The sequence below is a fragment of the Balaenoptera physalus genome (genome assembly GCF_965194825.1).
Source record: "Balaenoptera physalus genome assembly, chromosome: 19".
NCBI classification, from domain to species: Eukaryota; Metazoa; Chordata; class Mammalia; order Artiodactyla; family Balaenopteridae; genus Balaenoptera; species Balaenoptera physalus.
Window position 1 is genome coordinate 40,863,304 of NC_138900.1, and position 131,733 is coordinate 40,995,036.

Consider the following 131,733-nt stretch of genomic DNA (forward strand, 5'->3'; position numbering starts at 1 on the left):
CTGAGGGAGGGGGATGGGGAGGTGTATTCATAATCCTTTTAAGTCGGGTGGGAGGGTTGCTCTCCAGGAGGATTTTCTGTACTTGAACTTGGAATGCCACTGAATTGCATTTTAAAAATAATTTCCAAAATGTTATCCAAGTAATATATGCATTTAATTAAAATAATTTCTTCAGTGCTTTGTAAGTAATTCAAGCACCAGCGTTGTAACAACCCTCTAAGGATATGGATTGCAGGCCCAATCACTGTTTTTCAAAGAGAAGACGGTCGCTTCCGGTCCTGAAATCTCCCTCACACGACACCTTCCCCGGCCAGCCCTACTGCCACCCCGACCTCGCACTGCTCTGTGACACCAGCCTCCAACTCTGAGGCTTCCTTGCCTCTGGGCTTCCAAGCAGCTGCCAGGGTGCTCTTGCTGGAAAGCAAATCTGTGCATGCCATTCTCTGAGCTCTACTCTTTCCTGGGCCGCCCCACCAGATAAAGCAAACCCCTGAGTGTAACACCTCAGGCGAGGCCTTCGGAGGCCGGTCCCCTCCTTCCAGGATTGCCAGCTGTCCCTTTGCCCTGTGCCCTCTGGGTATCGGCTGCAGCAGCTGCTCTCCAGCAGCCTCTCCTCCTTCGCTTTTGCTCTTCTCTGCCTGCAAGGCCCTTCCTTCCATTTCTCAGCCTCCATGACCCTATGTGTCCTTCAGTCTCTAATGTTCCCTCACTGAAATCTTCCCTTTAAATTCCTCTTGCAGCTGGTTGCAAATTCCTCTAAGTGACCAGACTGTACTCTCATCACCTCTGTTAAAGCATCTTTGATTTAAGGTGTGATTTTTTTTTTCTTCATTTCTATATTCCCTAAGAGAATGTGAGTTCCCAGGATCCTTGTCTGATTTGTCTGTTTTTAATTATTGCCAGTGCCTGGCACTGTGCAAAGCAAAAAGTAAGCATTCGATAGCTGTTTCTTGGATGAACGAATGAATGAATGAATGAATGGTACCTGGTAAATGATACCTTGCAGCTGCCAGAATGCTCTTTCTGCACAGCAAATCTGACCGACTCACTCTCTGAGCTTTATTCCTTCCTGGACTCCTTCTCAGGTGATGAGGTTACAGTGGGAGCTATTAACAAACAGGAGGAGGGGGGCAGGGGGAGGAGAATAAGAAAAAGGGGCAGAAGAGGGAGGGGGAGGAGGAGGAGAAGAAGAAGAAGAGAAGTCTAGGGGACTCTGACAAATTGCTTATTTTCACTGAGTTTCAGTTTCCTCATTTGTAAAACGGAAGTGCTGCCCGATTACCTTTGCAGGGATCTTCCTGTTCTCAGGTTCAGCCCTCTTGACTCCTCCAATAACTATTTTCCTGAGTCTCTGGCAGCTGTAACCAACTAGACGGTCTTAGCACCATCTAGTGATAAACAGGCACAGCAGCGGTGAGGAGAAAGGCGGAGGGGTAGAGGATAGATGGGAGAAGGGAACCTCAAGCGTAGTTATTTCATGAGACAGCAAGAAATGAGGCCAAATGTGAAGTTAAATCAAGAGGCCTAACTTCAGTGACTTTAAGTCCTTCAACCTGGTGATGGAATAACTAACCTCAGGACACATATGAAGCAGCCAGTTAGGAGGTCTGAAACGTGAAGACGACAACAAAACAATTCCTGAGTCCTCCTGTTCTTTTATCAATTTGCTGCTTGTTATCCTAATTAAATCCTTACCTTGGGAGGAAATGTACTTTTGAAGCACCTATGGCGTAGAACTCTAATAACTCAGTAAAACCACACACTAAGTATTTGATTTAAAATGTACACATTTTTTCAAATTTCATTTTTTACCTTCATCGGAGTGTGCTAAGAAACGTTAAAAATCCAAATATTGCCAGTTAACATTGTAGAAAATATTAGGGACAATTCTGAGAGAAGCAGCAAAACAATAGCAAAACTCCAGTGTCTAAATAATGCTCATGTGTAAGTTCTATTAAAACGTACTGACCTAAAAATTTTATTAACCTGATATTCGATTTCTAAATTAATTTCTAGTTGCCAAAAACAAGAATCAACCAACCAGCTGAACAAACACATAAAACATTTTTTAAAAATTGAACATATACTGAGGAGAATGACACTGAAACAACCCTCTGGGCAAAGCAAACATTTCAAAGGATAGGTATTTTATAGACACTTAAGAACATTTTAAAGGGTAGGTATTTTATAGACACTTAAGTATATAAGGGCCCTTGAATGGGGAGGAGAGAAATCAGTCCTACATTTAAACCATCTCTTTAGAGATGGGAGATCCCATTGTAGTGCGTAATTATACTTGCAAATAATAATAACCTATATCTGCAGAGCACACTACTTTATAAACCTGTTCTTATTCATCTTACCTCATTGCGGTCTGATAGCATCTTGCTAACTATTGATGAATACATTACACGGGCAGAAATTATTATTGCATGCATATAGTACGACATTGAAACTGGACCATTGCACTGCGGTGACCATATTTTGCAAACCAAAAATAAGGCCACTCGTAATGACAAGAATGTATGTGCCCATAGAGACAGAGGGGAAACTGGAACTGCCAATACACATCACCTGCAGATTACTGCTTTCTTAGGAAATTCATAATCTAGAAGTGTTAAAAGGCAGAAGCTACAGAAGGAAAACCAGTCAGTCTCTTTATGACTGGAATCAGAATCCAGTGGGTAGGTCCGGGAGACAGCTTTGAAGGAAGGGCATTAACAACATAAAAGAATGTAGCGAGTTATGGATGATGGACTTACGAGACAGGTCTGTGCCTGATTTCTATATTTCACCTGCCATTAAATGCACGCCTTAACCTGTAAGCTTACCAGATGTACCTCGTTTATGCCTGACACAGTTACATAAAGGATGATATGTTTTCTTTGGATCAGCTCAATTTTATCTGACAAATTCAAAGAGAGTTTCAAACATACAGAGCTGAAAAACAAACTTGCCATAAACAAAATATTTAAATTCTAATAATGCTTAAATATGTAACCAACACCGTTGAGAAGGCCCATTTGCCCAGTGCAAAGCGTCAAAGCCAAACAAGGAAAACGCCTGCGATTAATTTCATGGTGATTTAAAATATATTAGGTTATTGTGAACAACTACCTTCTGAACTGGCACCCATTGAAATGTAAATATTTCTTATTCTCCACCCCCCATCTTTTTCCATCCTGAAACTTCATTTGGACATTGTATATCCATAGATGTCACAGTCATTACCTCTTCTTTGTTGATAAGGGTGTTCTGCTTAGAGGTTTTTATAAGAGTTATTTTTCCTGTAATGAAGACTCAGCAATTCAAGCCTGTCTTTTCAGCTTGCTGCATGTAAGTGTCCCTTGATTAATGGACATGTCAACTCCACGAGCTGATCTCCGACAACAAAGGCTCAGCTGAAAAATGTCACGTCTTATCCTGGTTGCCCGAGCACTTCTGGTTTCCAAGCTTTGTGCATATACCAGATGTACCTAGTATTTCATTCTGGGTTTTTTTTTAATAATAAGGAAAGTTACATTCAAGTAGATAATTGAATTATTTAATTCAATCGAAATAATTTCTTTTGTTCAAATTAAGCGCTTCATATGATGGAGGGTTTTTTTTTTTTCCCCTTTCCGTGTTTTCACTACTATCAGCTGAACTGCTACCTAGCCATTTAAATCAATGTATAGATCAATATAAACAACATTAATTTTTTTGCTGGATTCCTTCTGGAGATAAAGCCTTGCAAGAATAGAATTGTTGGAGAGGGGGAAAAAAATAAGTCCTTAAATAAAAATATTTTGCTTTAGTAAGTCAAAGGCATAGAATCAGTTAAAAGCTAAGGCTGTGTGCTTCGTTTTGCTTGTGCTTTCGTGTTGCCAGATTCCATTTCAGTGGAAGAATCAGAACTCTCAGATTATAAACGAGCAGAATTATGGGCTACTCCAAGCTTCTAGACAGACAATCTTCTTGAAAAATTACATAATTTGGGGGGGTAGAAACATACCAAGGGAATTATGAAGACAAGTAGTCCCAAAGTTATAAACCACTGGACTACCTCAAAAAATGTATTCCACCATGTGAATAAAGGAAAGTACCAAATGCCATGCTGGGGCTCAAAGAAAAGAAGGAAACCAAAAAACTCTTCTTTCAATGCCTGCAGGGGATACGTATAAAATGCAGACCTCAAAGGAAACAAGGACTGGAGTATGGGTCCATGCGTACATCATTTCCATAGCCATAAAACTCTAAAAGGTTATAAAATAAGAAGAAAGGGAATGTAAACCTAGAGCCCAGATGGCTGGACACAGCATCCAGTGGAAAGGAAGCGGAGGGTGGCACTCCAGGGCTCGCACACGAGGATGAGAGGGCTAAGGTGAAGCAGGGACTTCCAAGTCACACAAACACCAAATCTAAGCAACATCGAGACTAAAGATCAAACACCCAATAAAGAACCAATGACAGGGACTTCCCTGGTGGCACAGTGGTTAAGAATCCGCCTGCCAATGCAGGGGACACGGGTTCGAGCCCTGGTCTGGGAAGATCCTACATGCCGCGGAGCAACTAAGCCCGTGCGCCACAAATACTGAAGGCACGCGTCTAGAGTCCGTGCTCCGCAACAAGAGAAGCCATCGCAGTGAGAAGCCCGGGCAACGCAAGGAAGAGTAGCCCCCACTTGCTGCAACTAGAGAAAGCCCGCGTGCAGCAACGAAGACCCAACGCAGCCATAAATAAATAAATAAATAAGTAAAAAAAAAAAGAACCAATGACAACGCATGGGGCACTAGCATTCTAATGGCACTGAGATCAGCAGTTCTGTGCTAAGTATGAGTAATAAAACACTCAACTGAATACAATATAAGAAAGCCCACTGAAGATCCCACAAATATGCAGCTTACTAATACATAGGATTAAAAGAGAATTAAGCAAGCTTTCAGCCGAAACCAAAGTTTGTGATGAAACAAAACATTAAAGAAACACATAAATTTTCTATAGCTGACCAGTTCTTTATTTTGTTATATTTTTTTCTAAAAGAGTAATCGCCTCTTCTCTCAGATATTCTGCAAACATCAACAAGGAGTTGCTGAACAACTCCAAATCCCCAAGCATACATAGCTTTGAGTGCTGTTTGTTAGTTGTGTCATTCAACATCATATCATTGGCTGACAAATTAAGAGAAGTATTCTTTTCTTTCATGCTAGGAATCTCATGCAGATATTGTTAGGGTTCCGCTATTAAACATGGGTGGGTGCCCATTGATTTCCTTCTAAACAAGTCTGAGAGATGCTGATTCAACAAGCGTTATTCTTTTTTCAGTTTATTGTTTTCAGGGGTATTACTCATATCTGGAAGAATTATCCCAGATTGCAACGGATAATTCAAATCTGAATCATACAAAGTTTCTAATCTCCTTTTTTAGTCTTCAAAAATTTCTTTTCCATAGACATCGTGTAGTGATCCAAAGGAGTAATTTTAAAAAGGATCTACCTACATCCTCAGGTCTATCCGTTGAAGTAAACTTAGATTCTGATAGAATGCAAAGTATTATTTTTTGGTACAAACTTTTGTGGCTCTTCTTCCTGGTAGCTTTCTTTCCTGGTGGGTGTTATTAATTACAAATTTGCCCAAAGTCATCCAATATAATATCCTCCATGGAATTCAGGTCAATCTGACTTTAAAATGTTTTAAACATGGAAGTTTTCAGTATTATCTGAATTATTCATTTGGACCTGTCTGGGAATACTTCAAGTTCTTTTTTCCCTTTCTTTAAGGAGGAAAACACTTTGGGTTTCAGAAATCTGGAAATGTGAAAGGTGGGGTTGACCACCCGCAGTCTGTATGCATGTATTTATAGAGACTATGGGGAAATAAAACTTCCCTGAATTTCTCAGGGAAAAAGCCCTGGCCTCCTGAGACTCTTCACATACCATGATAATTAGATCTGTAGTCATTTGTCAAGTTAATTGCTCACCTCTGAAAGGATGATAAAGTTCCTCTTATCTCAGGGAGAGGCCAAAGGGCTCCAGCTGGGCCCAGGTCCCTAGGTTAAGCCCCAGGGTGCCAGAAGACTCCAGGGTCATCTCCCCAGGTATTTACTTCAAAAGAGAAGTTCCAGAACTTGGAGACTGTATTAGACAGTAAAAGCAGAGACACTGACGGCTGTCTAGCTCCTGGAAAGACTATTTACATACCAAAGGGTTGGAGTTAGGTTTCAAGCCCATTTAAGTTTTCCAAGGAGAGTTTCAGAAAGGGAGGGGGATAGATAGTAACCTCCTTCCTTTTTTTAAAGCAAGGAAACATTATTTTTCCTTGTGCCTCACCTGTGGAGTGTCCAGCTACTTGCATAGGACAACTGATTCCTGGCCAGAGGTGAGGCCTGGTGTAAGTGAAGGTGATGCACTTATTATTTAGTTTAAAGTAATTGATAAGAAATCTGGCTCTGAACCAGAACACCTCATGTGTGCATTCCGAAGAAAATAACAATCAATATTAAAACCAAGCAAGCACTGACAAATGGTTACCCAACTGGGACAGGTTCTTTCCCTCCTCCTCCACCTGCTCTGGAAAAGGGAGGGAGTGGGACATCCAAACAAAAGCCGAGGCCTGCCTTTCCAAGCTGGGAGGTGCCAGGTGCCTAAGGGCCAAGGTCAGCCAGCAGTGGAGGCCATGGCCCTTGTTTACAGTGCAGCAGATGTAGGTCTCTGCCAACTGGAGTCCCCAGATAAAATTCAGGACACACAGTTAAATGTGAACTTTGGATAAGTAAATAATTTTCTAGCATAAGTATATCCCAAATATTGCATGGCCCATACTTAGGCTAAAAAAACAAAACAAAACAAAAACCTCCTCTACTCATTATTTATCTGAAATTAAGATTTGACTGGACACCCTGTTTTTTTTTTTTGTTGTTGTTGTTGTTGTTTTTGGCCGCACCCTTCAGCTTGCAGGATCTTAGCTCCCCAACCAGGGATTGAACCCAGGCCATGGCAGTGAAAGCACTGAGTCCTAACCACTGGGCCACCAGGGAATTCCCAGACACCCTGAATTTTTATTTGCTTGATCTGGCGCTCTATTTTGTGACCCCTTGTGAAACTGCACACCTCAGATTGGGACTTGAACCCAAGGTCTGGGACTTGACCCCATTGTCTTTTAATTAAAATCACTCACCTGATGTCAGGACTTACTGAAGTTCAGATTCTTTATGTCTCAGTGCAGAAGGAATTCGGCAAAGGCAAAGGGATAGGCAAGATGTAGATTTATTAATATAGGACACTTGTAAGGGATACAAGTGAGCAGGCAAGGGGGGCTCTGCCCTGGGTACTAAGTGGGAAAGCAGGTTTATTTAGGGAGATACACACTCCATAGACAGAGTGTGGGCCATCTCAGAAGGCGAGAGGCCCTGGGAGACAGAATATGGTCCATCTCAAAAGGTGAGAGCAGTCCCGAAATATGGGATGGTTAGTTTTTATGGGCTGGGTAATTTCATAGGCTGACAAGTGGGAGGATTATCCAACTATTTTGGAGAAACGTTGGGATTTCCAGGAAGTGGGCCACTGCCCACTTTTTGGCCTTTTCTGGTTAACCTCGGAACTGTCATGGAACCTGTGGGTGTGTTATTTAGCATATGCTACTGCATTACAATGAGTGTATAATAAGGCTCAAGTTCTACTGGAAGTTGAATCTTCTTCCATCTTGGGCCTAGTAGGCTCTAACCAGTTTTTGTCATATCCTCAACGGCTATGTCATTCTTTTAAAGGTTGTGTCCTTTCCCTCTTCCCTCCTGTCTCACTTGGAAATAGCAACACCTCATGCCCATTGAAAGAATGAAATAAAAAGGGCACTCAAACCTTCTTTCTGAAGGAATGGTAGAGGAGCTTGTGCTCAGGTACTGAATCTAGGAAATGTTGACATCTGTAATTTATGTGTTATGGACTGAATGTATTCCTCCCCCTACCCACGCCCCACCCCACCCTGTCAAATTCATATGTTGAAGCCCTAACCTCCAGAGTGGTTGTATTGGGAGATGAATTTCTCTAAGGAAATAATTAAGGTTAAATGAGGTCATGAGGGTGGGGCCCTGATCCAATAGGGCTAGTGATCTTGTAAGAAGAGACACCAGAGAATGTGCTCTCTCTCCACATACACGGAAGAAAGGCCTTGTGAGGACGTAGTGAGAAGGCAGCCTTCTGCAAGCCAGGAAGACAGCCCTCGCCAGAAACCAAAACTTGATTTTGGACCTCCAAACTCCAGAACTGTGAGAAAATAAGTTTCTGCTGTTTCAGCCACCAGATGGTGGTATTTTGTTATGGCAGTCCTAGCAGACTAAGATAATAGGGTCACAATGAGCTTATTAAGCATCCATTGACTCTTCTTACAACCCTGGGAGGATTGTTTTATTCTTCCAGCTTAGAGATGGAACTCCTGAGGCCTGGAAAGTGACTAGAACAGTGCTTGGTACATAGAATTTTTAAAAATGTTTTCTGAATGAACAAAAGTTACCCTGCGGAAGTCACACTGCAGTTCTGTGGCAGAGGCTGGACGGTGGCTTCAGGGGTCCTTTCTCTTAGCTCTTTCTGTCTCTGCCAAGGTGCTGATTCCCTGAGGGTAAATCCCTTGCCTAAGGTTTGGATTTCCTCATCTCTAATTTGGCTATAATAATTCCCCTCCTAGAAATTCCCTGGCGGTCCAGTGATTAGGACTCAGCAATTACACTGCCGAGGGCATGGGTTCAATTCCTGGTCGGGGAACTAAGGTCCCACAAGCCGTACGGCCAAAAAATAAACAAATAAAATTTAAAAAAAAATAATTCCCCTCCTGATCTGTGCACAGCAGCATGGTGGACAAGACCACCTGAATGGAAAAGCTCTCTGGAACCCATGAAGCACAATCACCTGAGTTCTTAGCGCTTCATTGTAAAAGAAAACAATGAGAGTCAGATCAGTCTAAAGGATCATTAATGAGGAGGGGTCTGTCCCAGGGGTCTTAGCTGTTGTGTTCCTCTTCAGGACAGGGAGGGAGCTGGGAAAAGCCTGTGGGGAATAAGCCTTGATGCTCTGTTTTGGGCTGCACCCCACAGGCCTATGCTTGCCCACCTTCAAAACCAAAGAAAGAGCCCAGAGTCAGCAGCAGAGACATCAATGGTTTAACGGATGGGAGAGCTTACGTGTCTGAAGCAAGGTCCTGGAGCAACATCCCACTGTGTGCAGCCGCAAGGCAGGACATGGTGGCCATCTTCCCTCCCGGAGGAGCGGGAGAGGGGAGATTACCAGTTATAGGGGAATTGATGTCAGGTGGGCTCATTAGTTACCAGAGAAACCAGCAGAGGGGCACGCCCCTCACGGCCCCTTTGATAAGAACAATCATTAGCTGGGGCCTGGGGCAAGTGGGCAGGAAGGTCAGTCCTGTGAATGGGGTGTAGGTGACAGGCACTGGTTGGGCAGGGGATGTACAGAGAGCAAGAGAGCAGGGCTTCCCTGGTGGCACAGTGGTTGAGAATCCGCCTGCCAATGCAGGGGACACGGGTTTGAGCCCTGATCGGGGAAGATCCCACATGCCGCAGAGCAACTAGGCCCGTGTGCCACAACTACTGAGCCTGCGCTCTAGAGCCCACAAACCACAACTACTGAGCCTGTGTGCCACAACTACTGAAGCCCGTGCGCCCTAGAGCCCGTGCTCTACAACAACAGAAGCCACCACAATGAGAAGCCCGTGCACCACAACGAAGAGTAGCCCCCACTCGCCACAACTAGAGAAAGCCTGGGCACAGCAGTGAAGACCCAACACAGCCAAAAAGAAATCAATAAAAATAAACAAATAAATTTATTTTAAAATAAATAAATAAACAAAGATGGTGACTAGCATGGGGCCATGTGTGACTGCACGGGTCACACACCCATGAAGGCCCTGGGCCTGGCTCAGAATGGAGTGACCGTTTCAGGAGAGTCAGCCTTGGGTGGGTGTTTCAGGGTCTGTTTTTGTATGAAATTGGATTAAAGACATTCATGAATGGTGGGGAAGGTTGTGATTCATATTGTTATAATTCACATATGTCCAGGCTTTTATACAAACTATTAAAGAGCAGCGAAAGAGGTGATCACACCCCATCTCTGTGTATAACCCCAGGCAGAGGCAGAATTCAGAGAAGACAGAGCTCTGAGGGGGCTTCTACTCTATCCCAGGCAGACTAAGCGGGATGGCACATCGGCTTTATTTCTTGTGCCCATTCAGACTTGGCCGTGCCAGTCTATTATTTGATCATCTCAGTGGCCCTGTACGGTGCAATGTATTATCTCCATGAGGTCACTGAGGCTCAGAGAGGTCATGGTTATCCGTGGTACACGGTCAAGCTGGGATTGGAAGCTAGGCAGTCTGAATCCAGAGTTCGTGTATGTCAGCACTCTGAACTGGCAGCATTAGAACAAGTCTAATGAGATTGAGGAAACTGTAAGCTGTGGGCTTGGTAAGACCAGACATAAAAGGGCTGTTTTTGAGGGACTTAGACCCCTAGGGGTGGTTTGATAAGGGATATCACTCCAGCAACAGAAATGCAGGGTGGATTATGGCCCCAAGGATGTCAACAGGAGATCAGCTAGGGAGGCTGAGCCAGAAAATAAACCTAATTTTTCTCACAAAAGTGTCTGTCATACTTGGTCAGTTTCTGAAATTAATCCACTAGCCAGGAACATTTGTCTAAATACTTTTAATTAAAATGCATTATAATAGGATGAAAGCCAGAGTACAAGTACAGTATTCATGTTTACTAAGAAAACGGATGAAAATATTCCCGATCGCTGAATACATTTGGATAATGAAATTGTAAACAGCTTCTTGGTTTTAATTTTACTTAAAATACTTATATAGTTAAAAAAATAACTTGCTGTTCATTTTCTACCAAAATGCAGGAAATGTTGAGACATTTTAAATTAGTAGAGATTCAACACACATAAATAAAAGTCTCGTTTCAACTGCAGAATGATAATATTCCTGACCTGTACCACCCATATCATATTCCCCAAATGTAATGGGATCATCCAGTCCCATTACATTTGGGGAATAATGTCAGCCTCAAATTCAATTTATCTAATGTCCAAAGTTTGTGAAAGTGTCAAGTTTTATGAGATTTCTCAGTGAAATTAAGACACTGCTAAGCTCATTTCAAAATCAATTTTCTTTCCAGGACAATTCTTAGGAACCTCAAGAATCTCTCACTTTATATAATAAACAGTATACATTCAAGGGTTGATATCTAAAAGAATAAGTACATTTACATAAAAAAGATTCCTTATTAAGTAGGAGCTCACAGTGAAGGTGTCCTTGAAATATTTTGCCATCTACTAAAGGGCAATAAGTTTACTTTATTGATATATCTGAACTACTTGCTAAAGATGGAAGCATTCTCTATGCTTGGGTCATAGAACATATAGTACAAATATGAAAATGAGGAATGGGGATGGTAAAGAAAAAAATTAGCCAAAACCTCCATACTTCTCTTATTTAAAAAGTGTTTACAAGTTAAATTATGTCTGTACAATATTTTTTAATTACAGCATTATCTTTAACAGCATAAGATTGGAAACAATGCAAATGGCCATCGATGGGACAGCGGTTAAATGTTATGGTACATCCATACAATGGACTAGATTGCAGTCCTGAAAAAATAAGCACACCCTTTATGTTCTGATAGGAAACAATCTCCAAAATAAATCAAGTGAAAAATAACAGCAGCTCTAGTATGTTACCATTTGTGGGGGGGGGGGGGGAAGGAAGGAAACAAGAATGAATTTACATATTTCCTTGTGCAAGCTTAAAAATATCTCTGAAACAATAAACAAGAAACTGATAATAGTGGTTGCTTCCAGGAAGGGGACCAGGGAGGTTGGGCGTCTGTAGTAGGAGGGAGAGTTTTTACTGGATATCATTTTGTACACATGTAAACATGTTATTACATTTAAAAATAAATAAAAGCTTTTTAAAAGGTCAAATAATAACATTGCTCATCACTATATTCAATATAATGATTACTCCCATCACATGATATGTCATGGACTAACTGAATCTGCTTGTTACCCTGGGATTTGAAAATGCTTAGACCAGTCTGGGAATTCCCATATTGTTTACTTCTTTTCACAGGGGAAAGGAAAGTTCTGCTTTAGTTGAATGGATAAAAACACAACTTTGCCAGCCTTCAAAGGCCCCTTCAGTAGTTCACAAGGTTCCTGTGATTTTATATGAAATGGGCAGGACTGGAATGCCAGGTCTTTTGTATTCATCGTTGCTGATGGAAACAAGTGGCCTAATACTAGTTTTTGTTTTTAATCACTGAAGAGCCATTTAGTATGCAAATATAATCCTCTCAATAAATATTCATTTGACTGAATGACTCTTTTTCCTTTTTTTTTTTTTTTTAATTATAAAAGCAACACGACTTGATCTGAAGAAACCTCAGAAACTTCAGTGATGTCGGCCATGAGACTCCACCTTCTAGGCTTAAAGGAAGTTACTACCATCCTCTCTAGAGCAAGGGTGTAAAAAGCAAGTAATAGATTAATCCCTGCTGAGGAGGCTTGGGTAACTGGCAGAGCAGATGCTCAGAAGCGCTCAGACCCCTTGCCAGTAAGCCGTTTCCATTGTATCTGTTCTAAGATAACAGCATTACTGAGAACGGAATATAGTCTGGGGAAGATAAGTACTAACTGTCCTAAGGAGCACCGCGTTCCTTATGTGACTGCCCAGCAAACAAAAACAGCATCGGACCATGGGTCAGATGTGCCGGAATTCCCACTTTGTCAAAAAAACAGCGTAGCTGCCCTCCTTTCTGCCAGAAAGGTTTTCCATTCTTGAAATGTGGGAGACAAACTCCTGAGGGGAAAACCCAAACATTCAACAACCGTTTGCTTCTCCAACAAGGCTTCCCGTGTGTTGAAGCCCCACAGAAAAGTATTTTGTTCTTAAAAATAATAACAGGCGGCGGGGGTGGGGGGGGAGGTAGGGTTCTCTAGTGACGGTGGGAACTTCGGGGCACAAACACTATGAAGTTTGTTAATTTCAAGACCAGCCCTGGGAGACAGAGAAGCTGACATCAGGGCACGATCGCTGGCTGAGCCGCTAACTGAGGGCAACTGAGGCCACTACTGCAGACCAGCGTCTTGGCCTTCTTGCGGTGCAGGGACTCAGGGCTCACGGGGAGCAGGGCAGCAGGGGAGCGGGGGGAGCGAGGGGGCGGGCGGGGCGCACACCTGCCGGGTTGTGGCCGCCTCTCTATTCCTCCTCCTCCTCCTTCTCCTCTTTCTTCTCCTTTTTCTCCTCCTCCTCCTCCTCCTCCTCTGGCTCCTCCTCCTCCCTCTCCTCCCCCTCCTCCCTCTCCTCCCCCTCCTCCCTCTCCTCCTCCTCCCTCTCCTCCTCCCCCTCTTCCCTCTCCCCCTCCCCCTCCTCCTCCTCCTCCCCCTCCTCCTCCTCCTTCTCCTCCTCCTCCTCCTTCTTCTCCTCCTTCTCGGGGATCTCCACCAACAGGATCTGTTCGCCAGGATCCGGGCCTGGGCTCATGTGGATCCGCACCGAGCGCTCCTCGGGCCAGGCCGCGCCCCCCTCTTCTCCCTCGGACCCCCCCTGGGATGCAGGTGGCAGAGAGCCTGGGGCCGGGGTCTCTGGGGCCGCGGGCTGTTTTGGGGTAGCTGATCCCGTCTCTCCTGCTGCGTCTTCCGAGCTCTTGGCCTGGAATCCAGAAAAAGTGACTCGTGAGGCAGAGGGGTCTTGGACACTTCCCAGTTCCCTCCTTCTCGGACCCCTGGGACCCCTGAGGAGGAAGACAGCGCTCCGAAATCTAATAGCTGGAAGGTTGGGCGGAGCTGCATCACGGTTATGTGGTAGAAACAATATATTATGGGGACGTTTAAGGATTAAAAGTCCTGGTAGGATGTGGTGAAGCTCTTTGGGATATTTTAGGTCTCTGGGGAGTTGCAGGGCTGGAAGCCGGAGTGAAGTTGCAAGTTCAAGGGCAGAGCCCCATCAACGGTCACTGAGCTGTTGAGGGAAGAGAGGCTGTGACCAGGAGGGAGCGCCACCAAAGCCTCTGCAGAGCTCAGCCGGCCTGCCCTGCCCGGTTAGCTGGGATGTGAGCTCCCTGGTGAATGAGAAAAAGCTCTAAGCAAATACTAAGGTAAAGGCTGATGAGGGCAGGAGCAGCTGCGGCTGGCCCGTTTCCCGGAAGGTCTCAAAGGTTGAGACACCACCCCCTCCCCACCGGCGGAAGAATGGGCTGGGTACCACTGGCATTAGGCTGAGCTGAGCCCCTGTGTCTGGAGACTTGGTGGGTACCTCCAACCTCCAGCCTGCGGGTTTCCCATGGATAGGGCTCCTGTGGGTAGAATTAGGGAATTGGGTGAAAACCCAAGCCTTTGTGGATACCCACGGCCCCTCCTGCTCTCTCTGATGCCATCTCTGCATGAGAGGAAACCGGGGAGGGAGCAGCCCCCAGAGCAGGAGGCCCAGTGGTCTGTAGGGAGTTTAAAGTGAGAGCAGTCAGCGTGCTTATGAGGAATAGAGAAGTCAGAGGGCGCTGAAGGAGGGGAATTGGGTGGGGTGGGGGGGAGCCAAGACACTCCTAGATCCCACGGCAGCACTGTCAACTCTGACAACACACTTCCGGGGCAGGATGCCCAGATGGTGCCCATTATGGGGTCTTCTTGAAGCATCCTGCTGTGAATGGAGCCAGAAGGATCATGGGAAGTTTGATCAAGTGCTCCACTGTGTTTAACATGCTTTTATAAAAGTATCCAAGGTATCCTGCTTCATCTCTGCTACCCCATGTGACAGCCAGGAGTAATCTGGGTCTCAGAAGGTCCTGGAGGAGATTCCCCAGGACACAGGGCTGGCAGTGACAGAGTCAGGATTTGGACCTGTGTCTATAGGCTGCTATTTAAGAGCTCCATGCACTCTGCCTTTCTGCCCTGGTTGTTCTAAAATTGCCTTTTATGAGAACACACATGCAAATTTAATTCACATCTCCAAGCTGCCTGGGTGAAGAGCTAACACTTAGAAGCAACAAATCCCATTTCAGATAAAACCTTTCACTGTACTGAGAACATTCTCGGAGGTCATGTCCACTCAGCCCCACACACCAGCCAGCACTAAAGACCCCAGCTTGCCAGCTCGACCCTGCCCTTGACAGTTTGTGAGCCAGACAATCACATCTGTCCTCAATTTGGGGCCATCAGTGGATGCATCTGGAGAATGTCTTGGAACCCTGGGTGACTTTGGTGTTATTCCCCAACTCCTGCTGTCAAATGACCTCTGGATGGGTCTCCTGGACCAGCCTGCATTGAGACTGAGTTCACCAGGCTCCTTTGATTTCTGTCATGTAGACTGCTGTCCCCTCCCTCCCTGAGCTTCTGCCTAACCCCACCCACCCTTTCCCAGCAGCCTCCCTAAAGGACAGTCATGAACAACCATAATTAGTGCAATCATTCTAATTGGCATTTTTGGCATTAGTCACAGAAAAAAGTCCCAGAACTAAGTTAAAAATTCCCTTTAGATTTAGGGAGTGGGGACAGTTGGCACCATGCCTGTCACCTTGGATTCTCCTTTCAGATCTTTTAAATTGTCACAGACACAACATTAAATATGAGAACATCACTGTGGTCTGGGGAGGGACATTCCCTGGCCACACCCACTGCTCCTACCTCTGCAGCAGCAGCCGGCCGTCCATTTGGGGGAATGCGCCCACCCCAATCCCCACCCTCAGTCCAGGGATGGGCATATGAGTTGGTCCTCCCCAGAGCACCACACTGAATGGCTCAGGAACTGACATGTGACCCAATTCTGTCCAGTGACTCTAAGCCCTTGGACTTTTTGCTGGAGCTACTGAGAAAGAGGTACTTTCTTTCTGTGGGAGTTCCTCAACCAGGAGGATGTGATCTTGGGGGATGTCCTCTTAAGCTCTTGGGGGCCTGCCTGGGAATGGAGCCATCCCCAAGGGAAGCAAAGGTGATAGAATGGCAGAACTCATCCTACTGGCATCATTTGAACTTTTAGATCCAGCCTTGCCTGAACTTTTCAATGACTTGCTCCTATAAATTCCCTGTTTCTTCAAGCTAATTTGAGCTTACACTGTCACTTGCATTTCTGTCACTCGCAACCAAATGAATCCTGACTGATAGGAAGAAGGAAAAATCGTCCCTAAAATGGAATGCGTGGGTCCCTAGGCCTTTTTCCTGGCACGTGGTTGAAATGGACCAGGTGGCTGTGTCTCCAACTGCATTACCTGTTCCAGCACCTGCTGCTGTCTTGCAGCCGCCTCCAGCGCAGCCAGCTCCTTGAGTCGCGCCCTGAGGTGGGCGAGCTTGCCACCTTTGGCCCCCTTGGCACCCATCTTTCCTGCTGCAGCCAGGGCGGCACTGAAGAGCTTGGGGGTGCCTGCCCGTGGAGGAAGGATGAGTACACTCTGCTCCTTGGGCTTGTTGTTATTTCTCAGCATTCTCCTGAAAGAAAGCAGCGTCCGCTAACATCACCAGCAAGCTCTGGGAGAGAATGAAGCCTCATTGGTTCGGGCAGAGCCCTTTAGTTGAGTTGTGTGATGGCGTTTGTTTTGACTAACAGTTTTTGAGCTCCTTTTCTGAGCCCAGCACAGTGCTGTTTGAGGCATCACATCTCACTGAACAATCAGAACAACCATAATGATGTGGGTCTTATTGCCTGTGCCTTATAGATGAGGCTCAGAGGGGTTAGGTGGCTTTTCTGAGGTCACACAGGAAATGATGCAGGATACTTTAGTATATGGAATCAGAAATAGGATGCCCAGATGAAAAAGAGCCCGAGCTTTCTGCTTCTCCTTCTTTTGCTTCATTGTCATTTCACCATCATCACCATCACCAATGTGGACACGAGTGTCTGTATGTGTCAGGCTCTGTGCTCAGGCCTTTACAGGCAGGCATTCTTTGGTGACCCCTGCGATCCCCCTTCCTGGTGTTCACACCTGCGTGTGACCCCCTCCCCTTGAGGGTAGTGGGACATGTGACATGCTTTCAACCAGTGGAATACAGCAAGGGAGATCAAATGTCATTTTTGTGAATGTGTCACATAGGATTGTGGTCTCTGTCTTACAAGGAGACTCTCCCTTGCTGGCTGTGATAAAGCAAGCGGCCATGTTGGAAGAGGCCTACATGGCAAGAACCTGAGGGCAGCCACTGGCCAATGACTAGCTAGGAACCGAAGCCCCCAGTCCCACAACCACAAGGAACTGAATTCAGTCAACAACCATGGGACCTTGGAAGCAGATCCTTTCCCAGTCGAGACTTGAGACGAGACCCAGCTCTGGCCCACATCCTGATTACTGCCTTGTAATGGATGCACCTAAGCTGTCCCCAGACTTCTGACACGTAGAACCTCTGAGATAATAAATATATGTGGTTTTAAGCCACTCAATTTGTGGTAAGATTGTTACGCAGCAATAGGTAACTGATACGCACTTTAAGTCTCACAGTAATCCTTACAGGTAGGTCCTATTATTCTCCCTCATTTCAAATGAGGATGTGGACGTCTAGAGGGGGTGAGTAACTTTTCCAAGGCCACACAGCTAGGAAGTGGCAGAGCTGGAATTCAAACCCATGCCTTTGAACCCAGCACCCCAGGTCTTAAGGATTACAAAGCAGTATCATGGTCATTATCTTCTTGGACGCTGACAATACTCCATGACCTGGAAAGGGCTGGGATTACTGTACCTAGAAGGGTTGGGGAAACTGAGGCTCAGAATGGGAGGAGTGACACGCCCAAGGTTACAGGAAGTGGCAGAGACAGAATTACAACCCAGATCCAATGCAATATACCACCCTGCTTCTCTAAATAAGGAGAGAATTTTCCATCAAAGGGAGCCCCAGCCTTTTATAAGGAATTCTTCATACTACAAATACGTGACGAGTGGTTTGGCTCAAGAACAAATGAGTTTCCTTGCAGTCTAGCAGGTCTAGACGACTAATTGGCAAATTCATTCATCAGGGTTCCGGCCAAACTTGTTTGTTTAAAAATGAGGCCATTACTGGCTGCTTATCTAATCAGAGGCAATGGATTTAAATTGTTCATATTGATATTAATTGCCCAAGACTTACATTTTCGAGCTGGGGCTCCCCCAGGAGACCACAAACACGATAATTATCAGAGGCCTCTTCCAAACCCGGCACTGTCACCTGTGTTATTTGAGCCCATAATTCACAGCACGGCAGTCCGTGGGAAGGCTCAGCGTGGTACTCAAATGACATGAAAGAACCATCTACAGGGCCTTTGCTGATCGCTAATGGCTATCTCTGTTTTGAAACACTGAGCTGACTTCTGGGACATTTCCAGATTAAGGAAATTTATCCTCATTTTCAGATGACATGAGTTTCACTATAATTACTATATAATTCACCCCCGGAGAGAGTGGCATGCATGAGATCTTTTTGCCCCATTTCTCGGAGTGGCCAAGTCAGAGAGCGAAGCATCTCACTTCTTTGGGGCCTCAGGTCCCCCATCTGTAAAATGGGGCGCTTGGACAGAATCTCAGCAACTCAGACATCCCCAGGCCCTGTGCTTCTCAGACCCATATCTCCTTGGATGGGCAGAGCTCATCTGTGATCCCCTGCCTCTCTCCTCAAGCTTGCCTGTCCAGAGAAGCAGCCTCTGATGAACCGTGCCACGGCCCACCAGCCCCTCCTCCTTCCTCTGGCTGCCTCACCCCAGCACACCGCAGGCGCGGCCAGGAGCAAGGCCTCTTCGGGATCCCGGCTGACTTGCTAAACCCACACCTAACCCAGCCGGAGGAATGGGTGACAGCTATGAGCGTGGCTTTTCTGAGGCATGTTCCTCTTGCAGGGGGCAGGAAGGCAGGGGGAGGGGAACCCGGTGCCTATTCTCAGACATAAGCATTCAGTTCTCATTATCTGCGGTAGTTAAGTTCTGTAAAGTATCTGCAGACACGGAATTAGTGACTACTGAGCCATGGCTTCTGGGAGAAATACAGGATTCAGTTATGGTGAGCCTCTCGACACAACATTTTCATCAACTGTTCATTACATAATCTTGTCTTGTGTGTGTTTCTGTTTAAAGACATCTTATTTAATATACATCATTGATTTGTTTACAATGAATGCATGGCTCTCTAACTCAGAGAGCCCCTGCGTGGGGCGACACGAGATAGCACTTCAGCACTACACCTGGGGCCATTTCAACAGCAAAATCACCAACAAAAATCACAAAAATGTGAAAAACATGCTACATAATGGACCACACAAAGACACTTGTTTACAATATGAGCTGAAACAAGAAGGCAGACCGTCACCTTCTTCAGCTTTAGCTGGGAACGTGCACTTTAGGTGACTCAAATTTTCGCCTCTGGGCACACGTCTGTGAATGTCTGCGTAAGCCTTTGAGTATTGATTTGGGATTACAAATAAATTTAGTGAGTAGGCGAATTGCAAGTATGGAATCTGTGAATAATGAAGATTGACTGGGCATCCCTGTCCCTCGGGACAGTAGGGGGACGTGGACAGACTTGGGAGAAAGATCAGGTAGACCAGCCATTGGAAGGGCCCCATGGCTTCTCTGAGAACAGCCAGGTAAGAAGAATTACAGGGCAGCTTCCTTCCCTGGGAGACCCCAACGCCTTGTCTATATTATGCTCTAAGGCCGACACTGCATCCATTCACCTGGGAGCTGCCAAAGGGATTCTGTAAAAACTTAAGTCACAGTAAGTCACTCCTCAGTGTAAAACCCTGCATAGCTCCCATCTCCCTCAGAGTAAAAGCTAAAGCCATTGTGAGGCTTCCCCTACAAGGCCCTACCCAATCTCACCCCCTACACTGCTCCCATCCCATATCAAGCTACACTCATTTTCTTGTTGGTCTCCATGTAACACTCAGTCTGTGCCTCCTTGAGACCTTTGCACATGCTGTTCCCTCTGCCTGGAATGCTTTTCCCTGCAGGCAGCTCCCCAGCTCACTCCTTCACTCTGGCAGGTCTCAGTTGAAGTGCCACATCCTGAGAATAACTTTTCCTGACCAACTTATCTCACATAGCTCCCTCCATCACCTCTATCTCTTCGTGTGGCTTTATGTTTCCTTATGGCCTTTATCCCCAGCTGACACATCACATAGTCATTCCTTTCTCCATTGTTGGCTTCCCCGACTAGAATGTAAGCTTTGTTTGCTCCCTCCTGTGTCCCCAGGGCCTCGAACTATCAGCTCAATAAATTATTGTACTGTATGAATGGACATGGTGAGTTTGTTCCCTTTATCATGACCACTCTCTGTACAGCTTATTTACGGTGACTGAAGTGGAAAATATGAATATGTGATAAAAGGCAAGGGACGAAATACCAGATAGGTGGATTAAAAAGGCTTTATCCCATGGGAAAATTATAGAGAGAATTTAATGGATAAAGAGGAACAATTATTATTATTACCATGTATTGAGCTCTCCTGTGTGCCAGGCCCCCTGCTAGAGACATTCACATACACTATTTTATTTAATCATCTCCGCAACAAAGTGATTACCCTTATTTTACAGTGGAGAAACTGAGACCAGAAAAGTAAAGTAACTTTTCCAGGGTCACACAGCCAGTACTGCACATGGACAGGACTTGACCCCTATCAGCCTCCCAAGCCTATTGTGCATTTTCTACCACATCATGCTGCTTCCATCACTCAATTTAAAACCTGATCTTAAGTGTTCGAAAGCAAAAAACTGCTTTTCTTAAAAATTACCCATTCCAGGGAATTCCCTAGCAGTCCAGTGGTTAGGATTCCAGGCTTTCACTGCTGGGGGCCCGAGTTCAATCCCTGGTTGGGGAACTAAGAGCCCACAAACTGCACGGCATGGCCCAAAAAAAAAAAAAATTACCTATTCCCCAACAATACAAAATACAGATGCACAAGGTTATTCGTTGCAATACTAGTTATAATCGCAAAATATTGGAAATAGCCTAAATGCCCATTCAAAGGAATGCTTTGCAGTTGTCAAAAGGAATGAGGAAGCTGTCTGTGGACTCAGTGAATGCTTTCTGGGATTTCTTGTCACGTGAAAAAAAGTCAAGTGCAAAAGAGAATCTGCAGTGTGCTATCCTTTGTGTAAGACAGAAAGGGAAATAAGCAAATATTCACAGATCTGCCTATTTTTGCAAAAGGAAACACAAGAAGAAAAAAGCAGACACTAAGGAGATTAGATTCCTGTAAGGGGTGGGTGGCAACAGGTGCGGGGAGTTGGGACTCTGAGTGCGCTGTTTTGTAGCCTCTGCCATGTTCATGTTCTACGTATTCAAACCACAAGAAATCAACAAGGGTCAGTGTGGGGGAACCCTGAAATGGAATGCAAACTGAAACACGTGAGCCTAGCTGTATTTCAGATGAACCGAACAACCACAGTAAAGGGAGGAAGACAGAGAACCAATCCAGATAACCTTGAACACAACACCTACATCATGGGTCCTCAGGCTAAAGACAGAAAGAACTGCTCTCTGCTTAGAAGGCTTTCTTCTTTCCAGTAGTATGAAATAGGAATTCTGGTGCTACTTTCTCTATATTGTAGGACTGAACAAATGAATCAATGTAATGAGGATAAAGGGAGTCAAATTTCTCAGTGTTGGAGAAGGAATTTACAAATATGGAAAAGGAGATTAGAATGAACTCTGTGATGTTGGATCGAAATTGTTAGATAGTGGAAATAGAGACAGAGATATACAGAGATATAGATAGACACAGACAAAGAAATAGATGTTGATATATATGTATATGTACGTGTGTGTATATATATATATATATATATATTTGCATTTATACATACAGGTGTATATGTGGATGTATTTCCCAGCTCTGTCCACTGTGGAGGCCTAGTAACACCCCAGTAGCAATGAGAGCACTTAGTACTCATATCTTAGTTTCTAAAAACCATTTCCCTCTAAAAGGAATCAAGCCTCCTTGGAGAAATGACCATTTCCAGGGATGCAGCAGGGCAAGTATAAGATGAATCTACGGCATCTTATTGTGCCTATAAGCAAAAAAGTGCTAAAATATAACAAGGATGTAACAAAAGTTCACAATATCCAGCCTAAAGAGGTGTCCAGTGGCCAATGTGGAACAATTTAAGCATGAAAATGATGATTGTAACAAGATATTCATGGAATAAAGCAAATCCATACCATTATAAATAGATAAATGAATAATCAAATAAATGGGAAAGAAAAGAAAGTTCTTCCTTACAGTACATTGCTAGCTAATAAATGTAGAAAGCATGACAGAGTTAGAAAATCACCACTTTGCAACCATCATGGCAATCATTGCAAGGAACCTTCAATGGAGGTTGAAAGTAGTGAGGTAAAGTGAGATAAGGAACAGGAAATCTACATCATCTCAAGGTGACTTGCCACTCATTACTTATTAATTTCAAAGGGAAAAATAATAACTTGAGAGTGTGGAAACTTTAACCAAGTGATCAGAGTAAAAAATCATCAGAATAGGGAGAAAGCAGCCTCTCAATACACTGTACTGAGAAGGACACAACATCACTTCTGAGTAATTCCTGCCCAAAATGCAGAACCTGAAGGTAATGATGAGAAAACATATAAACTTAAATGGAGGGACATTCTACAGAATAACTGGCCTGTCCTCTTCAGAGAAGTCAAAATCATTGAAGATAGGAAAAGGTGAGGAACTTTGATCCCACATCAAAGGAGACTAAAATGGTAACATCATGCAGTGGGGGATCCAGGAATGGAAAAGAAGAAAAGAAAAGCTATAAAAGACACTATTGGGACGATTAACAAAATTTGACTATGGATTAGGGATGAGATAACAGTATTGTTTCAATATTGAATTTCGTGATTTTGAGAAAGGTACTACAGTTATGTAAAAGAAAGTCTGAGTCCTTAAGAAATTCACACTAAAGTACATATGGATTTCTTTCATTAAAAAGAAAATGTACCTGGCCTTCTTCCGGAGCAACTTCTGAGACTCGGGATAATGCACCAAAATTTCATTCAGGTCCTTCTTATCCAGAATGAAGAGGTTGGTAAACCCGTGGGCTATCACGTTAGCCGTGCGCCGGTTCCCGCCCCCAACAGCCAGCAAGCTGGGGCAGAGAAGGGAGGGAGGTGAGACCCTTAGGAGGCTGCAGTTTTGATCACACTAGCATCTTCATTTTCCCCCCTGCCTGGAGCATCGCGATGGCCTCACACGGGTGCGAGCTGGGCCCACCTTGCGTATGTCGGCAGGTGCCAGTGCTGCATGCATAGCGGTTTCCTCAGACCCACCGAAGGGCCCTTGAGGACGTGGTCCCACCCACTGGCCATCCCCCCCTTCCCCAGCCTTTGCTGAGGTCCCCTTGTTTCACCCCGTTCTGACCTTATTTCTCCAAACACAGATCCAGCTTTCAGCGTCACCAGTACGGACTTCCCATCCGGGCCACCCAAGACCTGCACCTGCCCCGCCTGGATGATGTACATCTCCCGGCCTATCTCCCCCTGAAACAGAGAAGGGGGCGAGTCCCTCTGTCATCACCAAAAGCAACCACAGAAGCAGCAGGGCTGGGCCCAGGCGCCCTGCACAGGCTCTCAGCTGCGCACAGTGCAGAGGAACCTGGGCTGGGATCGAGCCCTCCTACCGACTTGGTATGTGGTGTAGAGATAGTCACTTCCGCTCCAGGGTCTCAGTCTCCCCACCTGTAGATTGTAGGATTACGGTGGGGAGTTAGTGGTGTGATGGAAAATGCTAGATAACGAGGCCCAGGTGTAGTGGTATTCAGTAAATTTCCAATTATACGCACCCATGGAGGACCCAGAGGCATGGAAAAGCTCACAGTGGTTCATACAATCAGCTGATACCTGTGCCTCCCCCATATCCTATCAGGAGCTTGGGAGGCATTTGCTAACTGAAATAGGAATGATAACAGCTTTAATACGAATGTCCAGCATTACCTAACGCTTTTCTGTGCCAGGCGCTGCTCTAAGTGCTTTACGTGACTGAGCCTGCTTAGCCCTCAACAGCCCTCTGCAGTAGGAACTCTGCCCAAGGTCACAAAGTTAAGCAAAGCCGAGCCGGGATTTGAAAACAGGCAGTCTGGTTTCATGAACCCAGAGTTCATGGTTGTTATGAACCCCCATTCATATGTTGAAATCCTAACCCCCGGCTCCTCAGAATGTAACCTTATTTGGAAATAGGGTCATTACAGATGTAATTAGTTAAAAGAAGATGAGATCATACCGCAGTTGGGTGAGCCCCTAATCCAATAGGACTGGTGTCCTTATAAAGGGACATTTGGGCACAGAGACAGGCACAGAGGGAAGACAATGTGAAGAGGCACAGGGAGAAGGCAGTCATCTACAAGCCAGGAGAGAGGCCTGGAGCAGACCCTTTGCTCACGGTCCTCAGAAGGAACCTACCCCACTGATACTTGGATCTCGGACTTCTAGCCTCCAGAATTGTGAGACAATACAGTTCTGTCATTTAAGCCATTCCATTTGTGGTACTTTGTTATGGCAGCCCTAGCAGACTGATACAATGGTCTTAATCACAAATTAAACCAAATGAATGAATGAATGAATGAATAGTTTGCTTCGGACTAGAATCAGAAATACCCAGTCTGCCAGCACCTTCCAATCCTCATGCCTTCACAGACCGGTGCCCTGGCCTGATACCTATCGGCCACACCTGGTGTGTTTAAAGGGAGAGAGACCAAAGACTGGTAAGTGGCTTATGCTTTTGATTTGGCTTATGCTTTTGATTCATTTGACAAATATTTCCTGGGCATCTCACACATGCATGGCCTTCTTAACAAAAAGGAAGAAAGTCTCGTTTCCCTGTTTCAGTGTCCAATTTGACATGGGGCTGAAGTGTGAGGGGGCTATAGAGCTCACCCTCATCTCACTAACCAGCCCAGGGGTGGTCCTGGAGTGGCCTCGGGCTGTCTCAGCGAGATTGTCACAGAGCCTAACCTGTCAGCAGAGGGCGCCATTTACACATGTTCACCAAGTGTTCACTTCAGCTTCCACGGCAAACTTCCCAACAATCTGATTCATTCTTCCTCATCAGAGGTAAAGTCTACATCACCCACAAGGATATTAGCAACAGCAATGGCACCGACTCTGTGCCAGCCATGGTGCCAAACTCCGTATGCATATCTTCTTCAATTCTCACAATCACCCCATGAGGGAGATACTATCAATATCCCTACTTACCCATGAAAAGAGCCAGGCTCAGAGAGGGCAAGTCACTTCCCCAAGGCTGCACAGCTAGGAAGTGGCTCCAATGTCAGACAAATCATTCTATTGTTCCCAAACTTCCCTTGGCCGCTAAGGCTGCAGCTTTAAATTCTCAGCCATACCCTTGTCCCCATTACCCCAGCTCTTTGATTCCAGAAACTTCACTGTTTTGCATCATACAACTTGGAGATGGGGCCCTTCTGGGGCTGGGGGTTCCTGAGTCTCACAGGGGGTTCTTGGGCAGTATTTTCACCCCAGTAGACACACTAAGCCTTATTAACAGCTCTGAAATCTGCTTCCTGCTCCTCCACCCCGACCACTCACTCACCAAGTGACCTCGGTCTCACCTAAAATCCCAAAATATGGGAGCAGAAGGGGCCTTAGACACTGTCTAGCCCTGGCATTCAAACCCAAATGTGTCCCAGGATCAGCGGGATGATGTAAAGGAGAGAAGGGAGCCTGTGGGGCGGTGGAGAGTGGTGGGACCTGTGGCATCAGGAGAGGACGACATCCCCTTCAGGGCCAGCCCCTTCTCCACTCCACATGATTCTGGCTATTTGGGAAAGTGGGGCTCAATGCTAGCCGATTTTCTGTTTTCAGCTGGAAATCTGGATTTTTATGTGAAACCTTCCAGGTTTTTTTGGCAATGCTGCGCAGTTTGCAGGATCCTAGTTCCCTAACCAAGGACTGAACCCAGGTCACGGCAGTGAAAGCACCAAGTCCTAACCACTGGACCTCCAGGGAATTCCCGAAACCTTCCAATTTTTAAAGGATGGAGACTAATTCAAAATTTTATTTTTAGATTAGGCCAAAAAAAAAGAAAAAAAAACCCATGAAACATCTGTGGTCTGGCTCCTATGCAAGGACCATTAGTTTGCAACCTCTGACCTATCCTACCCCTCCTCCAGCCCCATTTTCCTGACAGGAAGACCAAGACCTTGGAAGCAGGTCCATCTACACAGTCAAGACCCTGCCCCTCTTTACACTCCTCACTTTCCTCTTCTATAAAGTGGGGCTCCTCATCCTGGCCCCCATGGTCCCATGAAGAGGGAGCAAGGCCTGAGGCACATCTGAGTTCAGTGCCTAGAGCTGGACAGAGCCTCCTTGTGCCAAAGAAGCCAGGAGCCCTGGGGTCAGCTCACCACACTCCTCCCCTCCTGGCAATTCCGCTCTCCCCGCTATGCCTTCATAGGCCCCCACTCCAGCCCAGCTGCGACAGGCGGTGGCTGTGAATCCCAGACCGCCTTGAGGCTGCCCTGGGCCACTCACCTTCTTGCACACATAGTCGTTGGGCAGGTAGACAACAGAGCGAAGCCTCTTCAGCATGTCGAAGATCATCTGCCGGTCACAGCCCTGGCCCCGAGAGGAGGGGAAAGGAGCCGTTTAGAGGAAGGTGTGGGCTCTGGACCTTACAGAGTCCTGAGGGTGGGGACACTGGGCGGGCCATACCTGGAAGAGTGCCACTTTGCTGACGATGTCATAGTTCACATCGATGGCGAGGTCCATCCGCATCTTATCTGGAAGCTGCACCATCAGCTCTGACTCGTCTGCAAATGAGACCCTGCAAGGTTCAGAGACACAGCGGGGCCCCTCCTTCACACACACAGGGCCCGTTTACACCACACTGGTGGGAACCCCAGGCACACCATTCCTCTACCACCCTGGAACCACTCTAGATTGGGAGGGTATCCTCTCTGCCTCCAGGCCTTTGCCAGTGCCGTTCCCTCTGTTGGGAACAACCCCCTTCACCTGCCTGGCTAACCCTACTCATTCTGCAGAACCCAGCACTCATGTCACCTCCTCCAGGAAGCCTTCCCTTGACATCCTCCCACCTAGCTATTATGTTATCAGTCCCTGTGCCATAGCACATATCACACCCTTTACTGCAATTGCCAACGATCTGTCTTCTCCACTCACATTATAAGAACAACATTAGCAAGAAATAAAGTATATGGAGCACTTACTATGTGCCAGGCAGTTTTACAGAGTGCTTTACCAAGATGATTTCATTAAATCCTCCCAGCAGCTCAAGAGGTGCCCACTATAACCCACTTTACAGACAAGGACAGGGAGACTCCAGAGGGCAGTGACTTGCCCATGTCCATGCAGCCCAGGGGAATGGAATCAGGACCACACCCAGGCCCTGTGACTTCAGAACCTATCCTGGGAGAGCAGTATGTCTGCCCACCATGGGGTCTATGGTGCGCAGCTGAGAGCCTGGCACAGAGTGAAGGTCGGTAACTGGAGACAGAAATGTACCACAGGGCCCCAGCCCCGTGCTCTGTCCACTGCACCACAATTAGCTTAGGGCTCAAGTGCTGGGTCTGTGCAACCCTGGGCAAGTCAGAGCCCTCTCTGGTCCTTAACATGTGCCCCTGTGAAAAGTCACAAGGCTGTCACTAGAACAGAATGAGGCAGTGGAAATGAACATGCCTTGGAAACTGTAGTCATGTGCTTTGTCCACAGACTTGCCAACACTCCCAACTCAGGAGACCGTGGGCCTCAAGTGTGGCTTCTTTGAGACCAGAGTGAACCCCACAAAAGCAGTGGGGGGCCCTTTCATTTTGCTGAGGGCCTTGGGAGACTCTAGGCACAGTGCCAGTGGTCCATAAGCTTTTCAGAGCCCTCCAAAACGATGTCTAGGCTCTGAAAACAAAATTACTAGCTCCCCAAAATAAAAAGGAAACAGGAAAAAATTAAAATCAATTAACATGTAATTAACCTATTCAAATTTCACTAAAGATTCCATTTAGAATCTGTGAAAACTTCACTACATTTGGAAACAGTTTACAGGTAAGATTCTCCTACTTTGCAAGAATAACTGAGCACACCTCATCACTGACAAGAAAGCAGAAAGAGCAGTGAATGAAAATGCATTGTTTTAGCCAATTTCAGAAGCAAAGTATAACATCAAAAAATTTTAAAAATATATTGTAATAAACTCTAATGGAAAATAATCTGAAAAAGAATTTTTTAAAATTTACAAAATATGTATTATATGTATGGAGGTATATGAAGAGGAAGAGAGGAGAGAGAAACAGAGTCTTCATTCCCTCCTGGTTCCAACTGTACTTCCATCTTCAAATGGAGATGCATTTCAAGGTGGGGGACGGCATTCGGAAGACAAGCCCTTCACGTCTTCAGGGGTCTCCTGATGGCTTAACTTGGGCACCGCCCAAGGCCTCCCCAGGCCGCTCTCACTTAAATGTCAGGGCCAAGAGAGGCCCCCATGCTCGGGCCCTCAGGGACACGGGATGAGGCCACGGTCCAGGAAGGCAGGGAACTGGGTCGGGCGGGGGGAGCTGGTGACAGCTGGGTTGGGACGGGGAGGGGCGTGGGGAGGGGGCGTGGTCTTACCCAGCATGCCTTGGGAGTGCCAGGTGTACTCATACCAGGTCTTGACCCGGTTCTGCACGGACCTGGGGATCTTGTAGAAGTTCATGTACTTCACGGTGCTGTCCATACAGTTGCGGTAGTAGGTCTTTCCCGCCGTAGCGGCCCCCACCACGTCTCTCATCTGGGGGTAAGGAGGGTGGTCAGGGGAGCCGCTGCGTCAGAGCGGGGCCGGGCTCTGGGGACGTGTGTTGTGGGCACATGTACTTAACACAGGCCAGGGGTACGTGCCTGCGGGGCTGGGGGGAGATCAGGAGGGAGGGAATCCCATGTCCACACACAGGTTTTCCGACGATGCTGGACGTGGAGGAGCGAGGCTGCGGGCCTGCTCCCTGGCCTCAGGTCTCTGGGGCCACACAAGGAGGGAAGGCCTCCCTGGGCTGGGCTGGTTCTGGTACAATGTGGCCCCTTGGTGCCAGAGGTCACTTTGACACCATGCGCCAGCCTCCCGCCCCCTGAGGAAATATGAACCAGGGGTGCTGCTGCTTGGAGCAGAGCCCCTCAAAGGTAACTCTGAGGGTCCCTGGTGGTTGCCTCAGGCACTGACTACAGTTATGAGCCGCACCCCCAGCACATTAGAATCCTCCGGGGGCTTCTCTCCAAGGGAACAGCCCAAATCCTCAGCCCCTGCAGAAAGCCATTCAGCCCTGCTCCCCAGCTATCCCAAAGGACTGACATTTCAAATGGGAAGCAACCTCAGAGAGGAACTGGGGCCTACACCTCCATCACCACCCCTTCACTCAGCGGGTCCCAGAGCTCCAGGCTCCTAACTCTCGGCCCAGTGCTGTTTCCTGGGCTTAGTCTGAAAGGAACGGGCACAGATGGTGATGCTTCTGGCAGCAGCAAGAGGGCAAAGGGCCCTGCAGGCAGGTGGTTTGGAACAGACTAGTGACCCAGCTACCTGTCCGATCATCACGGAGAAAGCGAAGACACCTGTGAAATAGTTCAGACCCTGGAAGGCAATTTCAAAGAGCGTCTTGGGGTCGGGCAGGCCGCCGATGGTGATGAGGGTCTTCACAGCCCAGTAGTAACAGCGAATGTAACTAGGGAGAGAAGAGGAAGGGAACCTCAGTCATCACAGGCCCCGCCCTGTCGATCCTGGGCAGCCTGGCTTGGATACGTGTACACTGTACAAAAGAGAAAAAGCTTTACAGCTCATAAGTGCAAACAAACAAAACAAAACCGAAAAAAAAAAGGAAAAAGAAAAAGCCCTCTCCCAACTTCAGAGCCCTCTGCCGCTTGTAGAGCATGTTCACAGGTGCTGTGTGGTTTTGTTGTGGCTCTGCCCCGACCCTGCAGAGACATGTTGTCATCCCATTTACAGATGTGGAAACTGAGGCTTCCGGAGATTGCTTAGAAGACTTGGCAGGAGGATAAACCAGGGTTTTCCGGCTCCTGATGCCTCAGATCCCTCAGTTTCCCTCAATATGTTTTCAATGTCCACAGTTTTTCCTTTGCTATCCCATCATAAGGTTCAAGCACAAGCTCAAAAGTGGAAGATATCTGGAGGATCCCCTTTTCTGACCCTCCCCCTTGCCTGTCCACTAACCAGATAGTGAAATTGAGGGCCGCAGAGGGAAAGGGAACACCCATGATCACCAGCTGGCAAGTTCCAGAGCTCAGACTGGAAACCAGATGTCATCTGCTTCTCTGAGCTAGCACCCACCATCAGTAAGCCTTTGACACAAGCTCATGGATCATTGGAAAGGGAGGTATGGGTGATGGGGCCCTACTGTGTGGTAAAAGGCATAGGAAATGCCCGCACTTGTCTAATTATCACAAAGCAGTGAGAGTCCCTCCCTTTTTTTTCTTTTTTTGAGTTTTAAAGTTCTTCATGTTTGTTTATAATTACAAGTGTACATTACTCCAACAGAGCAGCCCCATTGCTATGTTCTAATTCTTAGCCATTAAGTCCTACAAAAATAAACCCAAGCTTTTACAATATCTTAAACAATACAGAACTAAAATCTTTATAGCTGTTTAAAGGGATTTAGTTACCAAGGTGCTTATGTTCATACCTTCAGACCGTGCCCTCCCAGGGGTCAGCAAGGCTGAGGTCAGCAGGGCCTAAACCCAGGGCAGGCTTTCCCGTGCTTCCTGTCCTCCCACCAGGGCACAGGAATTGCCCAGAGCCTGCCCTGGCTCCAGTGTCCTTATACACCCATGTTTCCAGGATCCCTGCTCTACTGGGAAATGGAGAACATCATCCAGCTGGCCAATCATCTGGTCCAGGAATGACCCCACATTTGTCCTCCCCTGGGCTCTGTTCACCAGCTATTTATGCAGCACCATGCTTAGAGCATGGGCTCTGGAGCTGGACCGCCTGGGCTCAAACCCAGCTCTGCCACTTTCTAGTTGCATAACCTGGACAAGTTACTCATCTAGCCAAGCCTCAGTGTCCTTCTCCTGAAAGGGACATGGCAATAGAGCATCCTTCACAGGGCGATCATGAAGGTGACATGAGGTGCAAAAGAGCGCCTGGCACATGGTGGGCTCTCAGTAAATGTCAGCTATCAGAGCCTTCACTGTCACTGGTGGCGGCAGTGGGGAACAATAGACTCACCTATGTCCTCAAGAAGTTCACTGTCTAGTGGGGACAGGCAAGTCAACGTGCAATGAGCACTGGGCGGTGGGGAAGCAGAGGTTGCTGGGGAGTTGGGGCAGTGGGGGGCTCTACCTCTGAATAGCTGCGAGGCCTGGGGCAGGGCTCTGGGCCTCCTGACCCCTCATTACCACCTGGTGCAAGAAAAATCTCAGAATCATGAGACAGGCCTGCCCTGTCAATCCCCATCATACCAGTCCTGGCCACCAGAGGGCGTGCTAAGGAGCCTTTAGGAGGACTGAGCTGGGCGCTGCCTGGGCACTGCCTGGGCTCTGGGTGCCACTGGGCCACCAATAGAAGATGAGTGATATCCACACAGCTCCTGCTTTCCCCTAAACCCTTACTGGCTGGAGAGGTCAGCCACTGGCATGGATGGCACATCTTAGGGGCTTCCCAAGTCTTCCATGCCACTGGGTCTGTGGGGACCCCTGCATGCTGCCCCAGACCAGGCCAAAGCAGAGCAGGATGAAGAAACCAAATATTAATATATAGGAACTTAGGTCCTTAAGCTCCCTGGCCTATAGCAGGTACTCAAGAAATGGTCACTATTTTGAAAGTTATTATTATGGATGATGTTGGATTTCTAGAGGAATTCTCCTTCACTACTTGTGCTTTTGCATATCCTGGGGTTCCCTACAGGATTCCATTTGGAAAAGGGTAATGCTGCCAGAAAAGTGTGCCCCTCCACCGCGGAGCAGCGAGAACTCCCCAGGGCCCTGCAGAGGGAAGTCCTGGATGGGTGGCCCTGTCCTCCCCTGCCCTGCCTGCCATTCCTCCCAGGCCTACCCGTGATGGGTGCCAGGCCCAGCTCCAGGACGTGGGTTTTTAGCCTGTTAGGACACAAACCCTTTTGAAAAGCTAACAAAAGTTATTAGGAAGCTTCTCCTTAGAAAAGCCAGCATGCTCCCAAAATTTAGTTCCAATTTCAAGGGGTGGTTGTGACCCCTTAAATCTCTGGACCTCAGGTTAGGAACCCTTTCCTGGTGTGCCGGCTTCCCCATAAGAATGGCCATAGCCAGGAAGTGAGGTCACTGACTCCTGTCCAGGCACAGGCTGGACATGTTACATACTTTAGTTTATTTATTCCTCACGAGAAATCTGAGTGTAATCCTACCCCCATTTTATAGATGAGAAAATTGAGTCTCAGAAAGGGTAAGGGCCTTACCCAAGGCCACAGAGCAAGATTTAATGAATAGCTTCTGTTCTTCCCTTTGCACAGAATGTCTTCGAGTCCTCCCTCTGCCTCCTTGTGAGGGGATGAATGAATGAATGAATGAGTGAATGAATGGTCTAGTCATGGGCTCAGGAGCAGGGCTGTGGGTGGGTTCAGCCGCGGGGAAGAGGGAGCGGGGCCAATGGTGATGTAGGCGTGCTGGGCCCTGACCCCATCCCCAACCCACTCCACCCCACAGCAGATGGCAGGATTCCCCCCCCCACCCGCCTGCCTGGTTGCCCTGGACCCTGTGACTCTCTAGGTGAGCTCCCCTCAGGCCACAGGCCCGTTGCAGAGGGCGACAGCTGTGGCCACTGGGGCCAAGGTTGGGGCATCTGTACTGAGAAGGGACTTTCTGGACCAACAATCACTCTACAGAGAAGCCACCTTGGACACAAGTGGCCTGTTCTAGCGCCAACTGGAAACAAGCACGTGGAGGAGGTGAAAGTGTTGACAGCTGGACTGAGAGCATTTTGTGTCACTAGTGGGCACAGCCCAGGGCGAGGCAGGGCCTGCCTGAGGGGACTCACTGACCCCCTGGGCCTGAACTCTTCCTCCGCCTCTTTGTCACCACAGCTGACCGAGTGCCGGCTACGGCCTGGCACGGGACCAGTGACTCAGATGCACCTAATCCTCACAGTTACCTCTTCAAGGTGTGGGGCTCCTATTATCAGCCCCATTGGGCAGATCAGGAAACTGAGGCTCAGAGAAACGAAGTGACCTGCCCATTGCTAGCAGGTGGCAGCGCCAGGAGTGACCTCCGGATTCCTGTTGCTAAAGCCTGTGCTCTGAATCTCCAGGCTCATCCCTGACCTTGACCCTAAGTGCTTCTGTCTCCTTCCCACACTGCCCTCCATCCTCGTTATCACACAAACCCTCTCTTGACCTTTTTTTTGCCCTCACGGACAGGTCCCTAACCCCTAACCAGTTCATCTGTCTGCTTCCTGCCTGTCCTCCCCATCCATCCTCCCATCAGCCACCACTGGGAAAATCATCTTTCTGGGATCCCCCCGGGTCCTGTCATTCTCCTGCTTAAAAGGCTTTGAAAGGCAAGTGGTGAGAGTGTAAATGCAGCTTTCAATAACCAACCAAGCCTCAGAAATGAGGTGGTATATGGGAACTCTCTGTAGTTTCCAATCCACTTTTCTGTAAACCTAAAACTGCTCTAAAAAAATAGTCTATTAATAAAAAAAATAATAATTTTTTTAAACACTTCATAAAATGTTCATACCCTTGGCCCTGCCATCCCTCTGTAGGAATTTATTATGAGGAAACTGTCAGACCAGAAGACAAAGATTCCTAAACACAGACACTCTCTGCAGCATCACATGTCATCATGAAAAAACTCGAGACAATTTAAGTAGCCAATGACAAGGAAATGGCTAAATAAATGGTGGTATCTCTGTGTGGTGGGGCATTGGTATCATGGTTTTAAAAAATTTACTGATGGGAAAATATGCACAATATTATGTTATTCTATTTCCTTGTTGGTGACAATTCTTTTCACATTTTCACATTTCTAAAATAAGGATTATCTTATTATCCATGTATACGTTTAGTGTAATATTTCCTTTTTTTCCCAAAAAGCTATATTGACTCAATAATGTATCATAATTAACTGCATCTTAGACTCAAAGAAATGGAGTATGTTCCTGATCTTTCTTTCATAATCAGAATATATATATGTATATGAACAGTAAAAAAGAGACTTTTGCTGGTTTTGCCTAGGGCAGCTCTATCCAATAAAAATATGATGTGATCCACATATGTAATTTAAAATTTTGAGCAACCACATTTTTGAAAAGTAAAAAAATTAATTTCAATAATGTATTTCAGTTAACCCAAAATATCAAAATTAATATCATATGCACATGTAACCAATATTTTAAAAATTAGTAATAAGAGACTAATCCAAAACCTGTGTGTTCTCTACAGCTGCAGCGTATCTCAGTGGCCCTTGCACTTCAAGTACTGAACTCGGCAGCCCCGGGCAGCCAGTGGCTTCGGGATTGGCTCAGGTGGGAGGCTGCTCGGCAACCCGCCCCGCCTCCCTCTCTGGATCCTTCCACACACCCTGCCCCCTCCAGCGACAGAGGACCGCTGGCTCCTTGACTCCACTATTTCGCAACGCCACACCTTTCTTCCTGCTGTTCCCTCCCCCCGGGATTCTCTGCTCCTTCCCTCCACCTACCCAGGCCAAGCTCAAACTTAACCTTTCAGAATTGACCGTCCCACGCCCCCCTCCCCCCACCCAGGGCACCGGGCAGATGGTACCACAGTTAAGACTCTGTCGTCATGCTGTCTGGGTTCAAATCCCAGCTCTCTGTGTGACCTGGGGAAGTCACTTCATGTCTGTTACCTCATCTGTAAAATGGGGATGCTGATGGTTCCTGCCTTGTGTGATTGTTGGGAGGATTAAGTGAGATACTATGTGAAGTGCTTAGAACAGGGCTGGTCTGTATAAGCCTTCTCCAATGCTTGCTATTATTATTATTACTATCAGTGTCGCCATCATCAACATTTGAGCATGGACCTCTATGTGTGGCAGCTCTCTGGACTGGCAAGTAGATTCCTCCTTGTTCATCAGCTCCTCCACGGCTAGCAATGCCCAGGGAGCATGTTAAGCTGTATTCCCTGGCCTTCTTCCCGCACAGCCGTGCCCACAGGGTGGAGGAGTGGACACGCACGCGCTGTGAATTGGCCAACTCAGTAGACTTTGGGATGCTGAAAGGATCTTTCTAGCAGGTCTTGTTCATGTCTGCCCCCTTTTGCCTGGCACGTGGCAGGTGCTCAGAAAATGTTAGATTAGTGAGGACATGGAGACTTGGCCCTTGAACCTTATCATGACAATGATTCTTTGGGAGCAAGGTGGCCTCGGCAACATGGCGGCAGTGGGACTCCTTTCTGGAAGTCTTGGTACCGTGAATTATTAAGACACAGGAGGAAGACTGCAGCTCACCTGTTTCCCACGCCATCGTAAACCCAGTGAGTGGAGCCAAGGCCCTCATGGGCTGAAGCCCAGTAATACAGACATGAGTTCACATGTAAAGTGTAGAGCAGGTAGGCTGTGGTCCTGATAACCCTGCAAAAGAAGGAAAGGCATGAACACAGTAGCAGAAAGGGCGGCAATGACATATCACCCCAGGGGTCAGAACTGCAGGGAACAAGCTAGTCTTCACCTTTCCCAGAGCCCACCTCAGAGACCTCCCTGTCGGAGCTGCACGGCCCTGCCCAGCTGTCTGGTGCGATGGACACTTGACCGATGGGAACCAGTGGCTGGACTGGGCCAACTGGCTGCTCTATTGAGACTGTGCTGGTTACGAATGGTGATACTTGAACAGAAAGTTCTCAAGACCGGGCGCTGGAATAGGCACAGTGCTACATGTGCAGACAATTCCAGGGAAGTGGAGGAGCTGAGTGGGGGATGCATCGGGGCGGGGGGCAAAGAAGGGACAGATGCATACAGAGAAGCGCTGCCCCATGAGAGATGGGGAGAGGAGCCCTGTCCCCGAGCGTGGCCTGGTGGGTCCTGGGTCCCAAGCTTGGACATCTGAAGATGGCCCACTGTGTCCATACAGCCACTACCCCCGTGTTTGAGCGGTTAGGGGGGTCAGTTTCCTGAGCTGAGACTAAATTGAGGCCCAGCTCCCTGGAAATGCAGGGGAGCCGTGCATGTCAACCTACGTGAGCCCTCCTCACAATTGGGGGAAACGGGACATTCCTGGTTCTCTAAAAAACAAACATCCCTTCGCAGAAGGGCCAGGAAGAGGCCTGGCTTCCGGTGAGTGGCAGTGGCGAGGGGGCCTGGGGGCTGGGGGAGCCGAAAGGGGAAGTGATGGGGGTAGAGAATGCCTTGCTCCGTTCTTGCTGCAAATGTCCTGGGGCATGTGTGTGCGTGCATGTGTGTGCGTGCATGTGTGTGTGTGTGTGTGTGTGTGTGTGTATAGGGGTCTCACCTGTAAATGTAGGCTTTGCTGAGGATGGATTCCAGGCGGTCGTTAAACTCGAAGAAGGCCACGTACTGGGAGAAAGAACAAGGCATCAGGGGCGGCCCGCTGCCCTCACCTCCCAGACCATTCCCCACAGCTGCCAAGACTGAGGGTTCTTTCTGCAGACCCCCGGTGGGGGGGGGGTTGGAGAGTGAACATTCAAAGGGTCCTTAGCCCTTTGAGGCCCCTCTTCCTTGGAAATTACATATAATCATGTTGTCACAGTTTGTGTATAACTTCAGGGGACTCCTAGACCTTCCAAATCCTATCATGAAACTTTTAAGGTACATGCATCCCAGGTTAAGGACCCTGTTTTCAAGGTTTACTTATAAAGACAACAACTATATAAAGAAACAGCCGCTCGCTGATCTCCTCGAAAGGCTTATTTATAATAATAAAGTGTAAGATAACTGCCCATTACTGAGCCCCTTGTACGACCGCACTTTATACACTTTACCTTAGCACTTATTTACATATATTATCCTTCTCCTTTTACAGAGAGGAAACTGGCACTCAGGGGAGTTCAGGAACTTGCCCAAAACACACAGCTGGTAAGTGACAGAGCCAGGGTTCGAAGCCAGATCACACTCAAAACTGCAAGCTCTTTCCACAATGTTACACTTGCCTCTAGATCTCTGCACACATGTTGTTTGACCTTTGAAAATAACACTGATGAAGATTCCCTGTGGGCCATGCTAGCTATCACCCAGGTGTTCATTCTAATTCCCATCTGGAGTTTGCGTTGGATGAAGGACCACGGACTTGGATCCTCACCGTGGACCCAATGAGTTGCATCCTCTGAGTCCTGCTAGAGGTTAGGCGCTTGAGTTACGTTCACTACTACCACGTGGACCAAGATATGGATCCAGCCTCTGTATTTGAGGTAAAACTTGGGCTGTGGATCTAACCCTCCTCACTCTGATGTATGGCTCTAAAGCAACCTCTGCCGCCCCTGGAAGGCTGGCATGTGTCAAATAAGACTGGTGCCACTTCCAGTTTCCCTCTTCCTCTGGGCAGCCAGGAAGCTCAGAAGCAGCTTTCATGCTCAATTCCAGATATGTTTGCTTTTCATCGAGGTACTTGCATTCTTCCAGCTTTTCTCTGCCCTATTTCTCCAAGTTATTAAGGTTATTGCATTTGCCTCTTTTGTAAATTCCCTCATTACCATTTTGGGGAAGAAGCATCAGGTATTATGTAAGGAGAAAGATGAATTTACTTGGTCTGCCAGAAAAATCCATTTGTGGGATCCTGAGTGCTCTGACTAGCTGTCCACTCTGGTCATGTTAAAGGATGTTGCCAGGTCTCCACTCTACACTGTGTCACCCTCACTGAGACATTGGCTCTGCCCCGGTGACAGGAGGAATGGTTGTAGTGACACTGTAATGACAACAACTAATGATGAAACAGGTGTCGGACTGCATGTTCAAATCCATCCTGGGCACTTCCTGGCTCCTGTGACCTTGGGCAAGTCACCCAAGCTTTCCAAGCCTCTGTTTCTCCATCTTTTAGATGAAGACCATCATAAAGCAGAAGTCTCTCTGTTGAATCTCTATAGCAACTGAAAGCATAGACAGTGGAAACAGGCTGCCTGGGTTCAAATCCAGACTCTACTCCTTCCTACCTGTGTGACCTTGGGCAAGTTACTTAACCTCTCTGTGCCTCAGGCATCTCATTTGTGAAATTCTGGTACTAACAACACTCATCTCGTGCTGTTGAGGAGTAGGCACTTGTAAAGCCTCTAGAACAATATCTAACACACAGCACAACTAAGAAGCACTAAAAATTGTAAGGAATTTCCCATCTCCCCTCGGGGCCACCCTTCCCAGATGCCTCCTGCTCCCCAGTGCCGCTCAGGCCAGACATTAAGATGCCACTGCAGGTGCAGAGCACGGAGGAGCTGAAGGCCTTGGATGGTCTTACCTTCAAACAGCGGGGCAAGCGCAGGAGGGGATTCACACCGAATTTCAAGTAGAGAAAGTCCAAGGGCAAGAGGCAGAGCATGTCCATCTGAAATCCCAGCAGGACACCACAGTGCATAAAACAGTATATAACTCCCAGGGTTGTGGGATGGGGTGAGTGGCAGGGGTCTCCACCTTCAATGGAAAGGTGAGGTCAGAATGCCCCTGGAGGGGCTACAATTAGGGCAGGAGGCATCCTACCAACGAGCTCCAGCCCGTGCTGGTCCTGGCGGGAACCACGTCACATCGGCCCCAAAGCACCCAGGGACCCCAGAGACCACCTCCCAAGATCCCTGGCACACACCTTAAAGCGCTGAGATTTCAGATAATTGTTGCGCATCTCCTTTTTGTCTGTCTGGAATAAAATGGAATACTGACTGTGAAATGGTCTGAGAGCTTAATCCCTGACCCCATGGGAGTAGCAATGGAAATCCCCGAACAACCTCCACCTTCCTATTGAAGTAACATCCCCATGGATGTGTAGCAGAATGGACCAGCAGAGCTTCGATGAAAGCCTCACAGTCTACAGATAGGGAGGTCGAGCTCCCGGGGGTGGCATGGTGGGTGAGGCGGGAGGCTGTCCAAGGTCACTCAGCTCAATTCCAACTTCTTGGATGGAAAGCAGGGACACTGAGCTTATTCTCTCTTACCTGGACCATTTGCAACCTTATTCACTGAGGAGCTGGCCACTGCTCTGATCAGACCAGGAAAGAGGTTGCTCAGGGAATTTTTTTTCCTCTAAATTGTTTTAGAGGCTCAAACTCAACTTGCCTGCACACAGTGGAGCAGGCTCTGCCAGCATGGGATTTTGAAAAGTGACATGCACAGGGAGATGGGAACTCTGCCAAGTCACAATCAGGACTTAGGTTTTCTCCCTAATAAGTGCACCAGAGCACAGGGTCCCAAACTGGTCTGAGTAGTGTTGCAGGAAATGTTGATTGTCAGCAGATACCTGTGCTGAGCATTCTGCATACATCACCTCCATAGATCCTCACAGCAATGGTATGAGGTGGGAGCGATTACTATCCCCATTTTACAGATGAGGAAACGGAGGCTCCAAGAGGTGGTACAGTTGTCCTGGTTGAGCCGAGATTTGAACCAGGTCTGCCTGTTCTAAAGGCCATTCTCTAGGCCACTTCTTCACCTCTCATTCCATCAGGTGGTCCAGGAACCATTTCACCCATGAGCGAGACTTGATGTATGTAATTTGAATGTACCAAAGATGTGTGAAACAAGCAATGGTGCTGTTGAATAAGCACGGGTGGACGTCCTGAGATTTCCTTGTTCATTTAGCTTCTGGTCCATCCCAGCAGCAGGGGTCAGCCCCACGAATGCTCTGGCTGAAGGGTCTGCTCCCAGCCATCACCCCCCACCTGTCTGTGACTCACAATGACGTCCCCGCCTCTGACAAACTGCAGACGCAGCTGGAACACGGTGATGTCCAGGAGGTAGATGAGGTCACACAGGTAATCCATCAGCAGCCAGAGGTGGATGTTGTCCGGCATCTGGTAGGGGAAGGCCCAGCGCACGGGAATCAGCCAGCAGTTCCAGTTCCAGGCCAGCACCACAAAGAACAGCCACAGGATGTACATCAGGCCTGCGGGGGTGGGAGGGGCAGGAATATGCTAGAACGTCAGCCAGAGAAGGGCTCCTCGCCATGGGATGAGGGTGGGGCTTTCTTCTTCCCACTTGTCTGTCTGCACTTTCCTACAAGCACTATACGCGGCCCTTCCGTAATTTGGGGGCGGGGCATGTAAAACTATCTTTGATATAAAAATAAACCACGGCAAGGCCCTAACAAATTGAGTACTCTGAGTAGGGGATATGGGATATGGAGTCACTATTAGTTAATAGACAGCTAACCAGGAAACACTTTTGCTCTCATTCTTGTTGAAATTTTTCCAAAAATGTATTTCCTGCCTTTGTAAATACACAATAGTAAATAATGCATAGAAGATGGACAGATGGATACACAGAAGGACAAGTGCATGGATGGATGGATACTGTAGGTCACCTGGGCATTTTATCATTTATTTATTTATTTATTTTTGTTTTTACTTTTTTTGGCCACGCTGGGCAGCTTGCGGGATCTTAGTTCCCCAACCAGAGATCAAACCCATGCCCCCTGTGGTAGAAGCGCAGAGTCCTAACCACTGGACCACCAGGGAATTCCCCCCACCTGGGCATTTTAAAGGACCAATGGACACCAGGGTTGAAGTCCTGCCCCCCAAATGACTTCTCGTGTGTCCTTAGGAAAGTCCCTCTCTGGCACCTGTTCTGTCCTCCTCAGAGAAGTCATAAGGAGAAGTCAGATAAAAGAGGCAGGGAGCTCCTTTGTAAACTGTAAAGTGCTGTGCACATATGAAGCGTTGTTACTCCTCAAGAATACAAAATGGGCTAAAAGGCAAGTGAGAGGGACTTCACTTTAGATGTTGGAAGAACTTTTCCCCTTTTCTGCTCAGAGCAGCAGCTCTGGGAAGGAGCCAGGAAAAGCAGAGTAGAAAAAAGACTTGGCCAAGAGTCAGGAGTCCTGAGTCTGCCACTGACTAGTTGTGTCTTTAGGCCAGTTAACTTCTCTGTACCTTAGTTTGCTTGTCTGTTAAGATGGGTATGATCTTATGTTCCTAGTTCAGGGACTTTGTTAGTTTGGGGCCCACCCTTGCACTGCCCCCACCCCCTCCCATTCTCCTGCCCTCTCATGTGACATGTGGCAACACCCACCGCCTTCCCAGGACTCACTGGTCAGCGGGTCGATGCTCTGGGGAAACTGGTACTTCTTCCAGGGGCGGCGTTTGAACTTGCAGCAGAGCATTTCACAATAGTGTTCCTCCTCCACCTGCCCCGCTTCAGCTGGCTTCACATCCAGGGCCGGCTCTGGGGCTTTCTTGGCTGGGGCTATGGGATGACACAGTGACCCTCTGAACCAGCCCTGAGGCTCGGGTAGAGGATGCAAAGAGAAGGCTCGCAGGACTTCCCTGGTGGCGCAGTGGTTAAGAATCCACCTGCCAGTGCAGGGGACACGGGTTCGAGCCCTGATCCGGGAAGATCCCACACACCTCGGAGCAACTAAGCCTGTGCACCACAACTACTGAAGCCCGCGCACCACAACTACTGAAGCCCGTGCGCCACAACTACTGAAACCCATGCACCTGGAGCCCGTGCTCCACAACAAGAGAAGTCACCGTAGTGAGAAGCCTGCGCACCGCAACGGAGGGTAGCCCCCGCTTGCCACAACTAGAGAAAGCCCGCACGCAGCAACAAAGACCCAACGCAACCAAACATTCATTAATTAATTAACTAATTAATTATTTTTTAAAAAAAGAAGGCTCCCAACTGCAGACTCTGGAACTGAAGCTGAGGGGACCCTGGCACCATCCCACAACCTGCTACAAGCTCTGTGTGCTCTCCTGCGGCAAACCACACAGATCCTCTTTAATAGCAACCTGGGCACCTGCTCTGAAGCTCTTACAGCTACCAGTCTGGGACTGCTTCTCAGGAACTGCCTAAAATGAGGTGTTTCTGGGCAAGTTGGATGTTTCAGTTGAGTGTGTGCTTGTGTGTCTGTGCTTGGACCCCTTGGTTTCTCTGGAGGGCTAGGGGCATTGGTACCCAGAACTTCCACCACCCAGGGCCAGAAATCAGGAAAACATTGTTCTAGGTTTTTCAGAGCAGAAATCTCAGCTGTCTCACCTCTAAAACAAGACACCAAATGGGATCACAGTTTTCCCATGCATCTATGGTGATGTTGTTGGTGACCTAGAGATTGGCTCTTACAGGTTTAATATGGCTATGTTTCCAGCTTTAGGAGTGTGAAGTCAGGCTCTGCTAGATCCGCTGTTGGCACCATGAGTTCTAAGGCACAACCCTCCTGTTGAAAAGACCTAGAAAACCTCCCTGGCGAGAGAGCATGGTTCTTATCTCCTCCTGGCACTTTGAAAGCAGGAAACTTTCAGGTGACCCCATAAGAATATTGCAATGGAGGCCTCTGAAAAATAAGACTGTGTAGTTCCAGAGTGGGTTATGGACACCATCTAAGTGCAAGACCATGAGATACATCCCAGGGTGGACCACCTGCCCTCCAGTGGGAAAGGGGCAGAGGGTCAACAAGGCAACTTGCCCTGTGGGAGGGAGAGCCAAGTACAACTGGATCACTGGTCAGAACTTTGACATTCTTTCCTCCCCTAGACATGTAGCTAAACCTGTACATAAAGGACCTCAAATTCCAGAGAATGGAGATCTGGGCTTCTCTCAAGCACCCCAACCGTTTCCTTGGGTTCACCCTCCCCAAGAATTGACAGGGGCCTTAAGGGGCCCCACCCCACCCCTGGTCAGGTGGCCCAGCCCCAGCTCTGGACTCACAGGGCTTGGGGCTCTCTTCATCAGAGGTGACATCAGGGTCGATGAGCTTCTCCTTCACCTTCTCCGTCCGCTCCTTGAAAAGCTTCACCAGCTCCTGGAGCCGGTCGTTGATGAGGGTGCCGGTCTGGCTGGCTGTGGAGGCTGCGCGGTCCTGGTCACTGAGGGAACACCACCCAGAGCTGAGCGGGCTGCGTGGGGAGGGACCCCTGCGCCCCCGGGCAGGAGCTGAATCTGTATCCCACCTGGCCTCAGGGGGTAAATCCTGCCCCAGTCTCCTTCTGACATCAAAACATCAAACCCACCTTGATATCTCCTGGGAGGAAATTCAGTCTGGGAGTAACACCCGGGAGCCCAGCTTTCAGAAAATGTACCACGTATGCTCTGATTCAGATGGGCAATTCCAAAAAAACTTGGATTCCACTTGTGATTTAGGGGGAAACTCTGGAACTCAGTTCAGGGCTGTTAGTCTCAGCTTGGGGTTCACATGAGATACAGGACAGATCAGAGAGGGGACAGGGGCTACTTTTTTAGGCTTAGGAAATAGATGATGGAAAAAACAGTGCAGGGAATTCCCTGACAGTCTGGTGGTTAGGATTCTGCGCTCTCACTGCCGAGGGCCCAGGTTCGATCCCTGGTTGGGGAACTAAGATCCTAGAAGCTGCACAGCGCAGCCAAAATAAATAAATAAATAAATAAATAAATATTAAAAACAGTGCAGATACATTACATATTCTTTTAATTTATAGGAATTTAAACTGCATGAACTTGCAGCAAGGGAGAGACAGACACAGACAGACAGAGAGAATGAATGAGAGTCTTCCACTCAGTGTGGGTCAAGAGCCCCGGGTGAGTTGAGACGGGCGGCCGTGTGAACCAGCCTATGTTCTTTTTTTTTTTAATTTATTTTTGGCTGCGTTGGGTCTTCCTTGCTGCGTGTGTGCTTTCTCTAGTTGCGGCGAGCGGGGGCTACTCTTCCTTGTGGTGCGCGGGCTTCTCACTGTGGTGGCTTCTCTTGTTGCGGAGCATGGGCCCTAGGCACACGGGCTTCAGTAGTTGTGGCTTGCAGGGTCTAGAGCGCAGGCTCAGTAGTTGTGGCGCACGGGCTTCGTTGCTCCGCGGCATGTGGGATCTTCCCGGACCAGGGCTTGAACCCGTGTCCCCTGCACTGGCAGGCGGATTCTTAACCACTGAGCCACCAGGGAAGCCCCAGCCTATGTTCTATGTTCTCCTCTGAGTGGCCTGTGATCCTCTTGCTGAGCTGAGGGTAACACTAATGTTTACAGATCTACTGTTTTTTTTCATACATTGAGGCACTGAAACTCAAGCCAGCTACTCTTCTTGTGCTCAGCTGAGGGAGCTAGCTGGAGAAAAGCAGTGGGGGGGTCATAATGAGAGATGGCACTGGGGGGCGGAGGAGACACGAGCTGCTCACCCACACCCACTCCCTCCTGCAGGGAGTAGTCACCACGCAGCCAGGGACTACGTTGCCCAGGTGTGGCCGTGCGAGCTCTCACGGGTGGACATGCTAGTGCAATTCCGGGCCTCCCTGTGGAAGAGCGGCCTGGCACTCTCCCTTCCCAGTGGTGACCAGCAGGATCTTGAAAGCCACACAAAGGTGGCAGAGCAACTGTTGGCTGGGGCCCTAAATGACTGCAGGGAGCAGAGCCTTCCACTGACCTGAAACACACCACTGGTGACACAACTATGACATATGAGACGTCTTGTTCCTTAAGCCACTGAATCACTGAGGTCTATTTGTTATAGCATCTTAACCTACTGAGGTAATACATGGGGTTCCATGCTGACCACCTTAAGAGTTTTCAAAGGTAATTTTTATTATTATACCTGATTTCTGGCTTATTTTCTGATATTAAACCCTACCCCTACCCCTACCCTACTGCATGAGATGTGACTCCACTGTATGCTAAAATGGATCACTGGACAATACGTGAGGTTTGGGTTTCTTCCGGCTTCTTTTGCTTTTCTGAACTTTCCACAATACTGTTAAGCATAAACTCCATAAAATTATGCACAGAAAAAAAGACTGGAAGGAAAGTATATTGCCTCCTAAGGTCACTCCAGGAGCTGTGGCTGGAGAGGAGGCGAGGATCCCAGGCCAGAGCCCAGGGCTGGGCTACTCACTGTCACCAGCCTACGTAGACCCTTCAGGAAAACACCTCCCACTGGCCCAGCCCTTGTGACACTTCGATGTCAGAGACACAGGTCCCGATGCCCTCATAGTGGCCTCTAAACATTGTTCCACAGACCAGTTGCATCAGAATCACCTGGGGAGCTTATAAAGCTGTGGATTCCCCAGGGCCCACTCTCTGTGGTTCTGGGCACAGCTGGGCCCTGAGCTCGAGCCCATTCTGCAGACCAGATTTTTCAGAATCTCTGGGCTGGTCGGAAGCAGCCTGGGCAGGAGACCCGGCCCTCTCTTACTGCTGGGAAGCCACTGGCACAGTCTGCCTTGGGGTGGAAGGTTCTAAGAACATCCATTCTCCCCCCAGCTCACCTCCCTTTGCTTGCCCATCCCCACCCAGACTTCTGATTCCCTGAGACCCCAGAGGCGGCCCCCACTTACTCAGTGCCCTGCGGGCTGGTGGGGTCCGACCAAGCGACCACGGGGGATACGGCCGGTGACAGCATCTTGAGCTCTTCAGCCTCATCATCTTGGGAGCACAGCCTCTTCCTGCAAGAGCACAGACACGGAAGGGAGGGGCCTTCAGGGAGGCAGGGGCCGCGAGGGGGTGAACCAACTTTGAGCCCTGCAGATCACCCAGAGCGAGTCCTGGCGGGGAGGTGGGGACAGAGGATGGTGCTGCCAAAGGGTCCTCGCTTGCCTGCAGGGAAACAAAAAAGGAAAGAGGGGACACATCCAACCTCTGGATCTCAGTCTCTGCATCCATTCAATGGCCTAGCATAAAAGTAACAGCACTGACTTGGGATCGGGCAAACCCGAATTTGCACCCCAGCCCTGCTTCTTCCCAGTGTGTGACCTTGGCAAGTTACTCAAACCCTCTGAGCTGCCTCAGTTTTCCCCCTCTATAAAATGGGACTAAATCTATCCAATTCAATGAGGTGCTTATCACTCAGTCGGGTCTCAGTTTAAACATCCTTCTCCCTTCCACCTCCCAGTCTGAGGGCACTGCCCTCCCCAGTCCACCCCATCCCCTTCTCCATCACACCACCCTTCCAGCTACTGAGAAGGTGTGAGGGCTCACATTCCATCTTATTAACGCTCCTGGAAGCTCAGCTTCTCTTCCTTTGCAGATGTGTCCCTGGCTGGAAAAGTTGACACCCATGGGCCATGAAGTCTGTTTTCCAGCTCATGGTGTGACCTGGGGAAAGCCCATCCCCTCCTGGAGTTCCCGCTTCCCTGTCTGAAGAATGAAGACTAAATTATGCCCAGGTCCCCATCGTTCAGTTCAAGTCTGCCACAGAGTGCTGCATTTGGAATCACTGGTGTCTCAGCTGCTGGTGTCTAGATTTGAATCCACTTGGTACTCTTCCCATACTCAACCACCGTGACTCAGGATTCCACCATTAGGGCTTGTAAAAGGATACAGTCAGAGGGATGTGCAGCATTTGCTTTATTCCAGAAGGCTCTGAAACCACCCTATTACCTTCTGCCAACTCGCCTAGAATGGCAAAACTCATGGGTTCACCTCTTTTACACTCTAATTAAGAGGATGCCTGCAAACAAGAAGACTGGGGCAAAAATCTCACAACTGGGACTTAAACTCAGGCATCCTGCTCCCAGCTCAGTGCCCTCTCCGGGCCTGGAGAGAATCCAGATTGTGGAACTAAATCAGCAGCTATGCTCCTCCAGCACCGCCCGGTGCCTGGCCCTGTGCTGAGCACCTCACATACAGTAGCTTGCAGAATTTTCATAATCCTAGTAGACAGGGGTTGTTTGGGATTCACTCCAAACCGCAGCCTTGCACTGTGAGAAGGGCCTTGCCTGTGTGCCCCTCTGTTTTTGTGGCTTTTCTGTTCCCATCAGTTGCCCCCAGTGCTCATTCCATCCCGGACCACAGGCAGCCGCACTGGCCTCTCACGTCAGGCATCAGAATTCCTTCTTGGCGCCAAGCTCAGGCGGAGGCTTCCCAGTTTCTTACAGTCACATTCTCCTTAGCACTCTCTGGAAAAATCTTGTGTGATTACTTGTTCATTGTCTATCTCGGCCCCACTAGAATGTCAGCTCCATGAGGGCAGGCCCCTCTCAGGCTTCTCCCTGATGCATCCACAGCACCTAGAGCAGAGCCTGGCACATAAAGACGTTCAGTAAATGTTTGCAAATGAATGAATGAATGATAATAAGAGGAGCCTCACAGACCCAGCTCATAAGCAAAAGGCAGGAGGCTTTGATTCTTGTCTCACGTGATCTTAGTCCCCTCCCTCCTCCCAAATATCCACCTCTAACCCAGCCTGTACAGTTTCCCTACCCTTATAAAGGGAACAGAGGGAGGTAGACCAGATGTCTACAATTATGGTGGTGCCCTGTCTTCTGTTGTCTGTACTCTGTGCATGATTCAGTGAATTAAACGTGAGGACTGATGTGTCTGTGAGCTGTGTTCCAAGGCTGGGTGAGATTATGACTCTTTTCTCCATTTCAAAATCTGGGAGCCTTCTGTTTGCTACATCCAACCATCTCTGTTTTGGCAGTCTTCTGACCTCAACTGAGAAATTACTCAAGGGTTCATGGATAAAAGCAAGAATTAATCAAGAAAAAAGAACCATCCCTCAATCTAGCCAGCAAAGGAGATGCACTGGCAGCTCCCCTTTAGCTTAATTAACCATTCACAAAGCACTGTACTGCACTTCACAGACTGCCTACAGCTCTAGGCAGGCCCTCTCTCAGTTACCTGGCTCAGGTTGTCCAAAACCAACTCTAACCATGCAGCAACTAACTTATCTAGAGAGGCACAAAAATGCATGCAACCCTGACCAGGAAACCCACTCTCAAGAAAGGAGCCCAAGGACAGAGGGCAGAAGACCAAAGAGATATTTGTAGCACCACTGTGGACAGCATTCAACAAGAGAGGATTGTTATGTCTATCCTGGCACATGGAGCTGGAGGATGTCAACACAACATCACAATGAGTGTTAAGGAGACAGACTGGCAATACGGAAAAGGGCTCAATAAATAAGATGTGGTCTCAAATGAGATATGATCCAATCACTCCTTCAACTAAAACCACTCAAAAGCATGGGCCCACAAACAAGGTATGGAAGAGAAGGCAGAAAAATAAAACTACCACCTAGAGTGGTGGGATTAGGGTTGGTTATTATATCTAGTGCTCTTTGGTATGTCCACTGTATTATTTAACAATAAAATTAGCCCTGTCACATTTATTACCCCCTTCAAACGTACAATTGAGGGTATTCTGGACAGGGCTTCCTCAGAGAGCTCTTTCTAGAGCCTGAAGCCAGGAATTAGGAGAACTGAAAATGGTGGGGCCATAGTCCCAGCGCTGACAGCAACTCGCTGAGTGACTTGGGCCAGCTTCTTCCCCTCTCTGGCCCCAGTGTCCTCAAATGCCAAATGCACAGGTGGCACAGTGCTATGAAAAGCCCAAGAGAAGCATAAAAGGTGACCTGAGGCTCCCTGTGGCTGATCCTGGGGCCCCAGGTGTGTCGGCTTCGGCAGGAGACGGGGGCAGCGGCACGGGAGAGGGTGGAGTCTCCTCCTCGTAGAGGGGCTGGCTGTCAGCATCAGCGTCTTCCACCTGCACTTCCGGGTGCTCTTCCGTGGCAGGTACTGGGGAGAGGAAGGAGGGCACAGCGTCAGAGAGAAGCCAGGTCCCAGGGCCTTGCTGTATTCTACAGGGAAGCCACAGAAAGCCTGTGTGGAGGGGCTTCTGGAAGCCTTGCCTCCCAACAGGGCCCACAGGAGAGACCCATGCAGGGGGCAAAACGATGCAGAACCCAGGGCCCTCTGACCGCCACGCCCATGCCAGCCACTAACCCAGGAGCCACAGAAGCCACAGGAGCTCCTGGACACAGCCTGGAGCCCAGCTCTCCAAAACCCAGCCTGGTTTCCCTGGGCCTGGAGAAGCATCAAGGCCCTGGGGTGGGTGATGGGGGTACATCACTCAGATAGGGCATGGGGAGCCTGGGGGCGCCACGTCCTAGGGCCTGGCCTGGTGCGGCCTGGCTCAGCTGCTTCCCCTCTCTGGGCCTCAGTTTCCCCATCCCAAGGTAGGGGTGACAAGGCTCTCCCAGGCCTGTGGGGGCATGAGACATGGGGCTAAAGGGCCTCACACTCTTTTTATAGTTGATTTACCATGTTGTGTCAATCTCTGCTGTACAGCAAAGTGACTCAGTTATACACATATCAACATTCCTTTTTTTAATATTCTTTTCTATTATGGTTTGTCACAGGATATTGAATATAGTTCCCTGTGCTATACAGTAGGACCTTGTTGTTTATCCATCCTATGTATAATAGTTTACCTCTGCTAATCCCAAACTCCCAGTCCTTCCCTCCCCACCCTCCTCCCCTTTGGCAACCACCAGTCTGCTCTCTATGTCTGTGAGCCTGTTTCTGTCTTGTAGATAGGTTCATTTGTGCCATATTTAGATTCCACTTGTAAGTGGTATCATACGGTATTTCTCTTTCTGACTTACTTCACTTAGTGTGATAATCTCTAGTTGCATCCATGTTGCTGCAAATGGCCTTATTTCATTCTTTTTTATGGCTGAGTAGTATTCCATTATATATATGCACCACATCTTCTTTATCCATTCTTCTGTCAGTGGACATGTAGGTTGTTTTCACATCTTGGCTATTGTGAATAGTGCTGCTATGAACGTAGGGGTGCATGCATCTTTTTGAATTATAGTTTTGTCTGGGTATATGCCCAGGAGTGGGATTGCTGGATCATATGGCAACTCTAGTTTTAGTTTTCTGAGGAACCTCCATACTGTTCTCCATAGTGGCTGCACCAATTTACATTCCCACCAACAGTATAGGAGGGTTCCCTTTTCTCCACACCCTCTCCAGCATTTGTTATTTGTAGACTTTTTAAAGATAGCCATTCTGACAAGTGTGAGGTGGTACCTCACTGTAGTTTTGATTTGCATTTCTCTAATAATTAGTGATGTTGAGCAACTTTTCATGTGTCTATTGGCCATCTCTATGTCTTCTTTGGAGAAATGTCTATTAACGTCTTCTGCCCATTTTTCAATTGGGTTGTTTTGTTGTTGTTGTTGAGTTGTATGAGCTGTTTGTATATTTTGGAGATTAAGCCCTTGTCTGTCACATCATTTGCAAATATTTTCTCCCATTCCATAGGTTGTCTTTTTTGTTTTTTGTTTTTGTTTTTAATGGTTTCCTTTGCTGTGCAAAAGCTTGTAAGTTTGATTAGGTCCCATTTGTTTATTTTTGTTTTTATTTCTATTGCCTTGGGAGAATGACCTAAGAAAACATTGGTACTATTTATGTCAGAGAATGTTTTGCCTATGCTCTCTTCTTGGAGTTTTATGGTGTCATGTCTTATGTTTGAGTCTTTAAGCCATTTTGAGTTTACTGTCGTGTATGCTGTGAGGGTGTGTTCTACTTTGTTGATTTACATGCAGCTGTCCAACTTTCCCAGCACCACTTTCTGAAGACACTGTCTTTCCCCCATTTTATATTCTTGCCTCCTTTGTCAAAGATTGACTGTAGGTGTGTGGGTTTATTTCTGGGCTCTCTATTCTGTTCCACTGATCTGTATGTATGTTTTTGTACCAATACCATGCTGTTTTGATTACTGTAGCTTTGTAGTATTGTCTGAAGTCTGGGAGAGTTATGCTACTCTTCATTGCGTTGCGTGGGCTTCTCATTGCGGTGGCTTCTCTTGTTTCGGAGCACGGGCTCTAGGCGCGTGGGCTTCAGTAGTTGTGGCTCGTGGGCTCAGTAGTTGTGGCTCGCGGGCTCTAGAGTACAGGCTCAGTAGTTGTGGCACACGGGCTTAGTTGCTCTGTGGCATGTGGGATCTTCCCGGACTAGGGCTTGAACCCGTGTCCCCTGCACTGGCAGGCGGATTCCCAACCACTGCACCACCAGAGAGTTGTTTTTTTTCCTCAGCATTGCTTTGGAAATTCTGGGTCTTTTATGGTTCCATATAAATTTTTTGATTATTTGTTCTAGTTCTGTGAAAAATGTCTTGGGTATTTTGATAGGGATCATGTTTTTTTTTTTATAGGTGTTGAATTTTATTTATTTATTTATTTAATTTATTTATTTTTGGCTGTGTTGGGTCTTTGTTGCTGCGCGCGGGCTTTCTCTAGTTGTGGTGAGCGGGGGCTACTCTTCGTTGTGGTGCACGGGCTTCTCATTGCGGTGGCTTCTCGTTGTGGAGCACGGGCTCTAGGCGTGCGGGTTTCGGTAGCTGTGGCTCACAGGTTCTAGAGCGCAGGCTCAGTAGTTGTGGTGCACGGGTTTAGTTGCTCGCGGCATGTGGGATCTTCCTGGTCCAGGGCTCGAACCCATGTCCCCTGCATTGGCAGGCAGATTCTTAACCACTGCACCACCAGGGAAGCCCGATAGGGATCATATTAAATCTGTAGATTGCTTTGGGTAGTATTGTCATTTTAACAATATTAATTCTTCCAATCCAAGAGCATGGGATATCTTTCCATTTCTTTGAATCCTCTTTAATTCCATTTATTAATGTTTCATAGTTTTCAGTGTATAAGTCTTTCACCTCCTTAGTCAGGTTTATTCCTAGGTATTTTATTTTATTTTTTCTGGTGTTGTTTTAAAAGGTATTCTTTTTTTACATTCCCTTTCTGATATATCATTGTTAGTGTAAAGAAATGCAACCGATTTTTGAATGTTTATCCTGTATCCTGCTACTTTGCTGAACTCATTTATTAGATCTAGTAGTTTTTGTGTGGAGTCCTTAGGATTTTCTATATATAGTATCACGTTTTTGCATATAGTGACAATTTTACCTCTTCAGGGCCTCACACTCTTGAAGGACCTCCAATGGAGACATTTGGAAGTTTCCTGCAATCAAGGGTAACAGGTTGTTTTTGTATTGTGTGTTATCCCTGTTTGGGTACACGTTTGGTATTTCCTTATTTTTGTACATGCCAAGAGCCCCCGAAATTCATCAACCCAACCCCTCTCCTGACCTCTGAGACACCTCGCATCCTGAGAATTGGGTCCTCCCTGGGGAGCCTGGGTGTGGCCCTACCTCAGTCTTCGTTACCCACCCCAGTGACTGTGGGGACAGGTCTGCCCCAAGGCAGAGCTCAGAGGATGCTGAGGGGCTGGAATGGTGTCCCCAGTCCCCACCATGCCTGGGCGGGACCACCCAATAGCAGCCAGGCATAGACCTGGGCGCCAGCAAGGCAGGGGCACACCCCCAAAATGGGGAGGGGAGCATTTTGAAACACTTGGATATGTGAGCTTTTTCTAATGGCCACCATGGGAAAAGCCAGCACTTTATGAAGTTTGGCGGAGGGAACGTAAGCAGACCTCAAGACTTTGGGGCGTTTGTTTTACTAACCCTAAGCTCTCAGGGGAAGAGGATGAACAGGACTCAAGAAGCTTAAGAAGTTTTGCTAGACTCACCAGAGATGCCCCAGGCTGTGGAAAACAGGAGAGAGCCACGGGGCGGCAGGGACGTCCCCCTGCTTCCCTGCAGACCTCGGGAGAGGTGAGCTGGAGGTGGGCCAGGGGCGTGGAGGCAGCCAGGACAAGGACAGCTTCTCAAAAATGCTCAGGGCCCTGAGGTGCCCCCAGCATGGCCCTCAGGCAGCAAAAAAACACCCTGGTCTCAGCATCCATGAGGCTGTCTCACGGAACCTGGGAGGGAGAAGGTGGTCCCCTTACCCCCTGCCTCGCCCTGCACCAGACCCTGTGAACTCAGTCACTCCCAGGGGAGGGCGGGGAACTCCTAAGCCTGATGTTTCATTTCCTGCCAGCTTGGGAGAGTAGAAACTCAAAGCAGAAATTATATTCGTTTATATTATACTGATTTATAGAATAAGAATACTATAATTCAGAATATAAAGAATATTTTATGCTTAAATTGGTTTAGAGAATAATAATATTTACTGTTAAGCACTTCCTATATGCCTGCTAGGCATTAGTTTCACTAAACTCTACGTGCGTTATATATATAAACCCTTTCATCATTCCCGGCCGCTCTGTGAGGTCTCTGTCATCATTGTCCCCATTTTGCAGAGAAGGAAACCCGAAGCACAGAGAGGTTAAGAAACTTTCAGCAGAGCCCAGATCTGGACCCAGGCAGCCTGGCTCCAGACCTGAAACTCTTATCCCATCCGGAGGCTGGTGACCAGCATATGTAGAGGCCTCTGTCAAAATGAAACCTCGGCTGAGAGGGGCCAAGCAGCACCATTGAAATGGGAATAATGTTCTCACTACATGCTGTCACCGCCTTGTCTGCAGCATCTAAAATCATCGTGCGTCCTACTGTTTAGATTGGGCGTAGGTAGAAACCATATATAAGACCCGCAAACTATCACCGAAGGACACCTGGCTCTTGATCCTAGACAGTAAAGGTTTTAGAACCAAGTCTGGGGAAGAAGGCCTTGATTTACATCTCTCTATTAATCTGTGTTGTAAATTCGACCACTACCATGACCAATACCAAGCCTTATATAAATCCCTGTTTTTTAAATCTTTTAATTATTTGAAAGATTTTTTTGACTGACAATATTTTCTATTTCTCTACTTGTTTTACTTTTAATGGCTAATATAGGCATTTTATAAATAGCCTGTATTAATGAATATTTAAACAGTGCTGCAGTAAACATCCTTACAAATTCATCAGTAAATAAAATAAAATCATCATGTGTCAATGACAGCCGGTTCAACCCACTGTCCCAGTGTGTCACTGGGACTATTTCTCAAACTGTGGGGCTCCCAGGGACCAGAGGAGGCACACGATGATTTTAGATGGCACAGCCAAGGCAAAGGATGACAGAACGGAACCATTCCTCCCTGTCCGGTTCTGTCTGGATCCTGAGAAGGCAGAGAGAAAGCCTCAGGTTAGTGCTGCTATGGCCTTAACACCTCTCTGACACGTCTGAATCCCCCTTTGCAGCTGGGAGAGCAGACTCAGCTATGAGCCTTCAGCAGGCCACGTACCTCACTGGAAACGACCAACTCTACATTGTTCTCCATACCTTTGTGGTTATTTCTATTTATGCCTTCTCTATATTTATGGCAGGCCATGCTGGTTTTCCATTTGAATTATAATGTAAAGCTTCCTGTTTAAATACACTCAATTAAATGAAAAAGTGAATTCACTGAAAGAAAGATAGTAAGCAAATAAGCGCAGAGTTGGTACAGAATGCACAAAAATCGAGCCGTGATATAAGGGTGGAGGACGTGGAGGACCCTTTGGAGTGAGGAGATTTAGGCCTTGCCCGGAACACTGAGCCTGGCGTGTCAGCCCCTGTCACGGGGTTGATCACGTGCCACCTTGCCCCAACTCTGTGCCCACCCCAAGCCAGGAGGAGGGAGAGGACGAGAGTGGATCTCTTTTTGTGAAATGTTCAGCTCGACCTGCCTGCGAATCTCGGAGGCAACCTTGCCCAGTGTAATCCCAAAACAAACAAACAAATTAAAGGGAAAATGGCAGGTCTGGTTTGAGTCAAGGCAGAAAGTGACAGGGGTTAGCCCAGAGGCACCAGTATGTCCCCCAGCACTTTGTCATCAGGCAGCAAACAGCAGGAGCCCGAAGGCCACTGCGGGGATCTTGTCACAATTAAATGGATCCAGACAGGCTCTCTCTCTGCACTGGCCCCTGAGGACGCCTCCTCTGGGTCTGCCTGTCAGCACCTGGGGGCCTCCCCTTTCCTGAAAGGGAATTTGCTGAGCAGATAACAACAGTCCTCAGAAAGTCTAGCTCCCAGCCAGCTCTCAAGGTCGGTAGATTCTGTCTGCAACGGACCTCCGCATTCCTCTTCTGTTCCATTCCCCTGATTATTCTCTTCCCCCACCCAGCTCCCTGCCCCAAGCCTCTTGGCCTGGAGATCTGAGGGACTTGTTTAAACTCGGGTATGAGTGACTACCTGTATAAAAATTGATGATCTGCAAAAAGCCATGTTTAACCCAAAGAAATTAATTGCTAATTGTGGAATTTTAGGCACAGAGAGAAGGGGACTAATACCCTTCAAGTCACCACAAAGCAAGATGAAGGCACTGGTCAGCAGAGGAAGAAGGGGTGGTGTTCCATGAGCCCAAATAGTGGTCCCACGCCAAGACCACGGCATCCATGCAGGAAAGAGCCCAAGCCATGCAGAAGCACACCACAGACACCAGCGCGCTGGGTGGTCAATTTCACTCTACCTAGGCGACGGATGGAGCTCCTGGTCTCCTTGGCGAAGCTGGAGTTGGACAAGGCTGTCCTCCGGAAGATGAGGACAGGGATGCGGGTGATCGGGGGGTGGTAGCTGGGCACATTGGGGAGGTGCTCCACCAGGTTTGGGGGAGCAAGCCCGGGGGTCACTTGGCCAGGTGGCTTGTCCTGGACCAGGCGATTCAGCTCTATGTCCCGGCCTGGTTTAGCCATGGTGCTGGGGGCAGGGGATCTCAGGCAGAGGCGGGACCCTGGGGACTGCAATGAGGAGCACAGAGTTGGGAGAGGCAGGGTAGGTGGGGCTCTTCCCCACCAGCGCCAACACACACCAACCCGGTGCCCACCTGCGCTTGCAGCAGCTGCACCCAAAGTCTGGAGCATCACTCTCGTCCCCGGAGTTCAGTGTCAAGACCGTCACCAGTCATGCGGCTTGTCCGCCCAACAGCTCTGAGAGACAGCCCTGCCCTGAGCGCCCCAGCTCTGGAGTTTTCTCTGCTAACCCACCATCGTAGCATTTCATACTTTAGACTCAAAGAAATTAGAGTCAGAGAACCCAGAACTCCTCAGGCTTAGGCTCACAGACTCAAACGTTCTTAGCCTGGTAGGATTTTCCATCCCAAAGAAATCCTGGAGCTCAATTAATTTCACTTCCAACCAGAAGCAATAACTTTTCCTAGGTCCCTGTTTCCCCCAAATGGGCTGCATATTGGAATCGCCTGGGCAGGTCTGGAAATGCCTGATGCGTGGGCCCATCCCCAGAGATTCTGATTTAATGGTCTGGGGTGAGCACTGGCACCCGGATTTTTAAATCTCCCCAAATGACTCCAATGTGCAGTCACGATTGAGAACAAGGGCTCAAGGCCATTGCCTCTCAAACACAAATGCGCAGAGAAATCACCAGGGATCTTGTTAACAATGCAGGTTCTGGTTCAGCAGATCTGGGATGGGGCCTGGGATTCTGCATTTCTAACCAGCTCCCAGGCGACACCAAAGCTGCTGGTTCAAGATCCACACTTTCGAGTGGCGGCAGACAAAGGGCTGTGCTTCACTGTTTCTCAAAGTGTGGTTCCCGGGCCACCTGCTTCCAAACGACCTGAGGAAGGGGGTGGAACCAGCCCCACGGAACCTGAGTCTGCAACCGGGTGATCCTGGTCTTGTTCATCCATGTGGGGTGCAGACTTAGTAGGTTTCCGGCAGATCTGGGTTAAAGTTAACAGAGGATGTTTTTCAAAGATCAGGTGGGGGGCAGGCTCAGGACACCTGGGGTTGAGACACCCGGGTTCAGTCCCATTTGCGTCAGTGGCTGCCTGAGACACAAACATCATTGTCATGGTCCCCATTATGGTCTCTTCTTTCAGTTCCAGTGATGCACTGTCACCCCCACTCTGCCCGGCAACCCAGTGAGGTAGGTACTGTTATAGCCCCCTCTTTCTTGATTTGGGAGCCACAGTTAAGAGAGGTCACAGAACTGGCTCCAGGTCACAGAGCGAGGAAGAGGGAGAAGCCAATAGTGAAACGTAGGTCTGTGTCCTTGACCACTGAGCCACATGCTGCCCACATGGAGCCTCAGTTTTCTCATCTGTAAAATGGTCTGTCTGCCTCAAAGGGCAGGTGGAGCACCACCAGTGTCTTGAGGCCTGTGGAAGTTTGCAAGGCCAGGGCTCAGTGTCCAGACATCCTCACTCCCCTAGAGTCCGTCCCCATCATCCCTGAAGTTCTCAGGATTAGGGGTGGGAGTGATAAATAATCAAATTGTGCTGAGGATCTTAGCAGTAAGGAAAAGCTCAAAAGACACAGAGTCTAGGACACGCCCTTAGCGAGCTCTGGCCCCAATTTTCACTCAGGTACGTTACATTTGAACCAAATCCTCACTGGGCAGTAACCTAGAGAGCTGCGTTCCCAGTGAGGGGATTGGCAGGAGAGGTTGGCTGGGAGTACGGTTTCCCCAGGCCTCCTGGGGTCCTGGGGGGGCCTCAGTGCAATTCCCCTGGGGCCTTTGAAATACATCATCAGACTCTGACAACGTGGCCCTAAGATGCACAGAATGGGTTTTGTCTGAGGATGGGATGGGGTTGGGGGACGAGTTGAGAGGGAGAGGAGGAGGGTTTGCCCCTGTACTCTGGCTGCCCCCAGCCTGAAAGCATCCTGGACATTCTTATGCAACCCCACCACACACCTACCTCCTGAGCTAGCGGCCGCGGCCTCCTCCTGCAGCTCCTGCAAAAGAAAAAGAGGAAACCGAAGCTGTGACCATCAAGCCCTGTCCTAGCCCTAGTCCAGCCCAGCCCCTGTGGGGGTATCTACCCTCAGGATGGGCCCCAAGACTAGTCTTGGCCCTGCCTGTTTGGTCATACCCTCCAGCTCACCTTCTGGGGCATCCAGTGCACATAGGAGCCCCAGGCCCCAACACCAGGACCTGTCACATGTAATGAGGGGAAATTCTCGGGCAGCCCTCTGCGTGTGGGGACAAAGCAACTAAAGCAGCCACCACGGCACTCTCCATCCGGCACCACACTTCACAGCGTAGAACTGTATACAATACTCCAGGGAAAGGTTTTTAGCCCCATTTTACAGAGGTGGCCACTGAGGCCCAGAGTGGGGAGGTGACTTGCCCAGGGTCATACAGCCACGTGAGGACTGGAGTCTAAGCCCACTGCTCCCACCCATGGCCATACCACCCGGGGCCCTTCCGGACACCATCTGACCCCTGCTACAAGCAGGGCCTCACAGCACGCACCATCCTGCTCACCTCTGTCCTGTGGGCATCTCATCAGCCAAACCCCACCCCTGTAAGCAAAGGGGACAAGGCCCAGCCCCTTCCGCCGACTCCAGTCCAGGCCTCCGAGGTAGCTCGGGCGCCAGGCCTGGTGCTGCTCCATACCTGGTGTGAGGCGCTCTGGTGCTCAGTTCCGCCTACTTCACTCTGGTCCTCGCCGCCCTGCGCCACCAGACAGCTATCCAGCAGGACACTGTGACTGCGAGGGGGCAGGAGGGAAGGGCTGGGGTTAGGGGTGTTAAATGTTTCCTGAACTGTGCTGAGTGCCAGGCTCTGTGCCAGGAGCTGGGGCACAAAGACGCCTAGGGATAGGTCCTCGCCCTCTTGAAGCTCCCAGCACAGGGCAGGTGGCAGATCTCACATCCTGCTAACAAGTTCCCAGTCTGAGTCACACTCTGGAGCAAGTAGCTATGAAGGGCACAGCACAATTCTGCCTAGGAAGGAGGGCTTCCCAGAGGAGGTGGCCTGTGACCTGGGAATAGGTAGGGAATAGTGTCCAGGAAAGGGGAACAGCAAGTGCAAAGAAAATCACGGAGGACGGTTTTGAGGAACTGTCCTTTGGGGGCTGACCAAAGGGCACTGTAGAGTGTTCAAAATCTATGCTCAGCATTTCCCCTCTGAGAGTCTCCAGGCAACCTTGGGGATATAGGAAGAGCAGGGAGTATGAGAAAAGTGAGGCACAGAGAGGTCAATTGGCCTGGCCAAAATCACACAGCAAATTGTCCCACATCACATAAACCTCGGACACAGACCCTGGTTTTTTCCATGCCATGAGATCAGAGCCACACTGCAACTGCTGAAGGTTTCAGGGGTCCCTGGACCAGGCAGAGGCATACATGAGTGATGGGGGCCGGGGTGAGACTATAGGGAGGAGAGAAGAACCTGTGCCCATCTGAGTCAGCAACCCCACTCCGCTTGGAATGGGAATCCCGTGGCCAGATCTGCTGATTTTCAAGAGGAGCCTGAACTACACGTTTTAAAGGTGGGACCTCCCCATCTCTAGATGCTGATAATTAATCCAAATTAATAGATCTATATTAACATCTGTATTATCTATATTAATATCTATATTAATATGTCAATATCCAAAAGAGCCTGTTTCCAGATTAATTGGGCCCTGAGATGCCTGTGTGCAATCTCTGGGTTAAAATGATGACTTGGGACCAAGGGCTAATGTGATTTTTGTGGTTAGAATTAGATTCTGCTTCCTAACGGCCTCACCCCATGCCATGGACCACTGTCGCCAAGGGGCTCCTGGAGGATGCTCTTTGGCATCTGCTGCCCAGAAAACCTGAATTCCCCATCCTTTACCCAGAGGGCCAAGTCTCAGCCCTCCTGAGGTGGGTGACGAGATGGGGACGGAATTACAGCCCAGTCAGTTTGGAGCCAGCAGCCTGGGAGCAGGAATCAGTCAGTAATCATATTGTCACAGCAGCTCCCAAGGGCTGTGTGCCAGGCACCGGGCCAAGCACATGGCACGCACAGCGTCTCACCAAATCCTCACCCAAATAAACCCGAGAGCCCAGCTATGACTGATCCTATTTGAGCTTAGAAATCGGAGGCTCAGAGAGGTCAGATGGCCTGTCCAAGGTCACACAGCCTGCACCAGGTGAACCTGGATAAAAGATGGGTGTCTCTGACCCCAGCACCAAGTCTTTAATACTCCACTGCCTGCCTCTGAGTGTCTGCACAGCCCCAGGTGACGTGGAGGAGTGAGGCGAGTGTTTGGAGGATCCAAGCACCTAACTCACTTTATTTCTCTTCATTGCATACGCATTTCCATTGTGAGGGGCTTGAATTGTCAGAGTCACACTCTCTACCCTGCCCAGGAAGAAACAGCTTTTCTTGAAGAAAAGGGCATATTATGACTTTCATAGGGCCTGGGCACTTCAGCCTTCGCGGGCCCCTTCCTCCATAAATATATTTTTCAAATTCCATTTTGTGACTGCAGTCATACGAAGATTAATATGTTAATATTATATATTAAAATATTCTCTTCCATCTAAAAGTTCATTTCTTGGTCTGATTTTAAAAGAAATTAAAATGTTCTTGGGGGCCTCTAAAAGTATTATGGGAACCGTGCCTTCCACACCTGACAGAGAAGCCGGCCCTGCCCGGAAGGGTGGGATGGGCTTGTGCTGCGAGGGGCAGACTGGATTCTCCTTCCCTGGAACAGATGCAGGGGCCTCCTCGGTTCTCAGAGCACAAAGGCCCAGGAAATGAACTTCCCACAGTCCCAGTCAGAGGCTTCCTGGGGTCTTGCTCATTCTAGAATCTGGCCTGGAAAGCAAGTCCCCGGGAAGCCTGCGTTTGCTTATCTGTCAAGTGGGTAGGACTCATCCAGCCTGTACTGTACAGACTGGCTTATTTGAATGAGGTCAGAAGGGCCAGTGAGAAGCTCATGGAAAACTCAAAAAACCTCCCCATGTCCGGCGTCATCTGGATTCTCCACCTGTAAACACTGGTAAGCAGCTTTCCTTGTCTGTAGTACCAGGTGTCCGCTTAGGAGCCCAGCCTGACCTGGGACGGAATCCCAGCTCTGCGCTTGCTGGCAGGCCACCCGTGGATGTGTGGGCTGCTATCTCTGAGCCCCAGTTCTCTCATCTGTGAAATGGGATTAGCAGTAGGAGCCTTAGCACAACGTCTGGCACGGAAAACAAGTGCTAATCAGGTGACAGCTGTTATTATGACTGTTCTTGTCATTATTATTATAAATCCCAGAGGAGGCGGCCTTCTGCAGGTCTGTGAATCACCCACATAGATTGCGGAACATTTTGCACAAACATCTCCAGCTACCGAGACACGTAACAAGCCTTACAGCGGCCCTGTCAGCTCCACCAGGGGCTGTTTGGGGACCCATGTATCCCCAAATCATGTTGCCCCTGGTTGGCAGTATGCCTGGTGCCTGCTAAGGCCCCCTCTTGACCAGCCCAGATGCAGTGGGCCATCAACTTCTGGAAAGTTCCCAAGTCCCAGGGATTTCCGAGTAGAGGATCAGAGAGACTGGCTGAGGTGGGCATCCCAGAGGTCCTGGCTCTCCGAGTTGAAGGTGTGGGGAGTAGCAGCAGCAGCCAGCTGGCAAGAGTTTACCAGCCCTGTCCTCCCCCAAGTCACGAAACAGGCTGTGCCCCCAAGTTAAGTCCTCACTGTTGCCTTCAGCAGACTCTTCACCCGGTACCCCAGCCCCGAAAGAAGGAAGGAGGGGAGCCCTTAGGGAGAAGCAGCCACCTACTTGGGTCTCGCTGTCTTTGCTGACAAGGACGCCCGGGGTGCAGGAGTTCAGCTGGGGGCGATGACGTTCATTCCAAGCCCCAGGTCGGTGCATGCCAGTGGAGAACTGGGGGAGCCCGAGCCCAGCCCCGAGCCTGTGAGGCCAGCTCTGCAGCCAGTGTGGCTCGGGTGGCAGATGAGCCACCAATCCTTCCTGCTTCTAATCAGATTGAGGGGGTGTGCGGGGAACTCCGCGGAAATGCCCCCAGGGAGGCCAGGTGGGGACCAAAAGGCTTCCGTTGCTATGAAAAGCTGAGTTGTTGCCAGCAGAGACCAGGTCGCTAGGCGACCATCTGCCCGTTACCAGGGCTCGCGTGTCATCATTAACCCCTGTGCCTCCGCAAAGCTGGCAAAAGCATCCTTCCCCAGCCAGTGACAGCCCAGCCCACCTGTCCCACGCCTGACACCCTCTGGCCTTGGCCCTGGGATCACTGGCTCTGTCACCACAGGGCCCTCGTCCCTACCTGGGGCCCCAGGCCCCAAAGTGCCCTGAGTTTGAAGCTCTGGGTGAACATCTGTATGAGCCTGTGTGTGCCTGCACTGTTTGTAGGTAACTGTATGTATGTGCTTGTGTCTAGTGTGGATATGTGCAAGTGTGTACACGTGTGCCCGTGTGTATGTTGCTTGTGCATGTATGCAGGCTGTGTATGTAAGTGCCCTGCCTACACATAAGTGTGCACATAACCCAGCATGTGTGGCTGTGTCTGTGTGCAGGTGTGTATGTGCGGTGCAGATATGTGTGTGTGTGTCTGTGTGTACTGTGCAGAAAACACATGTGTAGTTAGTGCGTGTGCCTGTGTGTGTGCACATTGCAAGTGGTGTTTTAGCTCAGGAGCTGTGACATATAAAGGGATTTGCAGGCCTATATGTTGGGCATACGGGTTTGGTGGCAGAACAGCTCAGATCTCTGCACTCTACACAGAGGCAGGTGAAAGCAGGGGGCAAACAGAACTGCACTAATGCAGCCAGGCAGCATCTAAGGTCTTCAGTTAGGGGAGGGGCAGTTACCTGTTAATGAGAGCATCCTGGCTCTGGAGAGACCTGGAGGGTAGAATTAGGACCGGGTTACAGAAGCCATAGTTTTGGCAGAAGAAGTAATTTCCTAAGTCAGAGGTGCATATGGATGGAATGGACAGCCTTTGAAAGGTTGTGAGCTCCCTGTTATTGGAGGCAATCAAGTAGCTGTGTGGCCTCCTGCTGAGGATGGAAAGATTATAGGTGAACTGGGCAAGCGTAGACCCAAAGTAGATGACACTAAGCAGGCTTCTAGCCCCCAAATCCTGTGTGGCCTCATGGTTTAACTCTTTCCTGACTGGGACTAAAAGTGACCCTCAGTAGGGATGAGAAGATGGGTGACTTTTGATGGAGCGCTTACTCCACACCAGGTCCTACCGCATCTGTTCTCACAGCCAGCCCTCTGACCACTCAGGAGGGGCTGTTATCAACCCCTCCCCCCATTTTAGAGATGTGGAGGCAGAAGCTCTGTGCCCATCAGCCACTTGCCCAGGTCACTCTGCTGAGAGAAGAAAAGCTTGTGCTCCTAACATTTGTGATGCTACCTCGCCTCAGGCCATGGCCAAAGGGACAGGGAGGAAGTGTACGGGCCGGGGGTACCACAGAGGGCAGAGTGACAGGGAGGAAGTGTACGGGCCGGGGGTACCACAGAGGGCAGAGTGACAGGGACAGGGAATAATACAAGGGGATAGAGCGAGGAGACAGGTTAAACCATCTGGCCTGATCTGCGGTACAACAGCCACCTCGCTGCTCCTCCTGCCTCAGTCTCTGCACAATGCTGCTGCCAGCCTGTGTCACTTCCCTGCTCACAAACCTTCCATGGCTCCCCATTGCTCCCGGGAAATCAAGTTCAAGGCCTTCACAATCTGGCCCCACCACCTCTGAAGGATCATCTCCCAGCACTTCCACGAGCTACACTGTCACTCTTCCCGGGACATGCGGGCTGCTCGCAAGGCAGCAGTTCACTTCCTCCTCCTTGAGACACTTTCCAACTGGGCCTCCAGGCCTCACACTCTTCTCAATTCCCTCACCCCCCATGGGCGCCTCCCCCTCCTTGGTCCTTTCTGGTTCCTCCTCGTCTCCCTGACCTCTGATCTGGCATTTTGGCCTCTCCTCCATCTACACTCACTCCCCGGGCAACTCCTCCAACCCCACTTTCATTCCGTCTATGAGATCAGACGCCCATCTTTACATCTCTGGTCCAGCCTCTCATCCCCTAACTCCACTCAGGCATCCAGCCATCTGCCCTTCTGTGCAGCCCACATTGCTCAGAATCATCTCCCTCTTAGTGGTTTCTTTTCTTATTATTCAAATATATTTGACATATAACATTTTATAAGGTATACAACATGCTGACTGATACACTTGTATATTATGATATGGTTGCCATTGTAGCGATAATGGGCACTCTATCACATCACCTAATTATCATTTCTTTTCAGTGGTGGGAATAATTAAGATCTAGTCTCTTGGCAAGTTTGATTATAACTTTTAGCGGTTTCTGAGTTCCATTTTTAAGCTCTTACTGTAACTGAATTCTTTTGTGTGTTCTGATGTTGAAATTTTTATGGATGTGGATACAGAATCAACCATTATGGACGATAGAGCAGAATCCAGGGCAGCCTTAAGAGGCATCAAAGGCAACCATTGGGGACCGACTGTTGGGGAGGGTGTGAGGGACAGAGACAGCTCTGCACCTTGGCTTTGTTAATTACACAGGAGAGCTGGGCGCCCACTGCATGGGTCTGTGCATCCTTCCATGCATTCAACCAACACTGATTTGGTGCCTACTGTGCTAGGCACTGTTCTAGGCTCTGGAGACATGGCAGTGAAGGCAACAGACAAAAATCCCCACCCCGTGGAGGTGCATTCTACATCTGTATGTGTGAGTGTGGGTGGCGTGGAGGTGGTCGCTGAGTATTAGGTACTGTGAATCCCAAGGTCATTATGAGCACAGTGGGGTCCCCCAGCACTGCCTCAGCCTTTCTGGTCAGCGCCCAGCGGCACAGCACACAGCACGGAACAAAGGGAGGAGCTCCCGTGAGCGGCAGAAAGCACCCTCACCCCAGAAGCCCTGGCAGCCCCTCCCTGGGCCATCCCTCAGCCAGGGGCACGGGTCCTTACTCAGGCTCCTCCGTCTCTTCGTCCTCCTCCTCCTCAGCGTCCTCCTCCTTTCGGTTCTCCTCCTCCTCCTCTGCGTCCTCCTCTTCCTTTCGGTCCTCCTTCTCCTCCTCTGCGACCTCTTCCTCCTTTCCGTCCTCCTCCTCTTTCTCTTCGTCCTCCTCCTCTGCGACCTCCTCCTCTGCGTCCTCCTCCTCCTCTGTGATCTCTTCCTCTGCAACCTCCTCCTCCTTTCCGTCCTCCTCCTCTTTCTCTTCGTCCTCCTCCTTTTCGTCCTCCTCCTCCTCTGCAACCTCCTCCTCCTTTCCGTCCTCCTCTTCCTTTCCATCCTCCTCCTCCTCTGCATCCTCCTCCTCCTCCTCTGCGACCTCCTCCTCCTTTCCGTCCTCCTCCTCCTCTGCGTCCTCCTCTGCAACCTCCTCCTCCTTTCTGTCCTCCTCCTCCTTTCCGTCCTCCTCCTCCTCTGCGACCTCCTCCTCCTCTGCAACTTCCTCCTCCTCTGCGTCCTCCTCCTCCTCGTCTTCTTTCTCCTCTTGAATCTGAGGCAGCTCCCTGAGTTGAGGTCAAAGGCAGGAGGTGAGGTCGCCTGTAGCTGTACCCCGAATCCACCTCCTGACCCCCATTTTCAGTACGATGGACTGTGACCCCCCCCCGAGACCAGACCTTAACTTCCCACCCAAGACTTTACCTGGGGAGCCCTGCCTGAGCAGCCCCGGCTTCTCTCTAGTAACAGGGCTCCCTCAGTGCATCAGGGGCTGGTCCCGGCCCCCAACTGTCCTGGTGCTGACCCTAGGTCAGCCCCTGATCCTCCCTGGACCTCAGTTTCCCCATCTTTGCAATGTAGCTCATGGGCCTGAGGACCTGAGGCCTCCTGGCTTGAGCAGCTATCACCCAGCTCACAGGTGGGAACTAAGATGGTTCAGCCCCTGCGGAGAGTGACCCAGACATCACTGCCACGGCTACACATTCCCTTCCCCGAGGACCTTGCAACTCCCTTCTGGAAATGTGTCCTGCAGGGGGTACACACATGCACATGCAAGGAATGTGGACAAGAGTGCTTGTCGCAGAATTGTTTATAATAATAAAATTTTGGAATCAACCTAAATGGTCATCAATAGTGGACAGGTTAAATACATTCTGGCATATCCATATGATGGAATACTATGCAGTTGTAAAAAAATGAGGATGATCTCCACGTACTAAATGTGGAAAGATCTTAAGGTACGTTGTTGAATGAATGTAGCAAGGTGCAGATAGGTCGGTGCATGTGATATGCTATCTTTTGTACAGAAAATGAAGGGAATCCATGCTCATATATGCTCAGATGGGCCCTGGAAAGGTACAGAAGATGCTGGCAGCCACTGTGCCCGTGGGGAGAGGGATGGGCGTCTGGTGGGAGGGAAAGGGAGGAAGAGGCAGACTTGGTCCTCGCTCTATGCCCTTTTATACCTTTGGGATCCTGTACCATGTGCCTGTTATCTTCCCAAGCACTGTTTTTTTCAGGGCTTTCTCTGGCTCCCACCTGGGCATCTGCTCCACCACCTCGCTCTCCTCTTCATCAGCTGGCGCTGCCTCTGCGCCCTGTGGGCTGCTGCTGACCTCCCGATGCTCATCTTCTTCCCAGGGAGGGTCAACATCTTCTAGGATGAGATTGGGCTCCTCTTGCTCTCCCGGGAGGATGGTGACTACAGGGGACACAGGGTGTGGGGGAGAGTGGGCCTGGGCCTCTGAGTCCCAGGGACCACACAGGGAGCCTTGGTCACCACCAGCTACACGCCAGCTCTCAGCCAAGCAGCAGAAAGGGCACCGCTATCAGTGGGACCATTGACAACCAGGTCAGTGCTAAAGCGATGGGCTGAAGCCCACGATCACTCATCCTGTCTCCCTACACTAGTTTTCCCTCTCTTTTTCCCCTTGAGACAGAGCTTCAGTTACAGTTAGTCTTGTTTCTCACCGGAGCCTCCTTCTTGGAGGTTTGTGCAGAAGCAGAAACTATGCTTCCACCACAGCACTGCAGGTGATGCCAAGAGACCCAGGCTCAAAGTCCACCCTGCCACATCCAGGTGCAGTGGCCTGGAATGTCCCGAGGGATGCAGACAAAGCTTGCCCACCACCTGTTCTCTAGATGCCACCCCCTGGTGACAGCGTACTACATGCCCATAATCTCAGAACCTCCTTCTGGGGGTCTAGGAAGACTTCCTCCTGGACTAGAGGCTCCAACCTCCAAGGGAACTTGACTTTCTCGTGGAGGTGGTCGCACTTTCAACATTTCTCCACGTACCCTGGTCCCTGGCAATGAAAACACTGTGGGGCTGTGACCTTGGCAGAAGTGGGTGCAGGGGAGTCTCATCAGGAGCCTAAGACCCCCCCACAAGACAGGAGAAAGGTGGAGATTGCCTGGTAGCAGGTGTTCCCAAAAAGCTCCAGCAGTCTTGGTGGCCTTCAGGCCAGGCATGAATTACTAATGGCGACTTTAAATGGAAGCTAGCCTCAAGTCTTATCCTTTGACTTTGGAAGTTATTGTTCATGGTGTACACTAATAATATTAATAATAGTAATGGTAATAATAACAGCACCAGCTACATTTGTTGAGCGTTTACTATATGCCAGGCCCTGTGCTAAGTGATTTACATGGACTAACTCCATCAGTCCTCACATCAACCTTTTGAAGTGGGAATAACTATTACCCCCATTTTATTTTCCCTCTTTTATACCTTATTCCCCATTTTACAGGTGAGCACGCTGAGATGCAGGTTAATACCTTCTTTTACGGGGTGCACCCCACGTGCCAGGCACGGGGCTGTCTGCCTTCCAAGAGTCACCTCGCTCCCCACTCCTGCCTCCTGGCTTCCAGGTACCGATGGCCTCACAGAGGAGGCTACTGCCTGCCCTCCAGGGAAGCCTCCCACATGCTTCCTGAACTACGGTCCTGGCTCCCCCATCCCTACAAGCAGCCCTGGGGGTTGACCAGGGGGGATCCTCCAACTGTGGCCCTGAATCCATTGGTGGGACATACATGTCACAGGTATGTGTCGTTCTATGTTGCCACCCAGTAATGTTGCAGTGTCTTCATCCTGATCAGCCCCTGAGGGTTCAAGTTCCTGCCTGACATCCAGGTGCCATCCAGGGGACAGAATATCCCCTGGCCTGTGAGCTCATGAGCTTTCAACCCTGCAACCCTGCAGGGTAAGAACACTACTCTCCTCCATTTTATCGACCAGAGAGGATGAGCGACTTGTCCAAGGCCACACAGGATGCTGGAAGCGGTGCCAGGTCCCCTGACTCATTTCCCTGGTGCTATCCCAAGTGACAAACATGCCCCAGGAGCGCCTCCCTGCCATTGGCGGCCACTCCATAATGGGCGCTGGAGGCCGTCCTTGCTTGCATCCTTGCTTTCCCTTGCGTTAACCCTTTCTTTTTAGGTACTAATTAGTGAGTAGGCGTTTTATAAACACTTCCTCCTTTCACCTTTGTGCCAGGCCTGTCCCCATTTTACAGCCAAGGAAGAGGATGGTGCCGGAGGGTACCAGCCAGGAAGGGCAGGCAGGGGATACCAATCCCTGGGCAGGGCCCTCCCTCCCGTGGAGCTCCCAGCCCTCTCTGCAGGCATCTGATTCACAGCTCTCCCGGCTTTTCCAGGGTCCACCCGGGTCCCAGATGGGGCTACGATGCACCACAGGTGCTCAGACGCACATGGAAACTGCTGCTCCATCCAGGGCTTAAACTTCACCCTGGAGTCCCTCACGGGCACACCAGCTCCCACGCGGCATCCTCTCTGCCAGCTTACGATGGCCCTCAGGGCGGCTGAATAGGGTTCTGACCCCGGCAGTGCAGATCAATAGCCCCATATGGGGAGGGAGCTGCTGTTTCTAGGAGCAGCAGGCAGGAAACCCAGGAGCATGGATTCCAGGCCAAGGCCCCCGCCCGGTCCCTGGGTTGCTGGCAAAGCCCAGGCCTTGACTCGAAACCCCCATCCTCCCTGGCAGGCCTGGGTCATGATACCCACTCCCTCTGCCTCTCCCCGGTCCAGACCCACATCTTCTCCCATCTGACCCTCCAAGCACTAACTTCTCACTAACTGGTATTTCTCAGAGCACGGTCCTTGCCACGACCCCATCATCAGAATCATCTGGGGAGGTGGGTGCTTCTTGAAAATGCAGATTATCAGGCTCCCACGCTCTTCAGATTGAAAGGTCTGGGCATGGGACATCCTTCATAGCTCCCCCCAGATGTGGCCTGAAGTTCAAGAACCCTTGTGTTAATTGCTTTCTCTGCCTCCAATGCTTGCTGAGCCTCAGAGTAATCTTTGTGAAGTCACTGCCCTGCTCAACCACCTTCAATGGCTCCCCATTGCCTACAGCCTCGTCCCCTAACATCAGGCCCCAACTCTTCTAGTTTTACCTTCTGCCTCAAGGACTCTGGGCTCCAGATTAGCTGAAGTGCCCACCTCTCTCCCTGTACACTCTCACCTCCAGGCGTATGTTCATTTTATTACGTCTACCAGCTTGCCCTCCCCTCTCTGCCAGTTTGAGACCTCAGGGGTCTCAAACTCCAAGGCCTATGTAGCCAGGGAGATGGTGCATATGGGTAAAGCGGAGGGTGCCACCTGCCCTCAGACTGTCCTCACAAGCACAGCGCGGGACCACTACAGCTCGATCTTCCCAGTTTTCAAGAGAAGCCAGATTTTTCTATGCAAAGCCACCTGATTTTTAAATGTTGACAACTAATTCTAATTTTTAAAACCACTCCTTGCCCCAAATGAAGACATCTGTGGAGCCAGCTGGGACCCAGGGCAACTGGCTCAGGACCCCCGGCTAACTCCTTCCAGCAACTCCAGTACCACAGGCCATATTAATCCACCCACTTCTCAAACCTAGGTACTCACTTTAGCCTCATCTGAAGCAATAATGTCATGCGATCACAGGTTTGATGTGCTACCGTATGCTTTTTAATGTCAATTAAAGCACGTGCTGCTGTCCACTGGTAGTCCCCAACTCCTTGAGGCAGAGAACATGGCCAAGCCTAAGGAGATCCTCTTTGGGGAAAAACTGTGTCCCAGGGGGGCGCTGTGTGTGCCAGGCACCATGCTGAGGGCTGTGCCAGCGTCTTCTCAAAGACAGTCCTCGCGGGCTTTCCCGCAGCCTCTGGTGGGAAGTCCTCCTGCTGTCTAGCCTAAATCCCACAGGCTGCCCTTGGTTGGCCTTCCCCTTGCTCTGGTGGAAAGGGGCCAACCTTGGTCTCCGAGAGGCAGTTCTGGGACTGGCTCCCCCTCACCCTGCCTGGGATTGGGGGCGGGAAGCAGGGGGTTCAAGGAGGGTAGGGGAGTCGATGGCCACCTCCTCCCCCTCCCCTGCAGGTCTTCTCTTCAGGGAACCCTTCTTTCCTTCCATCCGTCTGTCCATTTGTCCATCTGCACTCTCCCAGGCTCCCCTCCCTTTTGTTTCAGAGGCCTCCAGCTGCTGCCACCCCTGAAACAAAGGAGAAGAGAGAAGGGTAGGTGTCGGGGTGGACAGGCGGAGGGAATGAATGAGCGAAAGGATGGGGAAGCTGGGGGACGGAGTGGGGGAGGGATACTCACCCCTCACCCCTCAGGGTCACCCTTGTAGTGGGTTGAATAGTGTCCCCCAAAAAACGTATATCCCAGTCCTATCCTCTGTTACCTGTGTGACCTTATTTGGAAGTAGGGTCTTTGCAGATGTCACTAGTTAAAGATCTCAAGATGAGATCATGCTGGATTTAGGTTGGGCCCTAATCCAATGACTGGTGTCCTTATAGAAGACAGGAGAGGGAGATTTGGCAGACACAGAGGAAAAGGCAGAGATTGGAGGGCAGCTAGATGCCACGGGGCACCAAGGATGGCCAGCAGCCACCAGAGCCAGGAGAGAGGCCTGGCACGTTTTCCCACTCAGAGCCCCAGAAAGAAACAACCCTGCCAACACTTTGATTTTAGGCTCCTGGCCTCCTGAACCACGAGAGAATACACTTCTGCTATTTGAAGGCACCGTTCGTGGTCCTTTGTTACGGCAGCCCCAGGAAACTGACACACCTCGGTTACTGGCCCCGGGGCTGAGTCCGCCCCATGGCTGCCCCAGGCCCACTCATGACCGGCACGCTCCAGGCACGCAGCGAGGCCCTGCTACAGCTGGCTGAGACCTGCTTCCTTCCAGAGGAGCAGAGAGGAGGGTAAGAGGGCTGGGGGCTCCATCCTCAGAGCTCTCAGCGGCCCCTGGTAGGAGGGGGCGCGTGGGTGGCTCTCTGTTCCAGGGAAGGTTTTCCATTCCTCTAACCTTGGCCTGGTTGAGCAGCTGCTTAGCCCAGGGGACTCTAGTCACTGCTCCATGACAACTTGCTTTGTGACCTTGGACACGTCTCTGCCCCTCTGCCTTCCCCAACAGCCATAGGCGGCCCGCGCTGGGCCCTCCAGGGTGGCCACGAGCTTGAGACTGAGCGAGCCCTGCTCTGAGCCTCCCCTTCACGACGCTGTCACGATTATACAAACCCCATCACACCCACACCCGAGCTCCACAGCTGGCCAGCCTGTGGTGGCCGCCCATGTCAGAGTGCTCATAAAGGCCACCATTGGCCCAGCGGGCCTGGGGCTGGCAGCCCTGGGACGCTCCAGGCCCACGGTCCAAGGGCCTGTGTCCAGGGTGGAATAGGGCCACTGCTCCCAGGCCTTAACTCTGCTCTGCTCACCTCCAGCGCTCATCACTGGCCTGGCACATCGCAGCCCTCCATGAGCATTTGTGAATGGATGAATGGATGAATGGATGAATGAATGAATGAATGAATGCCCCATATACCACATGCCTTTCCAGAGACCATGAAATGAAGGAAGAGCAGATTTTGGACCCTAGCCCTCCCCTCCTGGCCTCAGTCTGGGCCCCAGTCCTGGTGCAGAGCTGGGATAAAAGGCAGCACACATACCCCACAGGGGAGGGGATGCCCTCCCAGCTCAAGGGGTCCAGTTCCCCCAGAGAAAGCCCATCTCCCTCCTTTCACCCCACAACCAGGGACTCTGCTTAGCCAAACCCACTGGCCCAGGGGGCTGTGGGGAGTTCTCACCAGGGGCTCCTAGCAGGAAGGGGGGGCCCATCCAACTTGACCTCAGAATTACTTTTTCTGGATAGAAGCTGGAAGGCAAGCCAGGCTCCTGCTTACGTGTGCATCCACCCACCCCCGGCTCCCAGGAGGGGCCGCCGGCCACCATCGGGCTCTGGGCCGGGCTCTGGCGAGGCCGGGGCCTACAAAACACGAGGCTCTCCCAGCTCCAGGTCCAGAGGCTCTGCCTGCCCCACGACCCGTGCACGCTCAGACCAAGCAACCCCCATGGAGACACACACGAGGACCCACTAACGTGTCACTTACTGCTCTGCACGTCACATGTCACAGGGGAGTCAGGCTCCTGTATGGGGAGAAAAGGAGAAAAAAACTGCTGTGGACTCCTCACCGGCCTCCCTGCTTCCATCAGCCCTCCCGGCACACGCAGGTGCAAGGGGGTTTCCTCACGGCTTCCGGGACACCGCAGAAGATCCCGTCCTGCTTCTTCCCTCCCGCCTCAGAGGTTGCCCGCTCCTCCAGTCACTCCCCCACCAGGGTCACCACTTGCCTCGTCCCACCTCAGCTCCTTTGCCCAGGCTGGGCCCCTGCCTGGAATGCCCTCTCTCTGGTTCTCTATGTATGAAAAACCTCTCCCATCCTTCCCTGGAGTGTTGTCTCAAAGTTCCATCTGCACGAAGGCCTCTCCCCGCCAGCACCCCACCATCCCCCTGCAGCCCCATCCTCAGGGATCCCCCCCTCAGTGAGCACATCTTCACCCACTGATCGCTCCTGCCACTGGACACCCTGCTTTCCTCCTGTTGGGGAGCTCCAAAGCTGAGCTTCCTCTGCCACCCACAGAGGTCATGAACGTGGAGCCTGAAGGCTCAGCCCACGGGGAAGGGACCCTGAAGCTTCCTGTCTACCTCCTACTGCAGGGGGACTGCGATCCAGGCCTCCTGCCCCCCAGTTCCAGGTGCTTCTATGGAGATGGCCAATTGTCCGCAAGAGAGAAGGGCCAGGTGGGAGGTTCTGGGAGAGGGAGAGGTGGGGGAGGCCCTGCTCCCCCCGCCCACCCATGTGGGAGCCCTAGGTCGTCAGAAATGCACACAGGGCCCACTGGCTTCCTGAGAGCCCCACTTCTTCCCAGAACATTCCAGCCCTCTCTTGTCTCTGGGCCTTTGCACATACTGATCCTCTGCCTGCAGGGCCCTTCCTACACCACCTCCTTCACTTTCACCCACCCTCTTCCTCCTCCTCCTCCCCCTTCAGTTCTCAGCTTGCAGGCCGCTTCCACTAGGAAGTCTTCCTTGATGCTCCTGGGAGGCTCCTCCTCTGCACCCCACATCCTCTCTGCCAACACCCCCCCCCGGGGAAGCACCTCCCCCACTGACTGTGCCCACCTGGCAGGAGGGGCTGGGCCAGCACTTCTCAGCCCTGTGGCCACAGTGAGCAGAGAGTGTGTGTGGAATGAGTGTGAGCCATGCAGACAGGCGGGCTGGGTGGGCTGAGCTCCAGCTGCAGGCTCCCTTCTTCCTTCTGTGCCCTCCCCCCGACCCAGGGACCATCCCACCCTTGCCTGAGCTCGCAAGACGCCTCCATCCACCACTCAAGGCCCCCACTCCCCCCAGCCCAGCACTGACCTGCTCCCCAGCCTTCCCACGGATCACTGGCTGTGGTAGGGCCATCTCCAGCCTGTGCAGGAGCCACGCCATCAACCTGCAAGGGGGAGAGAGAGAGTCAGAGCCCTCCCGAGGCAGGTAGCAAGCCCGCCCGCAGGTGGACTGAAGCCCCCGGCCCTGAAAACCACTGCCCCATCCCTGGCCTCCCCAGGAAAGCCTCTGGCTACTGTGCGGACCCCAGCAGGTAACTCAGTCCCCCCCACCCTCCCTGCCACCCCCAAGGTGCATTTCAGGCCCCTCACACACTGCCAGGGCGGGAACACCTAGCAGTACCTATCCTGATTTTAGTTTATTTTTTTCATTTTTTTAAAAAAAATTAATTTATTTATTTATTTTTGGTTGCGTTGGGTCTTTGTTGCTGCGCACGGGTTTTCTCTAGTCGCGGCGAGCGGGGGCTACTCTTCGTTGCGGTGCGTGGGCTTCTCATTGCGGTGGCTTCTCTTGTTGTGGAGCACGGGATCTAGGCGCCAAGAGCTTCAGTAGTTGTGGCTTGAGGGCTCTAGAGCGCAGGCTCAGTAGTTGTGGCGCACGGACTTAGTTGCTCCGCGGCATGTGCGGTCCTCCCGGACCAGGGCTTGAACCCATGTCCCCTGCATTGGCAGGCAGATTCTTAACCACTGCACCACGAGGGAAGTCCCTATCCTGATTTTAAATGCATGTATCACTTGGACCAACAACTCCATTTCCTCCGATTTACTTGCACATGAACGCAATGATGCCTGTACAAGGCTATTAACTGCAGCAAAAGTGGAAACAAACCTAAATGTCCACTGAATGCTTAAATAAAAGCTGGTACATCCGTATAACATACTATGCAGCCGTTGAAAGAATGGAGCAGACCTCTATGCATAAAACCACCTCTGAGTTACGTTTTTAGGTGAAAAAAGTGAGATGAGGAACAGTATCTAGAGTTTGCTGCTGCCGGGTATGTGAGTTTAAAGGAGAAATGTGTTCAGAGCTTGTCTACGTGTAGGAAACGCGTGGAAGCAGGAGAAGCTGCTGATGTGAATGCCCGGGGAGAGGGCGCTGCAAACCCCTTTGAATTTTCTCTCAGGTGCATGTGTTACTTTTCTAATTTAAAAGACTCATTTGGTGGATGTTGGGCTGGGGCCACGCACTGAGCCTGCTGCTTGTGGGAGGAGCGGCATTTGGGAGGCTCACCTGGCAGAGTCCTGTGGGGGCAGCAGGGAGGAGGCCTGGATGCCGGGCTGGGGCTCTGGAGTCGGCTCCTCCTCGGGCTTCGGGGGGGCAGGAGCAGGCAGGGAGGGGCTCTCCTGGGCCTGCGGCACAGGCTCCATTTCCAAAGGGGGTCCTGGGGGCTCTATGCAGCAGGGAGGGCAGGAGACTAAGGATGACATGGTGGGGCTCCATGAAACCCCTAGGGCATGGAGTCCAGATTCAAGGTGCCAACGTGACTGAGTGGGGAGCCCCTTGGGACCACCCCAACTCCCCTCATCATCAGACAGACACAGAGCTGAGGTGCAGGGAGGGGAAGGGACTTGTTCAGGACCTCACAAGGCTGTCCCAGGCTACTGGCTTCCCAGCCTGGACTTGGGAGGGGGGTTTAGGACTCCCACAACAACCTGCTTCCTGCAAGCCCTGAACCCCGCCCCAAGCATCCTTCAGGCCCCAGTTGTACCCCCAGCCCAGTCTGTGACCATCCCAGGCAGCCCCTTCCCAGGTCCCCTCCCTGTACCTGGACCCAAGGCGGCATCTGCAGGCTCATCTCTCCAGCCCTGGGTCGTAAACAGGAAGTGACGTCACGAAAGAAGGTCAGGTGCATTCCCTGCCCCGGCCAGCCCCGCCCACCCTTCCCCTGAATGCCCTGCCCCTCTTGCAGCCACTCCGTGGGTCCCAGGGGTGAGGACAGCCTGCTGGAGTAGGTAGGCACTTCCTGGGTGGTCAGCTGCCTGCTCCTCCTTTTCCTCGACTTACCTCGGAGGTTTTCGGAGGCTGAGGCAGCATTTTCTCCAGATTCTGCTCAAGCCACCTGAGCAGCCAGGGCCTGGGCCTGCAGAGGGGCCAGAGGTCAGCCGAGTGGCCTCAAGGAGTGCCCAGCCACGCTGTCCTGACCACCTGCTGGGGTCCCAGGCCTCGACCAGCCCTTCCTCAGCTCCCATTCTGCACACTGGGGACCTTGGACTGGATACTCTTAAAGGGCCTCCGGGGTGGGGGACTTCCACCAACCAAAAATTCTGACCCAGGGCTGGACCAGGCTCCGGAACAACAGGCCCAGCCTTGGCCTCCTGGGCACAGATGAGAACGGGGGCTGCCTGGGGACCCAAATGCAGCCTAGGGCCCTCCCTGTGACTGGGACAGAGAGGTCTGGCTTCATGGGTATGTGAGCACTGTGGTCACACAGGGCCCCATACTTAAAGGGCCCATTTTTGGTTTAATGCTCTAGCATCACTGTCTTAAACTCTTAATAATTTTTTTAAAGGAGTACTACGTTTTCATTTTGCACCGGGCCCCACCAATTATGTAGCTGGCCCTGGGACAAACGTTGGGTCCCCCTATCCATCTGACCTCCAGGCAGCCCTGTCCTCTTCAGGGAAGCTCCATGCTCCCAGGGGAACCCACCCCCCAGATACGGCCCCCAAAAAATCTGGCAAGTCCTTTGGGTGCCTTCATCCTAAATCGTTTTACTGGTCTCACAAGTCAGCGGAGTGGCCCTGGAGACCCATGACCAGGGCAGCCTCCAGGGGACAAAAGAAATAGACAGCAAACTGGAGCAATGGATGAATGAATGGAGTGTGTGATTGTACATATTCATTCATTCATTCATTCATATATTCATTCATCCCTTCTGTGCTGAGTCCCCTTTGTATGGCAGGCACTGTGCTGGGCACCAGGGCGTTCAGCAGTGACTAAGACAAAAGCCCCCGTGCTCAAGGACCCGACAGTCTAATGAATGAATGAGGGAAGGAATGAATGGGTGGGGTGAATGGAGATGAAGGCATGACTCTGAATTTCCAGCAGAGACAGCAGACTGGAGGCTTCAGGTTTATTGGGGGAGCTCACAGTGTTTTTGAAAACTTTTCAATTAGTTGGCAACATCTAAAAATTAAGGATGATGTAAAACCTAAATTTCTAGCTTCTCTTGAAAAACTGGAGGATCTGGCCACACCGGGTCAGCACTCCTGCAGGGCAGAGGGAAGTGGAGTTCAGTGGGGCCCCTCCCTGGAGAGAGACATGGGCTCCCCCGTTTGCCACAGTTCCCATCCAGCCTGCCACCCGCCTCGGTCAGCTCTGAGAAGTCTGAAGCTGTTGCCAACCGTGAGACCAACCTGGGCACCCCAACGTCCCCCACGGTAGCCCAGGCCCTGCTTCCGGGCTTCACGCGGCACCCACCTACTCGAGGCCCATCTCTGAGGAGCTCATCCATGCCTTCTCCCCATCCTCAGAAGGTGGCCCCCACCCGGGGATCTCTCAGTAATCAGCACAAAACACCATGAGCAGCACCGGACCCATCGTTCCGGTTTTGTGGATGAGAAAAGTGAGGTCCAGAAGAGATGAGAGGCATGTCCAAGGTCACACACAGGTGGTGGTGGACCCTGGGCTCTGGGCATGCTGAGCCCACCACACACACACTACAGATGGGGCTCAAGGATGGGGACTCACCCATTGTCTTGGGCCCTGGGGGCCTCACTGTGTCCATCTGCAGAAGAAAGGAAGCCGGTCAGCAGCAAGAGGCCTGCCCGGAGCTCCCCGGTTAGCCCAACTCAAACCCAGGTTCGAACCCGGGCCGAGTCAGATGAGAAGCTCTGGCCCCGTGGACTCACCCCAGGGAGCAGGGCCCAACACGACAGTCCCTGAGCCCACCCCTAAGCCATCCTGCTTCCTGGCCTTACCTGAGTCCCCAGTGCTGCGGTGCCCAAGGATCTGTCCTCCTGCCTGCTGGGACAGACAGACAGACGTGGGCAGAGAGTCCAGGGCCATCAGCCTTCCTCCCGCCCCTTCCCCACCCGGCTTGCCTCAGCTCCCGGCCCCGGTAGTACCTGAGCTGGACCCTCCAAGCCAGCAGCGGTGCTCTGGGCAGGCCTGCCACTGTGGACGGGCTGCGGAACGACCTTCTCCACACCCTTTCTGAGCCAGGTCAGCACCTGGCTGCTGGGACCACTGAGAGACAGAGATACCGGCCTGCCTTCAATGTCCCCAGCCCCTCTCTGGTCGGCATGGCAGTGCACAGCATCCTAAAGAACTTGGTTTGAACCCCAAACCTCTATCTCCCCACTGTGACACTGCAGACACAACACCTCCCTCCTGGAACCTCGTGTCCCTCTCTGGAAAATGAGGGATGCCAACCCTTGGTGCCATTCCAAGCCCACCGCCATCAGATACTCAGTAAAACATCACCGTATCACCCTGCTGCCCCATTAGCCTGGCTCCAGGGGGCCCCTCCTGCACTCGGCACATGTCTTGTGCTCTGAAAGGGTTGAGAGTTTCCTGTGAGGTGTTTCCTTGTGATGGAGGCTAGTCAGCCTAAACATGAGGGTCACAGACTCACCATCTGAGGCCAGCCCTCCCCCCCCTCTGCAGACATGCTTACTTGGATAAGTACCAAGGGTCTAAAATGTCTGAGCTATCTGGGAGATTTCACGGAAAAGTCTGGATTTCTGTCTTCACTGGGAAAATCAGAAGCTCTGGCCACAGTAAACCTGCGTTTCACCCAGGCACTGAGAAACCTCTGGTCCCCCCACGCCCCGCACCCCCCACCCTGCTCCATTTCTCTTGGTCACATGGTCCATTTGGCCCAGGAGACACCCTCCTCTGCCTGAGGCTCCCTGTAGCCAATTCCTAAGATGTTCTGGGCCTTTGCTTGGGCGTGACTGTAGACCTGAGAGCAGTGCCCATCCCCACCCCCTCAATGGCTCCCTAGCTTGGCTGGGGGGCTGGCCCTGAGGAGAGGGGAGGGTGGTGCAGTACCTGTTCGCTTCCGGAACCACAGCGACCTGAGCCTGGAGGGATGTGGGTGGAGAAGGGGCAGCCTCCTGGGTTTCTGGAAAGGAGTCCCTCATACTTTAGAACTGGAGCCTCAGAGAGACCTGTTTCTACCCTGCTGGGGAGGTCAAGTCAGAGGCAGAGGAGAGGGGAGAACGCTGAGGGAGTCAGAAGCCCAAGGTTCCAGCTCAGCTCAGCTAAAAGGTCCCCAGGAGCCCACCCTTAGCTTCTCTGAGCCTCAGTTTCTTCATCTGTGAAATGGGTCTGCCAGCCTCGTGGGCTGCTGCAAGACTCCGAGCAGTGGAGAACACAGCCCTTCCCCCGTCTCCAGCCACCCTGCCAGCCTGGGCTTCCAGCACTCACCCTGAGGGCCCGGATCAGCCTCAGCCGCTTCCTTCCCCACGCAGGCCTCCTCAGGTGGCTGGAGGGTTCAAACAGGACCATGTAAACCCTCAGAGAGACTAGCCTAAGGCAGGGGCAGCCCCTGATCCATCTCACAACCGACCCCCACAGGATCAAACAGTTCTATTCTCACAGTGGTCTCTGTAAATCCTGGTGGCCTCACCTTCCACCTGGGACACTCCCTTCTTCCCAGCCCCAGGGACCCCTCATCCAGGGCTGGGCCCTCACCATGCCCACCCCCCCACACCCACCCCCGCCAAGTTCCCCCCCCCCAGGCCTATCACATCCCCCAGGAAGCTGCCCCACTCAAGTGGCCTGAAAAGAAAGAGGAAGAGAGTTACAAGGCCTTGGGGCAACTGAGGGGAGGAGGAGGCGGGAAGAGCCCACCCCTCGGCCAGCCCCCAGCCAGCCGCTCCCTCTCATTCTGCGCCAAACCTTCCATTTCCCCCCTAGTAGCTGGGCGGCCTTCAGCTTCTGCCCTCTGCCTCTCATCTGCCTCTGCAGCTGCACCTCTGCTGCTGTGTGCGCATGTGTGCAGGTACAGACAAGCATGCACGTGCATACAGACACACTAACATTTGTGCACACATACACTAATACACTCACTCTCATATACTTTACACACATACACAGACACACACAAGCACATGTGTATACAGAAAGTGACACACAGACACGTGTGTATACACACATGCATATACACACGAGCTGACACAAAAATAAGTCCATCTGCTCACACATAGATGTGCACATGCAAGACACAAAGCACATGTGCATATACATTTGCATGTGCGTGCATGCCCCAACAGACGCACATGTGCATATAGGCACATGCCCACTTGTGCATATACACATGTACATGCATGCAGATGCACACACGTGCAAATATCTGCAAGTGTACAGACACAGACATACAAACATGCATATGCACACAATACATTTGCATATATACACAGACACAGATATCTGTGTGTACACACATGTACATATATATGTTCAGTCACATAAACAGGCATATACACACATACACACGTGTACCTGCACTGACACACAAACATGCACTCATGAACACATTATTTCATTCGCGTATTAACACACAAATACACACATAGATGTGCATACATGGACAGGTGCACAAAATATGTGTATATACAAACATGCAGGCACATACCAATATGTCCATCCATACAAACATACAAGCACAGATACGCAAACGAGCATACATGTGCACACACATGAATAGATTCACACACTTATACACACTAGCATGCCCCACATGCACATGGAACTACAGGCACACGAATGCATGTGCACATACACATATATGTGCGTACATGTATGTGTGCACACACACCTGTGAATCAGCATGCATGTGTTTGTGGGCACACAGTTTGCTAATACACATGCATACACAAACATACCACTAAGAACACGAGGCACACATGTATGTACATACACCTGTGTGCACATGCAAACACATATGCACAGCAACCCTATACCTGGATAGCTCACTCTTTCCTAAACACACCCTGCATTACCCAGTAATAGCCTTTCCTCTGCCAGGAAGGCCCCACCTCTTCATCTCCTCCAGTTACCATTTGGCCCAGCCCACTGGGGCTAGGAAGCACTCCTCCACCAGCTTCCAATCTCCAAAATTAAGATGACTCTCTCCTCTGAGCTCCCAGAGTTTCCAGTCTGATACACTTCTTTGGTCCTCCCAGAAGGGTAAGCTGAGGATGCTGTTGAAGCTCCCCACCTTCCCTCATCACCTCTGTCTCCTAGAAGAATAACCTGGTTGGGTTCTCGTCTGCTGACCCCCAGGGGCAATGCTTTATTCATCACTGTGCTCCCGGCACTGCCTACAGGCCTGGCATCAATTAGAAGCAAAATCAAATCTGTCTGAGTTTCTGAATTGGTTGTCATCAGGTTCCCGAATGAATGGGATCCAGAACTGGCAAGTTTGATGTGCTTGACTGAAAGTTCTAGAGCAGTGCTGCTCAAAATGTGGTCCAGGAACCAGTGTCAGTCTGCAAACTGTTACTGGTCCACAGTGATTAAGCAGTTTGCAGCAGATTGTATAGCAACACACTGCTTCCCTCATGGAGAAAGTCTTACTGCAAAACAAATACAACTGAACTAAGCAGTGTGCTTACTTATATAGTAAATTTACATCTGGCAAGCTTCTGATCGCCTCCTGGACTGGTAACAAACAGTTCATGGATTGGCTACTTTGAGTAGCTCTAGAGGTTGGTAAACAATGGTCAGTGGGCCAAATCCAGCCTATTGCTTGTTTTTGTAAATAAAGTTTTATTGGAACACAACCAGCTACGTTCATTTATTTACGTATTGTCTATGGCTGTTTTCACACTACAGTGGCAGAGTTGAGTAATTAACAGTGATGGCATGACCTACAAAGCCTGAAATATTTACTATCTGGCTGTTTACAGAACCAGGTGACCGCCACGTTTCCTTCTGGCTCCAATTTTCTCTGTTGTGGAAGGTCGCTGGGGGCAGCTGACCTGAGCTGGGGATTCTCCGAGCAGTGAGGCCAGTGTGCCCTTCCTCACCATTCAGTTCTTACCAGGGACTCTTCCTCTAGCTCAGTCTCCTCAGGGGCTGTTTCAGGCTCCGGCTCCAACTCTGGCTCTGGTTCTGCCCCCTCCTCCTCCTCTCTCTTGGTCTTCACTGGTGTCCCTGGGGGCTGAGGCAGCACCCTCTGGACCCAGCCCAGCATCCTGACACCTGTGGGGGACCGAGTCCTTAGGCCTCTCCAGAATGCTCGCAGTTGCTCCCACCATTCATGGGCTCCTTTTCTGAGTTATATATTTCCCTTCATCATCTTTAAAAATATTTTTGCAGTTATACCTCCAGGTATTTTCCTGATAGAAATACTCAAGCCCACAAACATATGTGTGTAAAGAGGTCGGTCACAACAGTGTTAGAGCAAAAGATGAAAAACATCCAAATATCCATCAGTAGGAGACTGGTTACTGGGAAGTACCTAATCGGTCTTCTGTAAGAGGGGCACAGATTAAATAAATTATAATATATCCAATAATGGAATATTATGGAGCCATTTTTTTAAGTAGGTCAATTTGAACTAACATGGAAAGATCTACACGCTTTGGACTCCAGTCATGAGCAAATCAGTTAAATGCTCCATGCCTCAGTTTGCTTGTCTGTAAAATGGGGATGTTAATAGTAGCTATCTTGTGGAGGTTATTGTGAGGATAAAATAAACTGATGAGAACAGTGACTGGCACACACTGAGAGCTTAATAAATGTTGGCTGTGATTATTACTGGATGTTAAGCCAAAATGCTAATGATAGACTATCATGTTCAGCATAATCCCATTATAAATTTTTAAAAATACATTATGAGCAGCATATGAATGGAAAATATTTTTTGTTTAATATAAGATAAAAATCAACCTATTTTCATGATTTAGACATTTTTAAGATAAAATAACAAGCCCCTTTTTTCATGGTTTACTGCAATAGTTCAGCCCTACCTTACACGGGCTCAGTTTCTGGCATCATTTACTTTCAGGGAATGGGCAGCCCTGCCCTTATGACTAAATCCCTGCAGGATGGCCTGGCCCAGCGGGCGCCACACAGGTCAATATATGCAAACTCCCAGCCTTGAAGGGCCCTTCCGAGGCCGTGCCCGGCATGGTGTATCCTCCCTCCCCCCAGCCATGGGCAGCCAAGGTATTCTCTGTCCCTCGTCTGCCAGGGACCCTGGCCACAGGCTGCAAAGGGCAGGCACAGGGCCCAGGACCCCTGCCCCAGTGCCCATCTCCCCGCAGCCCCGGCCATGCTGCCTGCCCTACTACTCACAGCCCTGACTTCTGTCCCTGCTCTGGCCTCAGCAGCCCAGCTTCTCCTAAGTGAAGCTGTGCTGAAGGACACAGCTCTGAGTGGGGGGTCAGATCCCTGGCTCAGCCGCCAAAAATGTGACTTGGGCCAGACATGACACCTCTGGTCTTCCATTTCCTTGTTGGGTATGGGGGTAAAAACACTGATTTCCAAGGTTGGTAGAGCCCAAGACTGCATGTTTAGGATGGCAGATTCCACCGACCCCAGCCAGCCCAGGCAGCCCCATAAGCCATGATCACCTCATCCTCACCTGCTCCCACTCAGCCTCAGTAAATAAGCGTTTTCATCACCACTTTATAGCCAAGGAAATGGAGGTACAGAGAGGTCAGCAGACTTGCCCAAAGTGACACAGCCAGTAAGTGGCCCAGCTGAGTTTACGCTCAGGTCTGCCTGGCTCCAGGTGTCCCACATCTAGCCCGGAGGTCCTGACGTTTGCCCAGGATCGGCTGCTTCTGCAGGCCAGTCCTGCAAGCCATTTCCCAGCAGGCAGCGATGCTGGCTTATGCTTCTGAACCTTCTGGAAATGACTAGGGAAGCCTTCCCCACTCCCAGTTTCCCTTCTTCCCCCAGACCCAGCCATTTCCTCCTGCATAGAAACACGTGCAGGCCCCTCCCATCTTTTTGCCCTGTTGCTGCTGATTCCACGTTGATGAGGGAGGTGCAGGCGGGAAGGGGGGCCTGGGAGTGGTACCCGGAAAAACAGCAGTGCTCGGACCACCAGCCTTTCAGAGTCTTCCGGGGAGCTGTGGAAGATACAGATTCCTAGGCCCCTCTAAACCCTCTGCAGGATCTGGAATCCGTATTTCACAAGCTGCCTTGGATATTCTCTAAGGTTTGAGCCTCACAGGGGAAGACAGAAGCCTCAGGTTTCCAGCCTTGCCGGGTTCTCCATGTCTAAATGGCTTGATGGGAGGAGAGCATGGAGGGAGTCTCATCAGGGGTCCCACCGAGCCGCCACCTCACCCTGAGTTACCTGCTCAGATGCCGTCCACCAGCCAGGAATTGCCTTCTTCCTGCCTCTCTCAGCTGGCCTCTCAGACACAGAGGGGATTAATTGGCAGCAGCCGGCCCGGCCCGTATGCAAAGGATTAGGAGGTGCTAAAGAGGGTGGGGAGGTGGCAGTGGAAGAGAAGAGATTGATGCGGAGGGAGCCGGCAGCAAACCTCAGGGGCCACCAGGAGTCGGCCCCGGGGAAGGAGCCCTACATGGCCCTGGTCTGGGGCACCAGGAGCTGCCAGGGAACCTGGTTCCCTGCATACCCTGGCCAACCCACAGAGTGGCTGGTGGGAGGATAAGAGCTTGGAGTCCCCAGGTGATTCTGGGAGACTCCTCAAGGTAGCAGGGGCCTGTCAACTCTCAGTCAGCAGTGGCAGGAGGCACATTCCAGCTCTCCAGCCCCAATGCAGGGACTCAAGCAGAGTCCCTCTGTCTCAGAATCTTCTGCAGCTTGGGCAGGGCCTCAGCACCCACTGCCTTGGGATCCACCAGAAGGGCTGGGCCTTTAGGGAGGATCCAAGGACGGATAGATGACTGCATCCAAGCCGGCCTCCTGAACTGAGGTCGAACCCTAGAGGGGGATGGCGATCTCAGGGGAGAGGAGGAGAGGGACAGAGGCCCAGCACAAAGGGGTCAGTGAGGTGACAGGACCTGGTGGGGGGCAGGGCAGTGGGCTGTTTAGCAAAGGGGCAGGGAACTTGACTTGATCACCTACAACATTTCTCGACCTTGCCTACGTGCCAGGCAGCTTGCCAGCCTTGGCACATTGAGAAAGACAGAAATAGGACCTGCCCTCACGGACCTTACATTCCAATGGAAGATTCAGAAGTAAAAAAGATTAACGATGACCTTAAAAATATTGCAGATATGTTGAGTACCATGAAAGAAACACACAGGGCAGACATGTGTGAGGTGGTGGGGAGTGGGAGTGGGCATAGGTGCCTCTATGAAGAGGGACATATTTGAGCTGAGACATAAGATCTGAGTGAATGGTGTTCCAGGCAAGGGTGAATAAAGGTCCTGAGGCTGGAATGAGCTTGAATGCACCTGAGGAACAGAGAGGGCGCCAGGGGCTTAGTGGGTGTAGGGGAGAGTGGTGCGAGATGAGGTCCAGGACAGATCAGGTAGGGCCTGTAAGTCATGGTCGGAAGATTGGGTTTTAGCTGATGGCCCATGGAAGCCCATGATGGTTTAGAACAGGGGCCGGACGCCATCTGTGCAGCTGTTTTGTAGTGGGCAGGTGTGGAAGCAAGGCACTAGTCAGGAGGTAGCGGTGGAACAAACCAGTTTGTGATTGGACGACCCCTGTCCTCTCCTTCCTGTGCAGAACCTCTGATATGCACCCCCCCCCAGGCAACTGGTGTGAGAGAATGTTCTTTCTGCCGTGCTCTGTCAATACGCCAGGCTGCTGGGGATCAGCGCTCCTCCCCATGGCACCTCCAGCCAGAGAGCACAGTGAGCTCTACTGCTCTCCCTGGGTGTGCAAGTGACGGCCAGCGTCATTGGTGATGCTCTCCCTTGCCTCTAGCCCGACAGAAGCCAGTGCAGAGATGACGAGGCTTGGACCCAGCAGGTGGCGGGAGAGAGAAAAGGGGAGGGGAGGGAAAAGGGAGCTGTTGAGAGTGCTCAGCTTAGGCGACTGGGTGGCAGGTGGTGCCATTTACTGAAAAGAGGGAGCCTGGGGCTGTGGTGTGGAAGAGTTTTGGGGGGAAATCACGAGCTCTACTTCGTTAAGATGTCTGAGAGACATCTGAGTGGAAATGTGCAGCAGGTGTTGAGAGGTGTGTTTTGGGGGGCGGGGGGTGTCTGGAGTCTGGGAGAGGTGGACGACTGGAGATGGAAATTTTGGAGGCATCAGCTCAGCTTGTAGATGATGCTTAAAGCCACAGGACTGATTGAATCAAAAGTAAAGAAGAGAAGGACCAGAGATGGTGCCTGGAGCACACTGGCACATTTCGAAGTTGGGAAAAGAAGGAGGAGCTAGGAAAGGAGACTGAAAGAGCTGCTGGTGGGGTAGGGGAAGAGCCAGGAAGCCGAGTTTGCTGCAGCCAAGACGGCTGAGTGTGTTGGGGGAGGACTGGCCACATGGGACCACCGTGTGAGCGGAGGCTGACCTGTGCCCCAAGGCTCGGCAACCTGGGGGCATGGAGCCCGGCCAGTGGGCAGAGTCAGGTGGGCCTGGCTGAAGAGTAACGAGCTCTAGGGTGAGGCAAATGAACGAACCTCAGCTACACCCCAGTTGGATGACTCTCGTGTGCATATATACGGAGGGAAAGAAGCCAGACTCAAAAGACACCAATGGCCCATGCATACAAAGCTCAAATAGGGCACAATTAGCCTGTCTTGTCTATGGCTGCAAACATAGGTAGTAAAATTATAAAGAAAAGCAGTGGTTATACTACTCGGCCAGGAGAGTGGTTACCTCTTGCAGGAGGTGGGACTGGGAAGGGGTATGCGGAAGCTTCTAGGGGCTGGCGGGGCCCTAACTTGCTTTCTTTAGCTGATATCAATTTTTTAAAACAACGTTATTGTCGTATAATTTGTATGCCGTAAAATTCACCAGTTTTAAGGGTACAACTCAATGATTTTTAGTAAATTTACTGAGCTATGCAACATCTAGTTTTAGAACATTTCCATCAGCCCAGTAAGATCCCTCATGCTGGTTAGAATCACTCCGCATTCCCCCCGCCAGCCCCAGGCAACCACTAATCTGCTCTCTGTCTCTAAACATGTGCCTTTTCTAGACATTCTATATAAATGGAGCATATAATATGTGGAGTGTTTCTGTGTCTGGTTTCTTTCATTTACCATAATGTTTTGATGATCATCTACATTGTAGCACGTATCCATAATTCATTTCTTTTTAATTCCCAAGAGTATTCCATGGCATACAGTCTGTTTCCATGGCATAGATATATTAGAGTCTGTTTACCTATCTGCTAGTCAATGGACACTTAAGTTGTTTCCACCTTTTGGCTATTATAAATAATGCTGCTATGAACATCTGTATGCAAGTCTTTGTGTGGACATATATCTTAATTTCTCTTGGGAAGATTCCTAGGGGTAGAATTGCTGGGTCATATGGTAAATTTATGTTTCACTATTTAAGAAACTGCTACACTGCTTTGCAAAGTAGTACCCATGTCTTGACCTGACTGGTAGTTACATAGGGTCTCACTTTATAAATTATGAGTTACATTATATATTTATGAACTTTCTGGATTTTGTTATATTTTTCAGTTTAAAAGAGTTAAAAAAAAAAAAATAAGCTGCGATGGGGTGGTGAATGAAGTCCAGAGAAAGTTTTCTTTAAGGGGTGGGACTTGGGGATGCTGCTCTGGGGTTGGATGGAGCACTGGAGGAGGAGCAACTAGGGAGGCAAATCCTACTTGAACCTCACAGTAGGGGTGCCAGGGCCCATCAGGCTCAGCACTTGGGCAGGTGTATGCAAAAGCACGTGCCAAGATATGCAAATAAGTTGAGTCTCCCCAGGGTTTCCTCACAGGGTCGGGGGGGGGGGGGGGGGGGCAGGGTCCACCTCCAGTGGTTCTTTTTTTTTTTTGGCTTCGCTGCAAGCCTTGTGGGATCTTAGTCCCCTGACCAGGGATTGAGCCCGGGACCACGGCAGTGAAAGCGCTTAGTCCTAACCACTGGACCACCAGGGAACTCCCCCAGTGGTTCTGACCTTGATGGCGGTCAGGCCCCAGGGCTTCAGGGTGCTGGGCTTAGGACCTCATGACCTCGCTTTTTTGGGAAGGCGGGAGGGAGGTTGCAGGCCTGCAGGGGGAGTATCACCTGCTAATCCCTGTCCTGCTGAGGCCACCACTCTCCCTGATCCCCTTATGCTGACCCTGGATCCTGGCAGCCACTAATCTCCACCTCTGGAGACTCAAGGACTGGCAGGCAGGGCATTGCCCTCTTCCCTGAGGCTTGTAAGGAGGGGAGTAAGTGTCCGTGAGCCCTGCCAGCTCACAGACACTCCTCCTGGCAGGGCCCGGGGCCCTTGCCTAACACAGATGGGAGATTTGAGGCCCAGAGAGAGACAGTAAGTAGTCTAGGGTCACACAGCCTGCCCTGGCCAGCGCTGGCCAGCCCTGGCCAGCCCTGGCATGGCCACCCCCAGGGAGACCCAGCTCCTTGTCTGATTTCCCCAACATGCCCAGCCTGTGTGAGGCCTGGGAGACAGCATCCTTCAAGAAGGCTGAAAGAGGGGGCCAGGGCAAGGACCCCTGGCAGCAGGCTCTTCTCCTCGGAGCCTCCGGTTGTCATGGTTGCCGAGGAGACGGTGCCCTCACAATCAGGCTGCAATGGGCATTGTCTCCGCAGAATGTCCCTTTATTCTCCTACTGCCTCATAAGGCACTGGGGCTCGGCCCATCTCCCTGCCTCTTTTCCCCATTGAGCAGTCGGAAGAGCGGAAAATCCCCGTAAGCCTGTGCACCTGGGGCCCGTGGCCTGCAGGTGAGGTACCACTGTGGTGGATCAGGAGCAGGGAGTCCTCCCTCCCCTCTACCCTCACTTCCCCACTTCCCTGTCCCTTCCCAAGAAGGCCCAGCCTTCGAGGCGGCTTCCCCATCTGGTCGCCATGCCCTCTCCGTGCTCCTCCATGGCCCAAGGTCCTCTCTCCTCCTGCCCACCTCCCTACCGCCCACCTCCATCTCTCACCTCCAACTGGGGTCAGGAAGAAAGCAACGGGACTCAACAAATTCTCACTAAAGTTTAAATGACTCAAAGGCTCTGGGAATATCCACTTTTTAAAACGAAGCACTGGGGAACCAGCCATATTCTTTCTAGTTCATGTCTATCACGTCTCTCCCCTTATTTAAAACCTTTCTATGTCTCCCTGTAGAATGTTGAGTAAATGCCAGATACCTTAGCTAAGGCCAGAAGTCCATAATTAATTACCCAGAGGCAGACTGAGCTCAATTGTGAATCCACTTGCTGCTGCTGCCGCTTCCTGCTCATTATTGAAGAACAGACACAAATGGCATCTCTTTTAGACCATTCGCTGAATGCCTCAGCCTCCCCAGACACACACCCCCTGTACTGCCCTCTGCCAGGGCCCTTAGCACATCCTCTGTGTGTGTGTGTATTTGAGCGTCCCTGACCCCACCATAGCTCCTGGCACACAGTAGGTGGTCAGTACCTGTTGGACGAGTAGACAAACCGGCACTGGCCAAGGTTGTGTTCCCACACAGAAGGGTGTCTGGTTGGGGTGTCTCTGCCCCCCCAGCCATGGCCCGCATCATCAACCTGGTGCCCTGGGAGGATGGCTCCACCCACGTGTACGCACCCCCGGCCGTCCTGCTGCCCGTGGCGCGGCGGCGCAACAAGCTGGCCGGCGTGAAGCAGCAGCTCTACCACCCAGCCCTGCCCAGCCTGCGCCGCATGGACATGGACTCCGTCAGGGCCTGCCTTTCCGATGAGCACTGCCAGACCACCACCTACTGCCGCAAAGGTCAGGCCACCTGGCCACCACCGGCCCCTCTGGGCCTTCGGGGAAGGCGTGGGTGGTTTGGAGGAGAGAGATCTCGGAGGGAGAAACCATGAGTGGCAGGTGAAAGGGTTAAAGGGAGTCGTCCCCGCTCTGCTCCTCCCTGCCTGGGTATCCTCCAGGTCTGAGCCTCTGTTTCCTTATCAGTAAAATGGGGACGCTAACAGTGCCGGCCTGTCAGGGCTATTTTGAGATTAAAATGAGATAAGGCATGAAGAGCACTTGGAGTAGTGCCTGGCACATAATATGTGCTCAACAATAATGTTGTTATCATTATTAATGGAGAGGGAACTGTGCAGAGGTCAGCAGTTGCAGGAGGAGGAGGAATAATAATAACAATAATAACAACTTCTGCTCAATCATCTCTCCCTTTGAAAAAGGAAGAGAAAGACACCTGTCATGAAAGAGAGGTGGACATGGGAGCCTTTGGGGTAAAGGGCCACACGGGGCTAAGGAAGAACTCTTCATCGATTGAGAAGCTTGGGTATGGAGATAGGGGTGCCACACAGACACCCACACTCATTCATTCCAGCACATTTATTCATTGCCTGCTTTGTGCCTGACACTGTGCCTGGAGCAAAGGCACTCCAGCTAGCGGGGACAGCACATGCAGAGGCCTGGAGGGGAAAAGCTGCATGAGGTGTTGGTGAACTTGAGGGGTGTGGTTGGGTGGGAGGATAAGGAGTGCGGGGGCAGCAGGAGCTGTGGCTGGGGATGAGGACACAGCTCGGGGAGGGCTAAGCTCAGGGGTCTGGACTTCCTGGGGAGGTAGATAAGAACCTCTGAAGACTTTAAGAAGGAAAGAGGTCCGAGCATTGGGGCCGTGGGGAGTGGGTGACCCAGAGAGACTAGAAGTGGATGATGGGGGGGGAGGGTGAGTGATTAGGACACTGGGAGGGACCACAGTCTTCAGGAAGTAGTGATAGTGTCTGGCCACAGGGGAGGGATTTGGAAGGTATTTAGGAGATAAAGTAACACGATTTGGTACCAGTGTGGGTAGAGGGGCAAGAGTGAGGAGTCCAGGGTGATACCCAGGTTCAGACCCAGGTGACAGGTGGAGTGAGGGTGTCAGAGACTATAGGGAGATCTCCAGAGGTCCCACAGAGACCCCTACAGGGCCACGATGGGAAACACAAATACGGGAAGTGGGTGGGAACGCAGTGGGGGGAAGGGGTGAAAGGTGAGGTGGAGTCCCCACACCCCCCCCTCCGAAGGGGAGCAGCTATGGGGTCCTGCTGATACTGTGTGGGAAAGGTCAGCACAGTTCTACCAATTCCCTGGCTTCCAGGAGAGGCCAGGGATCTAGATTTTTAGGGAGAGCTCTTGAGTATTGCAAGTATGTTTTTAATAAAAGCAATGGAGTCATAGTTTCAAAATTCAAAATGCTGTAACAATGTACATTTTAAAAATTCTCACTCCTCCCCCTGCCATCCCCACTTACAGGTAACCACTCTGAGCTCCTGCTGAATCCTTCCATTGTTTGCTACTGTAAATACAAACCTATTATTTTCCTCCCCAACTTTTTTTGTTAGGAACATATTCAAACATAGAGGAAGGTTGAAAGACTAATACTATGAACATTCATTACCTTCCACCTGCTTCAATTAATGTTTTGACATATTGTTTTCATTCTCTCTCTCTCTCACAAACATACACACACACACACACACACACACACACACTTTAGCAAGCAGTTCCCAATGATAGAAACAACCTCAATACCATTATCACGTCTAGGAAAGTTAAAAATAATTCCCTAACAGCTAATATTCAGTCCGTATTAAAACGTCCCCAATTATCCCCAAAGATGTCCTTTATAGCTGTCAAAAAAATTTTGGAACCAGGGTTCAATCTAGGATTGTGCCTTGTAATTTGTTGTCATGTCTCTTGTGTCTTAGTCTAAAACAGTCTACCCACTTTCCATTTTTCCCTCATAATATTGACTTTTTAAAGAGTCCAAAACAGTTTTATTGTAGACGAGTCCTACATTGTGAATTTGAGTGATTGTTTCCTTATGGTGCTGTTTACCTTGATAGTCTATTTTCTGTAAACTAGAAGATAGGTGTAGAAGCTTGATTGTAGAAGCTTTCACAGGTGTTGGATGCCATATTTGCCATGATGGCTCAGCAGGAGGCACATAATGTCATTATCCCACTATGCATGATGCTAAGTTTGATGACTTGGTTAGGTGATGACCTGAATGTATATTCTTCTCTGCCTCCAATCGTCTCAATTTTAGGCTTTAAAGCCATATAAAGGCATATACTCTTCTGTACCTTGGAAGGTTTTGAATCAAGAACTTCCTCTACTGATTTTTAATCAAGGCATAGTGAGGATGTATCATAGTTTATTTAACCAGTCATTTAATGACAGACACTTGAGTTATTTCCAATCATTTTCTATTACAAACTATGCTGAAATGGGTAAACTTTCTACCCACATCATTTCCCAGTTGTGCAACTGTAAAGTAGGATAAATTCCCAGAAGTGGGACTATAGGGTCAAAAGGTATGTGTATTTATAATTCTGATAGATAATGCCAATTTCTTTCCATAGGCTCAAATCAATTTATAACCCCTGCTGGCAATATATGGCAATGGCCCTGTTTCTGATAACTGCACTCATTTTTGGATTGTTTCCAATCTGATATGAAAAATTGGTATCAATGTAGTTTGAATATGCATGTATCTTATTATGAATGAAGCTGAGTGTCTTTTCATAGTTTAGGGACCATTTGCATTTCTTGTGTTTGTGTGAGAACTACCTATGCAGACTGTTGACCCATTTTTCTTTTTTTCTCTTTTTCTTCTATTTTGTTTTATTTTATTTTATTTTGTCTTGATTTATAGGAATTCTTTCAATATTACGGAAATTTCACCTCATCTACAAAATAAGTGGAAATATTCTTTTCCCATTTGTCTTTTGACTTTCCTTGTGTTTCCTTATGTTGCCATGCAGAAGTTTATTTCTATGTAGTCCAAGTTATCAACATTTTCTTTAGGCTACCTGATTTTGAATTAGAGTTGGTAAGGCCTCCCCCACCCCAAGGTTATAAAGAAATTTATCCATGTTTTCTTCTAGTACATCTATGGTTTCATTATTTTACATTGAAATTTTTTATCTATTTGGAGTTTGTTCTGTTGAATGGGGTGTGTTAAGTAAGAATCCACTTGATCTTAGATTTTTTTAAAGTTGTCAAGTATTTCAAAAACCTTTTAAAGCAGTGTGGACCAAACCTCTCCTGTGTGGGCCTGTGACCACTGGTGGACTCCTCCCTTTCTCTTTCTCCTTCAGATGACTTTGACAATGCCTACTTCACACTCCTCGGTGTCCCCAACAAACGCCTGCAGTGCTTGGTGAGTGTCCTTTGCCCCTGGCCCTGGGTTTGCTCTGGGGACCTGAAGGTCCTGCGTGCACCTAGCCCCAAGCACCTCGAGTGCTGGGCTCTACTCCGTGCACTTCCTCAGCTACCAGCTTGGGACCCTAGCCACTTTGCATCTCCTTCAGGGGCTTCAGAGCCCCCTGGGTCAGATGGTTCAAGTGCCCCGCGCGCCCTGACTCCCTTCATCCTGGCAGGACATCACGGCGACTGGCCAGAGGCTCCAAAATAGGTGCCGCGAGGGAAAGCTGGAGCCCATCGCACCGGGCATCAACAGGGTCGACTGGCCCAACTTCACGCGCGCCATCGAGGACTGGTCCCGCTTCGTGTCCTCTGCCGGCGAATTCAAGCTGCCCTGCCCGAGCAGGAAGGGTCAGTCTACCGGCGGGGAGGATGCCTTACTGTGGGAGAGACAACTGGGCCGCTGGGTCCCTGGAGCCGGGACCCCGAGCGCTGACCGCGGGCGGGGGGCTTCGGGGGTGGGCTCTGACAAAGACAGGTCTAGGAGATAGGAGCAGCTGGGGCACTCAGAGCGGGCTGGACCCAGACAGATTGAGGTTCACGGAGACAGGGCTTGTCCTGGGGAGGGGGCGGGGCCAGGCCCGAGCCAGTGGGAGCCAGTGAGGCGGAGGTTGGAGGGCAGGGTTGGTTCTGGGACTGCCGGAGCTTAGTCCGGAGGGGGGACTGGTTCTAGGAGCAGGCGTGGGCGTGGCTTGATCTAGGGGCGGGGCTCAGTTAAGAGTAGGGGCGGGGCTTGCTCTGGGCTGGCGGGGGGCCAGAGATGGGCGCTCTCTCCGCAGTCGAGAGTTTCAGCGGCTACGCGGTGCGGTACTTGAAGCCGCAGGTGACCCAGAACTGGCGGGTAGGTAGGCGCGCTGCTCCGTCCCTGGCGGGGCGGGGGTGGGAGAGAAGCGGCTAACACGGGGGTCGGGGAGGGGGAGAAGAGACCGAGAGTAAGGTCTCCCAGTGCCCAGGGCCAATATCCCCGGCAGAGAGTGCTGTGCGGGGCCTCGGCGGGGGAGTCCGTGTCCCCTCTACTCAGTGGACACCCCCCCCAATTCCTCTGGCCCACCCCAGTTCTGTCTTAACCAGAATCCCAGCCTGGATCGCTATGGACAGAAACCCCTGCCTTTCGACTCCCTGTAAGTGACCCCACAGACCCCGGGACCCCATACCTGGCGGAAGGAGAGTGGGGTCTTGGCTGCTTTCACCACCGCATACCTAGTGGCCCTTGAAAATGTGAGACCTAGGAAGAATTGATTGGCTCCGAAACACCACAAGAAAATTGCAATTTTAAAACGACTAAATGGTTAATTCCTACCAAACGGAGCATCCTGTCATCCAGTCCCTAGCAACTCCACCTTTCAGAGTGGAGGAGTTAAGGTGGGGCGAAGGTGCAGTGTAATCTTGGTGGGATGGCGCCTGCTGACGTGTTTGTTCTCAGAGAGGGTCACCCTTCCTCACCTCGGCCTCACCCTCCTCTCTCTTTTGCAGGAATGCTTTCCGACGCTTCGGCTCTATCTACAGGTAGGGCTCCAACTGCAGTGGTGGGGGGGGAATGACCCCGCCCCCGCACCACATTTGGCCACGCCCCCCAGTCGGGCAGCTGGCGGGCCCTCATGAAGGAGGCGCCAGAGGATTGGTACCCTCCCGGATGATGTCAGGGGGGCGCGAAGGTCTTCCCCCTGGAGAGATCTTCGCCAGGCAAAAGTGCAGCCCACTGGGAGGTGGAGGCAGTAGAGTGCCTTTCCCTCTCGATTTGGCCCAGAGGAGACCAAAAGGCAAAGACGGGGGTTAGGGGGATTAGGGGGGGCGGGGTTATCTAGGAGAAGAGCAGGGACTGGAAGAGTAAACAGACATATAAGAAATATAATGGAAGGAGCCAAGAATCTGCCTTCCAGGAAGCAGGTGAAGTGGTAAGGGCTGGGACAAGTGCTCCCAGGAGAAGAATGCAAGATATTCAAGCACCTTCATAATTTGGCCATCTCCTACCTCTCCAGCCCCATTCCCTACACTTTAGCAGTACCAGACTCCTGGGTGCAACCCAAACCAAGCAACCAAGCACTCCATATCTTTGCTTGTGCTGTTTCAGCACCTAGATGATCTTTCTACCTCTGCCTGGAAAACTCCTCCTTACACTTTAAAACCCAGCCCAGATGTCCCATCCTCCTTGAAGTCTTCTCTGACCTTCTGCCCTTCCCCTCCAGCTCAAACCCTCCTCCAGTTGGTCTCCGCATGTGCATCCCTCTCCATCTTAGAGCACACAGGCTATTGCATTATAATTATTGATGAAAGTTTGCCTTCTCTCACCCGCCCTGTGCACACACAAGGGAAAGCTTTTTTTTTTTACTACCATATAATGCCTGCCAGAGTAGGCTCACTAAATGATTGAAAAGTGAGTAAAGCTCACGGGAGAGAAAGATGAGGCAAACCGGAAGTGGGGCTTGAAAGTCAAACAGACCAGCCAAAAATATATTAAAGGAAATAGGGAGCCATTGAAGGCTCTTGAGCCATAGAGAGACAGGACAGAAGCTGTGTTTTCAGAGCCTTGAGGGCAGGAAGGTGGGTTTGGTGGGGAAGGCCTAGAGAAGGACAGCCTGATTTTTCCCCAGGACATCCTAGAGGCCCCCACCTCACCTGTTTCTTTCCACAGTCGTGTTAACTACCTGACACCCTGGCGTTAATCTGTGAAAAGGAGGCCGATCCCCAGGCTGCCGAACCATGCTACCTCAGGTTCCCCAGCAGGACAGAGGGTGTATGGCGGCAGCACCCATCTCCCTAAGAGTTTAGCCTGACTGGAAATAAACCTTATGCTCCATAAGGAGGCACCACACCCATGTGTGTGTGTGTGTGTGTGTGTGTGTGTGTGTGTGTGTGGTGCAGGGGCTGGGGGAGGATCAGGACCTCAGGACCTCAGGATGTCTTACCCTTACCTGCCTCCTGCCAACTCCTGGAGGACTGGTGGTGGTGGGGGGAGTTGGGAAAGATGTCTGGTGACCCCAGGTAGAGAATCAGGGTCTGGGCCCCAGGGCCCAGCCAGGGATGAGGTATAGAGGCAGGCCTGCCTGAGAATTAGGTTTTCTTTGTGCCCCCGTTCCCCTGCTCATAAGCCTACAACCAAGCCCCTTCCACCTCAGACTCTGAACTTGAGCCCTAAAGAGAAAAGAGGGGGCTCAAAAGGGATTTTAGACCCCTCTCTCAGAAGCCCTTGCCATCCCAGCGTGTGCTGGGGGCCTCCCTGGGCCCAGGGTTCCCCTGAAGAAGTGGAATCAGGCCCTGGAGGGTTGGCCTATGGTCTCTATTCCCTGTGAAGCAGCTGAGTGTGGAAGTAAGATGAGGTGCCCAAGCCCACTCAGAGAAGAAAGTTTCCTCTCCCCAAAGCACCGCCAATGAACATATCATGTAAGCAAAAAGTTATCTGCTCTATCCACAAAGCTTCAGGACTAGCCCTCATCTGCCTACCAACCTACAGAAAGGAGGCCTGATGTGCTGGGGACAGCCGTGGGGCTCCTGGGCCAGGTCCAGAATAACCCTGCTCAAAGTTTTGGGCTAAAGAAGAGTGTCTCGGCGTGGCTGGGTGTTAGAGCAGCCAGCATCAGCACTTAGCTCCAGGACCTTCCAAATACCATCCCACCCGTGGCCAGTCTGCAAGGACAGACCCAGATCAGGGTAAATAGCCGCCAAGCTCAAGAACTGTTTGAACAGGACTTCTGGTGCTAGGATCTGAGGCCTCAGGGATCCATGAACCTTCTGAAATCATGTCCAAAACCATGGGTCCACCCACATGTGCATTTTCCATGGAAAGTCTCCTTGTTTTCATCTGATTCTTAGGAGAGTCAGTGCCCACAAAGGTTAGGAAACCCTGACTTACATCCTCCTCATCCCCTTCCACTAATATTTACTGAGCACCTAGTGGATGCAAGCCTGGTCTCAGGTGGAAGGAGTTTAAAACAATAATACCAGCCCCTCACCTCTGGACCCTGTGTTATACTGTTTAGAACACATCATCTCCTCCAGGCCTCATACTCCATAAGTACCCAGGAGAGTGAGCAGAACCAAAGCTACTCTATTTCACAGATGGGAAAACTGAGGCCCAGATCAGGGAAAGGCTCCAGCCAAAACCAGAACCCAGGACTCGAAGTCAGTCCCAGCACTTGTCACAGTACTCACATACAGTTTGTGCTCAATATTCGTAGAATAAGTTATTTCCCAGAATGGGGGTCTTTTGTTCAACCTTGGGTAATAAACAAGGAAATGAGTTGTTTTGCTGTCTGATATGCAGACAGAGCCTGCCCTACAAATTCGAGGCTGATTTTAATTTCTTTTGGGGGTGGTGTTGGAGATCATCACCCTTATACCGAGGTGAGGGAGGGAGTCTGTCCTCTGTCCTGAAGTATGGAGCTCTGCTGACAACAGGGCAGGAGACAGGAGCATGCGGAGGAGGGGATGGGAAGTGGTAAGTAGATCAGAGCCCTTTCCTCCTTGGGGGCCTGTCAAGGAGGTATCCAGCTTCCTGCCATTTCATGCAGGAAGAAGCACTTTCCTCCAAGCCCAGGGGCAGTCCACCTGGATTGAACTTTGGGAAGCCATTGGCGAAGGCCCCTGAGGTATGAGAGCCACATTCTTCAGCCCTGAGTGTCCCCTCCAACATGACAGCTCAGAGAGAAATAGATTTGCCCGAGGCTCATAGCGGAGATGCTGGAGTCCTGGCCTGTGTGAGACTGGGGGCAGTCAGGGAGCTCCAGAGAGCGTGCTGAGATACCAGAGGGAATCAAGTGCCTGTGTGTCTTCTCGTGGCCCTGCTTCCTTGACACTGAATGACTGGACAAGTCCCTCTGGGAATTTGGCCCAGCAGACATTCAAGGCCTTGCCAGACCCCATGCTGGGTGCTGGGACACAGATCAGAAGACTTGCCTGCCTTAGAGGTACTTCTAGTCCAGTAGGAGAGAGGTAAACCCAGCTGATTCAAACCTGAAAGCAGAAGGCGAGAATGTGAGCACACCTAGACCATGTTCCTCAAGCCTAGGAATTTGATTAGGTCCTTCCTCACCAGTTGTACATGGAATCCTAATTTCGTAGATATAAAAATATGTGCCCAAGAATAAAGGAAATACAGAGTAGATGCGCATTAACAAGTCTGATTTAGTATGCACTTGCTATTTTTTACGTGCAAGGCAATGTATCAATATTAAGCACTTTGCAGTGCCCAGGAGGTGGGCAGTTTTAGACCCATTTTACAGATGATGAAATGAACTCAGAAAGGCTAAGTGACTGGCCCATGGTCACACAGCTGGTGGTTGGCAGAGCTGGGAATTGAAGCCAGCCTGCCTGACCCCCTGAGTCTGTGGCCACCATACTCTACTGCCTTCCTGCTATGAGAGAGATGCACGCCAAGAGTCGGGGGGAAACCAGTGGGGACATTCGACCTGAGCGTAGAGAGAGGAGAAGATGTTCCACCAGAAAGTTCTCTTGGAGTTACTGGCAGTGGCAGAATCTGCAGGTTGAAAATCCCAAGAGATGGAGAGAAGCCACCCAGCCTGGGCCACTGTCTCCCCGCCTGGAAGTTCCCTCAGCCTCAGGGGGCTCTTTGCTCCTCATAGAGAGATCACAGTAGAAATCCTCCCTGTGGCCATTGCCTTGGGGACAGCCCAGCCCCCATGGCCTCACCTCCAGGCCTTTCTGGCCTGATCCCAATCCAGTACCCAGGCCCTGGGCCTCCATGTGCTACCCCTACCCCCGACGGCATCACCAGTCTCCTTGCTGTTCCAAACACCCAGGCTCCTGTCTGCCTCCTAACCTTTAGTCAACGCCTTCCTCCCACCTGAAATGCTTTCCCCATCTCTTCCTATCCAAACCTCACCCTTTCTTCCAGGCAGACCTCTCTCAAATCCTCCCTTCTCCCCAATTCTTCCCCAAGACTATGAGGACAGGAACCGTAGCTGTTTCAGGGGGACTAACTCATAGCCTCTGGCCCACAGTAGGATCTTGGGAAATACTGCACTCGCCAGCCCCTCTTATCTCTCTAACAGGATCTGGGACTCAGGAATGGGGCCTGGGGCCTCCCAGAACCAACACACGGACGTGGACTAAATGAAACAACTACTACAAAGTAATAGTTGTGTTTATTACAAAGCAACACGCAAAACACATACCCTCACCCTGGGGCTGGCAACGGGGAGGATCAGGGATGGAGTAAGGGTCCTAGCTCAGGGAGAACGGGGTGAGGGCTGGGGAGGACTCTCACAGGTGATATTTTGTACTAAGTACCAGCAGCTTTGACATTTTTGACCCTACCTTTTGATACATGAAAACCTCAAAACTCTCTCATCTGAAGTTCTACCTTCATGCCCTGCCGCGCCAGCTCTGTGTCTGGCAAACAGCCGGTGCTCAGTGATGCTTATGGATGAACAAAGGCAGGAATGCAGACCCAGAGTGGGGATGGACACACACACATGGTGAGGAGGGAGACCCCACGGGCCCCAGCCCACCTCCGCCCCTCCCCTCAACCTCCTTTTCAGGGCCCTGAAGGAGGACTGGGCATTCCTGCCAGAATCTGCAAAAATCAACAGCGGCCAAGGCTTTTCCTGGAGGCATGACCTTCAAGGAACAAAGAAAGCACCGTCTTGAGGATGGGATGCGGAGCTTATCACAGGCGAGCCTGGCCCAGGCGCAGAGGCCTTGGGCAAATTTCCAAGGCCCGAGCAGTCCACGGTCCTGTCTGGGGCCTGCTCTGGAGGAGGGATGAGGTTGGGGACTGGGAAGTCAGGTGGAGGCTCCCTATGGAGCTGCCTCTGCACAGATGGCAGGACAGAAAACGGAGGCTCCAGTCCCTCAAGGAGCTGAAAGTAGGCCAGAGGGCTGGCTGCCCCCTCTGCCTGCTGGTGAAGAGCTTTCCTGCTCCCATGGCCAGCCCTGGTGCCAGCACCAGTCCCGGCCATTGTTCCTGGCTTCCTGGCCCGCAAAGAGTGGGTTGGAGCCAGAGCCCCAGGCTTCAGTGGCTGCAGCTGGAGGTCTGTGGGTTCAGAGCCCAGGCGGTCCCACCCCGCCGCCTATCCCCCCACCTAGCCAGACCCCACAACGCCAGGCCTCTCTCATCACTAAGCGTACGGCTTTGGGAAGCCCCTGGACTTCTCAAGGATCAGCACAAAACACATCCTCAGGTCTGCCCTGCCCATCTCATGGAGGTGGTATGAGGCTCAGACCAGCTGGTGGATGGGAAAGGTCTTGTGTAGCAGGGTGGGCGTGGGAGAGCCCTGACGCTCAGGTAGGAGAGCTAGGCTGGCTCCCTTCTGCCTCTGACCTCCCAGTGCTCTGCTTTCCTGAGTGGCCACTACGTGGCAAACACTCCACACAGGTCATTTCACGGGACCCTCACCCTAAGCCCAGAAGAGAGCATTAATGGCTCCATTTCACAGATGAGGAAAATGAGGCCCAGAGAGATCCAAAAACCTTCCCAAAGCTTTGGTGCTGATGAGTGGCAGAGGCGGGACTCCAGCCAGGCCTGACTGTGGTGCTCTTAACTGCGACAGCACAGCACTGCCACGGTGGTTCACGAGCGCAGGCTCCACCCCTGGAGAGCAGGGTCCTCTCCCACTGCCCCCCTGGGGGGCCGAGCACAGAGCCAGCCACACAGTGGGAGTCTGACAGAGCCGTCAAGATGATGGGTTCCCTAGGAAAGTTGTCTTTGGTGGCCCAGCTTGCCCTGGCAATGACTTCAAGGACCCAGGAGAAGGGACCCCCACCCCACCCAGCAGTGCCTCTTTCCCCAGGAAGGGGAAATTATTAAGTCCAGAGTGTGAATTTATGTCAGCCTCTCGCTCTCGCTCCTCTGGCCCTCATCCACATGTCACCCCTCACCCCAAGGTACCACCCTCTTCCCATCCTGTCAGTGGTTGGGGCAAAGGGGGTGACTACCCGGAGATTAAAGATGATAGTGCTAGTTTGTACCCCAGCCACAGCACCTGAAGTTCCCCCATGAAAATTCCATGCTCTAAGAGATGGAGCCTCACATCAGCTATGGGACACAGGAAGCGGTGGGGTTCCCGGGCAGGTAGGTGGGAGAGGTACCTGTGTGTGTGGCTGGGTACAGTGTGTAGCTGCTTAAGCCAGTTTGTGCTGTTTCTGTCACTTACAATCAAGAGAGACCAGAATGAGACAGGTGGGGAGCAGACTGGAGGCCGAGAGAGGCAGGAAGGGGAATAGGGGCCACGGGTTGATCCGGTTACCTTCCCAGAATCAGAGCGACAGGTCTCTAAGGACCCTTAGAGATCAGAGGTCAAGAACTCTGCTTCAGATGGAATCAAGGCCCCAAGAGGAACAGAGCCTGCCTGGGATCACTTATCAAAGGTCTAAGACCTGAGCCTGAACACGCAGGCCCCCAGGCTAGGGCTCCATTCACGGCCCTGGTTTTGGTCCAGGTGGGAGCCCCACTGCTTTGTGAGGGGAGGCAAGGTGGGGACAAAGGAAGAAAAAGTCATTGCACCCTCCACGTGAGCCCATCCAGGGCTCCTCTGGCCCCTGGCACACGCAGAACACCACCTGTTCAGGAAGAGCAACCTGAAGCTATAAGGCACCCAACACATGCCAGTGCTTTCCAGGAGTCTCTGCGAGGTGGGTGGGTTTTGCCTAAGGTCACTGAACTAGAAAGGAAGCCAGGATTCAAGCCGGGCACAGGGACAAGGGGCCCTGGGCGTCCTCGCTGAGAGGTGGACGCTTGCACACGGCTTCTCAAGGGCAGAGTCCTCCTGTGGCCACACGCAGAGGGAGTAAGAGGACCATGGGGTCCTGGTCACATCCGGGGTCCCCCCTGGCCTCTCCACTAAGACTTCTGCAGCCAGTTTTGAGCTCCCTGCGGCGTGGGTAGCTCCTTGTCCTCTTTCTACCCTCACCTCCACCCCTACCTTCAGGGCAGGGGTCCCTCCTGACCACCCTCCACTGGCTCTCAGACCTGGGGGGAGTTGCTTCTACCTTCCTCTCCCCACCTCCACCCTTGCCTTTGAGAAACAGGAGGAGCTTGAGTTGCAGTTGGCCCACTGGGGGACAGGATAGGGGACAGAAGAGGGGTGCAGGAAGGCTGAGGTGGAGGCGGCTGGGTTGGACATGCAGAGGGATCACCATGCTACAGGGTGAGCAGGAGTGGGGTGAGAGCATGTGATCCTCGGGGGCGGCGCCTGTAGGCTGCTCCAGGCAGACCCTGATTTTCCACTGAGGCTAAGCAAGCTCTCCTGCTTACCAGGCCCAGTGCCCAGCTTCTGACCATCCACGAGCTGCCGGTCCCTCACAGATCAGCCCCCTTTACAGGGGCTGCAGTTAAACCCCAAGGATGTCAAGAGGTCACAGCCCAAGGATCCCAAGTGTCCTGCAGTTGGTACCGTCAGCATCGTCACAGCTTCCCCACCAGGGCAGCCATACGCGACTCCACTTAACTCTCACAAGAACCAAGCAAGGCAAGGGTTAACCTCCCCATTTTATAGATGAGGCAACTGAGTCCCAAAGAGGTTAAGTGACTTGCCCAAAGTCACACAACCAGAATGTTCAAAACATTCGAACCCAACCTTATGTCCCAATCCCAAGCCTGCCACCCTCGCCTGCACACCTCACTCCCTCTCCACGACCCAACATTCCCCTCTAAAGAATGACCAGAACAAACTGTGCTTTGGTCTGTGAAGGTCAATGTCTTTACTTCTAAAGCATACATTGGACTCACTATATATTAACATCAAAAGGGCTATCTAAAATGGAATCATTCTTTTTAAAAATCCAAATTCTCACATTTTTATATAAGATCCAAAATGACATGAAATTAAACTATACAATGTTATGAACAGTATAACAACTGCTTTTAGAAAGCAAAATGAAAGAAAAACATTAGCAGTTGGGACTGTTTTCAGCCTGGGTTCCATGTCTTTTGAGGCATTGTGACTAAAGCCAGCACCGAGGGGAAGGACCAGCCCCTCTCTGCGGGCACAGGAAGGGAACCTAGGCAGAGGAGGGGGATGAGGGCTTTTCAGACTTCTGAAGGTGAGAGTGGGACAAGACGGGTCTCCCTGCTTCTCTGGGATCTTGGGGTGGGCACTGATTAAAGTCTCCTTTTAAGACCCAGGGAAGGGGTCTGGGAGAGGGTGGGGCAGAGCTGGGTTCAAAAGAATCATTTTGATAGTAAAGGTCTTCTGGCCTTCCCGAGGAGAGTCCCGGCCATCAAGCAATACCAATCGACTCCATCTACCTACCGGTTTCCTTAACAACCCTCTTCCCCTGCCCACTCCTTATCCTGGACACCCTCAGCTCCATGAGCCCAGTGGGCAGCCAGAGACCTAGGGGGACCCTAGGAGGACCCAAAGGAGAACACTCTGGCCTTGGAAGTAGCTGAATGTTGTCTAGAGCATCTTGGTAGAGCAAGACCCCTGGAGTACAGGTCAGCAGCCAGACTGATGGGGGAGGGTGCCCATGGGCTGGGAGGGCACTGTGGGGTCAGAGGCGTTCCCATGGTCCTTTCACCTCCCCTACCCTGGGTACCCAGGCATGGTCTTGGCCCTGAAGCAGGGCTGGGGCGAGCTGATTAGGGCCACGCCCTTGAGGCTTTGGTTCACACAATTCAAAGGGGTGACACTTGTTCCCATCCACTGGGAAGATCACAGGCTTAGCCCTGCTTCCTCCCAGGCACCAGGTGATCTAACAGTCCCCCTCTTTCACATCAGTAGTTCTGTCGGGCTGAGAGCGCATTCCCCACCAGTGCTTGGAACCATGCCGCAAAGGTGGGAGGGGCACTTCCAAAACAGTGGGATTAGCCCTGGGTGCAAAGGCTGCCTTTCCTCCTTTCCCTGCGGACAGCACTGTCCCTGGCTGAGTGAGTCACAGGAGAACTTCTCTGCCTCCTCCCTCTGGCTGGGCCAATTGTCCTCCAAGCAGACTGAGCCCACAGGTGTGCAGCACCCCTGTATGTCTCGCCTGCCAGAAACCTGGAGGATGCATCGCCCCCCGCTGAAGCTGACAGAGAGGCCGGTGGCTCACAGTTTGCCCTCCTGGTTCCAGGACTACATCACGGAGCTGGCCTTCTCCCTCAAACAGCAACCTGAAGGGGGATGCCCTACACCCAGCCTACCTCTGGAGTCCAGCCCTTCTCCCAGGCGCTACCGTGACCCTCCTCTTTCCTAACCTATCCGATTTCTAATTAGGCTGAAAGGTCTGGGAAGGTTGGGCTAGCACCACCCCCTCGTTGGGGTGGAGAGAGGCCATTGGACTTCCAGCCTGGTTCCAGGCCCCCAGAGACAAGGGAGGCTGAGGTCTCTCAAGAGAGCGAATCCTGTAATGGGAAAGAGGTCTGTGGGGTCAGGACCAGCCACAGCAATCTGCCGCCCCCGCCCCCCCCAGGCCTGTACCGGGAGTGCCAGGCACCCACACCCTCCACCTGCCCAGTGCCCTTCTGTCCTCACGCCCAGGGCCTCCCTCAGAACACCGAGCCGGTGCAGGGATGGGTGCGAGGAGGCCGGGCCGGGCCTGGTGGGGGCCGCGGCGGGGACTCAGGGCAGGCAGGCGGCTACCTGGTAGGCGCCCTCGGCCGCAGCTGCGGCGGCGCCGTGCTGCGCGCTGTGCTCCTGCAGCAGGGCCACGTCCAGGAAGCGCTCGCCGCACCACACGCACTTGAACTGCTGCTCCCGGGCGTGCACGCCCTGGTGCTTGTTGAGGTGCTCACGCTGCTTGAAGGCCTTGTCGCAGTTGGGGCACTTGTAGGGTTTCTCGCCCGTGTGCACCCTCCGGTGCCGCTGCAGGTCGGAGGCGTACTTGAAGCGCTTCTCGCAGTCCGGGCACTTGAGCGGCTTCTCGCGGGCCGGGTCGCAGCGGTGCTGCACGAACTCGGAGGACGAGAAGAAGCGGCGCTCACACAGGGTGCAGCGCAGAGGCTTCTCGGCGGCCGAGCAGTGGGCCAGCTGGTGCTTCTGCAGAGCCGACGCCCGCTTGTAGGCCTTGTTGCACACCGGGCACTTGAAGGGCCGCTCGGCGGCGCCCGGCAGGCACTTGTGCCGCAGCAGCTCGGCCGACTGGTCGAAGCCCTTCTGGCACACGGGGCACTTGAAGAGGGTCTCAAGGGTGTGCACGTGCTGGTGGTAAAGCAGGTGGCTGGGTTGCCCGAAGCCCTTCTCGCACAGACCGCACTTGAAGGGCTCCTCGGTCTTGTGTGTGCGCCGGTGCCGCATCAGCGCGTACTGCTGCTTGAAGCCCATGGGGCACAGGTCGCACTTGAAGGGCCGCTCGGCGCTGTGCGTGCGCTCGTGCTGCCGCAGGTCCGACGGCCGCTTGAAGGCCTTCTGGCACTCGCCGCAGCGGAAGGGCCGCTCCCCGCTGGGCGTGCACGGGTGCTGCAGCAGCTCGGATGACTCCTTGAAGTGCAGCTCGCACACGTTGCAGCGGAACAGGTGGTGCTCGCCCGAGTGCGCGTACATGTGGCGCACCAGGTGCGAGCGGTGCTTGAAGGTCTTCTCGCAAACCGCGCACTTGTACGGCCGCTCCGAGCTGTGCGTGCGCTTGTGGTGCACCAGGTGGGAAGACTGGCTGAAGCTCTTGTCGCACAGCGTGCACTTGTAGGGCTTCTCGCCCGTGTGGATGCGCTCGTGTCGCGAGAGCTCCGACAGGTGCTTGAAGGGCTTCTGGCAGATGGGGCAGCTGTAGGGCTTGTCGGCCTGTTCTGCAGGGGCTACGGCGGGCGGAGGGGGTGCAGGGGGCAGCGAAGGGGCGGCAGTGGCCGCGGGCTCAGCCGCCTCGGCGGGCTTGTATGTCTTCTCGCAGATGGAACATTTCACGAGGCCCCCAGTGCCGCTGTGCGCGCTGTGGTGCTGCGCCAGCGACGTGAGCAGCGAGAAGCCCATCTTGCAGACGCCACAGACAAAAGGCTTCTGTTCGGCCTGCACGCACTGGTGCTCCAGCAGGTCGGTAGCCTGGTGGAAGATCTTGAGACACTGCGTGCACTGGAACGAGCGGTCGTGGCCCGCCAGGCACTGGTGCTCATGCGGGCTGGACAGGTGCGCCAGGTCGTGACCGCACACGCCGCACTTGGGGCCCGGCTCGCCTGCTGGCTGCAGGGGCGCGTGCTGCGGGGGCTGCAGGCCTGGGTCAGGCTGCAGAAGGATGCCATAGACGGCACAGCCCAGGGGGTTCTCAGCTGTGCCTGGGGTCAGTGTGTGCTCCGCCAGGGCCGGCGGTGGTTCTGCGTGGTGTTGAGGCTGCGGCGGCTGCGGCTGCTGCGGCTGCGTCTGCGGCGGCTGCTGCCAGCTTTCCGACATGCTTGGGAAGATGAAACAGGGTTTGGAGAGTAATGGCTTCAGTTTCCCTGCTTAAGGTGACCCACACCAGAGAGAGAAGCTGCCCAGGATCAGGTATGGATGAGGACCTCAGACAAGGCACAGAGAGGGGCTAGTCAGGCGGCCCAAGTCATTAACCAAGACAGACTACAAGGCTCTGCCTACAGGACGGGGGTCTTCGAGGCAGGGTGCCAGCAATGGCAGGGAAGCTCTGCCTTCCCTGATGATTGGTTCTGTAGAGAAGAAAGAAATCGTGAGCTTGAGGCAGGGACATGCAGCTGTTCCCGGGGCCTCTCCCTGATCTGCCTGCACTCGCCACATTGACATAAACCACATCAGGGAAGCGAGAGGGGCTCAGGGCTGGGAGATCTGCTCCCTTCACATGCTACCAAAGAAGTCTGCTGGCGGCTCAGCTCCTCCAGCAAAGGGGACGGTGGCTGTCTCCATGCCCAACCCACCTTCAGTTCCCCATCCCTGGGCCAGGCATCCCAACCTCCCAGCTTACTGTCAACCCTCTTCAATTAGCTGTCTCACGGGTGACAGTCTGGGGTGATCTGTCCACAATACAAAGAAGTCACAAGTTCTGCTCTTGCTCCAAAGAAAGAAGGAGGTGACCAGATAGGGCCCTGGCATCCAAAACAAGAATTTTAGTAACATAACTTTTTTTTTTGCAAAACACTTCTTACTTGGAAGCCCAGTACATAAGACAGATAAAAGTAGAAAGGCTCTGGTTGAGGCCTCCCTGTAGGCCTGCCAGCTTCTCTCCTGTTGCTGAATCTCAACCCAGGACACAACTGCTCATAAGAACAGACTGTGGGTCTAAGAGGCCAGGCCTCCCAGACCTGAGGGCCCCACAGCAAACGGCCTCAGTCAGTCAATATCTAAAACAACTGCATGAAACTGAGGACCATCTCAGAAACCTTCTCCCATCAGGGGCTGGCCCATACCCCTCTCAACTACCCCCCAGGCCCTCCCCCCTGACCATGTGCCTGTTCTCTCTTCACATAAGTGGGATGGCTTTGCAGGGACCTGAGCCAGTGCATGATGGGGGTTAGATGACGGGTCCACAGACCCACACAGCCTAGATGTCCACATAGCAGAAGTTCCCTAGTCTAGTCATCTCCCAGAGCACCAAAACAAGTCCTAAATCCTCTTCATCTGACCGTGTCAAGGCCTGTAGGAAAATGTAAGCAATTTCGAGTTTGCCCCTGCAATGTGGGAAGTAGCATGCTAACCACAGAGTGTTCGTCCCTATCACCTTTCCGGAGAGAACCCTGTTCCCTTGCTCCAAGTCTGTAACGTTTTGGATAATCAATGGAAGGTAAAGACCACCCAGCTCAGGCAAATCTCTAACTCACCACTTTGTGGCAGCATAAGGTAATGACAGCGAGAGGGAACAACTTTTAGAATCAGATGCAACCCACTTTCAGGTTCCCAGCTCTTCTGCCTCTAACATTGAAAAGTTTCTAAGTTTTCTCCCGATGAAAAGAGAAGGAAGGGATGCCTTTACAGGCCAGCCTGGCCTCTAACTGTTCTGCCAAAGAAACATAAGAGTCAGGCTGAAAGCTGTCAACCTCAGCATCTTTCTGGGAAGGGAAGAAGTAAAGAAGCCGCTGCTCTGGGTGGAGGCAGCAGGTTGCATGAGTGAGCAGGTACTGAAGCCTCCCCAGGAAAGAGGGAAGCAGAACTACTCTGAGCGAGGTCTAGGTCAGGCTGCGCCAACCCAACTGTTTTTTTTTTTTTCCGGCATGAATGGCTGCCAGACACAGGGTCCACGGTCCCAGGCCCCCAGCTCAGCTGCCCACCCTGGCCCCCCTCCAGGAAGGTGCGGCCAGAAGCCTCTCTGACCACTCAGGAAAGAGGATGAGAGACTAGGGTGAGGGAAGCAAGCGGAGGCCCCCACCTGCGCCCCACCCCAGCCCTTCCTCTTCCCTGGGAAACCGAATGAAAGCCGATCACCTCCCTGCCGGCACTGCCCGCCGGCCCAGCTGGGCTGCCTCCTGTCAGCCCTCGCCGGGAATGGACAGGCCGCTGCGGCCCGAGGGCCGGCCCCGCGGGCGATTGGGCCCGAGAAAGGCCCCAGGGCTGCAGGCTTGGCCCGGGAGACAGCTGCGCGTCGAGGTCGGCCTGGGCCGCCCAGGAGCTCAGGAGGCCGCCGGGTCGGGCTGGAGGGAGTGGAGGGGCGGCCGGGCCGGCTGGGGAAGGGGTGCGGCGGGCGCGGGAGTGGCGCCCAGCCGCGGCCCCGGGCGCCCAGCCGCTCACCTGCTCCAGGCCGCCCGCGGGGTCAGGCGCAGGGCGAGTGGCGACCGGCTGCTCTCTCAGCCGCCCCTTTATTCCGACTCCATCCGCGGCAGCGCGGCCTACGCGCTCTGCCAATCCCCGGCCTCGCGTAGCGGCGGCGTCCGGCTCGGGGGCGGGAACGGGCTAGCGGCGGCCGGAACCGAGGAAGCGACGTGCGCGGCCGGGATAGCGGGGCCGGGGCGGAGGAGCGCTGGGAGGGCGGGCGGACGGACCGATGGCCTTGCAGAGACCGGCGGACAGGCGGGCGGCGCGGGGGCCAGGGAGGCGGGGCCGGGGGGAGGAGCGGCAGCCTGGGTGGCGGCGGCAGCGGGAGGAGCGGGCGGCGCGGAGCGAGGCCGCCCCCTGCCGGGGACCCCGCGGCCGGGCCGGGTCGGACAGCCGGGCGCGCCGGGCCGGCTCTCCAGTCGCCTGGCCCGCACGCCTCAGCTGACCCAGGGAGGGCGCTGTTTCCGACCACCCTACTCGGCCTTAAGGGAGGGGGCTCCCAGGACCCGGCCCCTGGTCCGACCCATGAACCTGAGAGGAGGGGCCTCCTAGACTCTCTGAACTTCTGGAACTGACCCGCCTCTGACTGTTCAGCTCGCTCTTAGCGGAGGGGACCCCGGAGCTCGGACTTTGGGCCGGCTTGAGTAAGAGGCCCCGGGACCTCTGACCCCGTCCAGACGGCGAGGGCAAGGGCGAGGGCACTAGACTCCGATGAGTCTAGTGCGCTGACCTCTGACCCAGGGACCATCTGCTGCTGGGAGGTCCCGAGCTGCTGCAGACCGAGCAGCGGACAGAGAGCTCAGGGCCGAGAGCGATCTGTTTAATGGGCACACGGAGGATGGCGGTTCCGGTAGGCTCCAGGTAGCGGTCAAACCGCGGCGAGCCAGCAAGCAGCGTGGTCTGGGTGGGTAGCCTCTTTGCTTGAGTCCTGCCGGGCCCCGCCCCAGACCCCGCCCCGAGGCGGTGCTAATCCGGGCCCCGCCCCCAGGAGAGCACTTCCGGCGCAGAGGAATTCCGGGTGTGGTTCGACTGCTGGCGGGCCGGCTGTGCCGTAGCGGAGGGGGTCCCCCATGAGTGCGGCGCCCCTGGTGGGATACAGCAGCAGCGGCTCCGAGGATGAGGCTGAGGCCGGGGCCCGGGTCCGGCCGGGGACTGGAGGCTGCAGTCGGTGAGGAGCGAGGACGACTTTCTGGGGAGGGTGCGGTTAGGCACCCGGACCGGACCCGAGCTTTGGGGTGGTTGGGGAGGGTGCCGGGCTGCTCGCGAGGGACGGAAAAAGGGCACCGGGGGAAAGGAGGATCCGGAGGACAGCGCCCCGGAGTGCCCCCACCCGGCTAGGCCAAGGTTAGGAGGCAGGAAACGTGGGTTCGGGTCCAGCCTCCGCCGCTGGCCCACTCGTCTCCCAGCGCGCACCGCTGTACCACCCTAGGTCAGCTTCCTCATTTGGAGAGTGTTTTCCTTTATCCAGTAAATATTCATTGAGCACCTTCTCTGCGCCAGGCTCGGGACTGGGGACTCAGCAGTGAGCAAAACCATCCACGTCTCCTACTTTGTGCAGCTTCAGTTCTTAATTGCCAAGCCTGGTGCATCCTGAGTGCTTTTCAAGCAGTCTCCCGGTTCATCTCACAATAGCCCTATCAGGTTGCAGTGCACTGTACAGATGAGGAAACTGAGGCCCACAGAGGGCACATGACTTGCCCAAGACCACGGAGCTAGCAAGTGTCACTCCAGCTGAGGCCTGTCCAGTTAGGGCATATGACCTCTGAACCACATATTGCCACTTGCCCCGTTGTTTTCCATGGGGACCACGTTCCCTGCTAAAGTCTGCCTCCGCGAGCCGTTGGGAGACCCCAGTGAGACAGTGTTGGGGAAAGAGCTTTGTTGTTATCTAGAAGCTGCTTACAGCACCTGGTGAGAAATAGACACGCAGACTCACCTGGTACAAGGGGTTACAACTTTCATTGTGTGTACAGAGGTAGAGAATGCTAAGAGGCTAAATGTGCTTGATTTCTTCTTTTCTCTTGCAGGGCCCAGAGCCCCCTTCCCAGCCAGAAGTTGCCAGTACCCGACAGTGTGCTGGACATGTTCCCAGGCGCCGAGGAGAGGCTTGCAGACGATAGCGCAAAACATGGGGGCCGGGTGCGCACCTTTCCCCACGAGCGGGGCAACTGGGCCACCCACGTCTATGTACCATGTGAGTAATGCGTGAGAGGCACTGACAGGTGCCCCTTATGGGAGGAAGCTGGCCCCAACCAGGAGGAAGAAGCCAGAAACCTCTGACACTGGTGGTGGGAAAGAGATTAACTCAACAGAGAGAGAACAAGTTTCAAGAACTAGGGAATTTTTCTGTTAACTTGGTTTCAGGTTTTCTGGTCTTTGTTTTTATATTGGGATATAGTTGATTAACAATGTTGTGATAGTTCCAGGTGTACAGCAAAGTTATTCAGTTATACATATACATGTATCTATTCTTTTTCAAATTCTTTTCCTATTTAGGTTGTTACATAATATTGAGCAGAGTTCCCTGTGCTGTACAGTTCAGATTTGAATTCGTTGCCTGAAATATTTTTTACTAACCCTGTGTATACTGTTCTCCCTGCTCATGAGGATGTGACCAAGGGAGGGTCTAGGGCAGAGTGTCAAGGCCATCCCAGACTGCAGCTGTAGCTGGTACTTTATTTCAAAGAGGGCTGTAGGTGTGCTGGCCTCCAGTCCCACCCCACCCTAGCCCTAATGAGTGAGTGGCAGGCAGAAAATGCCCAGGCTTCAGAGTCGGACCTCACTCCACTACCCACTACTCTGTGTGCCCTTTAGTAAGTTGCTAACTTCTCAGAGCCTCGGTTTCCTCATCTCTAAAATGGGGATAGTAGTAATACCTATCCTCTAGGACTTTTGTGAAGATTAAATCAGATAATCTCTGTCAAGGTCTTAGCACGATACACGGAGAACGTGGTGGCTCTTATTACATTGTGTTAGATCAGGTAAACTCTTGGAACCTCCATTTTCCCATCCACAGAATGAGAATGATTCTCTATACTGCCTACTCCACAGGGCACTTGAGCAAATCGAGTAACTTATTAGTTGTGAGCAGACTATTAACCATGCAGCTCTAGTCACATGTTTGGTTAAAAAAATGAATAATCTGTGAAAATACAGTGGTGGTCCTTGTTGCGTTGTCTTTATGAACAATTAGGAGCATTCTAAATGTCTATCAGGAGATTCTAAATGTCCAATAAATGTCTGATTAAAGAAATGAACTGGTTCTGATTATGGGTTACTGTGGAGCTGTAATCATGAGCTTGATTTAAGTAATGAGAGGAAGGCTGGCCAACATGTAGTGTTATATGGAGAAAGCCAATGGAATAACTGGTATGCCCTCATCTTTTTTAACAAATAAGATATATACGTTAGTACATGCACTGAGAAAAGGCTGGGGAAATAGGCATCACATTTGACAGCCTTTATCTCTAGGGCAGTATCTTGAAAGTGGGCTGTATGTGCCTGGGGAAGGGATCAAGAGGATCCATTAGAGAGAAAAGTATTAAAACCTTTTTATGTATTTCTCTTTATCTCATCTTTTAAAATTTCTGTTGTTCCACGTGTACATTTTATAACACACATAATTTTGCAGTGTAGCACATGTTTGTAATTTATAAATAAATACACATTTATTGCGGGTATGTGTGCGAGCTTGTTTGACTAATGGCCTGTGCAATCACAGTAGTTTGGAGACCACTGCTGTAGGTCATAGGATATCAGGGGCCCCTACTTTCTCTGTCACATATTTCTTTTCTCACTTGAATTCTTTTCAAAGAGCATGTATGTGTTACTTCTATAGCCATAAATGCATCTTAAAGTATTATTCAAAATACATAGACATAGGCTGCTCTCAAAAACCTTTCTCCGCCTTCTGGGCTTCATCCAGCCGCGCCGCCCTGGCTAAGAGAATGGCCCACCCTCTCCACTCCTCCCCTCCAGATGAAGCCAGGGAGGAGTTCCTGGACCTGCTTGACGTGCTGCTGCCCCACGCACAGACACACGTCCCCCGGCTGGTAAGGACGGAGGCCTTCCACCTCAGCCTGTCCCAGAGCGTGGTTCTGCGCCATCACTGGATCCTCCCCTTCGTGCAGGCTCTGAAAGACCGCGTGGCCTCCTTCCAGAGGTGAGTGCCCAGTGCTTCCCTCTGCCCCTCATCTCCCTCCCCTTCAAGGCTCCTCTTCCTGTCCTGAGCTCTTGTGGGGATGGACCTGTGGGATGCATCACCCCTTCAAGCAGGCAAACCTAAAGGTTAGCACACCGAACATCTCCCAGAGCCGCCTGCTGTGCGCTTCCTCCCATGTGCCCTTGGGCGTGCCGCGTAAGCTCTGGAAGCCTCCGAGCCTTGCCTGTGTGCGGGTCAGGGGAGTGGTGGTGGCTGCCTCAGAGGGGACTTGTGAGAGTGAATGAGATCCGGGTACCCTCAACGTGGCACTTGGCGAACGATCAGAGCTCACCCCCACTCTGGTTTTATCTGCCAGCCTAGGCTTTTTTTCCCTTGACTATTTCATACCTCTTCTTTCTACTAGAAATGCCTCTCCTTCTAGACTTGGCCAGATCAAAGCACTGCTCCTTCACTGAGGCTGTCCCAGTTGGTATCTCCTCCAGAATTCCTCAGTCCCAGGGACCCTGCTGTCCTGTGCTCGTCTACACCCCAGTGCTTGTTCCACTCATCCTCATGTCCATATTCAGTCATCCCCATGTCCCATCTCCCACTTGGAGCCCAAGTTCCTGCAGGCCAGGAATGAGGCTGCTCTCTGAATTACCCCACAGCTTTTTTCCAGGTGCTTTGCTCACTGTAGGCATCAAATGGATGTTTGTTGAATGACTGAGCAGGAGAGAGAGAGCCCAGAAATCCTCCTCTGGATCCTCTGAGTGTTGGTTCTAGTAGGAGCCTAAGAAGCCATCCAGGTGGTGGTTTTCTCCTCCTGGTCTTATCTGCAGAGTCCTTTCTTCTAATGAGGTGTCACACAGATCCCTGATGTGTAGCTGTGTAAGAGAGAGAAAAACAGAAGTCTTTTAGCCAAAGCCCCACCCTCGCAGTTCAGGAGGCCCGAGGCCCAGGAATTCCATAGAACTACTCTGCGCCATTGGAGGACTGCCCATTTCATGTAGCCCCTACTCAGGGCCAGAGGAGGAAGGGATTTGCTCCAATTCAGTCAGTTAGCCAGAGACTCAGGACTAAAACTCATCTCTCCACCTAATCCAGCCCCCATCCCTCTTCTTATTGAGTCATATGTATGTTAGTCAGGACCCTCTTGATCGCAGGTGCCAGAAATCCAACCAAAAGTGGCTTAAACAGGGGGAATTTATAGGCTGGTGTAACTAAAATGTTTAGAGGTAGCACTGGCTTCATACATGGGACCGGGAGATGTCAGATGGCACCAAGTCCTTTCCCCTTCTACATGAGAATGCTTCAGTTATCCTGCTTCTAGCTGTGTCCCTGGATAAAGGTGGAATGCCAGCTGTGTTCTCGGGCCACGTCACTTATGGTAAAAATGACTTATTAGCACGTCGTGTCTGGGCTGGGAAGATTGTGAGTGAACTAAGCCCCTCCTGGGAAACCATGGCTTGGGCCTCCCTGCATGCGGTGGTTCTCTACCTGGGCAAGTCCCTTGCTGGAACCTCTGGAAACTTTGCGCAAGGGCTATTACAAGAGATATTGCTCCCCGGGGTGGGTGGGGTGGGTGGATACAGCTTGTTCTCTTGCTCATTTAGGGAACAGCCCCTGGACCACTAGGTTGGCCCTCCCTGGTGCTGCCCTGCTGGTGCAGTGTTTCCTAGCCTGTGTCCTGAAGGAAGCTGGGCCGGGTGGCCTCTTCAAGTTTGACTGGTTGAGCCTAAGACGACCAAGAGTGGGTAGTGCACCTTTGATTCTATGGCTGTGACTGAGGGAATGCTATGCTCTGATTGTCCAGGCCAACTACACACCCCTGGGTGGGGGCACGTTGACCACTCTACCAGCACAAAATGGGAGAGCAGTCCTCCTATATAATATCACCAGGACAAAGGGCGTTGGTTGATGTATTAGTCAGGGTTCTCCAGAAAAACAGAATCAATAAGATGTATACAGATATACATAAGAGGAGATATGTTATAGGTATTGGCTTATGTGGTTATGGAGGCCAAGAAGTCCACTATCTGCCATCTGCAAGGAGAGAACCAGGAAAGCCGGTGGTGTAATTCAATTTGATTCCAAAGTCCTAAAAATTAGGGGGCTGATGGTGTAAGTCCTGGTGTGAGCCTGAAAGCCTGAGTACCAGCAGCGCCAGTGTTGGAGGGCAGGAGAAGATGGACGTCTCAGCTCAGGCAGAGAGGGGGAGTTTGTCCTTCCTCTGCCTTTTTGTTCTATTCATGCCCTCAACAGATTGGATGATGCCCACCCGCCCACATTGGGGAGGGCTGTTTGCTTTACTCAGTTCACCAATTCAAATGCTAATCTTTCCAGAAACACCCTCACAGGCAAACCCAAAGATGTTTTACCAACTATCTGGGCATCCCTTAGCCCAGTCAAGTTGACACATAAAATTAACCGTCTCAAGTCCACCCCTTATCAACTTGACACTTATATGCATCTTCTTAAATCATACTTAATCTCTAAATTAAGACCACAACAAGGTCATAATTCTGCCTAACATGATACAACATCCAGTGTACATCTGAAAATGCATTAATCCCTTCCCCAGAAGAGGAGGTAATCTTCTTGAGCGATACTTTTTACTCTTCTAAACGCCCATAATTTGAATACTATGATGTAAAATTAACAATACTTGAATACTAGAATAAAGTCACTACATCTTAGGTTACATGATAAGGGAATAAGAGAAAAAAACAAAGATATTTGCTCAACATATGTACAGGCAAACCTTGTTTTATCGTGCTTCACATATACTGCATTTTTAACAAACTGAAGGTTTGTGGCAACTCTGCATTGAGCAAATCTGTCAGTGCCATTTTTCCAACAACAGTTGCTCACTTCGTGTCCGTCACGTTTTGGTAATTCTTGCAACATTTCAAGCTTTTTCATTATTGTTATATTTGTTGTAGTGATCTGTGATCAGTGATCTTTGATGTTACTATTGTAATTGTTTTGGGGCGCCAGGAGCCACACCCATATAAGAGGGCAAACTTAATTGATAAATGTGTGTGTTCTGACTGCTCCACCAACCTACCATTCCCCCACATCTCTCTCCCTCCCCTTGGGCCTCCCTATTCCCTGAGATACAACAATGTTGAAATTAATAACCCTACCGCGGCCACTAAGTGTTCAGGTGAAAGAAAGAGTCACACATCTCTCACTTTAAGTCAAAAGCCAAAAATGATTAAGCCTAGTGAGGAAAGGCATGTCAAAAGCAGAGGTAGGCTGAAAGCTGCTAGGTCTCTTGTCCCAGTTAGCCAGGTTGTGAATGCAAAGGAAAAGTTCTTGAACAAAATTGAAGGTGCTACTCCAGTAAACACAAGGATGATAAGAAAGCGTTTTGCTGGTTTGGGGAAAGTTTTAGTGGTCTGGATAGATGATCAAACCAGCCACAACATTCCCTTAGGGCAAAGCCTAATTCAGAGCAAGGCCCTAACCCTCTTCAGTTCTCTGAAGGCTGAGAGAAGTGAGGAAGCTACGGAAGAAAAGTTTGAAGCTAGCAGAGGTTGGTTCATGAAGTATAAGGAAAGAAGCCATTTCTGTAACATAAAAGTGTGAGGTGAAGCAGCAAGTGCTGATGTAGATGCTGCAGCAACTTATCCAGAAGATCTGGCTGAGATAATTCACGAAGGTGGCTACACTAAACAATTGATTTTCAATATATGAAACAGCCTTCTATTGGAAGAAGATGCCATCTAGGACTTTCATAGCCAGAGAGGAGTCAGTGTCTGGCTTCACAGCTTCAAAGGACAGGCTGACTCTCTCCTCAGGGGCTAATACAGCTGGTGACTTTAAATTGAAGCCAATGGTCATTAGCTATTTCAAAAATCCTAGGGCCCTTAAGAATTATGTTAGGTCGACTCTGTCTGTGCTCTATAAATGGAACAACAAAGCCTGGATGACAGCACATCTGTTGACAGCATGGTTTACTGACTATTTTAAGCCCACTGTTGAGACCTACTGCTTAGAAAAAAAAAGATTCTTTTCAAAATATTACTGCTCATTGACAATGCACCTGGTAACCCAAGAGCTCTGATGGAGATGTACAATGGGATCAATGTTGTTTTCATGCTGCTAACACAACATCAGTTCTGCAGCCCATGGATCAAGGAGTAATTTCAACTTTCAGGTCTTATTATTCATAAGTCTTATTATTTAAGAAATACATTTCATCAGGCTGTAGCTGCCATAGATAGTGATTCCTCTGATGGATCTGGGCAAAGTCATTTGAAAACCTTCTGGAAAGGATTCACCCTTCTAGATGCCATTAAGAACATTTGTGATTCATGGGAAGAGGTCAAAATATCAACATACACAGGAGTTTGGAAGAAGTTGATTCCAACCCTCGTGGATGACTTTGAAGGGCTCAAGACTTCAGTGGAGGAAGTAACTGCAGATGTGATGGAAACAGCAAGAGAGCTAGAATTGGAAGTGAAGACTGAAGATGTGACTGAATTGCTGCCATCTCATGATAGAAGTTTAACGGATGAGGAGTTGCTTCTTATGGATGAGCAAAAGAGTGACTTCTTGACATGCAATCTACTCCTGGTAAAGATGTTGTGAAGATTGTTGAAATGACAACAAAAGATTTAGAATGTTCCATAAACTTAGTTGATAAAGCAGTGGCAGGGTTTGAGACGACTGACTCCAATTTTGAAAGAAGTTCTGTGGGTAAAATGCTATCAAACAGCATTGCATTGCATGCTACAGAGAAATTATTCATAAAAGGAAGAATTGATCGATGCGGCAAACTTCATCGTTGGCCTTATTGTCGTCTCATTTTAAGAAATTGCCATCACCACCCAGTCTTCAGCAACCACCACCTTGATCAGTCAGCAGCCACCTACATCGAGGCAAGACCCTCCACCGGCAAAGAGATTATGACTCACTGATGATGGTTAGCATTTTTTAGCAATAAAGTATTTTAAAAATAAGGTATGTACATTGTTTCTTTAGACACAATGCCTTTGTTTAATAGACTACAGTGTAGTATAAACGTAACTTTTATATGCACTGGGAAGCCAGAAAATTGTATGACTCACTTTATCGTGGGGTTCTGGATTCAAACCCGCAATGTCCCTGAGGTGTCCTGTATATATACTCGCAGACGTATTCATAACAAAGTAAGGAGGAAATACTCATGACGATTTTAGTCCTCATTTTTGTAACTGGTCACATGGTCGTAGCTGATATTTACAACTACCTTCCACTACCTAGCTCTCTGTTCCCTTTGCCTTCAGCAAGCACCTCAGATGGTTGTGGTTCTTTACCTGAGGTAGTGACCCAAACCTTCATTCCCGAAGGGTCTGGGCCATTACTAATCCTGCCTGGATTAGGTTGTTGTAGTTTTCCATTGGCCTGAAATCAGTAGGCATGGTAATACTGAAAGATGCCCTAACAGATCTCCTGTATTCCAGATATCCTCTTCCATATCTCCATTGTGAAGTAGTAATCCAATTTCCCCTCAGTAGTCAGGATCAATGACCCCAGCCAACACTGTAACTCTTTTGTCTGTTGATTCAAAGGTACAGGAGCCCAGAGTGGCAAGGTGGCAAGTCTCAACTTCCAGTTCAGTGGAAGCACTATGTCTCCTGGTGGAAGCATTCCTCCCTTGGAACTAAGACCTGTGGGCTAGCAGAGCATGAAGTTGTGGGAACAGGAAGCAAACATTTTGCTAATGCATCACTAGGGCAATGGTGAGTGGTACCACTCCCATTTCTACCCCTTGATTCCTGGCCCCGTGAATCCTGGCTACAAGAGAAACAGCACCATATGTGGCTGCTGATTCAGAGCAGATACAGATATTGTGGGTTCTGTTCCAGAATAAAATAGAGTGAATGACACGAAGTTTTTGGTTTCCCAATGCATATAAAAGTTATGTCTATAAAGTGTACAATAGCATTATGTTTTAAAAAAAAAGGTACATACCTTATTTCAAAAATACTTTATCCTTCATCTCAAAGGGGATATCTCGATATGCCCCACACCATTGGACCTCTAGACATTTCACTGAGGTAGAAGGCCCTGAATTTTATTTGGATTTATTTCCCACCCTCTGACACACAAATGTCTTAGCAATAAGTCTAGAGTAGTTGCCACTTCCTGCTCATTAGGTCCAGTCAACATAATGTCATCAGTGTACTGGAGCAGTGTGATATCTAGTGGAAGGGAAAGGTGAGCAAACCCTCTACAGTAAATTAGGACGTAGGGCTGGAGGATGCTGTAGCCCTGAGGTAGGACAGTGAAGGTGCACTGCTGGCCTGAAAGTAAACTGCTTCTGGTCCTTATGGACAGGGATGGAGGGAAATGTATTTGCCAAATCAATAGCTGCAAACCAGGAACCAGGGGATGTGTTAAGTTGCTCAAGTAATGAAACCACATCTGGAAGAGCAGCTGCAATTGGAGCCACCACCTCCAATCGTCAGTTTATGATCATCCACTGTCATCCTCCACGATCCATCTGTCTTCTGCACAGACAGGATGGGAGTTGAATGGAGATGTGGGAGTCACCACCCCTGCATCTCTCAAGTCCTTGATGGTGGCACTGACCTCTGCAGTCCCTCCAGGGATGCGGTATTGCTTTTCATTTACCATTTTTCTAGGTAGAGGCAGCCCTAATAGCTTGCACTTGGCCTTTCCCACCGTAATAGCCCTCACTCCACAGGTGAGAGAATCAGTGTGGGGATGGATTCTGCCCATTGCTGAGTATGTCTCTTCCAATTATACATTCTGGAACTGCAGAAATAACCACAGGATGGGTTTGGGGACCCACTGGGCCCACTGTGAGATGGACTTGAGCTACAGCTCCATTGATCACCTGACCTCCATTAACCCCTACTCCGAGTGATGAGCCACAGTGACATTTTTGGTCTCCAGGAATTCGTGTCATTTCAGAGCCAATGTCCAGTAGTTCCCGAAAGCCTGGTTATTTCCTTTTCCCCAGTGCGCAGTTACCCTGGTAAAATGGCATAGGTCCCTTTGGGGAAGGCTGGGAGAAAGATCAACAGTATAAATTTGTAGTAGTGTACCAGGGTCCTTCCTCAAGGGGACCCGACCTCCCCTTCATTCAAGCGGCTCTGGGTCTGTGAACTGGCTCCATTCTGGGAATTGAGGGGCCATGACTCTGCCTTTATGATTCAAGTTAGACTTTGGCTCACTTGGCCTAGAACTTTTCTGCTTATACAGATGAAGGAAGAATTTAGTAGGCTTCCTATCTATGTCACTTCTAGAAACAGCCAACGCCCTATGTCTGCACAAGTCAGACTATTCTGATTGCTGCTTCGACTCCGCTGTCCTTTACGGTAACTACACCCACCTTGCGGGCCAGGTATTTCCAGTTCACTCACTGTGGGCCACCTTTTGGTCCGTGTTTCAGCCATCTAACCAAACAGACCCCTTTCCAACTCCCGGAGCTGCAGCATTACATGCCGAATCTCTGCTTAGCAAGCCCATATCCGTAAATTCAGCCTGATCCCACTTTTGATCCTTCCGTCATTACCCCCACACCTTTTTTTTTTTTTTTTAATATTCACTTATTTTTATTTTTGGCTGTGTCGGGTCTTAGTCGCGGCATGCAGGATCTTTCATTGTGGCGCACAGGCTTCTCTCTAGTTGTGGCGTGCAGGTTCAGTAGCCCTGCAGCATGTGGGATCCTAGTTTCCCGACCAGGGATTGAACCCGCGTCCCCTGCATTGGAAGGCGGATTCTTAACCACTGGACCACCAGGAAAGTCCCACCCCACACCTTTAATATCCATTCCCACACACGTTCCTTGGATTTCTGCTTGTATATATTAGGAAACTCAAATAGTTCTGCAGTGTAGCACATCTCCTCGTGGGCCACACATCGTACCTCACCTTTAGGGGGTCTGCTGGGACTTGAGTCTAGTTATAGGTCTAGACGCAAAGAGGGGTGTTGGAGGTGGGTCCTGAGGGGACTCAGCATTTTCTTGGCATCTGCCTCAGGGGAGGCCATTACCATTTCCTCAGGCAATGCAGGGTTAATCCCCTCAGATAGAGGTGGGAAGGTCCATAACACCAGTGGGGGGAGGACCCTTTCACTGCGTCCAAGAAGACTCATCAGAATTTAAGGGCCCGGGCTTCCCTGGTGGTGCAGTGGTTAAGAATCCGCCTGCCAATGCAGGGGACACGGGTTCGAGCCCTGGTCCAGGAAGATGCCACATGCCGCGGAGCAACTAAGCCTGTGTGCCACAACTACTGAGCCTGTGCTCTAGAGCCCGCGAGCCACAACTACTGAGCCCGCGAGCCACAACTACTGAAGCCCACGCACCTAGAGCCCATGCTCCGCAACAGGAGAGGCCACCGCAATGAGAAGCCCGTGCACCGCAAGGAAGAGTAGCCCCCGCTCACCGCAACTAGAGAAAGCCTGCACGCAGCAACGAAGACCCGACACAGCCAAAAATTAAATAAATAAATTAAAAAAAAAAAAAGAATTTAAGGGCTCAATACGCCCAGCTTCATCAGAGTTTCCCACAAGTCCCCATACTTTCCCAATCAGTGCCCTCACTTTAACTGTAAAATCCTGCTTGTTCGAGGAGTTCAACTTGTGTTATAATTCAGCAAATGGCAGGATAAGGTTCCGGGTTTGATTTTCAGCAATTTCAGCCCTGCAGCTACAGGGAATCAAGGTCTCCTTTAGGGCACACCGAGAAGCTCTTAGGTCCTTTATGCTAGAGTTGGGAATTCAATACCCTGAGCTCATCTTTTTATTTTACTACTTTGTCCAGCAACATTAGGAGCAACCAACCAACATCATTATATTCCTTAGTTTTCCAAAAATGTTCGCAAGTATCATATAGGGTCACTTAGCTCCTTGCTTCTAATAAATGGCTGATGAGGGGTATCAAGGAAGACATTTTCACATCTCTATAAACAGTTCGTGCGTGGACTCTCAGTGCTCTCTTTACTACTGGAGATAGAGTCATTAGCGTCTTTGAATCTAATCAGATTAGAGAGCGAATTCCAGGAACCCCAGAACCAATTCAGAAAACTCATCCTTAAAATTCTGTTCCTCTAGAACCATTCTCAGTGCCAAAATCTGTATTAGGGTTCCCCAGAAAAACAGAACCAATAGAATAGAGAGAGAAATAGAGATATGAGGAAATGCATTGTATGAATTGGTTCACGCAGTTATGAAGGTCAGGTCCCAAATCTGCCAGCAGCAAGCTGGGGAACCAGGAAAGCCAGTGGTGTCATTCAGCATGAGTCCAAAGGCCTGAGCACCAGGGAGGGGTGGGGGCACTGGTGGCATAATGACTGATATGAGCCTGAAAGCCTAAGAACCAAGGACCCCAACGTCCAAGGGCAGGAGAAGCTGGAAGTCTCCGTTCCAGCAGAGAGAGCGTGCATTTGCCCTTCCTCTGCCTTTTTGTTCTATTCTGAAAAGTTGGATGATGCCCACCCACACTGGAGAGGGCAGTTTGCTCTACTCAGTTCACCAATTCAAATGCTAATCTTTCTGGAAACACCCTCACAGACACCCCAGAAATAATGTTTTACCAGCTATCTGGGCAACCCTTAGTCCAGTCAAGTCAATGCATAAAATTACCCTTTATAGTTGGGTGCAAACACCCCATGTCCACTCCAGGACATTCGGCAGGTGCTCTACACTTAACCAAGCTCCTGCTGGTTCTATCACCCCTTACATTTTCCCCAGAAGGGATGCACTAGGAGGCTGAAGGCTGACAGGAAAGCCAAAAGTGAACTGACTTCGTGCCCTTGGACAAGTTGTGAGGTTCTAACCGGCAAGCTGGGTTGTTGTGTTCCCTCAGATGAGGGTGAGAGCTTGGCCTGGAGCCTGTAAAATGAGTGTTTCCTGTAATGGGATTTGCCAAGTTGGTCCAGGAAGGGCAGGAAGCCAGTTTGTCCCTCTGAGATCACCTAGTGTCCCAGAGAACACAGGCGGAACCAGCCAGAGTCAGAGCACTTACCTGGCCGAACTTGATGGTCCCCGTGTAACTGATCTGAGAGGTGGGTGACTGGGTATTTCTGCCCCGATCTCACAGCAACAGAGACCCCTCACTAAAGCATCAGGTGAGAGTAAGGGCTCTGGAATCAGGCAGATTGAAGTTCAAATTGTGACTCACCAAATTCAGCCTCACCAAGCTTCAGTCTCTGTGTCTGTAAAATGGGTGCCATTATAGCACCTGCCTCACAGAGTTGTATGAGGATCCCCAAGCTCAGCCCAGGCACACGGAAATGTTCTTGTTGTTGCTTAGACTGGATCAGAATTGTCTTTTGTTAACCTGCAAAGAAAACAACTGGCTCTTAAGTGATCTACTATCACCGACCTGATGACTTTCTCAGTTCCCATCAGTAAAGCTGAGGTAGTCTCAAATCGCTTATTGGAATCGACTGCTCTTAATAAAGTAAAATTTTTGCTAGCATCTGAGTGAAGCTATGTGTTACCTAGACTGGGTGATTAGTTAAGGTCTTGCCCAGCTCTAATATTTTAGGGTTCAGTTTACCACCAGTATAATAGGGTGACAATACTAAATGTGAAATGAGTTAACTGTATTTTCAAAGTGATGTTTTTTAATAGAAACTATTTTCTCTGATTTTTTTCCTTATTATTCTTCCTGAAATGTGGTCCTTCTCCTAAATTTCAGATTCTGCTTTACTGCCGACCGGGTAAAGATTTACACCAATCAAGAGAAGACCAGGTGGGTCTCCCCACTCTGCCCCCAGTTGTTTCCAGAAGAGGATTCTTTGGAGTAAAGACTTGAGGGGGCCTTGTCTCTCTCAGTTTTTTGTGTGTTTGTGTTTTAACCGGCCCTATGACTACAAAGGCAGCTGTTCCCAAATCTGAACCTTTCATTAAGAAAAATAACTCAGGGAGCATGGGAGGAGGAGCAGAGGTAGAGAACAGCACCTTGGTTTAGTGGGAAAAGCCTGAGACTCAAAGAAAACCTGGGTGCCTGCCCAGCTCTGTCTGCAATTTAACGTTGAGCTCATACCTTCAACCTCTGTGACCTGCCATTTCCAAGCTGTCACATCATCCATCACATCCTGTCACATTTCCAAGCATCCATCACTGGGCAGTTGTGAAGCTCAGATGAACCAAACAAGTTTTATAAAAGCATTCAAGGATGAGATGAACATAAGAAGAAACTGTTGTTATCAAGGCTTCAAAGCAAGCCTCCCTGTCAGATCTGCTCACTGGATCTGAGCTGCCTTCTGCTCTCAGCACCTCTAAGAAGAGGACTCATTTGCTCATTCGTTCTATGCTGCACAAATTTGTTAAACACCGCCTGGTGCCAGGCACTTGCTGTACACTACAGATCAGCAGTGAAAAGGTCGGCATAGTCCCTGCTCTGTGGGATCTCACATTCTGCAGGGGAGACAGACAATAAACAAGGAAATGAGATCGTTAATAACTATCGCGTGAAACGATAGTCTGGAGCAAGCGGCCAAGGAGGGCGCTAGCAAGGTGGCATTTGCTGGCGACATGAGGACAAGAAGGAATCAGCCTTGGGAAGAGCTGCCCCAAGAGCCTCCAAGCAGAGGACACAGCCAAGGAGGTGACTCTGAGGAGGAAAGAGCCTGGCATGTTGGAGGAGGCCAGTGAAGCAGAACTTGGGGAGCACGTGGGAAAGTGTGAGGAGACGAGTCAGGCAGGGTTAACTCCTGCAGGGCCTTCAAGGTCAAGGTCAGGAGTTTGGATTTTCAGTGTCACAGAAGCCATTGGAGGGATCTAAGCAGAGACGTGATCCAATTTACATTTGTAAACATCAGTCCGGCGCTATCATGTCTGTGTCTGTGGCTCCTGAGTGGAGAAAAGATACAAAAGAGCGAGGTTGGATGCAGGGAGAGCAGACAGGAGACAGGTGAGGCGCCAGTGGTGGCCTGGCTTAGGGCGATGGCAGTGGAAGAGCCAAGAAGCAGACCCATTCCCGATATACTGGAGGTAGAATCAACTGGAATTACCAGTGGGTTGGGTCTGTGCACAGTAAGGGGAAGAATCAAAGTAGATTCCTGGGTTTGAGGTTTGGACAGCTAGGTAAATATAGATAAATGGCCCCATTGTCCGTGATGGGAAACACCTGTGGGAGGAAGATGAGACGTTCTGCTTTGTACCTGGTGGATTTTGCCGCCTATGAGACCCCCGGGTGGAAGAGTCGCATACACAATTGGGTATACAGGAGAGGTGCCAGCCGGAGATAGAAATGTGGGAGCCATCGGGCTGTGTGATATTGAAAGCAGGGCTGGGTGAGATCAGCCTGCTGGGGAGGGCAGGCGGAGCCAGCTCTGCAGCCCCTGACCATTTAGAGGCTGGAAAGAAGAGAGGGCGGCAGAGGAGACTGAACAGGAGGCCAGAGGTGGGGTCACACCAGGACGGTGTGATGGGTGGTCTCTTGGAAGCCAAGAGAAAAAAGGGCTTCAGGGAGGGAGGAGTCAGCTGTGTCAGATCCTGCGGAGCGGCCAAGGTGAGGACAGAGAAGTATCTGAGTTCAGGAACACAGAGGTGGTTGGCAGCTTTGACGGGAGCGGTTCCTGGCCGAGTGGACTGAAGATGGGCGGGGAGGCGTGAGAGACAGCCGAGGGAGACAAATCATCGGAACGCAAGTTTTGGAATGCAAGTTTTACCGGGAATGGGATGGGGGCTGGCTGAGGGTGTGGGTTCAAGAAAGGGGTTTTAGAGATGAGAGGGTGCGGACGGGAGGGAGCCGGTGCCAGAGAGGGAAGCCCTGGAGAAAGAGTCCGACATGGGAGCGATGCCGGCGAGCCTGGGCGAGCCTGGGCCCCGCAGCCTGGGGGTCCGTAGACTTGGCAGCGGCGGATGAAGACGGCCCTGCTAGGGTTCTTAGACCCTGGGGAAGGAGGGGAGATGTGCGATTAGAGCCGGGGAAGGATGGAGAGCCAGCTCGGAGAGCGGGGAAGCGAACTGAACTCACGGCCCAGACCTCCCTCCCGGCCTTCCTCTGTCGCATCCTCTGCCCCCTCGCGGATGGTTTCTGTTCTCAGAGGCTGTGTCTCATGCCCGTGTGGTCTCCACCTCTGTCTCCCCCCAGGACCTTTGTTGGACTCGAGGTCACCTCGGGACACACCCAGTTCCTGGACCTGGTTTCCGAGGTGGACAGGGTCATGGAGGAGTTTGACCTCACCACTTTCTACCAGGTAATCAGCAGTGTCTTTTTCTCTCCACTGACCCATCTCTAATAGGAATAAAATCAGCCTTAAAGAAACCCTTGTTAGAGGCAAACCGAAGAGCCCTCCAGAACTTGCCCGTGGGAAGTGTCCATTCGGCCAGCCCTCAGAGGACACACAACCCTGGGGAGTTGAGGGTCTGAGGTGTAGTCGGATGCAGCCCAGCGGAAGTCCAACATTTCTTACAAATCTTCTGTTATCTCTTCAATATGCATGAGATCTATGTCTTCTACTCTATAATGTATCCATGTTTATTTTTATATTTTTTAGGAAGTAGTTTTCCCCAATACTTTTTAGTCACGTTGACACTCCAGGTAGAGTTGCAGCTTCGCATACCTTCCTGTGCCTTGCCCCGTGCCCTCCAGGGGAACTTGAACTCCAAGTCGAATATCAAGGCTTTAAAGGGCCAGTAATTTTGCTTGATATATTCTTTTAAAATCATGCTGAGAGATATAAGGATGAATTTGATTGGAGATAATTTATAGTTTTATAATTTTAGACATTTTGGTTTTTGTTCATCTTAAAAAGTATGTCATCTCTTGAAATGTTTTTGATCAGAAAACATTAAATCTGGGACATGTGTTCTCTTCCACATCCCAGAGGTAATGATTCTCTATGATATGTAAAGGAGAGCCTCTGAGAACAGGACTGTCTTAGCTCAGGCTGCCATAACCAGATACCATAGACTGGATGACTTACACAATAGAAATTTACTTTCTCAGGCTTCCCTGGTGGTGCAGTGGTTAAGAACCCACCTGCCAATGCAGGGGACACGGGTTCAAGCCCTGGTCCGGTAAGATCCCACATGCCACGGAGCAAAAAAGCCCGAGCACCACAACCATTGAAGCCCACGCACTTCGAGCCTGTGCTCCGCAACAAGAGAAGCCACCGTGATGAGAAGCCCGCGCACTGCAACGAAGAGTAGCCCCCGCTTGCTGCAACTAGAGAAAGCCCACGCACAGCAACAAAGACCCAATGCAACCAAAAATAATTAATTAATTAATTTTAAAAAGAGAAAAGAAAAAAAAAGAAATTTACTTTCTCACAGTTCTGGAGGCTAGACGTCCAAAACCAAGGTGCCATCACGGTCAGTTTCTGTTGAGGCCTCTCTTCCTGGCTTGTAGATGGCCATCTTCTCACTGTGTCCTCACGTGATGGAAAGAAAGAGGAAGCAGCTCTCTGCCATCTCTTATATGGGCACTAATTCCATCATGAGGGCCCACCTTTAGGACCTCATCTAAACCTAATTACCTCCCAAAGGCCCCTTCTCCAAATACCATCACACTGGGGGTTAAGGCTTCAATATATGAATTTGGGGGACACAGTTCAGTCCATAGCAGGGACCAACCCATGGCTATTTTATCTGTCTGTGGAGGGTGCTTGGGATCAACACTGAGGATCTAGTGTCCCATGAATCAGGTCAGGGATGCAGCAGGGATACCGTGACAACTCTGTCACAGAGCTGCTGTGATGTCTGAGCCTACCATGACATCCAGGTGACCGCCTGTCTCCCCGCCGTTCCTCTGCAGGACCCCTCATTCCACGTCAGTCTGGCCTGGTGCGTGGGTGATGCACGTCTCCAGCTGGAAGGGCAGTGCCTGCGGGAACTACAGGTGAATTCCCAGGGCAGGAGCATGGAAGGTGCTGAACTCCAGAAGCTGGGGGGTGGAGGGGAGCTGACAGGCGCTGAGGATTAGGCGTGCAAACCTGAATCCTGGCATAGGAAATACCTGGTATAACTGGAGACCCCAGCACCTTACCCTGCTCCTCACAGTGCGGTCCCAGACCACCTGGGAACTTATTAGCAACACTCACTCCCAAGCCCCAATCCAGATCTAAGAAATCAGAATTTAACAAGATCTCTAGGGATTTGTGTGCACGTTAAAATTTGAGAAGCCCTGCCCTAGAACACTAATCTGAGAGGATGCTGCGGGCCTCCCCTGAAGTCCTAGATCCTCACCCAGAGGTCAAAGGCTCAGGTGCTCCCAGGGGCCTGGCAGGTGCTGGAAATGAGTGAAACGCACCAGGTCTAAAGAACGTCCACCCTCACAGCCTTTCTCGTATTGTGATAAGTAGGGGATATCTTTCACTTTCCTGTCAGTGCCCTCAGAGGAGCCGGTACTCACCCCTGGTGCAGGCAGTTGCCATGCAGGAATGTGGACCTCGTGTTGCAAGCACTTCTGTTTTTCAAGAGAAGCGAGAAATCTTAATTTTTGTGGGTAATCCCTCTATTTTCAAATGTTGGGAACCAATGTATTTTTTAAGAAAACATTTTGCGAGCCAAACAACACATGTGCAGACGGGACACAGCCTGTGGGCCATCATCAGGTAGCCACATCTGCTCTTGGTCTAATCATTCTGGAGGCAGCAAGGAGCTCCGGTCTCGGGCTCCAGTAGACCCAGGCCCCAAGCCTGGTTTTATTGGATTCTGTGGTCCAGGGCTCTGAGCATCCATTTCCTTATCTGCAAAGTTGGGATGATAGGACTGACCTCACAAGACTGCAGAGCTGATTAGACAAGGTAACCTGGAGAGCCTGGCGCCTGCGTGGCCCTCAGCCTGCCCTGAGCAGGCCTAACCTCTGAAGGATTTCAGTAGGCTGGCTTTGTTTGCAGTGCCCTCTGGGTCCCTGATTCCCCTTAATGTGACGGTGCTCTCCTGGTTTAAGGAAATCGTGGGTGAGTTTGAAGACTCTGAGATGTTGCTGCGTGCACACGCCGAGCAGATCCGCTGCAAGTCTGGGAACAAATTCTTCTCGATGCCTCTGAAGTGAGCACCAGAGGCCCTTGTTGTCTTGGGCCCCTCCCTCTGCAGCCAGGCAGAGATGGAGGAACCCACTCGGACTGATGGGGATGCTGCCAGCCCCGCCACTGGGAGGCCCGGCCAAAGGTGCAGTCGCTCCTGGTCCTCCCCGGGAGCTGGTTCTCTTTTGGCCCTTTTGGGTTGCAGGTTGGGTGCTGCTGCGTTGCGATCATTCCCAGAAATCACCAGTAGAGGGCAGCCAGGGCTTCCTAGTTCTAGGTCTGTGGTGGTTATGCCAAAAACAAGACACAACAAAAGATGGGGGGTCACCTGGTGAGCCCACCCAGACTCAGCCTGAATCCCCACTGTAGTCCCTCCAACAAATGGCCGCTTCCCCACAGCCCCGTGAGCTGTCTGCATTTTGATGCCATTGGCCCCAGACGAGGAGTTGTGTAAGCCATCATGCCCTGGCTCATCTCTGCTCAAGCCTGACATAGCGTGCTTCCACGGGCCTGTCATCCTCCCTCCTTGACACGGTGTCGCTTTTATTTATTTGTTTTTAGTCTCACCCCCTCCTATGCCAGCGGAGGCCATTTCAGGGCCAAGGCCCAGGGTGCTAATTTGTGGTTTAGCATCAGTTTTCTCCATTCCTTCCTCCCACTCAACCCCAGCCAGGTGCCTGGGGAGACTTGAGCAGATGTTTCATCTTGGCCTGACTGGTGGCTTTAAGCCAGGCCTCCAATGCTCTGTGACCTCTGGCTTCCCATCAGCTTCCCAAAGAAGCAGAGAGGAGCCTTCACCAGGCAGAGTTCTCTTTCTGCTGCCTCCAGCTGCCTGCTGTGGCCTGCAGGAATCCCCAGGGGATGCCGAGGAAAGGCCAGGGGCTGCACAGAGGTTTTTGTTTTTCTTCGAGCCCTCACGGGAGCAAAGGACCAGTCCTCTCCAGTTGTCATCTGATTTCTAGTGATGGAGGAAGAGACACTTTGATGTTTTAGTTTTAAATTAGGTTCAGCAAATAAAAATTGCAATTCTTATTTTGGATTTTGTTTTGGATCACTTCTCTTCAACTAGGTGCAAAGATGACTTTCCTCTGCCCCCACCTTCCCCAGCCTGCTTCACAGTTTGGCGGTACTCTCGGCAGTCTCTGTTACAACGTCTAAGGTGGCCGGGAGAGGCCTTAACGATGCCTCAGTACAGGGTGGGGTCACCCGGCCTGCCAGGCCTGCTGGCCAGAGGGTCGCACACACCGCACCTAGACCAGAGCGTAAGCACAGACATTTAGACGCAATCCTGCTATGACACTTCTGAGTCCTTTCTAGGACCCTCTCAGCTGTTCCTCCCAAGAACCCCCTGAAAAGTAAACTGGGTTGGAATGATTATTCTGCTTTTCCAGAAAAGCTGGTTCCATGACTTGCCTTGGGTCACATGAGAAATCAGGTAAGGCCCTAACCTCAATGCTGCCCTTTGCAGCCTGCCAGGCCTGCTCTCCCGTACTCCACCCCAGGCCCCCAAGGGAAAGATGTGGGGAAAGGGGGCCTGTGGCTCTGGCCCCCACTCTGCCTCCCGAACGTCTGTGCTTCCTGAGGCCAGCTCCCAATCGCCATGCTGAAAGACCCAGGAAATCACATTCTGTGCCTTCTTCCCCAAGCCCTGTGCATTGAGCTGCTGACTCAACTAGGACTGGCCAGTCAGTTCTTCTGGCTTTTGAGGTCACACGGGCTAGAGAGGGAGAAGCCGGCCATCCTTCCTGGCAAATCTCCTGTGCAGCCAGCACTTACTGACACCTGCCCTGTGCCAGTCCCTGACCTGGGCAGTTGGGTGAATCAGACTCCTCCGGCCCTCTGGATACTCGCAATCATGCGGGGGGATGGTGGCAGCAGACAGGGTGCAGAGAAGAATCCCCATCCCCAAACTTTGCACTTCTCAGTCTGGGAGATACAAGCAAAGCCACCCAATTTCCTACAGGTTCCAACCTCAGGATGGAGGCAAGCCTCCAACAAGGCAGGTTCTGTGGGCACAGACCACCTGATCTTCCCCAGCAGGGACACGGAGCCTCCATCTCGGGCACTCGCTCTTCCTGGGAGGGGGGCCCCATGTCGTGTAGCATCACCATTAACAAACCCAGGAGGACAGACTGACTGGCCGGTCCCCTGGGGGAAGATGTGGCACGGATGGAATTAGAGTGCAGCGACTTTGAGAAATGGGCCAAGATCAATAACCGGCTCTTCAAGAGAGAATGGAAGGTGGTGATAGAGGAAGGAAGCAGGAGATCCACCAAGCGGGGAGGGGCAGCAGGCGGCAGGGCTTGGCAGGCGCCCAGACACTGAGAGTGCAGCTGGAGAGGGTGCGTTCATGGGCGCCGCGCTGACAGTGCAAGAGCAGCTGGGGCTCTTCCATAAGAGGAGATGTGCTCCGGAGACAGGAGGCAAGACCAGAGCATGCTGGGGTCCACCCCTCGGCAGCCTGGCTCGGAATAAAGACACGCTCTCGAGGGGGATTTTATCACACCAGGGAGGGTGCAAAATCAACACATCTGGCCTCGGTGTCCTCAGATGTTCCCCGCAGGGCAGAGAAATCATCATCTCTTGGCCTGTTTGGCCCTTTTCCACCTGGCACTCTCCCTTCTCTCCACACGCCTCTCCAGACCACCCCAGCTTTGTTTCCAAGGAAGCGGGAAATTACCTCGGCTTGTTTGTTTATTCCCTGTCTTGGTACCAGAAGCCCAGGGGGCCCGCAGGGGGCGCCAGGGGTGGGGGTGGGGTCTCTGGGCCTGGCTCCAGCCCACAGTGCCTTTCCTTTCCTGAGCGAGGGATCTCAGTCTCTACCTGAGCCAGAATCTGCCTTTAACAGATGAGGAGGCGAACCCAAAGAAGGGAGATAACTTGCTCGAGATTGCCCAGTAAGTAAATTCGTGCTGGGCAGGAACCCCTGGCCTGGCTTCGGATCCAGAGCTGTTTGTATAACCTCTCACACCACAGCAGGGTCTCAGAATGAAACTGTGCTGTGAAATGAGGTGTCTGGGCTTTAATTCAAAAGACTCCAGGAAAAAAAGCGGGGAGGTTAGGGGCTAGATGAAAAGATAGAGGGGAGATGGGGGTGGTGTTTTAAAGCTGGGTGACTGAGAATAGATACATTCAGTTAGAGATACGTATATATAACTGAATCACTCTCCCCCTATTGCAATAGTCTTTCTGAATAAAATTTATCTTTACTACTTTAACCTCTGTCCAGCTCTAGTTCTCTTTAACAGTTTCTGGTGCCATGATTCAGATCTGGATCAGAACCACCACTGAATCCTCAGATGTGACAGCCAGGCCTCACAGGGCACACCTACCTACACTTTTTGTCTCCGGTCTGCTTGCTGGTTTGGGGATCCAGTGGTGAGGCCGACTCCAAAACCCAGTGCTCTAGATAAACGTCCATTGATGCGGAATGAGGACAGATCTTGATTCTTAGGACTCAGAGTATACTCTAGAAGCTGGGTTAGAGCCCTAGACAAGCCAAGGCCAGGTGAGAGTCCTGGGTTTCTCTGTAACAAGCTAGGTTAGAGTCCTAGGCTTTTCTGTTGGTACAAGGCTGGTCCCTGTAAGGAACAGAGGCTGGGTTAGAATCCCACGTTTTTCTGTTCATACATGTAAAGGCACTATTAGTCAAGAACATGGGGGCTTCTTAATCAGCTGGAACTCTCCTCATACTCCTGCTGACCACATGCTTCTACGGCCCTAGTACTGTCTGCTTTTGTTGGCAAAACTTGACCACAAACTCTCTTAAGCTAACACAGCCCCTCTGGGGGTCCTGGGATCTGCTCAAATTAGTCTACCTAAGGGGAAGCCCTAGGGCAAAAGGGAACTAAAATTTCTGATGCACAATGGTCCACTTTTTTCACTTGGTATGAAGAAGCCGAAAACAGCTAAATGATTCAAACCTCATTCAAACTATTGAAGTTCTTAAATAATGTCTTCAGAAAATGTTTTCTGGGACTTCCCTGGTGGCGTGGTGGTTAAGACTCTGCGCTCCCAATGCAGGGGGCCCAGGTTC

General features: G+C 50.9%; 4 protein-coding genes and 1 long non-coding RNA gene across 13 annotated transcripts; 2 read left to right on the forward strand and 3 right to left on the reverse strand.

The window, feature by feature from the left end:
* Window positions 1–15,660: 15,660 nt before the first annotated feature.
* CNGB1 (cyclic nucleotide gated channel subunit beta 1) lies at window positions 15,661–84,742 on the reverse strand. Of its 3 annotated transcripts, XM_082439480.1 has the most exons (31): window positions 80,870–84,742; window positions 78,250–78,307; window positions 77,872–77,944; window positions 76,944–77,064; window positions 76,797–76,842; window positions 76,567–76,603; window positions 74,881–74,956; window positions 74,642–74,681; window positions 74,107–74,290; window positions 72,907–72,982; window positions 71,594–71,630; window positions 65,748–65,910; window positions 64,229–64,777; window positions 57,926–58,019; window positions 57,225–57,261; window positions 48,320–48,482; window positions 45,303–45,410; window positions 42,719–42,876; window positions 41,099–41,254; window positions 39,748–39,956; window positions 38,664–38,714; window positions 38,322–38,408; window positions 36,369–36,433; window positions 35,372–35,494; window positions 29,499–29,640; window positions 28,562–28,721; window positions 26,654–26,751; window positions 26,474–26,557; window positions 23,349–23,467; window positions 22,930–23,076; window positions 15,661–16,463 (listed from the first exon to the last, which is right to left on the reverse strand). In XM_082439480.1, the coding sequence occupies exons 1-31, from the start codon at window positions 81,020–81,022 to the stop codon at window positions 16,184–16,186; spliced, it is 3,894 nt and encodes a 1,297-aa protein (XP_082295606.1). In that variant the 5' UTR covers window positions 81,023–84,742; the 3' UTR covers window positions 15,661–16,183. The 3 variants fall into 3 exon arrangements, with proteins under 3 accessions (XP_082295606.1, XP_082295607.1, XP_082295608.1); XM_082439481.1 differs by lacking the exons at window positions 22,930–23,076; window positions 23,349–23,467 and having other exon boundaries at window positions 16,345–16,463; XM_082439482.1 differs by lacking the exons at window positions 15,661–16,463; window positions 22,930–23,076; window positions 23,349–23,467; window positions 26,474–26,557 and having other exon boundaries at window positions 26,663–26,751; window positions 29,531–29,640.
* Window positions 84,743–87,373: 2,631 nt separating this feature from the next.
* On the forward strand, window positions 87,374–103,364 carry SPMIP8 (sperm microtubule inner protein 8). Its single transcript, XM_082439536.1, is given in 6 exon segments — window positions 87,374–88,620; window positions 91,950–92,011; window positions 92,232–92,406; window positions 92,835–92,896; window positions 93,024–93,056; window positions 93,058–103,364. Coding segments are annotated over 6 exon segments (678 nt in total). The 5' UTR covers window positions 87,374–88,397; the 3' UTR covers window positions 93,181–103,364.
* A 55-nt stretch (window positions 103,365–103,419) lies between these two features.
* ZNF319 (zinc finger protein 319) lies at window positions 103,420–106,264 on the reverse strand. The gene is made up of 2 exons (XM_082439491.1): window positions 105,835–106,264; window positions 103,420–105,562 (listed from the first exon to the last, which is right to left on the reverse strand). The coding sequence occupies exon 2, from the start codon at window positions 105,309–105,311 to the stop codon at window positions 103,554–103,556; it is 1,758 nt and encodes a 585-aa protein (XP_082295617.1). The 5' UTR covers window positions 105,312–105,562; window positions 105,835–106,264; the 3' UTR covers window positions 103,420–103,553.
* A 2,383-nt stretch (window positions 106,265–108,647) lies between these two features.
* USB1 (U6 snRNA biogenesis phosphodiesterase 1) lies at window positions 108,648–128,729 on the forward strand. Of its 7 annotated transcripts, XM_082439515.1 has the most exons (8): window positions 108,648–108,783; window positions 109,643–109,809; window positions 111,594–111,777; window positions 122,417–122,470; window positions 124,820–124,925; window positions 126,485–126,568; window positions 127,622–127,722; window positions 128,367–128,729. In XM_082439515.1, exons 1-8 carry the CDS (start codon window positions 108,686–108,688, stop codon window positions 128,386–128,388), a joined length of 816 nt encoding a protein of 271 aa, XP_082295641.1. In that variant the 5' UTR covers window positions 108,648–108,685; the 3' UTR covers window positions 128,389–128,729. The 7 variants fall into 7 exon arrangements, with proteins under 7 accessions (XP_082295641.1, XP_082295644.1, XP_082295645.1 ...); XM_082439518.1 differs by lacking the exon at window positions 127,622–127,722; XM_082439519.1 differs by lacking the exon at window positions 126,485–126,568.
* On the reverse strand, window positions 111,785–126,476 carry LOC309649487. Its single transcript, XR_014257142.1, has 3 exons — window positions 125,994–126,476; window positions 121,895–122,053; window positions 111,785–112,640 (listed from the first exon to the last, which is right to left on the reverse strand). It is a non-coding gene; the product is annotated as an uncharacterized lncRNA (long non-coding RNA).
* Window positions 128,730–131,733: the final 3,004 nt, after the last annotated feature.

Excerpts from the sequence above, each read along its gene's own strand:
- CNGB1 (XM_082439480.1), bottom strand. The coding sequence starts at position 81,022 with ATGCTGGGCTGGGTCCAGAGGGTGCTGCCTCAGCCCCCAGGGACACCA. Across the intron at positions 77,945-78,249 it reads GGCTGATCCGGGCCCTCAGG|AAACCCAGGAGGCTGCCCCT; the intron begins GTGAGTGCTGGA and ends ACTCCTTTCCAG. Across the intron at positions 38,409-38,663 it reads TGAAATCTCAGCGCTTTAAG|ATGGACATGCTCTGCCTCTT; the intron begins GTGTGTGCCAGG and ends CTGGGATTTCAG.
- ZNF319 (XM_082439491.1), bottom strand. The coding sequence starts at position 105,311 with ATGTCGGAAAGCTGGCAGCAGCCGCCGCAGACGCAGCCGCAGCAGCCG.
- USB1 (XM_082439515.1), top strand. The coding sequence starts at position 108,686 with ATGAGTGCGGCGCCCCTGGTGGGATACAGCAGCAGCGGCTCCGAGGAT. Across the intron at positions 109,810-111,593 it reads CACCCACGTCTATGTACCAT|ATGAAGCCAGGGAGGAGTTC; the intron begins GTGAGTAATGCG and ends CCTCCCCTCCAG. Across the intron at positions 111,778-122,416 it reads CGCGTGGCCTCCTTCCAGAG|ATTCTGCTTTACTGCCGACC; the intron begins GTGAGTGCCCAG and ends CCTAAATTTCAG.